Raw genomic sequence first — 142,360 nt, forward strand, 5'->3', positions numbered from 1 at the left:
TTTCCATTTGTGCCAGGGAAATGTGAGCTGCGGCTGCACCAAGGTACCGGGCCGCCGAGGGCAATGGCACCGTGGTTTCCTCGAAGTCATTGTCTTGCTGTCATTAGTTTTAATGACATAACGCACGCTTAAATCTCATTGTAATGGAGTCGTGTCAGACTCTGGCTTAGTAATCCAGTTAGTGAGCAAGATAACATGCCTCAGGAAGCTGGTTTTTTTTTTTTTTTTTTTAAGATTTTATTTATTTATTTATTTATTTGAGACAGAGAGAATGAGAGAGAGAGAGCACATGAGAGGGGGGAGGGTCAGAGGGAGAAGCAGACTCCCTGCCGAGCAGGGAGCCCGATGCGGGACTCGATCCCGGGACTCCAGGATCATGACCTGAGCCGAAGGCAGTTGCTTAACCAACTGAGCCACCCAGGCGCCCAGGAAGCTGGGGTTTTTGCCCACCCTTCTGCAACTAATCAACAAGAGGAAAACCGTCGGACAGCATCATGATGATGTGTGGTTTGTGAAGGGTTTATTTGGAGAGCCAAGGGGGAAAGTCTCCTCATCTCTCAGTATGATCTGAGTGAGTTCATTCAGTTGCCTTTTTCTTTCTTTTTTTCTTCCTTCCTTTCTTTCCTTTTTTTTTTTTTCCTCTTTAATGCACCTACACAATGACAAGCAGCGACTTGTGAATGGAGACAGCTCTCAGTAGAGAACAGATTATGTAAGCGGGTTCCGGTGCCAGCCGTTGATGGCAGGGCGGCGTTCCGGGGCTGCTGAGAGGAGAAATGATTTCTCGAAGTTTATCGGGAGGCCTTCCACACGAGATGCTGCCAAAATAGCATCTGTGTGGTCCATTCGGGCCCTCAGCCTGCCCCTTGTCCCTGTCCCCGTCTACCTGTCAGCATTTTCCTTTGTCACTCTAGCGCCGCTGTGTCCCCAAGTCTCTCTCTCTGGGTCTCTCTCCCCTTTTGACCACCCCTGTCCCCTTGCCTATCTCTCCCACCCTTCTAAAGTCCCCTGTCCCATCTTTCCTGTGTCCCTGCCTGTCTCTGTCCCTCCTTTCTTCTCCCCACTCTCTTGCCCTGCCCCATCTCATCTTTCTCTCATCTGTGCAGATATACTGAGTGGCTTGTGAAGGGAAAGCATTTGTGAGCCCCTGAGACCCTGAGTAGGGTGACCAGCTGTCCTAGTTTGCCTGGAACAGAGAGGACCCTTGGCATGCCAGCCTCTCTATGGTTCAAACTGGAAAAGGCTCAGGCAAACCAGGATGAGTCGGTCATCTTATCTCTATGTCAAATGCTTGGAATATTGAAGAGCTCTCCAAAGACCAGAGACGTGGCTTTCTGGGGGAGTTACCCGCTCTCCTACTCGGGGAGGGATGCAATGGTCTCTGGAGCCCTCCCCAGCCTTCGCGTTCTCTGCATGACTCTAGTCAGACCCTCTGCCTGGGTCTGCAGAGGCCAGTGGTCAGTCAGGGGCAGGGGGCTGGCTCCCTCCTCCCTCCCTGCCCCTTCCCCCTGATAAGACTGACCACCCAACTAGTCATTGGCTCATTTGTCACAAGAGGGGCTCAGTGAGAGATTGTAGATGGTTCTATGCCAGACGTTCTCACACTTGAGCCTTTGTCAGCATCCCCTGAAGGTTGGTTAAGGCAGGGTTTCTGATTCTAGTGGGACTAGGATGGGGCCCAGGAATTTGTGTGTCTAACACATTATTCCCAGGAATGTAGTTACTGCTGCTCCAGGAAGCCCACTTTGAGAACCGCTGCTTTTGACCAGTTCATTCCCGAATATTTATTGTTCACTACCATGTGCCGGGCACTGCTGTAGGCACTGGAGATTCAGCAGTGAATGAGACAGAGTTCTGTACCCCTCCTAGAGCTGACAGTCTAGTGGGGGACAAAGGCAATAATCAAGTAAACACATCAACAAGATGATTTCAGGAAACGATATGACATGATAGAGGAAGACAAGTGATAGGTAAGGGGGAGAGAGCTAATTTAGTTATAAAAAGGAGGGCCAGGGGAAAACTTTGAGAGATGGCAATGTTTGGATTGAAAGCTGAGTTTCTAGAAAGAGCCAGAACAATCCAGGCTGGGGGAACAGAAGTGCAGAGGCAGAGACAACTGTGGTGTCTTGAAAGAACAGCAAGAAGACCAGTGTAAGAGGTGGGGTGGGGGGGGAGTGGGAGGAGGGGGGCAGTGAAGGGGGTGAGGTGGGTGGGGGGCTGGGGGCTGGGTCATGCAGGACTCCAGTGCAGGTGAGGAGTCTGGATTTGATTTTATTTTGGGGGAGGGTTCCCATCAGGAACGTGACATGATCTAATTCACAATCTCGGTCATGATCACTTTGGTTTGTTAGTGGAGAAAGGACTGCAGGAGGCAGGGGTGGAAGCCGGGAGCCCAGAGAGTGGGGGCCCAGTGATGGGGCCGTGGACCAGGGAAGAAGGTGGTCAGATTTGGGTGTATTTTGCGGGATCACAGACAGGTCTTACGGAGGGATCAGATGTGGGGGTGCAGGAGGAACCAGGGCCCACTCCCAGGGAGACAGGACCTGTTCTTGGCATTGGTGTAGCACTTGTGATTCTGGGGATCACAAAAGGGGTCTTGGCTGCAACCAGGGGCCACTGGCTTAAGAAGCAACAGCAATAGTGCGTGCCAAGGTGGTGGTGGTGGGGGCTTTCAAGGAGATTGCAAATGCTCCTTCCATGCTCGCTAAAATGCACCATCCCTTTCTCCCCAGAGGAAAAGGCAGCAGCTCAGGGTTTTTTCTCTCATGAGCAGGGGCTGAATTAATCTGCCAGTGCTAAGCAACATACTGGAAGGGGGTCCCGCTGCTGCCGTGTCAGGCGGGGATGTGGCCAAGTATTTCTCCCAAAGGTCTACAGATGGGGGGCTCGTGGGAAGGGCTGCTAGGCAGGAGGGAAGACACAAGTTGCTGATGTTCGCAGCGTTCCCTCTGATCCTTAGAGACCTCCATGTTGTTCACCAGAGCTGGCAAGCCCTGGCCAGAGGGGATCATCAGCATTGGCATGTCCCAGAAGCTCCAAAGCAAGACGACCCACCCCTAGAGGTACAGACCCATCACACACCTCCTGTGTTTGTCACAAAGAGACCAGCTGGCCGTTTCTTTAGATTTGTTTTTTTCTGTTGTTTCCCGCCCTCCCCCCCCACCCTTCGGGAGGGTTTATCTGGCTGGGACCTACGTATTCTCTGTCTTATCTGCAGAGGGGTCTGGGCGCGTGTCCTTTTCTGAACACTGCATGCCTCTTTGGAGAGCAGTCCCCAGGGAGAAATAAATAATGCTCCCATGCTGGTGACCAGGAGGGGGCTTTGCTTCTGATTATAGTGTGAGGAGAGCTGGCCTCCTTGGGAGCCTCTCAGGTTTCCACCCAGAACTCATCTGCTTTGTAGATGAGTGGGGAATTTTTGTTCTGGCCCGGGTACGGACAATGGAGTTCTTTTTCTCATTTCCTAGGACAAGACCACCGTTGATCCCTAAAGGTTTCTTTCTCAGTTTTTCGTTATTTATTCTCTTTATCCTCATAGGCCATTCCCCTCCCCTCACAGGCAGCCCTTCTATCCTATTTAATGGACATCTCTTTTGTTTGTATATGCACCTTCAAAATATGGACTTTTAACTTATATAAATGGTATGTTCTATAAATCTCCTTGTTGCTCTTTTTTTTTTTTTTTTTTACTTACCACCGTGTTTTTAAGATCCTTCCATATTGCAAAACGTGCATCTAGTCCTTTGCTTCCAATTGTTGCTATAGTCCCAGCCATAAATACCCCCACATTTTACCCATTCTCTTAGCTTCTGTTAGCTTCCTTCCAGTTACCTGGACTATATTGGGACTTTCTTGCACTAACCAGCTGGGATTCAGGACACAGAGACTTATTTTAATAGAGATTTAATAGTCATCGGGGAGGTGTGGGGAGATACTTCACTGTTTAGCTTTTGATTGTTTGCTCAACAAACACTGAGCACCCACTCATGATGCCCTATGGGTAAAGAGAAGGAGGCAGTGGTCACATCGATGGGGTTTGGGGCCCAGCAGATATGGGTTTGAATCAGACTCTGATACCCACTGGCTATGTGACCTTTGGCAAAGTGACTTTGCCCCTCTGAGCCTCAGTTTCTTCTTCTGTAAAATGGGGAGAATGATAGTATTCATTTGATAAGGTTATTGAAAGTGAAGTGAGAGGCTGCATGTCATTGCTTTGTGTGATAAAACTTTTTTGGCACCCTGTGAGGAGTGTTGGATAGATGTTTATATCCCCTCCATGTTCTGATGTTCTGCTGGATCTACCGTGTGTGTGTGTGTGTGTTTGTGTGTGTGTGTGTTGGGGAACAGTTTCCTAGCTGAGGCCGAGACAGTGGCCACCCTGTTGAGTAGTTCTTTCCCCATCTATGTGGAGAGCCCCTGGTCCCGTACCAGAGTCAGCCACACGAGCCGCCTCTGTGTGGTCCCCAGGCCTGGGGTTTCTACTCTAACACTGACGTGGCCTCTGGAAATGGACTGCTAGCAGCAGAAAGGCTCGTGTTGGTCCTGAACATGCTCAGAGGGTAAAACACCGTAGAAGCTGGTAGTGGGAGTCTTCAAGTGGCCAGAGAGCCCCCCGCCCCAAGGACCCCCCAAGGCCCTGGGACTGAACAGACTCCAGCTCTGGAAAATTCTTCCTCTGGTTGTCATGGCAGTGGGTGTAGGATGGGAACCTTCATCCCCATGGGGCACCACAAGGCTGAGATTTTGGGTTGACACAGACTGTAGGGTGGCCTCAGGTCTCTACTGCAGGGTGGTCTCCGATGCCCTGGGGCAGGACGGGGGGGCTCCCTACCTGTTTATAGCATTTCATCATCCTCTTGCTAGAAAGATCCTTGAGCTAAGAGTATCTAGCTGGGTTCGAATTCTGGCTGTACCATATAGGGGTTGTGTCCCAGAGCTGCCCTTTGATACAGGAAGCAAACGAATTGGATCCTGTCCACCAAGTCACAGAGCAGTGACAGGGGGCTTGACCTTGGGCTTTGCACTTACCTAAGTGCAGACCAGAACTCCGAGGCTGTGGAGGACAGAGAGGTCCCAGTTCCCCAAATTCACACTGCTGGTCAAGGGGAGATTCAGGGACTCCAACCCAGATCCTTTGGACACCAAAGTCAAAGACAGAATTTTCATAGTGAGGAAATGAACCTCCCAGGGACTCGTTCTTCTGCTCTGTAAAATGAGATAATCAATCACCACTTATTGTTCGGAGTTGTGATGATCAAGCAGCTTAGAATTTCTTTGTTTAATAGGTAGCTCTGCAGAAATGGACTCTGTAGTCTTCAGATCCTCCTGGCTTGGATCTGGGGTCTTAAGCATGAATGTTACTCCGATGAAGGGCGGGAGGGCACGGGTTGGTAGGAGGCCGTAGCTCAGCGATTAGAGGTACAGCCGCTGCCCCAGAGCTCCTTGCAATTCGAGCTGTGCGACTTGCCAGCCTGTGCCCTTGGGCAAGTTATTTGGCCTCTCTGGCCTCAGTTTACTCCCCTGTGAGATGGGAAGAATAATGGTGCCTCCCTCACAGGGGCGCTGTGAGGACTCTGTGACGTAATACATACACGAAGCACCCGGACATAAACATAAACGGACATGTTGACGACATAAATCTCAGCTGCTTATGATTACATAGAATGTTTTTTTTTAAAGTTACTTCTAGAGTCAACTTTTTTTTTTTTTTTTACCATAACCTCCCAAAAAGGAGGGTTAGAATTATGAATTCCATTTACAGATGAAGGAAGTAAGCCCCTTGGAGGTAAACTGATTTCCCAGCGAAAGGTTCAGTCCCCGGGGATGACAATGGCCGAGTCACAGAGCTCCAAAGCATAGCAGGTCCACCAGGCCAATGACAAAGCATAAATCTGACAAAAAGTGACAAAATGACAGTCACAGAGGCTGGAGAAAAGCAAACGGTGAATTCGGTGGCCTCAGGACCCTTCCCGATGGGTTCTCATCTGGAAAATGAGCAGCTGGAACTGCCAGTACCCCCAGCGTTCAGTGACCCGCACAAAACGTTTTGCCAGACGTAAGTAATAATCTACTGGGAACTAGAAGCAAGAAAACAAAAACCTCCTAGGGATGTAGATGAAATGATTGAATGTCCATTTATATATAATGTTTGCTTCTTTAATTGTATGACACACACATACTTAAGATCACATTTTATATAAAATAATCGATTGATTGATTTTTCCTGCTGCTGATATATACTTAGAAAATAATTAGCAAACCAGAAAAGTAAGGAAAGTTTTATAACTTTAACAAAACTCATCTACTGCATATACTGTTTGTTGAAGAACAGGAAAAGGAAGAGACACCATTTGGAGTTGCCTGGTGGTTGAAAAGTTGAGAAAGAATTTACTTGAACTATTTTGCTATGCATAATAAATTGAGAGAATGAGAGGCGCTTGACAGTGTGAAAAACATCTTGGGTAGAAGGGGCTTTCTGAGGAATATTTGGTTGGGAAGATCCTTACCTTCTATTTGTTCACTTATAGCATTTGCCAGGCACTGCACTCAGTGCTGGAATATAGCAGAAAATTATTTTGATTTGGTCCTTTCTCTCGAGGAGGTAGACATAAATCAGTAATCATGCATGTGGATATTATATATATATATATATAAAATTAAAACCTGAGGGTTCTGAAGAGGTCTATGAGGGAGCATCGCAAGGAAATCTGGGAGGGCTTCCCTGAGGAAGTGACATTGGACCTGAGAGCTGAAGGATGAATAAGAGTTAACTGAGTAAAGCAAAGAGAAAAGAACAGTTATGGCAGTGAGAACAGCACTTGAAAAGGCCCTAAGGTAGCATTCAAGGCTCTGAATGAAAGCCAGCGTGATCGGAGCACAAGCTTGGGAGGAGCCCAGTCTGAGATGAGGTTGGTGGTACCTGCAGGGCCATGGTGTGGCAACTTGTCTTTATTCTGAGAGAGGTTTGGAGAGAAACTCTGTTTTCACAAGCAGATGACCTGATCTGACCCCAACCAGGGAGAGATTTTGTTCTGCGGTGAATGGTGAATCGTGGTGTGGAGAGAGGGGATAGGGATAGTTGCTAGTCCACCTGGTTGAAATCCCAGCCCTGCTGCCCTGTGACTCCGAACAAGTTACTAAATCTCCCTGTACCTCAGTTTCCTCATCTGGAAAATGGGGCTAGCAATAACATCGACCTCACTGGATTTTCTTGGGGATTTAATGATTCCATATAGATCATCTTTGCTTGGAACAGGCATGGCCCATGAGAGAGGCTCAATAAACCTTAGTTATTACCATCATCATGGCGATGATCATGGTGATGACGATGAAATCTCAGAGCTCAACATTCTTCCACCCTCTGTCTCCTGCCTCACCTTCTGTAGCCCTTTCCTCAAACATCACCTTCTCAGAGAGGCCTTTTCCAGATCATCTTATTTAAGATTGCACCCCCATGCCAGAATCCTACGTCCTCCTTGTGTGCTCATTTCTCCCTAGCACTTAGCACCATGTGACACATGATCTTACTATATTATTTATTTTGTTCGTGGTCTGTCTCCCCAGTAGAATGCCAGCTCCCACAGAACAGGAACATTTGACTCTTTTATTTACCACTGTCCACTCAGTGCACTGTATCCCACAGCATCCGGCACCTAGTAGGTGCTCAGTAAGTATTTGTTGGATAAATGAATGCTAACTGTGCCTCTCTAATATTCGTGCTCTTGTTCAAAACCTGACCCACTCCCCAGGCTGCTCTAACTCACCTGATGGTTAATTGAACAGCAAAAGCAGCAGTATGGGGGAAAAAAAAATCCCCAAGGCCTAGAAGGGGTGGGGGATGGACAGGGAAGGTTTTGAGGCACTGGAGATTTTGGTGATGGGGGAAAAAGTGAAGGTCTTTTATAAAACCAGCTCAGCAGCTTGATCTTTTTAACTTGATTAATCACATTAAGACTTAGTCAATATCCACATTTCCTCAGCCCTGGCCACAGCAGCTGGTGGAAGCAGACTTATTCAATATTTAAGAAGACCTGCATTGCAGGCGAAGGGTTTGGGCTGCGTGCGGAAGAACAAGCAGCAAATGCTCAGGGACAGTCTCTTAAGTGGTGGATTGTTTTTTAAAAGGAGAGAAACAAGAGAAGGAAAGGCCCCAAAGCCTTCAGCTTCCCCCTGGCCTTCCCAGATTTCTGATGACATTGACCAGCACACCCCAAAGTTATTTGCTCTGACTCAGGGCGAGAGTGTACCCACCAGAAAGGAGGCTGGCAACCAGGAAGCTTGGTCTCGTGGGTCCCCTTTTTCTTTTCTTTTTTTTAAATTTTTTAAAGATTTTTAAAATTATTTTTTAATTTTAATTTTAATTTTTTTAAAGATTTTATTTATTTATTTGACGGAGAGAGGCACAGCAAGAAAGGGAACACAAGTAGGGGGAGTGGGAGAGGGAGAAGCAGGCTTCCTGCAGAGCAGGGAGCCTGATGCGGGGCTCGATCCCAGGACCCTGGGATCATGACCTGAGCAAAGATTTTTTTTTTAATTTATTAAAAATCACAGCGAGAGAGGGAACACAAGCAGGGAGAGCAGGACAGGGAGAAGCAGGCTTCCCGCTGAGCAGGGAGCCCGATGATGTGGGGCTCGATCCCAGGAACCTGGGACCATGACCTGAGCCGAAGGCAGACGCTTAACAACTGAGCCACTCAGGTGCCCCGGTCACCTTTTTGTAGCATTGGCATAAAGTGGTGGCTTTCAGAGTGTGGTCCCCAGACCAGCAGCATCAACGTCACCTGGAACTTACTAGAAATGCGAACTCTCGGGCTCTGTCCCAGACCTCCTGAAACAGAAACCCTGGGGCGGGCAGGGGGGACATCAATCTGTTTTCACGAGCCTTCCACGGGACTGATGCATGACCAAGTGTAAGATGCCCAGGCAGGAGGGATGGGGGCCTGAAGAGGGTGTGGAGCAGGGCCCATGGTTCTAAGCTGGTGGGTCTCCATCCTGGCTGCACATTATAATCTTGCCAGGAAGACTTGCAAAAAATGTGATGGGGATACTCACGATGACGAGTTTCTTCTTTAGGTGGTTTGGTTGGGATCCTGGAATTAGCATTTTTGTTTGTTTGTTTTTGGTTTGCATATATTTTGCATATTCTATTTTATTTTAATTCCCATATGCTGGAATTAGCACTTTTTACAGCCCCCTAGTCCCTCATGCTCAGGCTCACCACCTGAGAATTTTAAAGAGCACCAGAGCACATCAGTTTGGAGATTACCGCACCTGGGAGAGGACAGGTGGACATGAGGCACTGAAGGTGGAGGAAACAGAGAGGAGAAGGGTATTAAGTTCAAACCTTACAGGCTGTGCTTGGCAACCAGGACTTCATGCTAGAATTGTCTTTTTTTTTTCTGAAATGAGAGCTCCCAGTTCCCAAGCATTTAGTGTGGACCAGCACCATGCTGCTAACTCTGCATGCCTCATTTCTTCCACCAGCCCTGAGAAGAAGGATTATTTGTAACCCCCATTTTCCAGACAAGGGAAGTGAGGTACAGAGAGGCCAGGGTACGTGCCCAAGGTCCCAGGCTAGCAAGGGACCAAGCCAGGACAGCAGCAGTGAAGTGTCTGAATTTAACCACTTCCTGTCTCACGGGTCCCTACACCGAACACAGGTTGGCTTCCTAGGAAGGGTGATTATTGAGGAGAGGTCCCGAGGATGTCTCCAGAAGCACCCCGTGAAGTGGCTATTGGAGAGGCTGAGTCTTGTGTCACTTCCTCCTCCTCGTGCCTCTAGATTCAGACCGTGGTTTCAGTTCTGCCAGAAGAACTTGCTTTTCTAGGAGCCTGGTTTTCCACCCAAGGCTTCTGCATCCCCAGGTCCCACGAAGGCTTGTGAGGGACACTTTTGTGTCCTTTCTTGCTTTTCATACGGCAGCTTGGCCATTCAAAACCAGACCAAAAACTCGCAGATAACTGCCAAGCCTCCACTCATGTTTCAGAGAGAAATGACCTTCATGCTTTCCTTTCTTTCCTCAAGTTTCTTTTCTCAAAGAGAGCTAAGACTCAGGGCCAAGGGGACTCACTCTTCACTTGCCCTCCGCTTTGAAAGATGAGGACCTTCGTACTCCCTCAGATCAGGTCTCAGTCAGTGACCTGGTTGATGGCAGGAACTGAGCTGCAGCCTGGTGTGAGAGGAACCATGGGCAGCCGCCCCCAGCTCACTGCAAACCTTGTTCCCCTCGGGGCCCACGCCGTGGGCACTCGATGGCAAAGACACTCAGAAACCCATTTGCTCCCAGCCCTGCTTCATTATCCGATCAGACTCCAGAAAAGCCGTGTGCTAGACAATTCCTGTAAGTTTTCCGTTCCTGGCAAATCCCCAAACCAATGTGTTCACTCCTGGCTGGTTTCCATCCTCCCAGTTCACCTCGTTGTGCTCCAGAAAGGTGAATGGTTGGAGGAACAGGGTTTGAAATGCACCTTGGGCGTCTCAGGGGAGAAGTTGGCCCGGAAACAAGCCATAATGACAGTACTCTGTAGGTCCTTGGCGCTTTTTCTCCCAAATTGCCTCTTTACATCAATTATCTCATTATCTACCCCTTGCCTCAACCACACTCTGAAAAAATAAAACAGAAAACAGACCAAACTACTAAGCATTTGCCCCACTAAATAGTCCTCATTGTAAAAGGGAAAGTAGAAAGGTAGGAGTACTTGTTGACTAGTATTATATATATAAACATCTGCATATCCTAAGATATATAGCATATTACACATTATGCATATAATATACTTTCTACTTTATATATACACACATATATATGTATGAGAGAGAGGGAGTTGATTCTCATTATTTGGAGAAGTTACATTCTGCAAAGTCACCATGATCACTGAATTAGCAAATACTGAATCATTGCTCCTAAGGGAAATAACGCGGTTAGGTCCCTGCAAGCCTCTCCTCACACTTCATCAGCCGATCCATACATATCCTTTGTTTTATGTGTGTTTCTGCTTAAAGACGCCTTATTCAATACATGTCTTCATCTGTTCAGGCTATGGTAACAAACTGCGTTAGACTGGATGGTTTATAAGCCACAGAAATTTCTCATAGTTCTGGAGGCTGGAAGCCTGAGGTCAGGCTGCCAACAGGGACGGGTTCTGGTGAGGATCCTCTTCTGGCCTGAGGACTGCTGACTTGTCTTTGTGTCTTTGTGTGGCAGAGACAAGAAAACTCTCTCGTGACTCTTAGATGGGCACCAATTCCATCATGAGGGCCCCACTCCCATGACTTCAGTTAACCCTGATCACCTCCCGTGGCCCCACCTGCTAATACCATCCCATTGTGGGGGTAGAGTCCCAACACATGAATTTTGAGGGGACACGAACATTCAGTCCGTAACAGTATATAGTATTGTTGGTTCATTAACATTGAACTCACGGCCAACGGCACATGGTGCATGAACTTACCAGACAAATGTAGTTTCTCTGTAAGGCACATCGCAGGCTTCTTGCACTTAGGAACCCCAGACAGCACCTCAGCGCTATGCCCAGGGGCCATTTTAAACAGTGAAATCACCGTTTTATCATCATCGTTTTATTGTTTGCGATAAAAATGCAAACAACGTGGCATTAAACGAGACCTTGAAAAAGAGACTTGTGTGCAGTGTGAGAGCTGAAGGCGGAGTTGCCAGTTGGACTTTAGCGGCTAACACGCATGTTGGGCGACTCCGTTTTTTTCTGGCTGTTCTGTGTGTGTGTGCACGTGTGCACATGCCAAATGACCATGAAGGTGCCACAAGTATTGCTTTGGGGGCTACAGATAAAAGTTAGTGAGTAGGCAAATTCACAAACATGGAATCTGCAAATAATGGGAATTGATTCTGAGTGTGCGTGTGTATCAGTCGGGATTCCGTTGATTGTAAACCTCACTCAGGCTAGTTCAAGCGATACAAAGGGACATTTATTGGCTAATGTGCTAGAAGAGTCCACAGCACGGCTGAAGCATGACTGTATCCAGTGGCTCAAAAATAGCATTAGGATGGAGTTCCAGTTCTCTAGCTCTGCTTTCTTCTGGGCTGGCCTCTCTCTCAGGTGGGCTTTCTCCACCTGGGAGAACCCCACCAATGTCCGTAGAACACAGAAACTCAGGGCTTAGCTTCCCACAGTTCACAGAAATCATTCTCCACAAGATTGACAGCTCCGTGGGGGGATGAGGAGCAGACATGTGTTCCTCCTTTTCGTGGTACCAACACTCCAGTTTTCTTTTTCTTTTTTTTTTTTAAAGATTTTATTTATTTATTTGAGACAGAGAGAATGAGAGAGAGAGAGCACATGAAGGGGGGGAGGGTCAGAGGGAGAAGCAGACTCCCTGCTGAGCAGGGAGCCCGATGCGGGACTCGATCCTGGGACTCCAGGATCATGACCTGAGCCGAAAGCAGTCGCTTAACCAACTGAGCCACCCAGGCGCCCTCCAGTTTTCTTTTAGGAGCTACCCTTTCCATATCTCAGTGCATGGCACTCTGATAGGGACCTCAGCTCTGCTCGGGTCGTATTTATTGACTTCCCATTGGCCAAAGAAAGCTACATGCTAAGTCCAGAGTGAGTGTGGAAGGAACTACCCAAGGTGGAAGGCATGTTTCTTGAGGGACATTAATTTAACAATCTCCTCTGCTGCCCAAGTACAAACTGGACCATGGCCTGTGTTCTGTATTTTCCCTGTTGGCGTCATGCTTTTGAGAGCTCTTGTAAGTCCCTGGAAATCTGGAGGCTGAGAGGCCCCTAATGCAATAAAATGCTTCGCCTACTAGCGTGAGTAGCTTTGAAAAGAAGAGAAACTAAATCAGCTTCAGATGTAGTTTTTTAAAAAGATTTTATTGATTTATTTGAGAGAGAGAGAGAATGAGCAGGGGGAGGGGCAGAGAGAGGGAGACAAGCAGGCTCCTCACTGAGCAGGGAGCCCGATGTGGGGCTCGATCCCAGGACCCCGAGATCATGACCTGAGCGAAGGCAGATGCTTAACCAATTGAGCCACCCAGGTACCCCCAGATGTAGTTTGAATATAATGTCTTTTCAGAAAGTCTTCAAGTCAAAGGATGGACAGTGACTTATCGGATGCACCTTAAAGGAATTGCGTGTGTGTGTGTGTGTGTGGTGTATACAAAAATGGACTCTGACATCTGGGGTTTGGATGCGGACTCCTCTGCCATCTGTTTAGCTGGAGACTTTGGGCCAATACCTAACCTCTCCTTGCCTCCGTTTCCTGGCATAAAATGGGGCTAAAGACTGAGTTGAGGACTGAGATAGATACCCACATGTGTAGGGCACTTAGCGCTGTAACAGAATGAATGTTCTCGGCTGATTTGGGGCTCAATGAAGGGGGAGGGGCAGGAGGAAGAAGATGGCGGTGAGTATTTAGAGTCGAACTGTGCTTGACTCCCAGCCCTATTACTTACTGGCTCTGCTTCAATCTTGGGGAAAGCCAGTTAACCCTTACAAACCCCAATCTTCCCGTTTGCGAGAAGGACTCTGGTGTCTCTTGGCAAGCATGACATGAGCCCATGTAAGTGAATCACATAGCGTGGCCCCTGGCACCTGATAGACGATAAATACCATTGCAGGTGTTCCCAGCAGCCTTTATACCCCCGAAGTGTGACCAGGGAAGCTTGCCTCTCCGTATTCAGTGCCAACCATGTGCCAGACGCTGTTCTAAGTGCTTGAAACGTATTAACTCATTTAATCTTTCAATGTCCCCCACCCCGAGGGAGGTACTATTCTCACTGTTATTGTCCTCTCTGGTTTTCATGTGAGGGAAGTGAGGCACAGAGAGGTTAAGTGACTGTCCTAACACACAGATAGGAAGAGGCAGAGCTGGGATTTGAACCCTGGCAGCTCGGCCCCTCTCAACCTCTGTTCTTCTCTGCCTTCAGTGACGAGGATCTCATGCCCGCCTGCCCCCGTGATCGTGAAGACCAAGGGCTTTGTAAATCGCAGGGAGCTCCATCTGTCCTTGATGTTCTGATGGCTATTTCCATGGGGACATGGGGGGAGAGAGAGAGAGAGAGAGAGAGAGAGGAACTTTGGTTCATTCATGTCCTCCAGCCAACACCAACCGAGATTCCTTTTTCTGTTACTTTCTCCCACCTGGCACCAGGAGGGTCTGGGCAGGGCAGGGGGTAGAGGGAGGCAGGTCTTCAAGATCTACTATTCATGGCAATGAAGAGAAGCTTTCTGTTCTTTTTGAAGTGGTCTCAGATTTCTTAGCATCCACACCCCAGGGAAGTGGCCATGGCCACACTGTTTGAGGCAAGAGGTGTCCTTCCTGGCTGGAGACTCTGGAACTCGTGTTATTTTTCGGGTGGCAGAGTTTCTGGAAGAACACCTGGGTAACACCTGTGCCAGAACTGGGCCAGGTAGTAGTCTTTACTACTCTGTTTTCCGCTCCCACCTCTCACCAGCCCTAGGAAATAGGTGCTGTCACAGCACCCATTTTACAGATGAAGAGACTGAGGCTCTAAGAAGTTAAATAGTTTGCCCAGACTCACCTGGCTTGGATTTAGCTAGCAGTTGGACCCAGGTCCATGTGATTCCAAAGCCTGAGCTCTCTCTCTCTCTCTCTTTTTTTTTTTTTTTTTCAAAGCCTGAGCTCTTGATGGAAAATTCTGTCATGAAATTTGTACCTTGGGTGAAAATGAGGGTGACTCTGTGTGTGTGTGTGTGTGTGTGTGATGCCAAGGCGAGAAAACAAGTAGGAGCCCTTTCTGGGGTCCTGATTGCCTTTGCTTCACAAGGATGAAGTGAAAATAAGCATTTTACCAGGACAGGAAGCATCTGAGGCCAGAGTACTTAATCTTTCTGTCTTAAGACACTGGCTCTGCCTGCTTGATAAGAGAGTCAGGCCAAGTCAGGGAGTTAGTGCAAGGAGGTGACTGGACCAGGAGGAGTCCATGACATGAGCTTGAGCTGTTCCTTTCCAAATGCAGAAAGGAGAGGCCATTTCAGAAACGCATGTCACCCTCTTTACAGCAGCCCCAACAAGCAGTTTTGCTGTTTGCATTGGATTACTTCCAGTGATGGGAGCTCCTCACCTCTCAAAGCAGCATACCCTCCTTTGATACCTCTGGTGGTGAGAAGGCCATTCTTGACCTAAGCCCATCTCCCTCACTGTACCTCTCACCAGTTGGTCTGTCTAGGCAGCTGTGTTATAAGAGTGGTGGTCCAGAGAGGTGGTTTTTAAATTAAATTTAATTTATTTATTTGACAGAGAGAGGAGAGAACAGAGAACAGCAGGGGAAGCGGGAGAGGGAGAAGCAGGTTCCCTGCTGAGCAGGGAGCCGAATCTGGGGCTTGATCCCAGGACTCTGGGATCATGACCTGAACCAAAGGCAGACACTTAACCAACTGAGCCACCCAGGTGCCCCCAGGGTAGTGGTTAAGAGTGTTGGCACTGAAGGGAGACACACCGGGGCCTATAAGCTGGCTAGCCCCACCATTCCTGGCTGGTGACCCTGGGCAAGTTAACGCACCCCTCTGAGCCTCAGAAATAGGAGTAATGTCAGAGCCTACCTCACAGGATGGTGTGGAAAAGGAAAGGAGGTGGTACTTGGAAATTGCCCATCTGAAGGCTGGTGCTCTTAATTTCTTTTTTTTTTTTTTAAGATTTTATTTATTTATTTGACAGAGAATGAGAGAGAGAGAGCACATGAGAGGGGGGAGGGTCAGAGGGAGAAGCAGACTCCCTGCTGAGCAGGGAGCCCGATGCGGGACTCGATCCCGGGACTCCAGGATCATGACCTGTGGTGCTCTTAATTTCTATGCCATCCCACCTTTGCTAAGGACAGACCCTCAGGGTAGGATAGTGAGCTGGTCGTAAGCACAGGCTCTGGAGCCACACTGCTGGGATTCTAAATGTGTCCCCATCATTTACTAGCTGTGTGACCCGGGAGAAGTTACGGAACCTCTCTGTGCTCCAGGTGCCTCACCTGTGAAGAGGAATAATCACCGTTCACTGGCTCATTGTGAGGATTAGGTGAGCTAAGTAACCTCGAGCTCCATGTCACAGGCTCTCCGAAACTGGACACACGCCCAGAGGAATAAATGAGGAGAGTTTAATGAAGAGACATTTACAGTCACGTGAGCAATCCAGCAGGTCTTGGATGCTCCACGGCCCAGCACCCAACGGAGGGAGCCATCAGCCTCTCTAGGCCTGGAGGGGCACAAGGGAACTCTTGTGGACCCAGAAGAGAAAGAGTTGTATGGAGGAGGGGCGCCTGGGTGGCTCAGATGGTTAAGCGTCTGCCTTCAGCTCAGGTCATGATCCCAGCGTCCTGGGATCAAGCCCCGCATCAGGCTCCCTGCTCAGCGGGGAGCCTGCTTCTCCCTCTCCCTCTGCCTCTCTCCCTCCTCATGCTCTCTCTCTCTCTGTATCCCTGTGTCTCAAATGAATAAATAAAATCTTTAAAAAAAAAAATAGCTAAAAAAAAAAAAAAGTTGTACGGAGGAGGTCCTCCTGACAGGAGCTGTGACCCCCCAGCAGCCAGCCCACGGTGACCAGCAGGAGGGGGCCAGAGGATTCATGCCCTAGCCTCTCTCTCCCCACCCTCCAGTCTTCTGCTGGTGCCTGCCATTAGACAAACCCAGCCAGGAGCCAGAGGACAAGAGACCCACCAATACCACCCACACAGGACATTCTCCCAGGGCACAGAGCTGGGGGGAGGGTGAATGCATCTGGAGGAGTGGATAGAAATATCCAGCAAAGCTGTTTTATTATTGGGTCAGACCATACAATGCTGCCACTAGCCACTGTATTTGCCATACAATAACAGCAAATTAGTATGCCTAGCCAGATATTATATTATTTGCATCAGTAGTCAATGGAGTAGGGTAGTGAGAAGGCTCATTTATAGAAGACCCAGGTCTGCTTCCTTGGATATTCCACCTGCTACCAATGTGACCTTGACAAAGTGGGGCCTCAATTTCCTCATCTGTAAAAAGGGAATGCTATGTCTCTCGTCTGTGATTGCGAAAATGCTCTTCGGATGTGAGGATGAGGCCCACTGCCTTTTTTTTTTTTTTTTAAAGGGATAAATGCCCCTCTCTGCTCTGTTTTGTCCCCGTGGTAGAGGAGGGGTCAGGATGGCGCTTGTGATCTCTGTGGCGTGATGAGCTTTAGGGCTGCAGATAAGTCCATTCCAGCAGGGTTTTAATCAGAATGAGTTTCATTGCAACTTGGGCCTGAGTGGCAGCCAGAGGCCATTAAGCTAACTGACTTGTTTTAATATGCAGACCTGGCTCGTCACATTTTCCTGTTTGGGGTCCCCTGTGTCTGGGCATGCTTGCGCAAACACAAAAATCAGTCCTGAGCTTTTCCTCTCTTCCTTGCACACCACAGCCTAGCTGGAGCAGAGATAAGCTTGGTTAACAACACAACAAAGGCAAGTTTCCACTTTATCAAGGAATCGGGTGATTGGCTGGACCGTGCAGGGAGTCCTGGAGAGCATTCTTTAACAGTGTGTGCACTTAGTCGTTCAGTGTTTGGATTTGTAGACTCAGGGCACAGAGGGATTCATAACCCAGAGGAGGAAGGAAAGGTTTGGGGTACCCCTCTCCAGCAGGAGACATTCTCCTCGGGAAGATCAATTCTGGATGCTCACCCCTGCCTTCGGTGTGTGAATGCACACCCTGTTGAGACTTCCTGGCTGTGTGTCCTTGGGCAAAGGACTGGACTTCTCTGGGCTTCCGTTTCCTGATCTGTAAAACTGAGTAATAAAAGACCATGTTTTCTAGGATTGTTCTGAAGCTCAAATGAGATGTTGCACATGGAATACTTAGTACAGTCCCGGCCCGTGGGAAGCACAGACAGGGTGGGTTAGGTTGTTGCTGCAATAACACATAATCCCCAAAGTTTCAGCGTCTGGAACGACAGAGATTTGTTTCTCGCTCACGCTCCCTGGATGCGGTGGGCTAGTAGGGGGTGTCTGCTCTGCATGTATCTTCCCACAGGGACCCGGGCTGAGGGGGGCTCCATCCTCGTACATCCACGATTGGCAAGACAGGGAAAGGGGAATGTGGTGAAGAATGCAGGAGGGCACATGATGTGATGAGTGTTGTACGCACAATGGGTGTTATAAGCAACTAATGAATCATTGAACGCTACATCGAAAACTAATGATGTACTATATGCTGGCTAATTGAACTTTATTTAAAAAAAAAAAATGCGCTGGCTTCTGTTTCCACCTGGGAACGTTTATTGGCCAAAATGGCTCATGTGGCCACTCCCAGCTTCCCAGGGAGAGAGAAGGGCAATCCTATCACACGGTTAGTCAGCAGCACCAACGACCACCACCGCCCTCAAAAACAACCCTTGCTTTAGTACAATTACACTGTTTCTATCATATGATAATATCATATATTGTTATTTCCATTATTCATCATTATCATGCTGCATGTACTTACTCTGACTTCAAAAAGCCGGGGACGTTTCCTTCTAGTGCCAGAGCTGGGCTCCCATATCTTTAGGAAAACGCAACTGAAATCATTGTTATTAATAGTAACGTAAATTCATGATAGCTCCCACTTGATGAGCAGGTGTTTTGCACCGGGCCCTGAACTGAGGGCTTCCCATACACCATCTCATTTAATCCTCACGATAGTTATGATTTGGGATCTAATTCTACAGACGAGGAAACTGAGGCTCAGGGAGGGGAATACACTTGTCAGGCTGGTAGACTGTGGGATGAGTTTGGCTGCCACGCCCATACCCTCGGTCTCCCTGCTGAACTGTCTGCTAGAGCGTATGGTCTTAGCCTCTGGTTCCTTAAATGCAAGCAGGGTTGTCTGGATGGAGATTGCTTTAGGTGACGGGGTTAATCATGGCCTGCTCTCTCTTTTCGGTCCTGTTTCCCCCTGCTCCCTGCCCTCCGATCACCCCAGGCTCCATTCCTGTGAATTTCTCCAGTCCACAAACATTGCCATGTCCACTGAAGCCTCTGAGTCTTTGCTCACTCACGTCCCCATCCCTTTCTTCGTCTTTTCAGTCTTGCACGCTCCTGCTCATCCTTCAAGGCCTGGCCCAAATGTCCTCTTCACTGGGAAGACCCTTGCCACCCCGACCCCCAGGCAGAACCAATACCAGAATCTTCCCGTTCCCATGGCATTTAGTACATTAACAAATCTGAGCATTTTCTAGACACACACAGACACAGCCTTTTCAGAGGAGGGAAGAGATTAGTGGTTGTTTTTAATTAATGCCAGCTCTCTCATCCTGACTTTTAATACCACCACCTCATTTGTCTTATTAAGTACTTAGTTTTGCTTTTAATTAGTGCTGTTTATTGTCACTGAATTTTAATTGTCAGTGCAGGGTCTCAGCAGGCCTTGGTGAGGAAGCTTTACAAATGTTTCCTGTCCTCCTGCAAGGCCTGAGCTTGGGTGGCAATGCCTCTGACGCAGGCGGGGGGGGGGTTCCAGGGGGTTGTGGAAGGCTGGTGTCTTTCTCCCCAGGCCTCGACCAATTCGGGCTGCCTTTGACATCCCTCTGTACTCCAAGGTGGCTGCTCTGTGAAGACACATAGAGCTCAGGAGGGTTGCAATGGCAAAACTTCAATTCAAATTGACTCGAGAAAAAAAAGGAGGAACGTATTGGCTCATGGTTGCCAAAAAGGCCAGGATAGATTCAGGCATGGCTGGGTCCAGCATTCCAGGGCATCATCAGAGCTATTCTCTTTCCATCTTTCAGCTCTACTTTCATCCTTTGGCGGGCCTTTCCCATGTGGTGGTGGACGTGAGTAATAGCAGCTGCGGGCTTCTGTTCTACCAGCTAAGCAGTCCCAGAGGCAGGCCTTCATCTGTCCAGATTGAGTCATGTGCCTATCCCTGGACCAACTGCTGTAGCCCATGGGCTATAATGCACTGATTGGCCCGGAAAGGGAAGTTGGTCCACTTCTAGGGACCAGAATGGATGAGCTCCTCCTAAGCGACACAGAAAGAAGGAGGGTTTCCCGAGGGAAAATTGGGGTGCTGTTACCCCCAAAAGAGGGGTAAATGCCAAATAGGCAAAACCAAGATATCTCTATCCCAGATAATCCACTGAAATGTCTCACTCAAGCCTAAACAAACACTGGAATTTAGACCTTTGTTCTCCTCCTCCCTAGCCAGACCCTCAAATAACATTAGCAATGACCTCCTTGCCTAATGCTTGAAAAGGAGTTTGGATTACAAGGTCCCTGCACATATGTTAACTCATCAGCTCTTCCCAGCAACCCTGCAAGGTAAATATAACAAAGATGGGAATTTCTATGTCCTCATTTTACAGATGCAAAAACAGGCCCAGAATGACTACGTGACTTGCCAGAGTCACACAGAAAATAAAATGAATAGGGGAGCCGAGGTTGGATCCCAAGACTCTGGGTCCACAGCCAGCTGTTGTCGTATAACAATGGGCTGCTCTCTCCGTCAGCATTTGCTGTGTAACAAAGCACCCCACAGGATGGGGCCTCAGAACAGGAGCCATCAATTTATCTCATGATTGTTTAGGTCAGCGATGGGGTTGAGTTCAGCTGGATGGTTTTTCGGTCTAGGCCCGACTTGGATGATCTTGTGTGAGCTTGTTCACATCTGTGGCCAGCTTGTATGTTGGCTGGGAGTGACGAGTTTATGATGGGGCAGATGCAGCAGCTAGGACGACTCTGACCCTCACAGTGTGGTCTCTGCCACCTGCCAAAGTTGCAGAGTGGCGAGGGCTAGGCTCCTTGCCTACCTGAAAACCCTATAAAATGGGGCCTGTCCCATGGGACTCTTTGAAGGCTTATGGCAGGAATCATCTGTTAGTGATGTGTGGCTGTGGGAGAACCATGTGGAGGTGACAGTGAGTTTGCTTTGTTTCAAGACCAGGAGCACAGAAGTGCCTTCACCTCGAGCATTTCTCGGGCCTGTCTCTGTCCTTGTCTCAGGCACCAACCAGCTCAGCATGAAAGGAGCCAACGCCTTGCCATTCCAGCCTTGGACAGGTTCTGGGGAGGCTGGGGATGTCCCAGCTGGCTTCAGGAACAACAGCAGGGAAGCTAACAGAGGCCTGCATCTTCTGGATGTAGCTGGCCATATAAGGGACACTGCAGCTCTAAGAGAGGAGTCTGGAATGGCAAGGAGTGTGGGCAAGTGGAGGGGCACTCAGCTCCATCAAGTGTGACAGGCAGGGCAAGAGATTGCCATCTTTCTCTCTGCTGGCCCATGTCTTTGCCTTGGTAAGGGTGTGTTGGAACCCTAAGAGCTTGGCAAATCAAAGTTGGATGCATGGTTGAGACAGAATAGAACATATTCAGCTTAGTTCTCAAAGCTTTTCCGTGGCATCCATATCATTCAGAGTGGAAGCTCAAATGGTCCTCATGATCTGATGTTCCCCCCTTCCCTCCCCCCACTGCTGCTCTGATCTCAGCTCCTACCCATCTCCTTTTTCTCGCTCTAATCCAGCCACTCTGTCTTCCTTGCCATTTCTCCAACTTACCAGCGCATGCCCACCCCAGGGCCTTTTCACTTACTTTCTCCTCTGCTTGGAATGCTCTGCCTCAGATATCCACATGACTCAGTCCATTACCCCCTTCAAGTCTTTGCTCAGATATCATCTCTCAGTGAGGCTTCCTCTGAATACGTATTTAAACTCAAACTTCCTTCTCAATCTTCAATCCCCCTTTTTGGTCTTAATGCCTTACTGTTTGGTTATTATCTGTCTTCCCCCACTAAAAGTAAGCTCCACAAGGACAGTGATTTTCCTCCTTCTTGTTTGTTTGCTTTGATGTTGCATCCCCAATGCCTAGAACAGTGTCTAGGCATTAGATGTTCTATATTAGATATATTAGATAATAGATGTTCTATAAATATTTTTTGATTCTTCCTATTTCTCAACAGAAGCTGGCAATCTGTATTTTTAATTAAGTCCCATGCTTTTAGAATATTGGCTTGATTTTACTTTTCAAAAACACTGCATGGGCCAAACAAAACATATTTTCAGCCCGGACCCTGTTCCTGGAATATCTCACCCACCCCCAGTCTCCCCCGATTTGAGGTCCTTGGTGCAAGTTGCATTTCCCACACCATCAGATAGTCTGAGTGAGTTTTTCCAGATTCCTAATTGAGCAGTGATAGGCTGGATTCAGGGGAAGAGGGGAGGGACAGGAAAGGGACACACAGAGATAGAAGTGACTGGCGCCGTCCAAGCTGGTGGCTGTAGGTTCTGCTGCGAAGCTTCTGGGTGAATTCCAAGACTGTGCGGCTGGGAGGCCGACCGTGGCATCGAATTCTGCGCAGACAGCAGCAGCTCACGCCGGTTCCCTGCAGTGCCCTGCAGTGCCCTGCAGTGCCCCATAGAGCCCCCCCGGGGGCCTGTCCCATACACCTGCTAGAGCTCTGAAGCTACATGGGCTTTCAGAGTTGGTTTTTCAGCTCCTCAGAAATCAACGGAAGACCTGGAGATTCTGGTGGTTGGAGGCACAGTTCCCGAGCAAACAGTGCCAAGGGGAAGTAGGCAGAACAAAATGCAAAGAGGGAGAAATGCAGGGTTCTGGAATCTGGCTTTTCCGGGCTTGAGACAGAGTCTTCATGGTAGTTTCGGATGCAAGGTGGCATATGGCTTAACACCACGCTGTGCAGAGGGGCAGATCTGGAACGGGCCTGGCTCTGCCCCTTACATGCAGATTTATGGAGTGCCTGCAGCACTCGTGAGAGTGCTTAGAAGATGCTGTCAAGGCAGAGAGAACAGCAGAGGCAAAGGCCCGGTAGCTGGAAAAGCTGGTGTGACAGGAGGTGTGTGTGGTCAGAGATACAGGGAGGATAGTCGGCAGAGGGACCTGGCAGTTCTTTGAATTTAAGGAGGAGGCTTTAAGTCTTACAATAGGCAGCCACCAAAGCACTTTATTATTTTTAAATTACATTTAAAAAAACTAAATGTTCATTTATTTTGAGAGAGCTCACATCGCCACACAGTTGCAAATCCAAAGGGGTACTTTGTGAAAATTCTCCTTCCCAGCTCAGCTTCAGCGACTCTCTTCCTCTCCCCAGAAGTGAGCAGTGTTGTCTGCCTCATGCTCGTTCTTTAGAGATACTTTATGCATGTCTAACCCAAAGTCACACGCATGTATCCTGCCTTCCCTTCACCACTCGAGCACACGAGTGGTGTTGATCTGGAACCTCATCATCCTACATCGCAGTGTTCACACCAGGCAGTTTATCCTAGTGACGCAGCCATATCTGTCATAATCATCTCTTATTCCTTCCAGCTGTGTAGTATGCCACCGTCCAGATGCGCCCCACCGGCTAGCCGGCGCTTAGTATTAGGCATTTCGATTGCTTCATAGACACACTTTAAGCGGGACCTTGGGAAGCCCACTTAAACGGTCCATGACTCAGTGACTCATCTGTAAAATGGGTAAGAAGACCATCTCTGTGCAAGGCTACGGTGAAGGCTGAACAGGATAAAACTTGACAGGCACTTAGAGGGTGGCAAGCCCTTGATACGGGAACTGTCGGTTGTTGCTATTGTTGTTTTTGTGATGCAAAGCAGACTGTGTCTTGGAGCTTGCTCTGGGAATGGGGGCAAGCTGTGTGCAGGAAAAAGAGCTGGAGCCTCTGACTTCTGGGGAGGTGGTGATTTTATGCTTTCTGAACTTACAGCTACAGGACTGGATCTAAGCCATGGCTTCGGCCCTGACCAAGCCGAAATGTGTGCTCTTTCAGCATCTCCAGGGAGGGCGCTGGGTGGGCGCATCTCTGCTTGTTTCTGAGGCTGAGAGGTGGGAATACAGTCAGGGGCCGAGGGTCACCAAACACTCGTCAGGTTTGAACAATCTAAAACCGAGGAGGAATGTTCTGTGGGTGTGACCAGAGTAGTAATGAGTGCGTGGGCTTGGGAGAGAGTTCAAATCCTGGCTCTGCTTCTTGGTAGCTGTATGATTTTAAGCAAGTGGCTTAAGCACTCTGAGCCTCACTTTCTCACCTGTAAAATGAGGATGCTCTCACTTACTTGGGAGCAGGATTGTAAGGATTCAAGCAAATGGTGAAGGTATGGACTTTTGCACATAGTAGATGCTCAAGAAATGTTAGTCATCATTGCTGGATAAACTATATAGTCTAGGGGAAGCAGGAAAGGGGGGAAAGCAGAATGCTGCAAGTGCTCACAGCGTGTCAGGGACTCTTGTGGGTGCTTAAACTCACCAGGTCGGCAACACCAAGGTTCTGCGGGTTCTAGGGCAGAATCCTATGTACTTTATCTGACACGTGCATTTCTCCTTTGGCTCCCGGAATCAATGTTGGTCAGGCCTCCTGTCCACTGGGCTGATGGCTTCTTTGTAGCATGCAGTAGGAGAGGCAGGGGCATCTGAAAAGGTCAGAGGCTTACCATTTCTATGAACTCATCCTCAAACCTGACATCTTGGCTGGACTTCATGGAGCACCATCTGCGGGCGGGTAGGAGAGCATCTTAGGATCTCCTCCTATCAGGTTAGAGGGCGGTTAAGTGGCTTGCCCGGGGTGATGAATCGGGGATCCGAGCCCTGCTGTCCTAAAAGTCTCCCTTCCACTCCCCCATGAGGTCGAGTTCTCTAAAAGCAGAACCAGTGATGGGATTTAGGACTAGAGATGACTCAGAGAAGCCGTATAGGGCAGTGGGGGATGTGGCTTCAGCTGGGGTCTGGCCTCAGCCTGATCCTGCAGGGAGCTCTGGAGCCGTTGGTACACAGAGCTGTCCCACCTGGACCCAAGGAGGCTGTGCTTTTCTATCCCCGCCCTGTCCGTTGTTCATTGGCTTTGGGCTGTACCTGGGGTATCTCTGGGCAAGGCAGCTGCTTCTGCTGGCTGAGGGCAATCCTCTGGAAAATGGTGCTGCCCTGAGCTCTTAGCTGGAACACTCCTAGAGGCTGGGGGGTGGACGCCCCTCCTGGAAAGGACATCAGCAGGGCCTGCTAGCCCCCTCCCCTCCCCCTGCATCTATTCCCCCCCCCCCCCAGTGAGGACCTGCCTGCTGACACATGACCTCCTTTCTCTGGGCTCACTCCTCTGCTGTTCAGTGCCTCCATGGCTCAGGCATCCCCTCTCCTGTCCCAGGTCCGGTTGACCAGGGCACGCACTGGACAAGGAGTCCAGTCCTGAGAGGTGAAGTGCTTTGAGAGCCCTGGATGGCAAAGCCGAAATAAGCAGTACTCTCCGGGGTGGCTTCTGGCCTGGAAGATGGAGCTGGGTGGTTTCTGCGGGGCTGTCAGCCAACGCTCTTGCACTTGGCAGGCAGAATATTAATAGGAAATGAACTCCTGGTGCGTATGACTGAATGAATGCTGGAGAGGGTGGTGGCCAGGTTCCCCCTTGAGGGTACCGGAATTTGGAGATCAGAGTTCACGGGAGGGGGTACTGTGTAACCCTTGACCCAGCCTTCCCTGCTTCTTTGGACCCCAACCCCACCCCCCAGGGCAGTGCTTCATCTCTGCTGCAAAGCGAAGGCAGGGTATTCAAATGAACATTCTAAGTCCAGTCCAGGGACAGCCAAGGAAGCCCATTACCTGGGCCCGAGGGTCTCGGCACCCAGCAGGGCCCAGGGTGGCCTTGCTCAGCTCCCGGCACAGACAAAAATGAGACGTTAAGTTTCTTCTCAGCAGATTTCCTCTGCACCAGGAGCCATCCCTCCTTTCCTTCTGTTTTCCAAGTGGAAACAGTGAAATGGTCATATGAGTCTGGGAAGATTATGTCAACCACAGGGGAGCAGACGAAATGACTTTTCTATAAGAGGCTTCTCTCCCCCGTGTCCAGCCCTCAGCCCACTGGAAGATTTAATAACCCCACCGGCTGCAGGATAGCAGAGCGAGTACCCTCCCTGCTCACCTCCTGGCTTCTCAGCTATTCAGCGTCCCAGAAAACAAGGCGGTGTTGTACCAGGACCTTCGGGGAAATCAGGACCCACTGGACACAGTGAGCCACCTTCTGAAGTTTGTTGTTGTTGTTGTTTTAATTAATTAAATGTAATCTCCGTGGTCTCTCCCCCTTTCTCTTCGGCTAGACCCTGCGGGAGGTGCAAGGCGGGGACCTTCGCAGAGGCCAGAAGCCTGGCTCAGTTCAGCTGGATTGCCTTAGTGTTAACGGAGACTCAAAAAAAAAGAAGAAAAAAAATAAAGGAGACTCATGCATGCGTTCAACAAATATTTATTAAACGCCTTCTACGTGCCAGGCGCTATGGGAGGTGTTGGAGATTAAGAGGGAAGAGAACAGAATAAGTCCTGCAAGGGGCTTACATTTTAGAGCTAAGAGATGCAAATTCTAAGCAAATAAACAAACAAGACATATGATAAATTTGGGAAGGGATCTGAGCTCTGAAGAAAAGGAAATCAGAGTGAAGGAAGCCAGAGTGGAGGAGCTGTTTTAAGTGGAGCAGTCAGGGAAGGCCCTTTGAGGAGGTGACATTTGAGAATAGACTTAAACAAGGGAAGAGAATGAATCCAGCAAACATCTGCAGATGGAGTTCAGGCAGATGGGAGGGCAAGAACATGGGATGTTGGAGGAAGCACAGGGAGGCCTGTGAGGCTGAGTAGGGAGCAAGAGGAGAGTGGGAGGTGGGGTTAAAGAAGGAGGTCATAAGGAGCCAAGATCATGATAAGGAGTTGAGACTTTGTTCTGGGAGCAATAAGGAACCATTGAAGACTTTTGAGCAAAAGAGTGACATGGGCTGATTTACTTTATTTGGGGTGAAGGAAGGGACATAAAGTGCACACCTGGCTTTTGCAGATGTACGTACCACCCACGTGAAGATACAGAACATTTTCACCCTACTGAGTTCCCCTCCTGCTCCTTCCCAGCCAGTACCCTCCCCAAAGTTAGCCATGGATTTGCTCTGATTTCTACAACCATCAAATACCTTTGTCTGTCCTTAACTTTTATGTAAATGCCATCAAATAGCATGTCCTCTTTTCCTGCTGGCTTCTTTCATAAAACATCATGTCTTCAAGATTCGTCCCCATTGTTACGTACATCAGGAGTTTGTCTTTTATTGTGGACCAGTATTCCACTGTGTGAACAGACCACTTTTATCTATCTGCTCTCCTGTTGATGTACATTTGAATGACTTCTAGTTTTTAGCTGTTATGAATACAGAGGCTATGAACATTCTTGTACATGTTTTAGAACATGAGCATTGTCCCCCTGGCTATGTGCCTAAGAGTAGAATTCGTGAACCGTAGGGTAGGTAAATATTTATAGCTTTAATGGGCCTGCCAGTTTTCCGAAGGGTCACCTCCCTCCCCCAGCTTCACTGAGATAAAATTCACATATCATACAGTTCACCCTTTTAAGGTAGACAATTTAGTGGCTTTTAGTATATTCATGAAGTTGTGCAACCATCATCACAATGAATTTAGAACATTCTCATTGCCCCCCCCCCCCCCCGCCCCGCAGTAGCCATCACCTCCAGCCCTTCTACCCTCCCCCAGCCTCTGGCAATCAAAAATCTACTTTCTGTCTCTATAGATTTGCCTATTCTGGACATTTCTTATAGAGGGAATCATACACTATGTGGCCTTTTGTGCCTGGCTTTCACTCGGCATGTTTTGGAGTTTCCCTTCCTTTCTACAGCTGGATGACATTCCATTGCATGGATACACCGCATCTTGTTTGTCCATTCATCAGTTGGTGAATATTGAGTCGTTCCTACCTTTTGGCTATTATGAACAATGCTGCAATGAGCATTTGCGTACAAGTTTTTGCGTGGGCATGTGTTTTCATTTCTCTTGCGAGGGTAGATACTTAGGCATGGAATTGCGGGGTCATACGCTAGCTCTGTGTTTAACCATGGTGGTGCTGTTTTACAAGCTGTGACTTATGTTTGTGAACATCTTCCTGGCCACTGTGTGGAGCATGGACTGAAGAAGGCCAAGGGTAGAAGCAGGGCTACCAGTGAAGAGGCTATAGTAGCCAGCCAGGCAGAGAGCAGTGGGCAGATTCTGGGTCCATTATGAAGATCAAGCCAACATGATTTTCTGATGGCTTGGGTGTTAAAGTATTAAAAAAAAAGCCAGGATTGACTCCAGGATTTCGGATCTCAAAGCTGACCAAGCCAAGTGGACTGGCAAATGCGTCCGATGACATCCCCCAGTAGGAAGACCCTGGATTGGAATTAAGAACTCTGATGACCCTCCCCCTGCTGGGCATGTCATCCTGGGTTAGTGAATGGGAAGAATGTGCATTTAAGGAAGAAGGCTCTCCGCTCTGATCCATTTCTGCCACTAGGGAAAGTGTGATGTCCTCAGTTTTCCCCATCTGGGAAGTGGAGAAGCTGGGTGAAGTGCCCTTTCTTCTCTGCATTCCCCGGAGTGCTTGGCATAGAGGAAGGACTTGAGAAATACAAAGAGTGGCTGGCTAACTGGGTGATGTCCTCTCTGGGTTCCTATTTTCCAGGAGCACCGAACTTCTGCCATGACGGACACCGTATTCAGCAACAGCTCTAGCCGTTGGATGTGTCCCAGTGACCGACCTCTTCAGTCAAAGTAAGTGGCTGCGTCTTCTGGGGCGTGGCTTGTGTGGGGTCAGTGAGGGAGAAAGGAGTTGCAAAGAAACAAATAGAATTTCCTTCCCTGGGGTGGGAAGAAATGGATCTGGTAGGGGTATTGTTATAGAAACTTCACTGATTTTACTGCTTTGCAAGGTTGGAATAACAAGAGGAAATTCTGAGCTGCATGCCCCATATTAGAGATGGTGGTAAGAGCATGGACCCGGTGCTTAGAATCGGGCTTGGTTCTGCTTCTAGATCCGAGCTCATTTCCTGTGTGATCATGGGCAAAGCTTTGCCCCTTTCTGGGCCTCAGTTTTCTTATCAATCACGTGAAGAAGTTGGACTAAGGCACAGGGCGCAAAATGGCAGGCCACCAGCTGACTCTGACCCACAGAAGTATTTTCTTACTGTTTGTTTTTGGCCTAATGATTTAAAAATTGGGAAATGGGACATAAAGGTGACATCACATTCTGTATCCAGTGATTATTATACGCGAATCGGTGACGCCTCGGATCTGTACCACCCTGGCTCATGAGAGCTGATAAGTTTTCAGGCATTTTCCAAGCCAGTGATTAAATATGACCATTCTGAAAAATTGAGTTTGTAATTCTACAGTTAAATGATATTCAACACAAAGGATGTAAAGACCCAAAATTAATCACTTAATTATTTTACAACATTTTGTTATTCTCTGTGTTATGTTATGTACGTCTATCATACCCGTGTATATAATGATACACTACTGTGTATTTCTTCCCGGTTTTGCATTCAGTGGGGCTTTTTCCCCACTGTTAAATCATCAGTTGTGAAAAGTTCACCAGCACACCATTGCTTGACAGTCTAAAGCTGCTGTTTATCATTCCTGGAGATTTTCACTCAAAATGGCTTGTTTCTTTGAACACTTGGTAATTTTTTATTGTGTGCTCAATCTGTGAGAATCCTGGAGAATCTCCTTCAGGGATATTTTTCTTCAGAGGGATTGGCACTCTTGCTCCTGCCTGGAGTCAGGGGTACCGCTCCCCCTGGGATGACGTTAGCCCCCCTCACCGCCCCCCCCAGAGGGTCCTGGCTCCATTTCGGGGTCTCAGATTGAACTTCTCTGCCCCTGAGGATCTGAAGGTCAGACTCCAGAACAGCAGTGCTGGTGTTTGCCTCGGCTTCTTGCTCACAGCTCACTGTCCTGGATTCCGTTTGCTGGGTCTTCTTTTTCTTTTTCAAAAGATTGCCTTTATAAAAGTATGCATACGTACCTTCAACAGCACACAAAGTTATGATCTGGTCGTTGTAAAAACATACACTCGGGAAGCTGTCACAACAGCCAAGATAATGAACAAATCCATCCATCCCAGAAGCTTCCTTGTGCCTCTTCTTCCATCTCCTCCCCAATAGAAATTACCATTTCTAGGTAATTGCTCATCTTTCTGTAACTATACATTAGTTTGCATTTTCCTGAATGTCCTACAAATGGCATCGTAGAGCGCGAACTCTTTTCTGGGGAAGAGATGTCTCTCCTCTTTCCCTCAGCACAATTTATTTCATGAGCCCTCCCTATTGTTCTAGAACATTCAAACTGTTTTGCGTAGCAATAGTCTGTTCCTTTGTATGACTGAATTCCATTTCGTTGTGTGGATATACCACAATTTGTTTAGTTGCCTGTGTACTGAGGGACTCTGGGCTGTTTCCAGTTTGGGGCTGGTACAAATGAAACCTCCTATAGAGATGCTTTCCTCTCTCTTGGGTAATTATTTGGGAGTAGACTGTCCCTACTTGCATGATAGGGACATCTCTGGAGATGACCAGTTTTTCCAGTGTTAACCCTTCTAGTGTGTTTGCACAGTGGCATTTCTCTATGGCTTTCACTCTCATTTCCCTACTGACTAATGATGCTGAACATCTTATGAAATGTTCGCCATTCCTCTAACCTCTTTGTTGAGATGTCTGTTCAAGTCTTTTGTCCATTTTTAAAATCAGGTCATTTACCTTTTTGTTAAATTTTACAGGGTTTTTTTCATATGTTATGGATAAGTGTCCTTTTTTTGGAAACACATTTTGCACATATTTTCTCTTGGTCTACGATGCGCCTTTTCTTTCTCATAACAGGATCTTTTGAGGAGGAAACATTTTTATTTTGACAAAGTCTATTTTGTTTATTTGCTTTGCCAGGGGAGGCGATGTTGGAGAATTCCCTTGCTTTCTAGCAATCCCAGAACTGCATTAAAAAAGAGTCTGCCCTGGGGCACCAGAGTGGTGTAGTCAGTTGGGCGTCCAACTCTTGGTTTCAGCTCATGTCGTGATCTCAGGGTCGTGAGATCGAGCCCCGTGTCCGGCTCTGTGCTCAGCGCGGAGTCTGCTGGGGAATCTCTCTCCCTCTCCCTCTTCCCCTTCTGCTCGTGCACGCGCTCTCTCTCTCAAATAAATACATAAATCTTTTTAAAAAGAGAATCTGCTCTAATTTATCTAGGACCTAATTATATACTGGTGAAGGGTCTTTCTGAATATTTAGTCCACTCATATTCTCTGAAGCAAAAGCCCCTGTCCGCTTCCTTCTAAGACCTCTAGTTCTACAAATTTTACAGTTTTGAAGACCCCAGGGAACTCTGTTGGCTTCCTTGTCAAGAGGAAACTTCTAGTCTGCCAAGCCCTTCCCCTGGTGTCCTCTTGGAGCCAAACTTACTTTGCAGAGAGTATTTCGTCAGCCAAAAATTGTGTCTCTGTAAGATAAACAGTTGCCTGAAGGGTGGATGGGGGTAAAATATTTATTTTATTTAAGAAATGTCAATTAATTAAAATACCATCCATCAGAGTTTACTTTAGTCAATATGAAGCCAAACAATTTGCCCTACAATTAAATCAGAATTATTCAAACAGTCTGGACGCAGTTTCATCAAAGTGCTGCCGGGCTCCTACGAAACATCTTGCATTCTGCGCACATCCAGCTGCCTTGATTGCTCCTGCGTTTCTGTCAGATATTAAAATTATTTTTCAAATAAATGCTAATGGGTGAATTACAGTCATCACACATGCTGGCTCATCTGCTGCAGCTCCTGTAGACGCCTCTAATGCTTTTCTCCTAATTAACTGCTGGCTAGCCAGAGACATTTACTATTTTTGTGATTTTCAGATGCTTTCGTGATTTTCAAATACCTTCCTCTCTCAGCCTCCTTGAATCTAATGACGATGTTTGAAACACCGTCATTGTGATTGCGTTTGAAAGCCGGGAAGCAATTTGCTTCTTCCTTGGGGAGGGTGCTCCCTGTGTTGGGAATACGTGGGGAGAAATCCTGGTGCCTGAGAGTTGATATTTCTCCATGGCTTTCAAGTCTGCAAGCCAGAGAGTACCAGAGGTCGGGGGTGGAAACTGAGGCCCAAAGGGAGGCCATGACATGGCTGTGATTGCTCACCTAGTACATGGAGATCCAGTTCCCCTTTCTGGAACAACTTGCTTTACCAAAGTGGGGGACTGCAAGTGAATGATCCGCTGACTTGTTCGGGGCTCATGGCCCTCCCTCAGTGTGCTCCTCCTCCCCCAGGATGAGGCTAGCCATGCTGCCATTAGGTGGTTTCTCTTTGGTACCGAAAATCCATTGTTCACATACATCAGTGATCAGCTCAGTTAATTAATAAGCTGAACTGATTGGTCATTTTAATCAAAGCTGAGGATTTTACAACCCTACATTGCAGCAGCCTTTTTCGGATGTGCCGAAATGAGATGATAATGACTGGGGGGGTTGGTAATCATACCAGAAGTAGGTCATTGCAATTTACACTCTGTGGTTGTTGCATCCAGCGTTGGCATCGTTAGGAGATTTTTTTTCCTAACTTTATTTTCTCTTTCTCTCCTTTCTTTGCTTTCCTTCAGTGATAAAGAACAGTGAGTATTTTGATACTTTAATTTTTCTACAAACTGAATTTTCTCTTTTCTGATCAAATTAGCTTTTCCCCTAAAGAGAGCTGGTTAAAAAAGGAATTAGCAAGTTTTGCATATCTAAAAAAACAAACAAACCAACCCAAGTTTCCTGAGGAAAAAAAATTATGAAGTTTCAAAAAATGATCTTGGTAAAAGGATGGAATGCATTCCTCAGGAGAGCTCTCAATTCCATCCTTGTTAGTAATCTGTGGGATTCCAGCAAATTTATGGACCACTCTGTGCCTGCTTCTGCAGCATTTGCCTGGGAACAATGTTCTCAGATAAAGACAGTGTTAGCTCACATAAGTGCTGTCATTAATAAAAGGTGATGAGGAACAGAACAGAGCCTGTGGAAAGTTACGTGCCGTACATATGGTCCCTGTCACCTCATGGGAGGTCAGTCTCATTTCCCAGCGAAGTGCCTTTGACGCAGAGGTCCTATCTTTGCTTACAATGTTTCTGTTTTAAATTGGATTCATTTCCTCAATATGCATGACAGATTGAATGCTGGGTCCAATAAATGAACAGTCAGGCTGCAAAGCAGACCAAGCTTTGGTTGTGTGTGCACATTGAGAAGCTCTGGAAGGCCGTTTTTACCCTCCCCTAAGATGGGGAAGTTATCACAAAGCCAGCAGCAGAATACTAGGCCTGCCATCAGAAAACCCAGGACTGAGTCCTGCTGTGGTACTCAGTTTCAGCGTGACCTGGAGCCATGCCCTTCACCTTCTTGAGTCCCGGCTCCCTCCTTTGTAAAGTACATCTGATAACCCTGTCCTTCCTCCCTCTGCGGGTGGTGGTAGGATCGAATGAGATGCACAGGAAAGCTTTGTAAACTGTAAAGCACCAAGCAAAGTGAGAGGCATGTATGAATTACAACCTTGCCTTACCTTTGTATATATGTACGTTGTGTGTTTACACATACACATACGTACACACACACACACACACACACACTTATGTTTTGTATATATGTTATATATACCCTTGTAATATATATTTGTATGTATATATATGTATATATATGGAACCTGTATATATATATAGCACTTGCAAAATTTCAGCTTTTTTGAACCCAAGTGACCACATCATCAGGCCCAGAATCCTTAAAGGCTTTCTTAATGCTGATAAACACTTAACCAGGTGATTTGGGGAAATTCTTTCCCCGACTCTGACCCTCCCTCCCTATCTGTCAATTGGGGGCTTTGGACAAGCTGATCACTAAAGACTATTTGAATGTTCTGCAATCCCTGTTGTTGGCTGATAAGACTCTGGCCAGACAAGATCAGCTTTTTGTGAATATTGTGAGTATATTATTCAGACATCCAGAGAAAGATGCTGAGACATTGTCAGATCATAAATATGAACATCCCAAGAGAGAAGTTCATGACTCCAGAGGGTGCCAAGGCTCTTGGAGGCTCCCTGAGGTCTGAAAGTCGAAACGGTGTATGTTCATTCTCTTTCCCTCCTTCCCTCACCTCTTCTCTCCTCCCTTAAAACACTGTGCTAAGCCCCAGGGATACAGGGATAGCCAGGGTATGAGTATGTATCTAGTGGGGTCTACAAACAAATAAACATCCAGTCAGCAACAAATACACAAATGTGCAAGGAGCTGTAATAGCAGAATCACAGTGGGCTGTGGGAACACAAGGAGAGGCACCCAGCCCAGACTTGGCGGTCATGGTGGGAGAGTTCCTGGAAGAAGTGACGTGTAAACTGAGACCAGGCGATGGAGGAGCAAGATGGGGAAGAGACAGAGGAGTTCCAGGTAGGGGAATAGCAGGTGCAAAGTCCAAATAGGAGAGTAGCATGGAAATTTAGAGGAAGTGAGTAGAACTCAGTCTGACTTAAAAGATTAGCAGGCCCCCCGAGATTTCCTTTGCATTCTAAAGGGGGTAGGGGGGCCACAGCATCCCTTCTGCATCCCCTTTGGTTTGGTAGAGGTAAATTTCATCCAAAAGGGTCTTTGTGCCAGCAGGGCATATTTTTTTTTTTAAAGATTTTATTTATTTATTTGAGACAGAGAGAATGAGAGAGAGAGAGCACATGAGAGGGGGGAGGGTCAGAGGGAGAAGCAGGCTCCCCGCCGAGCAGGGAGCCCGATGCGGGACTCGATCCAGGGACTCCAGGATCATGACCTGAGCTGAAAGCAGTCGCTTAACCAACTGAGCCACCCAGGCGCCCCCAGCAGGGCATATTAAACCGTTTTGTGGTGTAGCAGCCTCTCCTTCCCCATCCTTTCCTCCCGGATTCATTAAAACCTCATTCACTGAGCTGTAAAGAGACTTCCTGCTGACACCTACCTCTGTTGGCATCCTGGGGGGAAGGGGGGTGGAGAAGAAGAAAGGAAAGAAAAAGGATTAATTTTCTGCACACTGCTGCTATTTAATGCTTCAGAGCTTTCATGCCCCGACAGCACTTCCATCATCCCACTCCTTTTGGGAATTATAATTTATTAATAGAGACATCTGGTGGGTATTTATTATGTGACTATTGTGTGCATGAAATGAAGAATCGAGGTGGGAGGCCAAAAGGAGGCAGGAGTCTGGCCTTGGCAGTATTTTAAGGAACAACACCTGTGAGGTGCTGCCATCAGGAGGCAGGATGGATTTCATTCTGCCTTGGGGGCTGTGGCTGCTGGCTGTGGTGGGAGGGCTCCTTCTGACACTCCCCAGATGCACCGGAGCAGGTATGTTCAGGTGGCCAATGAGGCATGGCCAGGATGCCAGTTTCTTGAGTCTCTGACTCACACGTGTTGCTTAGCAATTCCCTGGTCTCTTCAGAGCATCAGTCAGCTGGGAAATGAGCAGGTCAGCTGCGGTGATCTTTAAACTTTTTGTCAGCAGCGAAACTCTTTCTTTGAATAAACTTAATTCAGAAGCTAAATATATAAGACAGATAAGAGGAGAGCTGCATAAAGACCTTTAGTGGCTGAAAGCATTCAACATATGATAGTGAAGTTTATGCAACTTGTCATTTCAAGTAATACTGAACCGTAAAATAAATGTAGAGACTCTAACAGGCTTCACCTTTGTGTGTGGTTGCCATAGCGGATAGTGTATCGGTTAGCTTTGGCTGTGTAACAAACCATCTTAAAACCCAGTGGCATAGAACCAAAGTTATTTATTCCCAGGGTTCTGGGCTTGGCTGGTGGCCCTGCCGGTCTTGCCTGGGCTTGCTTATGCATCAAAGGGTTGACTGATCTAGGACGGCCATGGCTGGAATGGCTCAGCTCTGCTCCACATGCTTCTCATCCTCCAGCATGCTGTCCTGGGCTTGTCTTCGTGCTCATGGCAGAGGTGTAAGAGAGGAAGCAGAAATGCATGAGACTTTTGCAGGCTCAGCCTCAGGAGGGGCACAACATCACTCCTCTGCATTTTATTGGCTGGAGCAAGTCGTAAGTCTGGGAAGGATTCACGGGTAGGGAAATAGACTAACTCTTTGGTGAGAGCGAGTTCAAATTCACATGGCAAAGAGCATGGATACTTGGGAGGGTGAACTATTGAGGTCATCAATGCAATAAACCATATTTCATGCTTTTATTAAATATTAAGTTCTTTAAATTTTTTTTTTTTTTTTACTGGGATCCTGCTTTGCTAGTGTTGAGAACCCAGCTGAGTGAGGATGGAGGGCCTGGTTAACTGCCTACTCTGTCCCTCTCTTCCCCACTCCCCTGCAGCCCTTGAGATCCCTCCAGGGAATTGCCGAGAACACTTTGTGGAGAATAGGAGGCAGGAATCCTTCAATATTTCTCCAGGAAGCATTGTCTTAAGTATGTGGATAAGAGTGGAGACAGGCTAGGCTCTTCACTCTCACCTGTCCCAGCCAGTGAGCCAGGTCTCTCCTCATGCAGCCTTGGAGGGTCCAGAGTGGCCTCTCAGGGTCCCAGCAGGAAATAGAAATGAAATTATTCCCATTTAATAGATCCAGAAACTGATATTCAGAGCAGTGCAGAGCCCCAGTATACACCTGCTTATACGTAGCAGACCCAGGATTACAATCTTGAACTCTGCCTGGTCAGGGTCAAGGAGGGCTCACGTTGGCCTGCAGTGGCCCTCTGGATGTTTTCTGGCTTGGGTACAATGCTGTGAGTAACTTGTTCAAAGAAGCAGTACTTTGGTCTCCAACTTTGGTCTTTGATGAGTTCCCAACACTGGACTCTGGTCTTAAGGATGTGGAGCTGCAATCCTATACCAGAGGCCCAGGCAAGGGAGCCACCGTCCTGTCATAGGAGCATTCTCGAGAGTCCCATGCTCACAGTGCTCCCCAGCATATCATGGGGAGACCCAGACAGACCCAACCTCCCCTTTGAGAGCATAGGCTTTGGTTTGAAACACCATCTCATTTCCCTCTGTTTGCTTTTGGATTTAAAACATGAAAATCCACAGGAGGCTTGTGAGTCCCCACTGAGACCAATTGGTGACATTTTCAAACACTGATGAGCTGTTTGTCAGCTGCATGTTTTGGAGCCGAGAATGGGGAAAGGGTTTGGAGAGATGCTGGCAGCCCCCAGCAGACCTTCTGCTTGTCTGCAGATGGAGGCAGTTATCTCAGGCAGGGCCTGTCAGGGAACCCCATCCCTGCTTATGTTTCTGGAGCCGTGTATGTCCAGCAGCACCCATTTCCTATGCACATGGACCCCAATGAGTTGTGTGTTGGGGTGAGAGGTGTTGACTTCATGTCTGGCCCCTGGCTGACCCTGTCCATGAGCAGATTGTGAGCTGCAGGAACATGGCCTGGAAGGGGTCTCCACTGGGTACATGGCCCAACATCTCACCTGTGCTCTGTTTTGGTCACTGAGCTGCTTTGTAAAGGCAAGAAATAAGCAGAGAGGAATCAGAAGAGGAGGAAGGAAGAAAATAGGGACAAAGGAGGGAAGAATAGGGGCAGTTGAGATAGCCATTTCCATGCGAAGCCAGAGGGACCTGGGGAGGTGGCTGAATCAGGTTGTAACTAAGGCTCTTTGGGAAGGATGAATGGTCTTCATTATGCTAGAGTCCAGTGTATCTTTTAAAAATAATGAGAAGAAACAGCAGACTAAGGGATATTAGCACATGGGAAGGATGAATGGTCTTCATTATGCTAGAGTCCAGTGTATCTTTCAAAAATAATGAGAAGAAACAGCAGACTAAGGGATATTAGCATACTGTAAGGAAGATCTTTTTAACAGAACATCACAGGCTCCTTATAAGAGAGTGAGGTCTCCATTGTGGGGAGCATTCAAGCAAGGCAGACAGACAGTGGTCTCCATCTCCTGGTGTTCATGACTTTGTGTAATCCCCTCACCTTGAATGTGGGGACCTGGGATGTGGGACCTGTTTCTAACCTATAGAATATAGCAAAGGGACCTGATGTCACTCTCATGATTACATTGTTATATAAGACACTCTCAGTTGACAGGAGCTAGATTCACCTGGAATACTTGATGAAGCAAGCAGCCCACAGGATGAAATTGGAGAAGCCCACCTAGTTAGGAATTGCAGATTGCCTCCAGGACCTGGGGGTGGCCTCTTGACAACAGCTAACAAAAAGCCAAGCCCTCACTTTAGGCAGCTGCAAGGAAATGAATTCTGCCAACAACCCGAATTTGTCTGGAAACAGATTTTTCCCCAGTCAAGCCCCCACATGAGAACACAGCCTAGCCAACACCTGATTGCAGCCTCATGAGATGCCAAGCAGAGGACCCAGCTTAGCAAGGCCTGGACGGACACAGAAACTGTGAAATAATACATGTGTGTTGTTTTAAGCCCCTAAGTTTGTAACAACTCATTATGCAGCAACAGAAATTGTATACTGACACTGTAGGTGGGTCTTTATGCTGCTCTGTCTCTATCCTCCAGCCGAGTGTTTCCAGTTATCTAATGCTGCAGACCAAATCACCTCCAACCTAGTGGTTCAAGACAGCAGAAACCACTTGTCACATCTCACAGTTTCTGTTGGTGGGCATTTGAGGGTGGCTGGACTGGGTTCCTCATGCAGCTGTAGTCACATGCCCACTGGGCGGCAGGCATCCCAGGGCTTGCTGGGGGCTGGGGCATCACATAGCAGTCAAGTTGACTCTGGCTGTTGCTGGGGGGCCCCCGATCCCCTGCATGTGGACTTCTCCACTGGGATGTTTGCATGTCCTCATGACATGGCACCTGGCTTCCCTCGGGGCGAATGACCCAAGACACCAAAGTGGAAGCTGCATGACTCTTACGACCCAGCCTTGGAAGTCATGCACTGCCACTTCCACTGTATTTCGTCGGTCACACACAGGACCAGCCAGCAGTCAGTGTGAATACCAGGAGGCAGGGGTCTTAGGGGACCATCTTGCAGGCTGGCTGCCACATGGACCTTCACCTCCTCGGGCATTCTGCCACCTTTCTCAACTCCAGGCCTTTGCAAAGACCATTTATTCCCTCCGCTAGGCCTGGTCTCTTCCTCTGCCATCCCCTCATGGATTTCAGACCCCTCTGGGGTCTCCGCAGGGGCTCTAGCTCTGCTGCAGGGCCCGAAGCTTATATAAGTTAGGGGGTCCTCTTTAAGATAACAACAATATCTTGCTTTTGCAAATTTTTCAATCACTCAGCCAGTGCTAATGCCCTTCCTGGGGTCCAAGAACGTACCTATGCAAACGAACGGTCTCAAATGTAAGGTTCTCCGGCATCACAGTAGACCCTTGTCGGGGTCTTCACATGGATATCACTTCCCCAGGGAGCTGTCCTTGGTCCCGTAGACTGACCAGGTTCCACTGCTTGGGTCTCCCTATGGGTCATACTTTTTTTTCCCCTGGATTTCACCAACTTTTTTTTTTAAATCAACATATAATGTATTATTTGTTTCAGGGGTACAGCTCTGTGATTCACCAGTCTTACACAATTCACAGTGCTCACCATAGCCCATACCCTCCCCAGTGTCCATCGCCCCAGCCACCCCATCCCTCCCACCCCCCTCCACTCCAGCAACACTCAGTTTGTTTCCTGAGATTAAGAGTCTCTTTTGGTTTGTCTCCCTCTCTGGTTTCGTCTTGTTTCATTTTCCCCTCCCTTTCCCTATGATCCTCTGTCTTGTTTCTCAGATTCCTCATATCATTGAGATCATATGATACTTGTCTTTCTCTGATTGACTTATTTCATTTAGCATAATTGGGTCACACTTTTGATTAGACATTTAACACACCTTTGGGCCACAAGGGACCGTGTCTTATTCAAAATCTTTCTGTGCTTACTCTCAGACACTATTCTAAATACAACTGACACAGTAGTGGCCTAGACTCAGACCTCCTGGAACCAACATTGTCATGGGGGGGGGGCATGGGTGGAGAGATGCACTAACCAGATAAACAACAAAAATTTTTCCAAAGATAATTTCAGTTAGTGATGGGTGCCATGAGAAAAGTAAATCTGGGCAGTGGGAGATCAAGGAAGGCCTCTCCAAGAAGCTGCTATTTGAGCCAAGACCTGAATAATGAGAAGGAGACGACCCTGGAAAGATCTGTGGAAATAAGTTTTCCTGGTAGGGGGAACAGTAGGTGCAAAGGCCCTGAGGCAAGACAGTGTTCAGGACTGAGCAAAGAGGCCAGTGCAGCTGACTGTAGGGATAAGGGAAAGCAAGAGGCCATAAGGATGGAGAGGCAGGTTAAGGATAGATCGGGTAGGATTTTGCAGATGGGCAAAATCTTTTAAAGCAGGTTTTATTTTATGAAGGTAGAATTCACATTAACATAACATTAACCATTTAAAAGTGTACGATTCAGTTATCATATTCACAATGTCATGCACCCACTACCACTATGTAGTTCTGGGCGTTGTTCTAAATCAATGAGAAGTCATTGGAGGGTTTGAGCAGCATAGTCTGAGCGCTTTTTGCAGTTGCTCATCCCCAGAGGCCCTTGCTGCAGGACAAGGTGTGTTTCCATGAGGAATTTCCCCAGGCCATACCTTCCTTTCCTTTCTCAGAGTAAGGCCTGCTCCCAGAAAACTGTTTCTCTTCGCTTTCAGACTCTTCCCTCTCCGCTTTTCAGAACAAACCAGCTGAGGGTGGGAGAATGGAAGAGAAGCCAGGGGGAGGGAGGAAGATGGGGTTTTTAATTTCCAACTTTGAGTGTCAAAAGGCAATTTCATGCCTGCTGATGTGATTAGAGCAGTGGAAATAATAGAGGTTGGCAACTGATGGGGTGCTGGCTCCGGAGGATTCCTACTTACTGATTTTCTTCCCTAGCAGGGACAAGCATTTCTAGTGGTGTTCAACCTTGCGCTCCCCTCAGGGGGTGCACCTCAGTGCCATGGGGCATGAACCATCTTATTAGCGGAGATTATAATAATTTGCCATAGACCACAGCATCAACTCTCCACCCAGCAGCCTTTGATCTGCTTGCCCCGACTGGGGCTGTATGGGCAGGGCTTGGGTTCCCTCCATATTGTGGAGGTTAAGTGAGCCGCCTGCCCAGCTCCGAATTCCACCTCTACCACTTTCCAGCCATGTGACTTTGGGCAAGTGGTCTCATTTCTCCATATTTGTAGGGACCATGTGAGGGTGACATGAGGTCATATGGGCACCCAGTGGGTGCTATGTCAATGTTGGCTTTCAAAAAAAGAAAAGAAAAGAAAGGCCAAGGAAAGTGCAGGATGGAATGCAAAAGCTACGGGAGCCTTTGAGGCTGGAAATCTGGATGTTGATGTGAAATGAAGAGCTTTTTGTAAACCAGTTGGCAATTAGTTCCAATTTATAGAAGAAATCATTTGTGGCCCAAACAGAACATCCGTGCCAGGCAGGAGCTGGGTCAACCTGGGACCCAGGGCTTCTGACCACCCTCCCAGAATTGTTTCTGCTCCAGCTCTAGAGTCTTCTGTTCTGGATTCTTCTCCTGAGAACACCCTTAACTCTCCAGGTTCTCATGAGCATCCTACAAATGCTGCTCACAGAGTGTCTACTGTGTGCTAAGTGCTTAGTGGAAATAAACTCATCAGAATCCTATGAGGGAAGAAAGTGTCCCATTGTACAGATGAGCAAACGGAGGCTCATCTCCCAGCTGGTGAGTTTCCCTGCAGGGATTTGAACTGAGGTATACCAGACCCCAGGGACCAGAGCCTAATCACCACTGTCTGCTTCCTGCTGGGTGTCTCTGCAGCCTCACGCCTCCCCGTATTACCTTTTAGGCTCCAGGCAGGCTGGTCTGTCCATCCCAGCAGTCAGCCCGACAGACAGAGGAAGCAGGAAGAGCTGACAGATGAGGAGAAGGAAATCATCAACAGAGTGATTGCTCGAGCTGAGAAGATGGAAGAGATGGAACAGGAGCGAATCGGGTGAGATCCCACACTTCCCATCCATCTGGAGAGCCCCTAAGGCCTGAGGGCCAGCAGACTGGTGCTCAGCGGTATGCTGGGGGGGGTGGCAGACTGCCCCGGGGGGTTGCCACTACCCCCCCCCCCAACTGGCAGAGCTGGAATCCTTGTGGCACGAGGTGGGAGAACTCAGGAAAGAGGAGACAGAATGGGCTGGGGACTGGCTTGGGAGGGGGCTTGGTGGCTGGGGGTGCCTTACAGAGGGGGAGCTCTGAGAGGGTAGTGCATTGGAGCCTGGGGGCCCGTGGTTTTAAGCACAGGGCATCTGGGCCGATCTCAGCTGTGTAGAAATATGTTCTAGAGACACTGTAGACCAGAATATACAGCTGAGGGAGAGGTAAGGAGGAGAATGTCTAGGGACAGTATATCAAATAGCACATTTGCAATGAATTTATATGAGAGAATGGCAGAAACGGATCCTGAAAGAGGGAGACAGCATGAGAGGGAGGTGGCAGAGGTTAACCAGGTGGGTCTGGACTCTGAAGAACGGGGGGCTCCACCACAGCTCCCCACTTGCCCGCTATGGGTCCTGGGCATGATGCTTCACCTCTCTGAGCCCCTGTTCGCTCGCTTGTCGAGCAGGGGACATGACAGTCTATCTCACAAGACTGTTGCAAGCAGTAGATGGAGTGAGGCACGTACACTTCCCAGACCCTGGTGACACTTCATTTTCATAAATGGTAAGAAGGGAAAAAGTAGAGTTTGGAGGGCAGAGCTTTTTTGAATGTGTATGAGAGAGAAGCAAGGGATATAAGGAGGCTGTGGACATGTGTGTCAGAGAGTGAAAAAATCAATGAGCGAGGCCAAGGCTAGAGAGGGAGGGGGCAGTATGTGGGTGGTCTTGCAAAGGGAGGAGTGGGCAAAATGGGGGCGACTGTGGGGGTAGGGAGAGAAGGGGGGACCAAGGGAGGGTACGGGTGTATGGGGGGCTCTTGGCACAGGTGGAAAACTGGCTGTCAGATTGCCAGGCCCCCAGAGGGTCCTCCCAGACCAAGATCTCAAATGGACCTCCTCCTCCACAGCCCCCTCCCCAGGCCCTTCTGCCAGGGGTAGCCTTTGCCAATTGCCTACAACTGATGTGGGCACCGAGGCGCCCGTTTATCTCTCCACCCACATACTCAGCCAGGGGCAAACGAGGGTCTTGGATGGAAAGTGGAAGTTGGTGCCTTTGGTCTGAGCCTCTGTAGATCATTTTACTCGGGGTCGATGGGGAGTGCTGCTGACAGACGACAGACACCTGTCACGGCCAGGGTCAGCATCATGCTCCACACCCTCCATCTGCTTACTCCGGAGGTAGCTGAAGGGATAAGTCTCCAGGGGCATGCTTATGGGGTTGCATTCTTATTTTGCTTTTTAAAAGATAAACCAGAGTGGGGAGTTGTCCAGGCAGGAGGTCTGTGTGTGTGTGTGTGTGTGTGTGTGTGTTCACTTCACCCAACAATGGGCCTCAGCCTTTTGAAGTGAGGGATATGGGTAATAAGGGTAAACGCTTAAAAGCAAAACTCCTCTGAGCCTTTTTCTGCCATAGCACTTACCACTGGGTAACATATTTTATATTTTACATAATTAGTTTGACTATTGTATATCTCCCTGCTAGATTGTAAGATTACTGAGGGTAGATATTTTTGGGCCCACTTTGTTCACTAGTAAATTCTTAGAGCCTAGTACATAGTAGGGGTGCAGTAAAATATTTGTTCAATGAGTGAGTGAACGTGGCAGACCATGCGACCCCAAATTTCTTTAGACGTCCCCTGTGGCATAGAGGGTCCCTGTTCCCAGGGAAGGCGCTCTGATTGGCTGGTTTGTGTCAGGGGCTGTCTCTCATCCAATCAGCTGTGCCTGGGGTGCCAACCGTGTTGTACAAACGTGGCAGGCAGGCTGCCTCTGGGGGTAAAGTTATGGAGGTCACTGTGGGCTGAGCAGATTCCAGCTTGAGCCTTCTAGAACAAGATAGATGGGTTCCCTGCCTTGTCCTCCATGTCTTATCATATTGCCCCAGCTAACTTGAGGATGTGGTAGAATAGCACCGTGGTTAATTCCTGGGGCCCCAGAGTCAGAGATACTTCGGTTCAAATTCCAGCTCTACCATGTCCCCTCTGTGTGACCTTAGGTAAGCCACTTTAACCTCTCCATGCCTCAGTTTCCTCGTCTGTAAAATGGGGACAGCATTAGCACCTAACTCTTGGTGTTTAATTAGGGTGCAAAGGGTTATCGTAGTGCCTGGCACAGAGCACACGCTCCATAAAGAGTGGCAGTCCTTTAAAGATGACTTTGCTAAGGAAGCTCAGTTTTTGACATTGGCCAAGGCCTCTATTCTAGAATAATGCCCCGAGACTCCTGTTTGGCAAGCCCTGGAATTCCAGCAGCCCTGGCTTCCCTAAAGGGAATTTGAGAGGCTTCCAGGGAGGCTGGGGCCAAGCCCTTGAAGACAGAGTGTCCCTTCGCTGAGATGGTGTGTCTTCTGGCAGAGTGGGGGAGGACAGCCCTGCGGGATTGTGGCTGTGGCTCTTGCCAGCAGCCAGTGCTTGCTGGTAGCATTCCTGGAGGCAAAGCCAGCGTGATTTGTGTCTTATGATCTCAAACCTGCCCTCATTCCTGTTCTCTCCATGATTCCCTGGGAAAGGATCAGAGTGGAGTCAGAGGAAAGCAAGATGACACATCAGACACGAAGCAAGGCTGAAAACAGGGTGCCATTGGGGCTTCCACTTCAGAACCCAGGGTTCTCAGTCAATGAGCCTTTGGGGCCTCAGTCCCCCTCCCCCCATCTAATGAGGCAGGTCAGGCTGATTCTCAGGGTCCTTCCTGCTCAGACTCTATAGTAGTTGGGTGTGTCTGATGGAGGACCCCGTACCATGCTGTTGGCTGGCCCTCTCAGAGCTAATGAGCTCCTTCTAATGGTTAAAATTGCAGATGTACCTGAGAACCCTTCCAGGTTTACACCAGCTCTGTGATGTGGAATCTTCTTTCCTATTAACTAAGGGAAAGCCATCTGGGACTGGTGGGAGATCATCATTAATAAACATCATAAAAGATCATCATCATACTAGGTACCATTTATTGAGCACTTACTATGTGCCAAGCACTGAATCTAAAACTTCCTGTGGATTAACTCGTTAACTGCTCCTCTCAATCTTGTCGAGTAGGTGCTATTATTGTCCTCCTTTTGCAGGTGAGGAAACAGGCTCAGAGAGGTGATTGGCCCAAGATCACTTGCCCAAGGTCACATAGAGCCAAGATACACATTCCTGTCTGGCTGACCTTCAGAATTTTGCTTTTAATTCTTAGGTGTCTCTCCTGAAGGCTTGGCCCCAAATTCTTAGACTCTGAAGAACATGGAAATCTTAAAAGCTCAGGTGTGGAGGGTGGACACTGTGGGACTGGAAGCTGGAGCCTGTTGGGTGCTGGTCTAGTGGTTTCTTCCAGTTCTTGTTCGCCTCTTGGTACCTCCAAAGCTGCCAGTACTGGTCTGCGTGCTCCCAAGGCTCTGACAGATCTGGGGAAGAATCGCCCTCAGGCCTCCCAGGAGGCGCTCCCTCCCTGGGAGCTAGCCACCCCAGGGAACCCCAGGCAAGCGGCAGACAAGAGCTGCTTCTCTCCCAGAAGCCTCTTTGCTTCTGTCCTGTGGAGTGGGGGGGTGGTGGTGGTGGTGGGGTGTCTAAACCTTGCCTCGCCACTCAGCCCACAACCCAGCTCTGCTCTCTTCAGCATCCCTGGAGGGAGAGATGATGACCAGCAGGGAAACTCATTAAACAGCCTCCTGTTGCCCCCATGTCCCTTACTGAGGTGCTAAGTGGGATAGTGGGGTTTATTTTTCATGCCCTGACTGCTCTTTGCAGGAAAGGGAATGAATTCCAGGGAGATTGCTTGAGTCATCTATTGCTATATAACAACCACCCAAAACTTAGGGACTCAAAGCAACAACAGTTCTGATTTTTCATGATCCTGTGGGTTGAGAATTCGGGCAGGGCTCTGCTGGGTGGGTTTTCTGCTCTATGTGGTGTGGGGTGGGGTCACTCGCTCAGCTGCATTCAGCTGGTGGCTGGGCTGCCCTTCAAGGGTCACGAAAGCTCAGCTCCCATGTCTGTGCTTCAGCGCTCTCTTTGTGGCCCACCCTCTCCGTGGGATCTCTGCTTTTTCAGTAATCTGGCCTGAGCTTTACACAGTGGCCAGATCCCAAGAGAGCAAAGATGGAAGTTGCCAGGATGCTTAGCATCTGGGTCTGGAACTGGCAGGGCATCGCCCCTCCACATCTCTGAGAGGGAAAATAGGTCCCTTCTCCTTATGGAAGAGCGACTTAGACCCCCAGGGAAGGAAGGCATTAATGGCGGCCATCTTTGGAGACTCTACCACCTTATGCAAAAAGGCGAGTTTAATATAAGGATGGGGAGATATCTCAAGGGACCCAAGGGCAGGAACACAGCCTGGCCTCAGGAAAGCTTTTCTTCACATCTGACATGTTAGAAAATATGCCTGTGCCATACCTGCTGGATTTTATAGCTCTTCTTAGTCCTAATTCCAGATTCCTAGGGAAGGAAATCCGATTGGGCCAGCTCACCCTGAGCACCCACCTCATCCAGTCAGCTGTGGCCAGGGCTGCCAGACCACACCAGTGTGGCTGCCGAGTGTGAGAAGGACTTTTGTGAGTTGGACAGACACCCGTAGGGTGTCCACTGGACTTTTTTTTTTTTTTAAAGATTTATTTATTTATTTGAGAGAGCGAGAATGAGAGAGAGAGAGTACATGAGAGGGGGGAGGGTTAGAGGGAGAAGCAGGCTCCTCGCCGAGCAGGGAGCCCGATGCGGGACTCGATCCAGGGACTCCAGGATCATGACCTGAGCCGAAGGCAGTCGCTTAACCAACTGAGCCACCCAGGCGCCCCGGTTTTTTTTTTTTTTATTCTTATGTTAATCCCCATACATTGCATCATTAGTTTTAGATGTAGTATTCCATGATTCATTGTTTGTGCATAACACCCAGTGCTCCATGCAGAACATGCCCTCCTCAATACCCATCACCAGGCTAACCCATCCTCCCACCCCCCTCCCCTCTAGAACCCTCAGTTTGTTGGGGTTTTGTTTTTTTTTTTTAAAGATTTTATTTATTTATTTGACAGAGAGAGACACAGTGAGAGAGGGAACACAAGCAGGGGGAGTGGGAGAGGGAGAAGCAGGCTTCCCGCGGAGCAGGGAGCCCGATGCGGGGCTCGATCCCAGGACCCTGGGATCGTGACCTGAGCCGAAGGCAGACACTTAACGACTGAGCCACCCAGGCGCCCCTAGAAATATTTATTTTTTTAAAGATTTTATTTGACAGAGCGAGAGCGGGAACACAAGCAGGGGGAGTGGGAGAGGGAGAAGCAGGCTTCCCGCCGAGCAGAGAGCCTGATGCGGGACTCGATCCCAGGACCCTGGGATCATGACCTGAGTTGAAGGCAGACACTTAACGACTGAGCCACCCAGGCGCCCCTAACCCTCAGTTTGTTTTTCAGAGTCCATCATCTCTCATTCCACCGGACTTTTGAATGTATTAACTCTGCAGTTAAACATTTGCCTAGGAAAATCCATTTGTGGTTTTTGTTTGGTTTTTACCCACTGGTAGGTCCGTCTGCATCCTTATATTTCTTTCTGTCCAGAGCCTCTCAAAGGCGTTAGCTCGCATATCCTGCCTGTACCAAGGGATAGGCAACTGGGTGGCTTCCATTTGAGGTCATTTTCCCTAAACAGATGGGCCCCAAAAAGTAATTAGGATTTGTCATTAACCTTGGTGTCCAGATGATGTGATGGAGGAGGAAGGCAGAGAGACATCCAACAGATTCTGTCACCTCCCCATCTCAGTTCCATCATCTCCTGTGTTTTTGGCACAGAATTTTTCCAAAATGTGGACAGAGGGAGAAGTGAGTAATAAGATGCATAACTTTGCTACATTGAATTAGGTTGACACATTGACAGTAAGCCAGATCATACTCTCCTCTTCCAAAAGGAAGACCACCCCCCACTGCTGCCTTCTTTTTTTTTTTTAACCTGGAGTCCTAAGTGTTCTATAAATAGGATTCAGGGGTTTGGAAGCATTTGTGCATGTGTCTTGTGTATTTTTTGAGAAGAAATATTAATAGATTTCACCAGACTTGAGGTGGGGGGACTCTGAACCATCCTATGTTAAGAATCACTGAATAGTGGGGCACCTGGGTGGCTCAGCCATTAAGCGTCTGCCTTCGGCTCAGGTCATGATCCCAGGGTCCTGGGATCGAGCCCCGCATCAGGCTCCCTGCTCCGCGGGAAGCCTGCTTCTCTCTCTCTCCCACTCCCCCTGCTTGTGTTCCCTCTCTTGCTGTGTCTCTCTCTGTCAAATAAATAAATAAAATCTTTAAAAAAAAAAAAAAGGATCACTGAGTAGTAGTACTTCAGTGTCCCCAGGAATTGGATTTCTAATGTCCTCTCGCAATAATACTTTATGCAACCTGTTTTTGTAAGATGAACATGGAAGTCTTCTTAATTCCTTAAGTAGCCCAGTGTCTGGCATAAAACAGAGAAGAGATGAATACGTGTTGGAGGGATAATTCGTGCTGAATGAATCCTAAACCCTAAGCCTCTCATTGAATCACTTTGACCTCACTGCTTCCTAGACCTATCTGTAAAAGGGGGATTTGGACCATGGGGTCTCCAAGTCCCTCCAGCCTGGGGTTTTTCAGCCTTCATACTACATGCATTTGGGGACAGATCGTTCTTTGTGGTGTGTACTGTCCTGTGCATCGTAGGAGTTTTTTCTTTTAGCAACATTCCTGGCCTCTGCCCACTAGATGCCTCTAGTAACCCCCCATCCAGCTAGGACAACCCCAGATGCCTCCAGCCATTGCCACACGCACCCTGCTGAGAACCGCTGTTCTAGCCCTGCTGTCTAGAAGGAAGAAACAGACTTGAGAATTTTCCTGGTACCACGCCCAACTTCTAGGGAAATAAAACAGTAGTGCCCTCTTATGAAGCTCCACATGCCCGCACTGTGCTCGAAGCTTTATGTAGATTCCTTTATGTAATTTTCATAACAACCCTATGCACGAGGCCACATTATTATCATTCCCATTTTACATATGAGGAACCTGAGGCGCAGGGAGATTAAGCAACTTGCCCACGGTCACACGGTTAATAAGCGATAGAAGTGGGATTAGAACTCCAGGCAGTCTGGCTCCAGGGCTAGAGTCTAACTCTGCTGTTCTGTAGAAAAGCAAGTATTTATTGCCAAGCAGTGTGGTAGGGACTTCCAAATATGTTATATTTCCTTTCATTTCCTTAATGTCCTCATTGAGGGACAGACTGTTCTCCCTGCCATACAGCTGAGAAAACCGAAGCTCAGTGAGGTTCAGACACTTGCCGAGGGGCACACAGCCTTTACATGGCCAAACCTGACTTTTGAACTTGACTCTGTCTCTCCACTTTATCCTATTGCCTTCTGGGGTGCAGGGAGGGAAGGAATTGACAGATGAGTTGAGGGATTTAAGGAAGTCAAGAATTGACAGGGTGTCTTGGATCTTCACTCAGGCTAACTGGTTCTGTCTCACACACTTCTTCCTTCAGTGGGGCAGTTCATGTCTCTCCACTGCAACGACCCTTGTCTCCTCCCCCGCCTGGGGAGGAGATAGAAAGAGCTCCAACCATAAGCACTACAGTGAAACAAAGACTTCATTCTTTTACAACATCTGGGCAGCTAGACCTAGCCTCCAGGGTCATCTCTGCCCCTCGCGGGCTCTGTGTGCCTCGGTTCCCCATCTGTAAAATGGGGGTGAATCATGGAACTACTCTCACAGGTTGTAGACGGCCTAAGGAAAAGAATGCATGTGGGGCTCCTGGATGGCGCAGTCAGTTCGGTATCTGACTCTTGGTTTCGGCTTGGGGTCGTGATCTTGGGGTCATGGGCTCGAGCCCCGCGTCGGGCTCTGCACTTGGTGAGGAGTCTGCTTGGGACTTTCTGTCCCTCTCCCTCTGCCTCTTCACCCCCTCAAATAAATAAATAAATCTTAAAAAAAAAAAAAAAAGAAACAATGCATGTGGAGTACTTAGCACAGCACCTGGTAACCCTGACTATTCCAGGGTTTATAAGGACCCAGCACCTTGCCTGGCATTGATTGACTACCTTAACTCCGCTGTTACCCTCCAGCAGTCTTTCTCTCTTGGCTCCCTTGTCTCCAGCTCTGAGCCGAGGTGACCCCCTCCCCGAAGAGCTGAGGCCTGGGCAGGAATCCCATTCACCCATCCGTCAAGGAGAGAAATTAGGATCTACAGCTTCCCAGGTGTCGACAGCAATAAACGACAATGAGAATTAATGAGTCTGAAATGCTCGCATCCTGCATGCCCACTGAATGGCGCCTTGACAGAGCAGCTCAGTTGTTTCAGGACAGGCTTCTGAGAGACCTTGGCCGTGGAGCCTCAGGCCAGCCTTCGTCAGAGCAGCTGTGTCCCCGTTCACAGCAGAGAATCTGATACTTAAGAAAACGCTAAGTTTAGGGTAATATCCCCCCCACTGGGCAATTAGGGTGAGGGGAAAAGCAGCACGATCTGGAATTGATGGTGTGTGTGTGTGTGTGTGTGTGTGTGTGTGTGTGTGTGAGAGAGAGAGAGAGAGAGAGACAAAACAGAGGGAGAGCCAGAGAGACAACATGACATCCACTCTCCCACTTTGTGCTGTTTTTATGAATCGTGGGTAATCACCACCCACCGCTGCTCTGAAGGCAGCCCCTCCGGCCCCATCCCATCAGTGGCGCAGCCCCGGCTTTTTGCCATTTCCCTCATGGACGGAGGAATCGTCCGCAAAGCCATCATGCCTCACAGGCAGGGCGCCTCGGCTCTGCAGCCTCCTTCCCGGCGTAACTGTGCATCCATCAGCCTTCTCCCCAACATTCATCGAGACGCTGCTGCAATACATGGTTGACAGCTCAGAAGTGGTTGCCTGAATATTTCTGAGGCCAGTTTGCACTTTTCGAGGGAGCCCGAGCTTTAGGAACAGGCGGTGTCAGTCCTCGATGTGGTTTCTGTCCTTGTCTGCAGAAGGCAGCCAAATGGGGCTAGGCTTTCTGTGAGCCGTGCGTGGGAAGGCGCGTTCCACGTGTAAGTGTGATCCCACACGGGTGTGTGAGCGCGCACGGTGTGCTCACAGGTGCGCGTGGACCTGTGCTCTAGGGGTGTGCCCGTGGACGTATGTGTTCACCTGGGTGGATATGTGCCATCCGTGTCCATTTCTAGTCATCGCAGCCCCTTCGAAGGCTTTTCAAAAGGTAGATTTCATGGGCAGATGATAGCAACCTGATAGAAAAAGTGTGAGTACAGGGAGTTATAAAAGCCACGATATCCAGAAGAAGTAATTAGCAGCAACCATTACTGAGTAGTTATCATGTTCCGGGCATTTTATACACGCTCTTATTTTATTTTTGCAACGACCCTAGGAGGTAAGGACTTTGTTTTCCCTAGTTTACAGATGAAAAACAGAGGCTCAGAAAGGTTAAGTAACTTTCTTGGGGTCCCAGAGCTAGGAAGTGGCAAAGCCAAATATGGACCCAGGCAAGCTCACCCCAGAATTGGCACCCCAAGCCTTGCATCACTGCCTGTTTCTAAATTCTTAAAGTGTGTGCATGCCTCTGCGTGTGTCTACCTGTGTGGAGGGAGTCTGCATTTTCCTGGGGTTGAGCATGAGCACTGGGAGAAGGTGATTGGGATCCTGCAGAGTCCAAAGTTTGGCTTGTCTGTCATCCATAGCGAGGCAGACAGATATTGCCCAATCCTTGCTCTGGAGAGCAGGGCAGAAGTCTGATTCAGACGTGAATCAGGTGGAAATAGGCCCTGGGTGGCAAATGGAGCAGGAATGTGGGTGTGGTAGGCAGAATAATGCCCTCCTCTGCTCCCCAAGATGTCCACATCTTAATCCCTGGAAACCTGAGGATCTGTTACCTTCCATGGCAAGAGGGACTTTGCATATGGGATTAAGTTAAGAATCTTAAGATGGGGTGTAGACCAATGTAATCACATGGGTCCCTATAAGAGGGAGGCAGGAAGGTCAGAGTCACAGCAAGATTGGAAAATGCTGCACTGCTGGCTTTGAAGATGGAGGAAGGGTCATGAGCCAAGGACTACAGGCAGCTTCTAGAAACTGGGAAAGGCCAAGGGAATGGATTTGCCTCTGGAGCCTCCAGAAAGAATACAGCCGTCCCAGCACCTTGACTTTAGCCCAGTGAAACCCGTGTCAGACATCTGGTCTCCAGAACTGTTAAGGTAATAAATATATGTTGTTTTAAGCTGTTAAGGTTGCAGTGATTTGTTATAGTAGCAACATGAAACTAATACATGGGGCAGCTTCCCTGAGCCTGCTATTGGGCAGTGGGATTTCAAGGCCCTCCTGCTACTGTACTCTTAGCAGTACTGACTTAGACCCACCGGGGACAATCCTGTAGTTTCCAGAGACCTGGTGCAGCTCCATGTGTAGACAAAGTCTGGGGACTTACCTGCCTCATTCTGCCTGGACCCATTGCAGCATCTGAAACTCGCACTGCTCTGAGCATCTGAAGAGCTCCATTCTTATGTCCACGTGTTGTCTCAAAACGGGGGACGTGGAGCCTCCTCTACCTAAAGCCCCTTGATGCTATATCCCATCAAGACCCAGAATGGAGTGGGCCCTGCCCACCCCTCCAGCCTCATCTCCCTCCACCCAGCGCACGAGCCATGCTGAACATGTCTCAGGGCCTTTGCACATACTATTCCCTCTTCTTCCAAGTGCTTTTCCTCACCCTCTTTACTGGGTCAGCTCCTCTTTATCCTCAGGTCTCAACTCATTGGTCACTTCCTCGGAGGCCCCTTCTTGACGGTTCCTGTCCCTCTCTTCTGCATTCTCCTGGCTGCCTATACTTGTCCTTCAGAGAACTTACTATGAGCGTGATTATGATGATCTAGGTGATGAATTCAGTAATGCCCGAGCCCTCTCTGCAATGCCAGCTCCACGCAGGCAGGGACTCACCTGTTTTACTCCCTGTTGGGTCCTCATTGTCTACTTGGCACATGGCAAGTGCTCCATAAATATTTGAATGAATGAGTAGCGCATCTGCTTCCATTTGGACAGCAAGGTCAGGCCAAGTTGGGAATCCACTTCCCATCACCTCCAGGGGGGTTGTCCGCTGAGGCCCAGAGGAGGAGATGTACCCTTTCTGGTGCTTCTGGGAGCATCCTGGGAAATGGGAGATGTCACGGAGTAAACAGCAGCTCCCCTTAAGCGCCCAGCCTGGTGATGGATATGTTTCCTGGATGCAAGGCATGAGTGGTAATCATAAAGTTAATCGGGCATGTAAAGACATAACTAGAGAGTGACAGGCACGTACGGTGTCCAGTTAATTGGGCTCTTAATGTGGACGCATTAGACTGGCAAACAAACCAGGCTGCTGATACAGAGAGGGCCTTCTCTTAGGCATGGCGGGACCTTCTATTTCAAGACACCAGGGGAAGTCTTGGTGTTTCAGCCTCAGGATCTGAGACTCCCTGACTGCTGCCTGTGGGAGGAAGCTTGAGCTGCAACTCATCTAACCCCTCACAGTAAAGTCTGGGAAAAGGGCCCCCAGAGAACAGAGGCTTTTCAAGCCTATTGACTGGAGAGAAGATAGGATTCAAACCCACGTCTTTTAACCCTGCCTTACCTGCTCTCGATCTTCAAAAATGCACTTTCTCTTCTAATATAAAGGCAACACATGTTCGTGGTGGGAGGTTAAGGAAGCATAGGGGAGGCCACCTAATCGGGTGCTTGAGGAGGGAGGGAGACAGAGGCATTAAAGAAGGAAAATTAAAAAAAAGAAGGAAATAAATGTTACTTATAATCCCACCACCCAGTAATTCTCACTGTGAATATTTGGGTGTGTTTTCTTTCTAAATTTTTTTTTGTCTAGTACACATCATGAGGAGATTCAGATGAGCATGTTCCAAATCCCAATTCACACCCTGACTACAGTTCTACATCCTGGGTTTTTGGGGGGGTGTCTTTTTCCCCCTTTAACATAATAAGGAGAGCATTTTCCCATGCAGTTTGCCCTACCGCCCCCTTCCTTCCTTCAGCCCTTCCCGGAGTGTGGCCAGGAATTCACCAGCGTCAGGAGCATTCAGGGAGCCGCTCCGAAATTCAGATTCCCAGGCCCTGCCGCAATCCCACAGAATCATTGTCTGCATGCTGAACACTCTCCCAGGGTGATCTAGAAGCACTGTGAATTTTGAGAACCCCCCTCCCCGCCGTGCAGTGGCTCCCCACAGGGCTGCACACTCTAATACTGCTCACGGGGCTTCAGCAGACCCATAGCTGACGAAGTTGAGAGTCGGGGCTCCGTGCCTCGTGCCTCGGTATTCTTTTCGAAGGCTCCCTGGGTGATTGACATGCGCGGAGGGTTGCAGGCATCCTTCAGGATGCATAGAGCGTGCTCCTGCCAAGACTGGTAAGAACAAACATTCCTTCTGGGGTAAAGAAACCGAAGTGTTTTATCACCGGGATAAAGACCCATCTGTGATTTTGACTTAGCTTCCTGCAAAGTTTCACTTCTAAGTTTATGACCTTTGGCTGTGGCTCAATCATAGCTCAAGTCCTCAAGCTGTGGCAGCTGTCCGTGTTGAGGTCCTAGCACGGGAGGCCGCAGAGAGGGTGTCCTCATGAGTGGGCTGCAGGAGAGATCTTGGAGGAGCGACGAAGGTGTGCTCTTCCCAGCCCACGCGTGCTTCTATGCTTATTGGTCTCGGCCAAATTCACAAATAATGAGGGTCCCCAAGCTGAGACATCTGAATAATGATCTTAAATCTGTTGTTTTTCCATGCCATTTGCTCTACGATAGGAGCTAATGAGACACTCCCCGTACAAGGCCTATTAATGGGGCCTTTCGGCATTTAGGAGTGAACAGTGCAAGGAACAGGCATCTGGGTGGAGGCTCAGAGTGTGGGTTTTGCAAGCGGTGAGTGAAGCCGTGGCCTTGATTTTCCAAGAGGAGGCAGGAAAGCCTCTAAGCCTCCTGAGCAGAGCGCACTATAGTTTAAAATTGGGTCATCTGGCCTGGGCTGTCTTCCTGAGGCTTGACCTGAGGCGGGAAGCCAGGAGGGTTTCATGGAAAGCAAAGATGATTTCCTGACCCAGAGAACTAGATACTCACCCTCGCTGAACAGCCCCAGGCCAGCCTCTCACCCTCTCTGTGCTTTGGGACCTGCCCTGCTAGAGTGAGAAGAATAAAATCTAACCATTTCCTGGCTAGGGTGGTGGATGAAGGAAGAAATCGGTAAAATAGGAAAGTGTGTACAATAAGAATGTCACCATGCATTTACCATCCCCCGCCTCCATCAGCTCGCCTCATTGTCTCATAATATTTTATAATTCTGTGGCATTGAAAGGCATCCTGAGGGGCGCCTGGGTGGCTCAGTTGGTTAAGCAACTGCCTTCGGCTCAGGTCATGATCCTGGAGTCCCGGGATCGAGTCCCACATCTGGCTCCCTGCTCAGCGGGGAGTCTGCTTCTCCCTCTGATCGTCCCCGTCTCATGCTCTCTGTCTCCCATTCTCTCTCTCAGATAAATAAATAAAAAAATCTTAAAAAAAAAAAAAAAAAAGAAAGGCATCCTGAAGTTTACCTGCTCTGGACAATTTCAGGCCATTTCTTTAAACTGCAGCTTTCCAAAGGAAATCTAATTCAACAGCCTAAACAAACAAAAGTGATAATGCAGACATGCTGTGGGTGAAGGAGGGTTTTCTGGACCCTCAGAATCACCCCCCACCCCACCACTACAGTGGGTGGCCCCTAAACTGGCTCTAAGGAACCCTGGGGTGCCATAAAGCACAGTTTGACAACCACCGATTCAGCGTTAACACCTTCTGTTTTACAGATGAGGAAATCGAAGCCCAGAGAGGCAAAATCCAGGGCCAAACTGCAGATTTCTCAACCCTACATTGAAGGCTTTTCAGGGAAGCAAAATGATGGGGCAGCTGTTGGGTGTCTTGTCCCAAGCTCAGGGAAGTGAGAGGCAGAGGGACAGAACCAGCCGGGGTAACGGGGTGTGTGTAACTTGGTGCTTACCAATGACTGAAGGTCTCCCTTGGTGTGGGGACTGCAGGGGCGGGGCGAGCCGAGTGGAGATCAAACAGTTCAAGAAGATCCCCATGGCTCTGCCCGACACAGATCAGGAGTGTAGAATTACAGTTAAGAACAGGGACTCAGGACATACTGTGCCTGGGTCTGGATCCCAGCTTTCTCCACCTCCCCGCTGCGTGACTTGAGTAAATCACTTAACCTCTCTGTGCCTCAGTTTTCCCACTTGGAAAATGGGCACAAGAATAGTGCTCAGCGTATTGTGCTGTTGGAAGGACTCATTAAGAAGATCCAGGTGAAGTGCTTAGGTCCGCATCTGGCACATGGTAAGTGCTCTGTAAACAACAGCGACTGTTATGATAGGTGTTCTGAGACCGTGGACTGGGGCTTGCACCTGGTGACTGCCCCCACCCATCATCCTATAAAAACAGTTTCTAGGGAGAACCCAGGGAGGGAGAAGGAGGGAAGAGGAGGAGGAGGAGGAAGGAGAGGGCCGCCTCTGGCTCTGCGCATCCTGCCTCCCGAAGCGCTCTGTCCAATCTGGGTCACAGCGGAGGCTCTGGAGCCTGCAGGCAGCTCTTGGCTCGCCCTGGGGCAGAATGGCTCTCCTGCGAATGAAGCACAAAGGGAGAAGCTGCTATTTATAACATTGCTAGTCAGAACACTTTGCGGGGATGGCAGGAGCGAGGAGGGCCTGTGGGGAGAGTCTGTATCAGGTGGCTGCCAGGCAGGGCTACCAGGGACCTTCTAGAGCCTGTGATCCCTGAATTGCCTCCCAGCGGTTCTCATGCCCCTGGTGCCCGAAGCTGGAACCCGGCCTGTGGAGGGGGCGGGGAGGGGGTAGGGTCCAGCTCCATCCTGAGAATGGGAGCAGGTGTGCTAGGGATGGGGCTGGAGAAGAGCCAAGTTGAAGAGCAGCTGCAAGTAAACTTTGAGATGCCCACAAAGACATCCAAGGGAAGACAATTAGATAAGGTAGACAATTAGATAAACAGAGATAACGGGAGATTGAAAGTCTAGAGAAGGTGCTTAGTCCACGGTCAGTAGAAGAGGTGGGAGATATGGGACATGGGTCTGCGGTGGTCTGAAAATGTACCAGAATTTCATCTACGTGTGCCTTTTTCTGGGGAAGGATCCAGCAGTTATCATCAGACACTCAGGAGCCCACGACTCAGAGAAGGGTAAGACCATCAGCCTGATACTGTGGGAGATGCTGGTGGTCCCTGGTCCTGTAAGGCCCTCATGATTCTGTCTCTGCTTCCAGGCGCCTGGTGGACCGTCTGGAGAACATGAGGAAGAACGTGGCCGGGGATGGGGTGAACCGCTGCATCCTGTGTGGAGAACAACTGGGGATGCTGGGCTCCACCTGTGTGGTGTGTGAGGACTGTAAGAAGGTACCATCACCCTCCTCTTCCCTGCTTCCCTGCTCTTCTCATGCACAGAGCTAGGCCTGGGCTCAAGCCAGCCCTGGGGGGCCCTGGGTCTTGGGGATGGAGCTTCGATCCTGAAGGGTAGTTGCCAGCATATGATTCCTTTGGGGGTGCTCCCATGCCCAACTATCTTCTAGGCAACCCTGATTCTGGTTCCTCTCCTGGAAGATGCTCTGACTCTTCTGTCCCCTTGGAGCTCAGCTCCATCTAGAATGAACTTGGGAGCCTGAGGTAGGACTTGAGCTATGATTGAGCCTCCAAGTATCCTGGTTATGGCTTAGCGAGTTATGTGTCAGGCTCAAGAGCATGCCAGGCAGGTGTCTACATCTGTGTGTACATGAAAGGTTTACCCAGCATCCTCTTACCCTGGCTTAGAAAGCCCCTCTCCAGCCAAGTTAGAGCCATTGGGCTTCTTGAACATTCATTCTTGAAGGCGAGTCTCCCTGTGCTCCCTCCACCCTGCACCCTCCCCTCAAGCTGTTGGCACTTGATGATTCCAGGACACGGATACAACCGCCCTTGGGTCTGCCCAATTCCCAGGAAAGGAATTCAGGGGAACACCTGAGCTGGAGACATCCATAATGTCACTTGGCATCTCCTGCTTGGAATCCCCCTTAACATTTAGAGTACGGTATTGGGGAAAGTTTATCTAGGCTAAAACACTTAATCTGCTGCAGTCAACCAGATAGTGAAAATTTCGTGACCTGTTAGGTTTTCCTTTTTGTCTTGACTGCCAGGCAACTCAGCCAAAAGTATAACATTCTAACCATCACACAGTCATAGCTTTTATACAGGTAATTTTCTTCTTGGAGAGCTGAACCTGCAGCCATAGGCTATGTTAGGTCAGATTCATGCAGGAAAGAAGAAATAATGAACAAATAAATATGTGACCTCTCCTCTTGAAAACTCATGTCAGCGATCTCCCCTGTGTGGACACTGAAAACTCAGACCCCACAGGGACTCTTGGAGAACTTAGGAGAATTCACTCATCCAGTACCGGGGAGTGACTCCAGTTCTTGTTAATGGAAATGAAGACTCAGATTGGAACTTTAATCCTAACTGGCCTTGGTCATGGGAGGGAGGTGAGAAAGAGTTCAAGCTCTTTACATCCACCAAGAGAGAATGGGGCTCAGTTGCCACCCTTCCCAACCCCTTCGCCCTGATCACTGGCAGCTCAGAGCCTGGCATATCTGAGTGTGCCCTGGACTATATTTTGTCCCCAGAATGTCTGCATCAAGTGTGGAGTGGAAACCTCCAGTAACCGCCCGCATCCCGTGTGGCTCTGCAAAATCTGCATTGAGCAGAGAGAGGTGAGTCGATTGGTCCCATCTGGCTTTTGGGACACCCTTCCTTGTTTGGGGCACCCTTCCTCACTGTAACCAGGGAAACCGGGTGGCAGTCGAGGGCTGGGGAACCTGACTAGGTATATGTCCTAAGGGATTGGTAAAAAGGAGCCAGCTCAGCGGTGAACACTGGCAGAACAGTCCATGACGTTTGAAAGAATTTCTTTTCTCCTGCTTCCATGACTCTTCTCTTCCTCGAAGTAGAGAGCACACCATATTTAAGAGGTGGAAGACTTGGAGTCCACTTACTGTCCTTCCACTCTCTCACTGGGTAACCTCATACCAGTTCATCACCTTTCTGATACTCAACTTTCTCCATCAAGAAAATGGGTCTACTCAGGCCCTGCCTACTGAGTGTTTGGGGATATTGTGTGAGTCAAGTAAGAATTGTGGCAGGCTCCGTACTGTGGGCAGGGAGCAAAGTTAAAAAGTGGCACTCGTGAAGGCAGGACTCTTAGTGATTGGCTGCCGTGTCTTCATCCTCTCCCTCTCTTCCCCTAGGTGTGGAAGCGTTCCGGAGCATGGTTCTTCAAGGGCTTCCCCAAACAGGTCCTCCCACAGCCTATGCCTATAAGGAAGACCAAGCCCCAGCAGCCTGTCAGTGAGCCTGCTGCCTCTGAGCAGGTCGCCCCTGAGCCCAAGCATGCTGCCCGAGCTCCAACCCAAGGTAGGACAAAACACCTTCTCCTTTTAGGACCAAGAACAGATCTTGGCTAACTGGTCTACCCAGAAGATGTCCTGACATGATGTCTTATGTTTCTACCCAGCTGGTGAACAGCCAGCCTCTGGGCTTGGGTTTAGGAACCCTATATCCTCTGCACAGCTCACCATGAACCCTTATCAAGAGGGTAGCACAGGAAACCAGTATGGAGCTTCCTCAAAAAGTTAAAAATAGGGCTACCCTACAATCCAGCAGTCACACTACTGGGTATTTACCCAAAGAATACAAAAACACTAATTCAAAGGAGTACGTGCACCCTTATGTTTATAGCAGCATTATTTACAGTAGCCAAGGTATGGAAGCAGCCTGTGTCCACCAATTGATGAATGAATAAAGAAGACATGGTAGATATAAATATAGATCTACACACAATGGAATATTATTCAGCCATAAAAAAAGAATGACATCTTGCCATTTACAACAACATGGATGGAGCTAGAGAGTGTAATGCTAAGTCAGTCAGAGAAAGACAAATACCATATGATTCCACTCATACGTGGAATTTAAGAAACAACAAACGAGCAAAGGGAGAGAGGGAGAGAAACCAAGATAAGACAGTCTTTTAACTGTAGAGAACACACTGATGGTTACCAGAGGGGAGGAGTGGGGGGATGGATGAACTAGGTGAGGGGGATTAAGGAGTGCACTTGTCATGATGGGCACAGGGTGTTGTATGGAAGTGTTGAGTCACTGTATTGTACGTCTGGAATGAATATAACACTTCACAGTATATTGTAATACAGTAACACTATTGTATAATGGTGGGATTAAAATTAAAACTTTTAAAAAAAGAGAGGGTAGCACAGGAAACTCTCCAGCAATGCCAGGCTGCCAAAAGCTTTCGTTGTCATCCCTCATGGAGTATTTAGAGGTACAAGAGATGGAAATTAAAATTAGAAACTGAGAGACTCTTATCACCACAATACATACTGGGGCCTGAGGGTGACTTGCTGGGAAGGCCTTCCTTGTCCCTGCAACTTCTTCTATCAACCATCTCCTCTATCTGAAATGGTACTAATTAAAAGTGAAAGATGAGTAGAAGGGAAATTACCAAAAGAAAATTACCACGGCTATGGATATTATCTCTCTTATTCAAGTATTACTATTAATTAGTAAAATGACGATAAAAGGGAGAGGCAAAAAAGTAATGCAAACGTATTTTAATTGGTGAGACCAATGGGACTGACCTCAGAAGAGGCCCTTGTCATAATCTCAGTTAACACTAAGTGATAAAATCTGGTCTGAACGTCAGTTCTGGAGTTGAGTGCAGGCAATGCTTCTGAAAGGTAAGTTGTAGCTAAAGGTCTCAAAGGTCAAAATGTCCAACTTTGTCTCCCGTGAGATGACTTCTAAAGGTGTGCAGTCTGGGGCCTGGCACTGAAAAGGCATCCACCAAATGCTTTCTTCCTGACATGGCCCAAGCAACGTCTATTCCTTGCAGAGAATTACCGAATTTTCAATATATACCGTGTCCCCAAGGAGCCCCCAGTGTCACCCCAGAACATCCTTCTTCCTGGTTAAGCTTTCCCCCCTGTAGCCTGAGAAGACTGCACAGCCTCACCATCAAGATCTAGGACATCTGAGGGACGCCTGGGTGGCTCAGTCGGTTAAGCGTCTGCCTTCAGCTCAGGTCATGATCCCAGGGTCCTGGGATCGAGTCCCGCATCGGGCTCCCTGCTCCGCAGGGAGCCTGCTTCTCCCTCTGCCTCTGCCTCTCTCTCTCTCTCTCTATCTCTCATGAATAAATAAATAAAATCTTTAAAAAAAAAAGATCTAGAACATCTGAGACCAAGAGGACCTGAATCTCAGTTTCAGCTCTGCACGTCGCCTAGCCCTCTGAGACTCTTTCCTCATCTGTGAAATGGGGTTAATAACTCACTGGGTTATTTTGAAGATTAAATGAGATGCTAGATGGGAGGTGCTTTGTGGAATGTAGCACTTAGTAAATATTGACCAATATTAAATAATGTTAAAGACACAGACACACACATAAATAGTATGAATTAGCTTATCAGATATACTCTGGACAAAGCAAATAACCCCAAAACTATGCTTGATATAACACCTATTCATATCACTAGAAAGAATTAACATCACCAGCATTGAATAGTGACACATGAAAAATTATTGGTAGTAACATCCAGTGCTGGTGAAGGTGGGGGAAATGGATACTTTACAAACTGTTGGTAGGACTATGAATCACCTCCAGCCTTTTGGAAAGTGTTATGGCAGAATTTATTAAAATTTGAAGTGTACATGCCATTTGATCTGGCAATCCCTCTCTGGGAATATATCTAACAGCAATAAAAGGACCAATATAAATAGATACATGTGTAAGTATATTTATTGTATCATTATTTATGGTAGCAGAACCCCTGGAAAACCCTAAGTGTTCATTAATGGGATTGTTTAATGGATTATGGTATAGCCACACCGTGCTATATTAGGCATCTTTTATAATTGAACGATGGAAATGTATATTATAGATTTGGAATTATGCCCACGATAGAAGCTTTCGATATTCTTTTAACAAACCCTTACTGAACACCCAGTGAGTTCCAGACTGTTCTGTGCCCTAGGAATACAGTGTTAAGTGGAACAGACAAAATCCTTGCCCTCACACAGCTAAAATTGTCCTGGGGAGAACAGATACTCAACAAACAAGCACGGGCAAATACCATGTAATACCAGATAGTGATGGTGTCCGGAGGACAGATGAAGCGGGTAAAGGGGACAGACGTGCCAGGAGGCTCCATATTGGACAGAATAGTCACAGAAGGGCTGTCCAAGGAGCTAGTATTTGGGGGGAAGGGTAGAGAGGGCTCATGGAACATTTGGGAATGTCACGTGCAAAAGGACTTGAGGTTGGAGCATGCCTGGTGAGTCCTGGCAAGTGAACAGAGAACATTCTAGAACAGTTTGTACGATCATTGGCTAATAATCCCAATTTGTTCTTTTTAAAGGCTTGTGCATGCTCACACATGCTCGTGCACACAAAGGAAATCATGTGAAATAGTAAATGGGAGCTACCTCACAGGGGATGTTGGGAGAGGAGACTTCCAGTTCATTTTGTAAAAGTTCTTAAGAGTGGTACTGGGCCCCTTTGTGTGTTCCTTAAGCGAGGGCTCTCCAGAAACTGTAAAATAAGGACTCCCCATCATTTCTCTCTCTCTCTCTCTCTCTCTCTCTCTCTCTCTCTCTCCAGGTGACACTGAAGACAGGAGGGGCCCAGGTCAGAAGACAGGTGGGTTCTGCTGACTCAGTCTTCTATTTTGGGACAGGAGCCCTTCTATCCTTCTATCCCATCCCTCTGATGCCCTTTCTCCATTTAACATGTTCTTTTCCCTCCAGGTCCTGAACCAGCCTCTGCTCCCGGGCGAGGAAGCTATGGGACTCCCATGCGCAGGGCCTCTGAGGCACGCGTGAGCTCATCCAGCCGGGACTCAGAGAGCTGGGACCACGGCCACAGTGGGGCTGCCAGTGACTCCAGCAGGAGCCCAGCAGGTAGGAAACATGGGCAAATCCAGACAGGCTTCCTGGATGAGGAGAATCCAAAGGATTGGGGGTGACAATGTTTTAATCCATGTATTCATTCAGTATTTATTGAGCATCTATTGCGTGCCACATTCCGTTTTAGATGTTGGTTCTAGTCTAAGGTAGAGGAAAGACAACTCAGAAACAATTCTGACTCTAGACATCCATATGTTTGGTTATACCCATTTCCTGCTCTAATGCCAAATGTCAGGAAAACGTAGGGGTTTTGCCTTCCTCCCTGGAAGCCCTGAGGAAAATGCAACTTGCCTTTGAGCAAAGTCGGGACACTTCCCTCTCACAGACCCACCCAAGTTCTTTGTTCTCTTCCTTGGCCAGTGGCCTCCGCTGTCCGTGAGGATGGGGTGGTTCAGCACGACCAGGATGTCACTCATAGCTGCTCTTGGCTCGCTGGTGCTCAGCACCTCTGACTGCACTCATGGGGGATTTATTTGCCAAGAGTGCCCACCGTGGGAGTCCTTGATTCCTGGATTTTGGGAAAAATGTCTACTGGATGGGAGAGATCAAAGCTCCCTACCTCCTGTGTGAGCCCTCAGAGCCACTTCATTTCCTTTGTAACAAGGGGATGAGACTGTGTCCAAAGTTAGATGGGCTAAATATTCAGGTCCCATGGTGACCTCTGGCTTCTCTTCTTCAATAGTGGGTCTGTAGCTTAGGCCCGTAGTCCCTCTTCTTCTTGGCGAGAGGGCTGGGCCCATACCTTGTGCTTAATCCACTGTGCACAGCCCCTAATGAACCTATGATTCAGATTCATAGAGCAAGAAGAATTTCTCAGCTCTGCAACATCATATGGAATATTTGTTGTGTACTTACTATGTGCCAGTGCTGGGCCAAGCTCTTCGCGTAGAACATCTCATTTAATCCTTGTCACAACCCCAAACCCTGTTATGAAGACCTCTATGCTTCCCATTTCACAGATGGAGAAACTGAGCTCAGAGAAGTGATGCCACTTGCCCTAGGTCACACAGCTGATCATTGGTTCAAATGGAAATTAAACCCATGTCTATCCAACATCAAAGCTTGTGCTTGTTTTTCTCTTCCAGAGGTGAACTTTTTATTGACAGTGCTTTTTTTAAACATCTTTTTAAATGGTGGTAAAATATACTTAATATTAAATTTACCATTTTAACTATTTTTAAGTCTACAGTTCAGTGGCCTTAAGTGCATTCACAGTGTCATGCAACCATCACCACTAACCATCAGCAGAGCCATTTCATCCCAAACTGAAACTTTTACCCATTAAACAATTCTGCATTCCATTTCCCCCCCTCCCCAGCCCCTGGTAACCACTAACCACTAAGGATTTGCTTATTCTTGACATCTCATATAAATAGAATTGCACAATATGTGGCCTTTTGTGACTGGCTTCTTTCACTGAGCATCCTGTGTTCAAGGTTCATTCATGTTGTGACTTGTATCAGAACCTGAATTCCTTTTTAAGGCTGAAAAATATCCCCTTGCATGGATAGGCATTTTATTTATCCATTCATCTGTTGATGGACCTTTGGGTTGTTTCCACCTTTTGGCTGTTGTGAATAATGAATGTTGGTGTGCAAATATCTCTTTGAGTCCCTGCTCTTAATTTGGGGAGGGTCTATACCTAGAAGTAGAATAGCTGGATCATATGGTAATTCTATGCTTAAGTTTTTTAGGAACCACCCATCGTGGGTTCTACAGCAGCTTCACCAGTTTACATTCTCACCAGAAATACACAAGGGTTCCAGTTTCTCCACATCTTCACCAACATTTGTATAGTGTGTGTGTGTCCATCCTAATGCATGTGAACTGGTATCTCATGTTTCTTTTTTTTAAATCTTTTTTTTTTTTTTTTTTAATTTTTTTATTCATGAGAGACAGAGAGAGAAAGAAGCAGGCTCCCAAGGAGCAGGGAGCCCGATGCGGGACTTGATCCCAGGACCCTGGGATCATGACCTGAGCCGAAGGCAGACGCTTAACCATCTGAGCCACCCAGGCGCCCTGGTATCTCATGTTTCTGATTTCCATTTCCTTGATGATTAGTGATGTTGAGCATCTTTTCATGTGCTCATTGGCCATTCGTATATTTTCTTTGGAGAAATGTCTATTCAAGTCCTTTGCCCATTTTTTTAATTGGGATGTTTGTTTCATTATTGTTGAGTTACAGGAGTTCTTTATATATTCTGGATATTAATCCCTTTCCAGATCTATGATTTGTCAATACTTCCTCCCATTCTGTGGGTTGCCCTTTTGCCCCATTGATAGTGTCCTTTGATGCACAAAAGTTTTTAATTTGGGGGCACCTGGGTGGCTCAGTCGTTAAGCGTCTGCCTTCGGCTCAGGTCATGATCCCAGGATCCTGGGATCGAGCCCCGCATCGGGCTCCCTGCTCGGCGGGAAGCCTGCTTCTCCCTCCCACTCCCCCTGCTTGTATTCCTGCTTGCTCTCTCTCTCTCTCTTTCAAATAAATAAATAAAAAATCTTAAAAAAAAAAGTTTTTAATTTTGACGAGTCAAATTTTTCTTTCTTTTGTTTTCTGTGCTTTGGGTGTCATGTTCAGTCACGCCAAAGATTTATTGATTGATTGATTAATTGATTTGAGAGAGAGAGAGTGTGCAGTGGGGAGAGGCAGAGGGAGACAGAGAATCTCAGTCTCACGACCCTGAGATCATGATCTGAGCCAAAACCAAGAGTCAGACGCTCAACCAACTGAGCCACCCAGGCGCCCCCTCTTTGATCCATTTTTAGTTAACTTTTGTATATGAAGCCTGTGCTTTTAAGCCTCCGTATTATTTTGCCTCTTGAGGGAAAAGACAGTCACACAACATTCCTGAGCCAGATTTGACCCTCTGTCCCTCGAGAGTCAGTGTAAATGTTATTACCATCTATGAAGCTTCTAGCATCCACCTGCTCCACCTTGAGCTAATTGCTCCCTCCTCTGAGTTCCCAGAGTACTGACACCCAGCTCTAATTAGCGCTTGTCACTATCTAAAGCATATTAAAGCCAGAATCTCTTTCCCTGAGAGAGCAGTAGAAGACGGGGGATCGGCAGATCCATGTACCTTAGGTGCGTGTTAAAAGCACTTGTTCTCAAAGAATCCAATCAAGAAATGGGCAGAAGACATGAACAGACATTTTTCCAAAGAAGACATCCAAATGGCCAACAGACACATGAAAAAGTGCTCAATATCGCTCGGCATCAGGGAAATCCAAATCAAAACCTCAATGAGATACCACCTCACACCAGTCAGAATGGCTAAAATTAACAAGTCAGGAAATGACAGATGTTGGCGGGGATGCGGAGAAAGGGGAACCCTCCTACACTGTTGGTGGGAATGCAAGCTGGTGCAGCCACTCTGGAAAACAGTATGGAGGGTCCTCAAAAAGTTGAAAATAGAGCTACCATATGATCCAGCAATTGCACTACTGGGTATTTACCCCAAAGATACAAAAGTAGGGATCCGAAAGGGTACATGCACCCCGATGTTTATAGCAGCAATGTCCACAATAGCCAAACTGTGGAAAGAGCCAAGATGTCCATCGACAGATGGATGGATAAAGAAGAGGTGGTGTATATATATACAGTGGAATATTATGCAGCCATCAAAAGGAATGAGATCTTGCCATTTGCAACAACGTGGATGGAACTGGAGGGTGCTATGCTGAGCGAAATATGTCAATCAGAGAAAGACATGTATCCTATCATCTCATTGATATGAGGAATTCTTAATCTCAGGAAACAAACTGAGGGTTGCTGGAGTGGGGGGTGGGGTGAGAGGGATGGGGTGACTGGATAATAGACACTGGGGAGGGTATGTGCTCTGGTAAGCGCTGTGAATTGTGCAAGACTGTTGAATCTCAGATCTGTACCTCTGAAACAAATAATGCAATATATGTTAAGAAAAAAAAAAAAGAAGAAGAAGAAGGTAGCAGGAGGGGAAGAATGAAGCGGGGGAAATCGGAGGGGTAGACGAACCATGAGAGACGACGGACTCTGAAAAACAAACTGAGGGTTCTAGAGGGGAGGGGGCTGGGAGGATGGGTTAGCCTGGTGGTGGGTATTGAGGAGGGCACATTCTGCATGGAGCACGGTGTTATGCACAAACAATGAATCATGGAACACTTCATCTAAAACTAATGATGTAATGTATGGGGATTAACATAAGAATAAAAAAAAAAGCACTTGTTCTTTTCCCCATTCCAGACCTACTAAATCAGAATTTCTGGGGTCAGGACCCAGACTCTGCACTTCTTAAGCAAATTCTTCAGGTGATTTCTGTGAATGCCAAAGTTTGAGAACCATTGCTCAAGAGCCTGAAAAGTTAGATAAATGAGTTTGGACGTTTCCCTGAAGGTGCTAGGGAGCCACAGAAGAATATTTGAGCAGAGGAAGGGCCAGCATCTTGTATTTTTATATCATACACACATCGCACAGGTATGGCAAGTCAGAGCCTATCTGGTGGCCCTGAGGTTACTCAGAGGGGTCTGGTGCTCTAAAACACAGACATGTCTGTGCTATCCTCTTTGTGCCATCTGCAGAAGGGATGATTACAACCCTTCCTGATCTGCTGGAGCCCAGATGCCCTTGCTGTATAGTAAAAGGCTCAGTCATGCCGGCAGCCCTCAGTCATGAGCCAGACTAAGCCCCGGAGGGAATTCCATCAGGAGTGCTGAGGATGACTTGCAACTCAGGTCCCAGATCCTCGACAAGAATCAAGTCAGCTCTGTGTTTCCCATTCAGTAATCCTGACACTTCCCAGTGCCCCGTTCTCCGCAGATCTGGGATGTGGAGTTAGTGCTGTGGAATAAACCAAAATCATCCCGACTTTTCTTTAGGCTACAGAGGTCGTCTGGGCATCAATATCCCTTTCATGTTGGTATACCCAAACTCCAAAGGCCACCTGCACCAGGAAGCTGTTCCCATCCCCCCAGCCAGAGGTCGCCTCTTGCCTCCATCCCCCGTGATGTTACTTATTTACCTCAATGACCATTTCAGTTCAGTGTCAAGGGCACAAACACCAGAACAAAGACTGTGTGGGGTCAGATCTCAGCTCTACCACCTACCAGCTGTGCATTCCCATTTTACAGATCAAGACACCAGGCTTTCAATTACTGTAAAATGGAAAGAATGACAGTAATCAGTCTTAGCTCATGGGGTTGCTCTAAAGGATTAAGTGAACTGAAACCCCACAGTGGTACTTGTACAGATCTTGGAGCAGAGTCTGACATGCTGTGGGGGCCCAGTGTGCACGATTATTCACTTTCTACCTCCTGGGGCAGGTATAACATAATAGCTAAGGACAGGGATTTTGGAGTCAGATAAACTTGGTCGGAGGTCCTAGCCGCTTCCAAGCTTTGTGACCTTGGGCACACTTAACTGCCATTTTCTCTATTGCAAATGGGGACTGTAATACCACACATGACGTCAAGTTGTGAGGGTTCTGGGAGGTGATGCTCATGGCCTGGCACATCTGAAGCACTTAGTGGGTGTTGGCCATTGCTGCTGTTTTATAAGCTCATTATCTCAGTGTCTATCTCCTTCCTCTGCCTGGGCCATGCACTCTTGGAGGAATTAAGATGGTTTTTGTCCATCTTTGCCTAGGGATTGGCACTTGGCAGACATTTAATGAACACTTGTTGAATGAGTGAGTGAGTGAGTGAATGAATGAATGAATGAATGAACAAGGACCCAAATGAACAAACCACAGTGCTACTGCAGGACCTGTAGGGCTTGGTAGGCTCCCAGCCAGAGGTGGCAAAGCACCTTCTGTCATTAGCATTCAAGCATCTCTCCAGGGACAAAGAGCTGAATTCAGGAAAGGTGGGATCCAGCCCAGTGAAATGAGAGAGGACGGGGCTTTCTTCCAGGAATGTCACACCTTCTGGATGCCAGGAACTGCTGTGTACATTATCCCCTTTGATCCCCCAGTAGCTGTGCGGGAGACCGTAGCACTTGATGGTCTCAGGCAGACTCTGGAGACAAAATGCCTGAATTCAAACCTTGGTTCTGCCACTAGCCAGTAAGGAGACATTAAGTGAGCTCCTTAGCCCTCTGTGTCCAGCTTCCCCATTTGTAAAATGGAGATAATACAGCGCCCAGTTCATGGGGTGTAGAGATTAAGTAAGTTCTTCTATGTAAAGTCCCTGAAACACAGAACATGGTAAGCATTAAATAAATGTTAACTCATTATTATCCAGTAGATAGAGCTGTTGCCTCCATGAGACATCTGAGGTTCAGAGAGGGTGAATGACCAGCCCAAAGTCACACAGCTTATACAAGAAGCTGGAGGCAGAGCTAGGTCCATGTGAAGACAGAGACCAGATTCAATAATAATAATATTTAGTGTTTACTCCATGCCAGGCGCTGTCCTGAGCCCTTTGCTTGTATTGTTTCATAACGTCTCTACCGCAACCCTAGGTAGATACTATTATCCCCATTTCGCAGATGAGGAGACTGAGGCCCAGAGAAGATAGGTCCCTTGCCCAAGTTCACACAGATGGAGGCAACATCATGAAACCTTTACTTTTCGACCCCCATGTCGCTGCTGTGACCTGCACAGGGGATCTGAATGTTGCACAGAGAGAAGGCACGGAGGGGAGGAGAGGGTCTAGAGGAGCTGAGGGTGTCGGGGTCCCACACTCAGTTCAAACCCAGAAGGCATTGCCTCGTGCCAGCTGACCAGTTCCAGGCCCCCTCCTGCTTCCACTCTGTGTGCACACGTGTGGGTGCATGTGCGTGCACACGTGCAGAACATGACAGGTGCTTTCCTTTCCTTTCCCCGGCAGGTTTGCGACGGGCCAACTCCGTGCAGGCCTCCAGACCCGCTCCCGCCTCCGTGCAGAGCCCAGCGCCGCCTCAGCCTGGGCAGCCAGGTACCTGCTGCCCGCCCGCCCAGACTGTCACTCAGCTGGGACCCCGGTGCCTCCCATCCTTGCTTGCAGAGCCTGCCGGGCTTTCTGCAAAGCCACAGCCACCACCAAACCCTCAGCTCCGCGAAGCCCCTGAGAATGAGTAATCCTCCGGGTGGGGAAGCCGGGCACGAGTGAGACGCGAGTCCCAGACCCACTTTGACAGGGCTTCTTCGTTCCCCACTGCCCCGCCTCAGGCACTGTCACTCCCTTTCACAGTCCTTACTTCATGCACCTGCCGCCTGCTCTCTTCTTCACATCTTTCTTCAAATTGATTCACTTGAAAAATGCAACCGAGAGAACTTGCTATCACAGACTCTGTCAAGGAAGTGCTGGGGACAGATGCTCCCAGAACAGCAGTGTGAGAGTCAGGAAGAAATGGTGACCAAAGAGATGGTAATATGGGAAAATCTATACAAATATGGATTGCATAAGACAATAGAAATAATGCCTAATCGGTGCAGTTAACATTGTGTTATTTTAAGAGAAACCTTATATATATATAATAATGGCATAAATGAGAAACTGGTATTCCATGCCCAAAAGACACCCAGCAGTTTGCTAGGGCTATCCTAACAAAATACCACACACCGAGTGGCCTAAAAGTACAGATATTTATAGTCGCACAGTTCTGAAGGCCAAAAGTCTGAAATCAAGGTGCTGGTGGGGGTCGCTCCTCCTGAAGGCTGTCAGGGAGAATCCGCTCCGTGCCTCTCTCCTAGCTTCTGGTGTTCCACACCTTCTTGGCCGGTTGGTGGCATTCTCCCTGTGCCTTCACATCGTCTTCCTTCTATGTACATCTCTGTGTCCAAATTTCTCCTTTTTTGTAAGGACATAGTCATATGACCTCATCTTTACTTGAACATCTGCAAACACCCTCTTTCCAAACAAGGCCACATTCACAGGGACTGGGGGGTTAGAACTTCAGCATCCTTTGGGGAATACAATTCAACCCATTGCAGGGGGTAATTATAAAAAATTAATGCAATGAAAATAAAGCTGTGCAGTGAGATTCTCAGTATGCTGGCCTGTTGAAGGTTCTGAGCCCGAGGCCTGTTCTTTTCTGCTCAAAGGGGAAATTCACAAAAGTTAGAGAGGTGTTAGAGACGAAGTAACACCTAAATGAGACATTTCCATGATGGAGTCGGTATTGACAGGCAGTGGAAACTGCAATGACTTTCTTGCTGTGTGGTTGAATGTTATTCCAAGCCCCCTCCCTGTGGCTCTCCCCTGCATCCCATGCTTTGGGGAATGTAGTTGTAAGGAATCCACTGGACCAGGAATGACCCCATAGCGATGGTGGGCTCAAGGCATAAACCTGCCTGTCACTTCACAAACAATTCTTACTCCATTTGTTCATCAATTTCTTAACAACTGGTGAAATGCAAAGAACAGGTATAGCAATCCCCATTTCACGGAGGAGGAAGCTGAGGCCCAGGAAGGAAGCACTGGGGCTTGAACCCAGGTCTTTCTGACCTCAGAGTCCCCCAGTGGGACCATTCCTGCATCCCTGGGTACCTGCTGCCCCCAGGCCTGTGTCCACACTCCTGAAATGAGGGCGGGGTGGGAGACAGGGAAGAACACCCAAATGATGCCACCTTCCCTGCTCTGTCCCTTTCTCTTTCCCCATTCAGGGCCTCCCGGAGGCAGCAAACCCAGCCCTGGGCCCGCAGGACGCTTTCCAGATCAGAGACCAGGCAAGTGTTCCTTTCTTCCCATACCTGTCCAGTGGACACCCCTCTTCCTGTGGGAGAGCAGGAGCTGCTAGATCTTTGTCCCCCTCCCTGCACCCAGAGACTCATCTGATGAGCTCTAAGGGGCCTCCCTAATTCCAAAATTCTAGATAGTCCTCACTAAGATTAGATAGCTAGAAAAGGACAGCACGTACAGTGGTTAAGAGCAGAGACTGCCTGGATTCAAATCTGGGCTCCTTTACTTCCCAGCTGTCAAGTCGCTTAACTTCCCTGAGCCCCTGTTTCCTTATCTCTAAAATGGGAACAACCTCACAGAATTGATGGGAGGATTAAACAAACTAAGGCATATAAAACCTTAGCACATGACCTGGAATGGATTAAGATCATGCTAAGTGACAGTGCTTCTTTCCTATGATGTATATGCATCGTCATCGGTTACTAGAGCTATGGCTCCTTCATTGCTTTCTAGCTCACCAGGTACTGTTTTAAGTGCTGTACATGTAGCAGATAATTTTTAAAATAATAACTACTAGTTTTAAGTACCCTCAGGTATTATAATTCCCATTTTACTGTGAGGAAACTGAGGTTCAGAGACATTAAGTAACTTGCCCCAGGTCGCACAGCAGAGATCAAACCCAGGCCGTCTGGCTGCAGAGCCCACACCACTGATCAGTACCCCATGAGGTCTGTTTTGCCTGCATCTGAATCAGCTCCTGGGAATTGTTATAAGACACGGACTCCGAGGCCCATGGCACTGCCTACTGAGTCTGGATGGGGCCCGAGAACCTGCATTTTTGCAAGCTTCCCTAGGTGGTTTTGACAAAGGCAACATTCAGAGGACCAGTGAATGACATGATGCATGATGCACCCCACCCCCTCCCCCGTCAACTGGATGTGCTGATCCTCCGTGGCTGGGCTGGGGTGGTACAAGGCTTGCCGAGCACCCGGTATACAGTAGGTGCTCATCACTAATGCAGTGCTGCAGCAGGGCTGTGGTCATGACACAGAGACTCAGCTGCCTCTTCCCTGCCCTCGCCCCATCTCCCCTGCAGAGGTGGCCCCCGGCGACTCTGGCTATGCTGGGGCCACGGCCCTGCCGCGGGAGGAGAGAACGGGGGGAGTTGGGGGCTACTCAGCAGCTGGAGCCAGGGAGGACCGAGCGGGCCCCCCTCCGGGCCCATATTCCCAAGCATCTGCTGCTGCCCCCCAGCCTGCCGCGGCCCCTGCCCGCCAGCCCCCACCCCCGGAGGAGGAGGAGGAAGAAGCCAACAGCTACGATTCGGATGAAGCAAGTAGGTGGCCCTTACAGGAGGGGTGTCTGGGGAGAGTCACTTCGGGGTGTCATTCCCGGGGAGAGAGGAACAGCCCCTCAATGCGCCAAGCCTAATAAACATATTAACCAAGTTATAAAGATACAGATTTGTGTTACTAAATTCACAAAACAACATCAGCTTTCTAAAGAGTAGGTGCTACGTATATTTTTGTGATAAATATGTAACATCAAAGTTACCATTTAAATCATTTTAAAGAGTACGGTTTGACTACATTTGCGATGTTCAGATGTTCAGTACGGTGGCTCCTCAACAAGTCAGACAGAAGTATCATATGACCCAGCATTTCATATATATATATATATATATATATATATATATGTATGTATTTTAATAGCCTCCAAAACTCTTTAATGTGTATCTTCTAAAAGTAATTTCTTAACCATAATTTAAACATTTAAAAATTCCTAGACATTTCCTCCTGCATCCATCCCTTCAATGACTTGTAAAGTGCCTGTTCTGGGCCTCGCCCACTCAGACCCAAAGTCCTAGGGACACACACACGCACACACCAGTGTGTGTACTTATCTTGGGTATGTCTGAGCAGCGGGGGAGAGCTGGGGTGGCCTTTGTGAGCTGGAGGGAGACGTGGACGGACCAATGTCTGGATCTAAGATGTGTTGTGGGGTTGGGGGCGTTCTAAGAGCTCCTGGTCAGGTGGACAGACAGGACGCACACAGAAGAAGTGGACCTACAGTCATAATCAGTGGCCTGGCTTTGGCCCATCGTGTCACCTCTCCTTGATGTAAAATGGGAAGTGAATACTGCCTCCCACACAGAGCTGCGGGGAGGGTAAACTGAGGTACCTCCTGGGAAATTGCTTTGTAAACTGGCAATCATTATTATTGTGTAGTGCTAAACACATAAGAGGAATTATGATGACGTAGTATGCGCATCAGAAGTCCTAAATGTCAACACCTGTGAAGCACTACCTTCGTGCTCGGCACTTATTACTAAGTGTGTTGTGTGCTCGTGCTCCTTTATTTAGTCTTCCCACTGGGCCTGGGAATAGGTGCTTCTACTAATCCCATTTCACAGATAGGGAGACCGAGGCTCTGAGAGCTTCAGGGGCCTGGCCAAGCTCACACTGCCAGTGAGTGGAGGGGCTGACGGTCACTCACAGATGACCAGGATGAAATATCAGCTGTGCTCTCCCGCGGGTCCTGGGTCTGCTGTCTTGGGAAAGGAGAGTGGGGAGTCCACACCACCTTGTGAGCCACGGGCTGCTTCTGCTCTGGAAATGTGCCTACCTAATGGGGGGGGGGGGAGGCCAAAATGGCTGATCTAAAGGAACTAACATTCTAGTGGAGAGAAATAATTAACATACCAAAGAGTTTGTTTCAAATGGAGATAGCACACCCAAGAAGGAAATAAAAAAGGGCAATGACCATGAGGGTGGGTGCTTTAGATGGAGTGATCAGGGAGGGAGGAGGTGACATTTAAACCAAGATGTGGATAATGAGAAGACACCAGCCACGTGAGGATCTAGAGGGAGAGTATTCCAGGCGGAGGCAACAGCAAATGCTCAGACTCATTTCTTCCTTTAGCGAGTAAGTGAGCACCAAGTGTGCCCTGTACTGTGCCCAGTGGGGACACAGCAATGAACGAGACAGTCACAGCCCTTGCCCTTGGGGGGCTCTCAATCTAGCAGGATGGGAAGTCATTAACTAGGCAATTGCACACATGATTAAGTGATCACAGGTGTGCCGAGGGCTCCGAGGTAGAGGAGGGTCTACCAGGATGGGGTGTCCAGAGCAGGGACCGACTCTTCCCCTCTGTAGGCTCAATGCCTCGACCAGACTGGGCACATAGTAAATGCTCAGGAAATGTTTGTTGAATGACTGAACGAATGTTCTCTTTGTTCCTGCCTCTGCCCCCTACAGCCACCCTGGGTGCCCTGGAGTTCAGCCTTCTCTACGACCAGGACAATAGCTCCCTGCACTGCACCATGATAAAAGCCAAGGTAAGTGAGAGGCCAAGCTGGGGACCACTTAGGATGCTCTGGCTTGTCTAGAGGACTTGGGGATGGCATGGGTGACCGGGCCTGCCTATCTGTGACAGTGACGGTGATGAGAAAGGGGCAGGAATTAGCCATGGGCGCTTTTTTTGGAGGACTTCCTTCAGGGGTGGTCCCAGGGGGGTTTCACGGAGCTGTAGCTGCCTCCCAGGAGTGGAGGCAGCCAGGAGTCAAGGGCAGAGCTGAAATCAGCCCGGCCCCTTCCACAGCCCCTGGAAGGGACCAAAGCAGAGGGGCTGCCTGGTGGCATTGACTTGACAGCTGACAGGCCCACCCAGTGGTTCCTTCTGCTTCTGTGACTATCAGGCTGGAGCAGTGGCCGGGGGTGTGGGAAGGGGGTTGGGGGGAAACCCATTGTTGCAGATCCTACGACATCTCCCTGCTGCGGGCTCCAGGGGGAGCGCACCAACTCAACTCAACTCCGGACCCCGAGGAGAGCTGGGTGATACCAGTGTGCATCCCGAAAAGTAACTGACTGGAGTTTCCCCCCGCTGCACACCTGGTCCATGTGGAAGCAGAAGCAAGGCTCAGGAAGCAGACTTCCTGGGTTCAAACACTAGCTCCATTGCTCCCCGGCTGTGTGACTTGGGGAAAGTTACTCAACCTCTCTGAGCCCCAGTGTGCCATTTGTAAATCCGGGATAATAATGTGCGTCTTTCATAAGCATGACTGAGTATTAAGTGTAAGGTGGCCACATGTTCCCGTTGGCCCAGGACAGCCCCTAGTCATGCCTGTGACCTTGCTGGAATAATTAAAAGCTCCCCCTTTCATGCACAAAATGTCCCAGTTTGGATGATAAACAAGGCTAACGCTTAGCACAACTCCCGGATCAACACGCCCAGGGCACGTCTTCAGCAGGTTTTGCTGAGCACCTGTTTTGTTTTGTTTTTTCTTTTTTTTTTATTCTTATGTTAATCCCCATACATTACATCATTAGTTCTAGATGAAGTGTTCCATGATTCATTGTTTGTGCATAACACCCAGTGCTCCATGCAGAATGTGCCCTCCTCAATACCCACCACCAGGCCAACCCATCCTCCCACCCCCCTCCCCTCTAGAACCCTGTTTGTTTTTCAGAGTCCATCGTCTCTCATGGTTCGTCTCCCCCTCCAATTTCCCCCACTTCATTCTTCCCCTCCCGCTACCTTCTTCTTCTTTTTTTTTTCTTAACATATATTGCATTATCAAATTCAGATTTTAAAAGCATAGCGTCTGCCAGTTTGCAGCCTTGCAGTTGTCATTCCAGAAACGTTCATTAAATGCCTACTCTGCACCGGGCGCTGCCCTACACGCTGGTGCTCCTAGCGTGGGCAGGAACTGGCCCTGCCCGCGTGGACTCACGTCGGGGAAATGGCCCAGAAACCACTGGCATTTCCTGAGTATTATATACCCTCCGGGGCCTTCCACTATGATTGCATCCCACTTAATCTTCACAGCCACCTATGAGGAAGGTGCTGTCATCATTCCCATTTTACAGACGGCAAAGCTGAGGCACAGATTAAGTGACTTGCCCAGATCACATAGCCAAGAAGTGGCAGAGCTGGGATTTGAACCCATGTAGTCCAGCTCAAGAGCCTCTGCTCTTACCCACGAGGCTACTCTGCTAGCTTTTCCCCTTGTCCCCAACTTTGTGGCACCCTCTCCCCATTGTCCACACTCACTAGTGCCAGGCCCAGAGCTCACCCTTCACAGGTGAGGTCTCATTTAATCCCCCAAGAACCCCATGAACAGGGGCTGCAATCAGCCCCACTGAACAGATGGGGAACCTGAGGCCCACAAGGATGCGTGGCTTTGGGATTAGTGCTGTGAGAGAGGACAGTGGGAGCCCAGAGGTGGGATACCCGCCCAGCCCTGACATAGGAAGATGGACAGCGTGTGTCTGGGCCCCAGGAATTTTGGGTTGGGTTGCTCATATTAACAAGCCCAATTTAATTCCTACCCCAGACGAACTCCCTTCCCCCACGGTGTCTCACTTGAGCCTCGTTCAAGCCCAGGGAGGGGGGCCGGACAGACATTGTGATGCCCATTTTATGGATGGAAAAACTGAGGTCTTGGAAATGAGTGCAGAGGCCAGGGGCAGAACTCAGGCCCTCTTTCCCCAGCTTCTCCTTCTCTCTCATCCTTGTTCTGGAGCATTTCCTTCCATGCTAGGAGTAACAGTCCAGCGTCGATGCAGCAAATCACTGTGTGCCAGGCTCTGTGCCCAGCACTTCACAGGTATAACTATGTTTAAGTCTTACCACTCCGTGAAGCAGATACCATTATCCCATTTGACAGATGAGGAAAATGAGGCTCAGAGAGGTGAAGGAACTTGCCTAAAGTCACACAGCTGGGAAGTAACATGGCCAGGCTCTAAACCCAGTTTGCCTGATTCTAGCATTCTTTCCAAAGATATTTCATTTCCCTTCTGTCTTTGGAAGAGGAAGCACATGGGTGGACCGATGGGCAGGACAGATGCCAGGGGCTGTGCCCATTGCCTGTGACAGTTGAGCGCCAGGCCCTCCCAAGGCCCTCATGCTGTTGCCTTTTCTCTTGCAGGGACTGAAGCCCATGGATTCCAACGGCTTGGCTGATCCCTACGTTAAGCTGCATCTCCTGCCGGGAGCCAGCAAGGTACCATATGGCCTGGGCCTCTCGGCAGGCTGGGCACATGGGCCCTGGCAGGCACCCAAGGTTCCCAGCTCAGAGCCTGAAATAGGCCCCCTATCTGGCCCCAAACTCCCCTCCTCCCTGAGTGGCAAAGTCCTTGCAAGGGGTGAGGGGTAGACCAGGAGTTACTCTTCCTTGAGGGGCAGGCACTCTGCCCATTTCTCCAACCCAGAAACGTGGCCTCCAGGGAGCTGCCGAAGGCCAGGAGAGAAGCAGAAGCCCCAGTTATGCCATCCACCTGCTCAGATACCTTCAGTGCGTCCCCAGTGCTGACCATGGCTCACCTCCCCCACTCACTTTATGTCCCAACCAAACGCTTCTCCTCTCTCTAGGCTGTGGTGCTAAGCACTTGAGAAAATGCTTGTTACTGAGTGAAAATGCACTACTTACTGCCCCACCCGCCTTTCTCTCCCCTTCCAGCTCACTCACCTGCTTATCACTACCTTGCTCTGGGGAAGGACAATGGAGTTAATTCTCCTCTCTTTGGATGGACCCACTCAGAGCACATGGCTAGACATGAAAGGGTGCTTTCTTAGAGTTTATTTTCTGCTTTGTTGTGTTAAATTTGACATGCATGGCACACTGGGGCTCAGAGAGGTTGAGTAACTTTCTCCAAATCACACAGCTGGGGAGCAGTGGAGCTGTTTGAACCCAGGAAGTCTGCTTCCCGAGCCTTGCTTCTGCTTCCACATGGGCCAAGCTTGGGGGGTGGCTGGGGGTGGGGGTGGGAAACAAGAATGACTGTACACTTGGTTCCATGATCTTGGGAAAATGGCTGTTAAAAATCTCTGCAAGTATGAAATATGCCCCATAACACAAAGAGGACACACATGTGTGTATTCACATACACACTGTCTCTCACTCTTTCTTTCTTTGGATCAAGAAAGGAGAGTCCCTCACCTGACCATGGCCAAACTGTGAAGTGTTTGGCCACTACTCATTCTAACCCCCCAGTGACATTTGCTTCTTTCTCCTCGAGACTCTCTTCTTTGCTCACGCCTGAATCCAAACTGGCTTTGCCAAAGCGTCCAGTGAGTCATTTACATGTTAGTATGAATTAGATTTGCTACCAGGCCACCTCTTGTGGATATAGTGCATGTTTCGCTGTCTTTCTTAGAGTAAAATGAAAACCTTGTCCCCTAAGGACTTTCAGGCATGGAGAATGCTATTTGGGGAGACAGAAGAAACCATTTCAGTACCCCCAGAAATTGTTTTTTCACTGCTTATAAGTGGGTGACTCTTTATTTCTGCCTTTTTGGCCATAAATCATATTTTTTTCTCATGCTGTCTAATCTTAATGGAAAGTTCAAAGAGAGGGCCCAGCACATGGAGGGTGGGTGGCCCAGTGTCCAGCATTGATGATGGCTGTAGCCAGCATTGGGGATGCCCTCCACTCACTGAGAGCATGCATTTTGGGAGCAACTGAGCCCCCGGACGCTTGTTAGGGGAGTGGACTCCTACATCACCCACCCACTCCCACCCACACACCCCATGTCAACCCAAAGGATGGGGCTGCGGGGCTGGCTTCCCACCAAGGCAGGTGTCTGTCCATCTCTCTGGGCTCTAGTCCAACAAGCTTCGTACAAAAACTCTGCGGAACACCCGGAACCCCGTCTGGAATGAGACCCTTGTCTATCATGGCATCACAGACGAGGACATGCAGAGGAAGACCCTCAGGTACCTGCCGGGCAGGTGGGCAGAGAGGGGGCTGAGGCCGGGCAGATTGAGACGCATGCTACCAGAGGCCACTCTTGAAAACATAGCTGCATTGTTTTTTTCTTTCTTTTTTACTTCTACAAAAACAGCATATGTTTCTGGTAGAAACTTTTGAAAATACAGGCAAACAAAACTCTTGTTTTGGTGTCTGGATGTTCAGGTTGTGTGTGTATGTATTTGTGCGTGTGTATTTACGTATGTGTGCAAACATTTCTTATAAAATTAAGTACTCTAAAAACAGACCATTCTAATAATTAATTAGCCTCTTATTTAACAATGTATTGATGCCATTTCATATTCTTCTACAGTGTTTTGTTAAACTGCATTTTAAATTATGTAAGTAATAAGTAAATACACTTTTCTTATTTAAAAAAAAAAAAAAACTTATAGAGCAGGCAAAGCTCCTTTTAAATGTTAGTCCCCAGGGCGCTTGGGTGACTCAGTCCATTAAGCATCTGCCTTCGGCTCAGTCAGGATCCCAGGGTCCTGGGATCGAGCCCTGAGTCAGGCTCCCTGCTCAGCGGGGAGTCTGCTTCTCCCTCTCCCTCTGCCTCTCCCCCCTGCTCACTCTCTCTCCTGATCTCTCTCTCCTGCTCTCTCTCAAATAAATAAATAAAATCTCTTTTAAAATAAAAAAAAAAATAAATGTTAGTCCCCTCCACCAGCCTGGGTCTGCTTCCTCCCTCTGTGAGTGTATGTATATTCCTACTACTGTTTACAACATAGAGGGTATCATGCTGTATAGATGTGCAACTTGCCTTTTTTCTTAACACTATATTTTGGAGTTAGAGCCATGGGAAGACATTTAGATCTGCCTAATATTTGACTGCTTCAGAGTATTACACAGAATGGTTTATATCAAATTTTTAAAAATGTTTTATAATTAAATATTACAAAGGTACAGAAAAGTGTAAACATAATAAGACAAACATCCATAAAGTCAACCCTCAGTCTTTTAGAAAAATCTTAATATTTTGCTGTATGTGCTTCAGCTTTTTAAATTGTTATTATGTTCAAGAAAGAAAGCATTGCAGATGCAGATTGAGGCTCCTCTCGTACACCCCCATCCCCTCCTTCTCTTCTTTCCCCCTCAGGGCTAAACGCCACACTGAATTTTATGGGTGTCATTCCCAAGCATGTTTTATACTTCAGCTACATGATTATGTATCTATAAACAATGATGGTATTGTCTGGCATGTTTTTAAATCTTTTTAAAGATTTATTTATTTGAGAGAGAGAGAGAGCATGAGCGTGAGCAGCAAGGAGGGGCAGAGGAAGAGGGAGAGGGAGAATCTCAAGCAGATGCCCCACTGAGTGCAAAGCCTGACACGGGGCTCAATCTGACCCGAAATCAAGAGTCAGACACTTTAACCGACTGAGTCACCCAGATGCCCAGGTCTGTTTTAAATTTTATGTAAATGTTTATCAGTGTATTCAGCCAGCATCCAGGAGAAGGACGTTTAGGTTGTTTCCAGCTTCTCTCTTTTACAAAGTTGCAACGAGCATCCTTTACTCTTCCTTGTGTACATACTAGTGTTTCCTTAGGGTAGAAGCCAAAGGGGAGCGTTTATTGGATCATAGTAGATGTTTTGTTTTTTGTTTTTTTACAAGTCATACAAACCGCTTTTCAAATTGGCGTTCCACGTATATTCCTGCCAGCTACACTATTATTTTAAGTAAACATTTTTATTGCAGGGTAACAGCCATTTAGAAAAATGCACACCTAAAAACTGCACAGACTGATGAGTTTTTACAAAGTGAACACACTGCGGTCCGAGAACAGAACATTCCCAGACCACAGACACCCTTCCCCCGGTACTGTCCCTGTTGTGAGGACCCTCCCCTCAGGGTATTCACTACTCTAACTTCTAAAGGACAATGAACTCAGTCTGGTTTTGTACTTTACGTAAACGGAATGGTACAGCATGACTCTTTTCTGTCTTTGCACTTAATGTTGTATTTGTGATACTTGCCCAAGTTGTTCTGTATAGTTGTAGATTATGGATTCTTGTCACTCTTTATTTTTTTTTAAGATTTATTCATTTATTTTAGAGAGAGAGAGAGAGAGAAAGAGAGCAAGAGGCAGAGGATGAGGGAGAGAGAGAATCCCAAGCAAACTCCCCGCTGAGCACAGAGCCCGATGTGGGGCTCGATCCCATGACCCCAAGATCATGACCTGAGCCAAAATCAAGAGTCTGATGCTCAGCCACCCAGACGCCCCATCTTGTCGCTCTTTACTCTCCCATTGTGTGACTATACCACAGTTTTATTTATCCATTCAACTGTTAAGGGACAGTTGGTTGGTTTTCATTTGGGGACTATTATAATAGTACTGCTAGGAACATTCTAGTGACATTGTATTATGCATGCTTTTCTTCTAGGAGTGTAATGGCTGAATCATAGTGTAGTATACGCTCAGCTTTAGTAGAAACTGACAATTTTCCATAGCGATTGTACCAAATGACACTCCTACCAGCAATGTACGAGAGTCCCTGTTCCTCCAGCCTCATCAATACTTGGTCATTCTGGTCATTCTGGTGGGTGTGTAGTAGTGTTGCATTATGGTTCTGCCTTTCCCTGATGACTCATTACAACACTGTTTTCCACGTATACAGTTATATTCTTATGGTTATCTCATTTTTCTTCAGTAATCCCCCATTATAGAATACATACGTTACTTCTGCTTTTTCACAACTAGGAACAATACGGTGATAAACATCTTTGTATGTCTTTGAGATAAATTCCTAGAACTGGCATTATTAGGTCAGAAATGATGATTATTAAGTCTTTGGAGACACATGGCCCTGCAGAGGGACGGGGTTGGTTACATGCTCACCAGCCAAGTAGAGACAACTTCTTTTCCCAGTCCTGAACATTGTGGGACTCAGCCATGAGGATGCTCTGGCCCTCCAGCGCTTTGAACATTGTTCAACAAATGTTGATGGCCAAGGGGGAAGATGCTGTTGGTCCCTGCCTGGCCCCCAGACTGCCTCCCATGCCTTAGGGGGACACATCCTTCCTCCCCTTTGGTATATGTCAGGATGAATGATCATGCCGTGACTGGCCCTTCTGGCCTCCTGAGGGACCTTTCCATGACCTGCCCTTTCTGTGTGTACCTCTTTCTACTCACTGCTGTGCAGAGTAGATAACAAAGGACAATATAGTGTTTGAGGATTCACAGAGACCTGGATTCAAATCCCAGTTCTGCCTCTTACCAGGGAAAAATTATTGCACCTCTCTGGGCCCCAGTCTCCACTCTAAAGTGAGAAACTCAGATGTTTGCTGGGAGAACAAATTAAAGGAGGAGAGGTTAACTAAGTTCCTGGCCTAACTTTGCAAAAGGTGATGCTCAAATGGCCATAAAAGTATTCCTTTATCATCGGGGAACTAAAAATTAAAACTACAATGAGATACTATTGCTCCCTCAGAAAGACTAAAATTAAAGACTGACAAAATCAAAGTTAGCAAAAATGAAGAACAACCAGAACCAGTGTGGCTTGCTGGTGGGGGCAGAATGGGTGGAACCAGTCTGGGAAACTAGAAGTTTCTACTGAAGCTAAACTTAGGTGTAGCCCATGACTCAGCATTTCCACCTCTAGCAAAATATACAGTAGAAATAGATCCACGTGCATGCAAGAAGACTCAGACAGGAATGTTCTGGGCAGCTTTGTTCATAATAGCTCAAAGCAAGAAATTGGTCGAAACCGAATGTCCATCTGTAGCAGAAATATTACGGTATGGTTGCACAATGGAATACTATACAGCAGTGAAAAGGACACATTGCTAAAGACACAGATGAAGCTCACCAACATAATGCTGAGCAAAAGAAGCCAAGCATAAAAGAAGACATGCCATCTGATTTTACTTATGTGAGGGTCCAAAACAAGACAATATGAATCTTGCCAGAGGCCAAGAGAGTGGTTATCATTAAGGGGGGTCATGACTAGGAGGGACCATGGAGGTCTTCCAGGAGCCAGAATGTTCTATATCTTGATCTGGGTGGTGGTTGCATCGATGTATGCATATGCAAAAATTCAGCAGGCTGTAAATTTGAGATGTGGGCACATCACTGCTTGTAAGTTACACTGCAGTAAAGAAGGAACATAAAGTAGCTGGCCTAGTGCTCAATAAATAGGAAATTGAAATATTCCTATGCACGTTGCACATTCCCTGACAGTATCAGTCATAGCTCTTGGTACATGATACTTGCTCAATATAGGCTCTTCGTTCTCTCCCCACCCCTTACGTTGATCGCAGGATCTCTGTCTGTGATGAGGACAAATTTGGCCATAACGAGTTCATCGGTGAGACCAGATTTTCACTCAAGAAACTGAAGCCCAACCAGAAAAAGAACTTCAATATCTGTCTGGAGCGGGTGATCCCGGTGAGTGCCTTAGCCCCAAGGATGCAATGGGGGAGAAGAGTTTGGGGGCTGGGGTCTTCCTCTGGGCCTGCAAAGGGGATGATAGATCTGCAGGGTGCTCGACAGTAGAGGCAGGAGGGAGATTTCAGGTCAGAGCGTGGCGGTTGCACGCTGTGCACCCTTAACCTTCCCACCACCAACTACCCCCACGTGCCCCACCAAGGGCAGGGTCCTCGTAAGTGCTTCCTCTCCCCTCTGGATCTCAGTTTTCCTCATCCCTAAAGTGGGGAGGTTGGACTTAGCCAGTGGTTTTCATATAGTGTTGCCCAGAGCACTAGAATCCCACAGAAGAACCTTAGGAGCCACAGGGCAAAAAGTACCTGGGGGCTCAGACCCCAAGACCCCTGTGCCACTTCTACCAGAGCAGATGAAATCTTATCTGTTTTGTGTATGGTGGGCTCTGCCACTTGTTGGCTGTGCGACCTTGGGCAAGTGGCTTAACCACTCTGGTCCTCAGTGTTCTCATCTGTAAAATGGGTTAGTAATACACCCTACATCATAGGCTGGTGTGCATTAACATGGTCTGTCCAATGGTTAACATTACATAAATTTTTATCTAAAAGGGGAAAAGCTGGAAGGCCACAGAAGCTTGGAGAACCCACCCTCATGGCTCTGGATGCTAATGGAAGGGTGAGGTTTTCTGGTCCTTCTTATGTAGGGAGATGAGCCTCATAGACTCATGTTCTTTCCTTTCTGTTTCCTTCCTCTTAGATGAAGCGTGCCGGGACCACTGGGTCAGCCCGAGGCATGGCCCTTTATGAGGAGGAGGTGAGCACTGAGCGGATATTGCAGCCATAGTTGGGGTCCACCACTTCCCTTTGCTCTCCCTCCTGGCCCCTTCCTTATTCTTTCTCCTAAAACCACTTGCCCGTCAGTTTACCATGAGAGAGGTACCCTTGCCCAAGGCATTAGAACACGAGACCAAGTGGATGCTCCTCCCACCTGGAGCCCCCACCTTGGGGGGGCCACCCTCTCACACCCAGGACGCACCCTTGAGTTCCCCTGCTTCGTTGGCTAAGCTCTGCTGGCAGTCCTGCAGGACCAGAGTGATGCCACTCTCCCTCCCTCCGTGGTGATGCAGAGGCTGGGTTGGGTTACACATCTGCGCTCTTTGCCCAGGTCCTCAGGCGACCCCAGGGACTGTAATTGTGAGAAGCCTGGTTGACTCCGGCAAATCTGAGCTCAGAGTCAGAGTGGAAGCAGGGTCCAGCCCCACCTGTGATCACTCAGGGCTCTGTCCATGTCCAAGTCAGAGTAAAGTCCCCCACCCCCATGTGCCTTAGACTTTCACCTGTGTGGCTGTCACCACTTGCTGGTCCCTGGAGACTGGGGACTGGGGACATCTGCTGTCCTTGGGGGGGGGGGCAGCTCCTCTTCCTTTCCACAGGCTCCTCCCTAATACTAGCCATCCGTCCAGTTGCCTGACCCCCTCCCCTTCCTAGGCCCATTTCTCCTACTTTTCTTTTCTGCTACTGCAGCAGGTGGAACGTATTGGTGACATAGAGGAACGTGGCAAGATCTTGGTGTCCCTCATGTACAGCACACAGCAGGGAGGCCTTATCGTGGGCATCATACGCTGCGTGCACCTGGCCGCCATGGACGCCAACGGCTACTCAGATCCATTCGTCAAGCTGTGAGTCATTGGGACTGTGAATGGACCCCAAAGGGGGTCCTAGATCCTCGCAAAGGGAGAACCAGAGAGCTTCCCCAAGATCATTGCACATTGAGTCCCAGAGAGGGAAATGAGCCTGCCCAAGGTCACACAGCTAGACAATGCCCAGAACTGGCTAGAGCATGAGTCTGGAGTCTCAGACAGTCAGACTCGTGTGTCGCTCGCCCATATGAGGAGCTTCGTGGCTCTGTCCCCTCCGATGGGAGAAAGGCAGTCGGCAAGGTTACAGTGACCCCATTTGCAGCCCCCTGGAATCAGCAACAGGTCCCTCCCGCAGTCCAGAGCGCCCGAAGAAGCAATCCAGCTTTTTCCAGTGCAATCTGGAAATGCTCAAAGAGAAGACCTTAGACTTTGGGTTATTCCCAGAATCTCCACCGTGGGGAGGCAGAGAGTCGGGTTATCTGTGTTAGTCCAGAGCCTCTGGAAGGCTGCCAAGATGGGACTCAGCAGACCAGGGCTTCACTAGTGGAAATGCCTGAGTGAGGGAGACGGGAGACCTGCTAGACGGCCATACGAGTCTCACTCACGTGAGCAGAGGGGAGAGACGGGGGCCAGTGGATGCAGCCTGGATGCAAGTTCAGCAAGGCCGTGAGAGTCCTCAAGGCCAAAACCAGCCATCAGACGAGTCCCAGGGCTCCTAGGAGCAGGACTACCCTAATATTCCTGCCACCTTCAGTCATCAGCCAGAAACAGGGCCGTGGCAAGAGCATGGCTGGGTTTCCAGGGGCAGCAGCTGGGGCCTCGGTCAGTGATGCTGTAGCTGGAGGTCCGCCTGGCACATTCTCATGGCCATCACTGAATCAGGTGTGGGTCCCACTCCCATCTCTGCCCCCCTGCAGCTGTATAACTATAAACAAGTTATCCTAACCTCTCTGAGCCTTGGATTCTTCACTGGTATAACAGAGACAGTGGCTCCACTTATGTCCAAGAATGGGCACAAGGCTTAAGGCTCAAATAAGATATCATATAGAAAGCAATTAGAAATGTGCCTGGTACAGTAATATTTGTCCTGCTCTTCAAGAGAATTCTGCATTGCCTTGCGGCAGCTAAACGTGTGTTTCTATGGATATGATTGAAAGCTTGAGCTCTGGATCCAGACTGCCTGGGTTTGAATCTTAAGAGCCAATAGTCTTCAGTATTCTCTAGCCGTGTGACCTTTGGCTAGTGCCTTCACGTCTCTGGGCCTCGATATCCTCATCTGTAAAATGGGAAGAGTGCTATCGGGCATTAGGTTCTACCCTCCAGGAAGCAGACTCCAAGGCTAAATGAGATGTGCAAGAGATTTATTGGGGGAAAATGCCTGTGAAGAAAAACTGAGAGGGAGCCAGAGGAGGACCATAGGGAAAGCAGGTGGGGAGGAGGAGGGGCCCGGGAGGACGGTTGGGCAGGAAGCGTCTTAGATTGCAGTACAGTTCTGAGGAAGTTTCAGCGCAGGTGATGGGGAATCCTTGAGCGCAAAGCCTGCATCTCCCACCGGGGCTGCCTCCTGCCCTCGCTGGCCCAGGTGCTGGCTGGGAACCCAGGGCCAGCGCAGCCACAGCGAGAACTTAGTGGTGAATTCAGAGCCCAGCACCTTGTCAGTCCATTTTGCCCCCTGCAGCTGGAGATCTGAGAGAAGCATTGTCATAGGGTCTGGTACATAGTAAGTGCTCAGTAAGCATCTGCCATTACGGTTCTAAATCACTACCCCTGCCGTTCCTACTCATGGCAAAGAGTGTTTATTGATGTTCCCTCCAGCCCGGGAGACATTCCCTCCCACCGACTCCCTCTCGTAATAGAAAGCAGTGCTCCCCTTAAGGTCATGGCTACAAAATCAGGCCAGGGCGGACTTTGCTTCGGATTTTCTTTGAATGAGGATTTAGTGAACAAAAGAACACATGAGTCAGGGATGAATTTGATTTCTAGGAGTAACTGGGTTTTGTTTTCTCATATGGTCCAATAAAGAAAATTAGCTCATGGGCTGCTATCCTGCACTCTGTTACATCCCAGCCACAGGCAAACTGTTTTTCTTAAATAATTCTCCCTACCACCCCTTCTCCCATCCACCCAATCCCTGCAGAAGAAGGAGCGTTGCTGTGGTCACCGGGAAAACGGCTGCCCCGGTGGCCGGTGTGGAAAAGCTAACAGGAGGCCATTAATCAGTCGAAGATCGAATTAAGATTTTTAAAATCAGAATTGCCCTTTGTCTTTGCTCAGCACTTCATACCGTTCAGTCCCCCCTTTGTGTCCCTTCTTTAAAATTGTCCTCAAGGGGCGCCTGGGTGGCTCAGTGGGTTTAGTGTCCGCCTTCAGCTCAGGTCATGATCCCAGCATCCTGGGATCGAGCCCCACATGGGGGCGTGGTGGTGGTGATGGGGGGTCCCTGTTCATCAGGGAGCCTGCTTCTCCCTCTCCCTCTGCTGCTCCCCCTGCTTGTGTGCTCTCTCTCTCTCTCAAATAAATAAATAAATAAAAATAAAATAATAAAATTATCCTCAAGGGCAGTGGGAGGTACAGGCTTCCAGTCATGGAATGAATGAGTCACAGGGATAAAGGCACAGCAGAGGGAACATCATCAATGGCATTGCAATAATGTTGCATGGTGACAGATGGTGACTACCCTTGTGGTGAGCACAGCTTAAGTATCGACTTGTCAAGTCACTGGGTTGTACACCTGAAGCTAATGTAACACTGCATGTCCACTCTGCTTCAATAAAAATAAATTATCCTCAAAAGCAGTTCTATAAGTGAGGGAAAAAAGTGCCCCCTTTACAGATTGGGAAACTGAGGCACGCCGAAGCTACACTTAGGTTCAAAGTTGCACAGCTAGTGACAGCTTTAATGAGAATCCAAATGTCCCAACTCTTTGGCATTTCTGGCCCATTTTATTTATTTGCCCAGAAAATATTGATCGAGCACCTACTATGTGCCAGGTATTGTGCCTACACTGGGGAAGAGCTGTATGTGCAAAGGCCCTGGGGTGGAAAGGAGAGTGAATGGGGAGTCGGATGAAGAGCATAACACAAGAGCATGCTGGGCTGGAGCAAGGACCCGATCATATGGAGCCTTAAAAGCCACATCAAGGATTTTGAACTTTACCCTGAGATCAAAGGGGAGCCACTGAACAGTTTTGAGGAGGATTGATTGTCATCAGATTTGCATCTTCTCCTTTCTGTCTATACAATCCCCGCCTCCCCAGGACTTGGGGGCAACCTAAAGGGTAACCGTGCACTCTAGGCACTGCTCTCCAGGCTTTCAATGTGATCCACTGGGGCCGAGTACTAGCTAAGAGCACAGACTCCAGAGGCAGCCACTAGGTTGAGTCCCCAGCTGTGTGATCTGAGGCACATGTCTCGACTTCTCTGGGTGCTCAGTTTCCTTGCATGTGAAATGGGTGGTTGTAGCTCTACCACCGAGGGTTTGTTGAGAATGAAATACCCTGCACGTGCTTAGAACAGTGCCTTGTAGCTGCTCTCATGCACATTGTTAATGTTGATTCACTTTCTGATTTGTTCAATTATTCTCCTGACATGGGAGGGAGGCTTTGGGGTCAAGAGGCTGATCTTATTCATTAAACTTCCTCCACAATAGCATCTCTGTCTCCTCTCAGCTGGCTGAAACCAGACATGGGAAAGAAAGCCAAACACAAGACTCAAATAAAGAAGAAAACCTTGAATCCTGAGTTTAATGAGGTAAGGCTGTCCCACTTTTGTCATGCTCTGAGATATTTCCTGAGTGTGAGAGAGAAACAAGCTCCCTACTAGAATGTTACAAAGCACATCAAAAAAGTTTTCTCTTGGGGCTCCTGGGTGGCATAGTCAGTTGAGCGTCTGACTCTTAGCTTCAGCTCAGGTCATGATCTCGCGGTTGTGGGATCGAGCCCCACGTCAGCTCCCTGCTCAGTGCGGAGTCTGCTTCAGATTCTTTCTCCCTCTCCCTCCCCACTCTGTCGCTCCCTGGTCATGCTCTCTCTCTCTCTCTAAAATGAATAAATAGGGCGCCTGAGTGGCTCAGTTGGTTGAGCGACTGCCTTCAGCTCAGGTCATGATCCTGGAGTCCCTGGATCGAGTCCCGCATCAGGCTCTCTGCTCGGCAGGGAGTCTGCTTCTCCCTCTGACCCTCCTCCCTCTCATGCTCTCTGTCTCTCATTCTCTCTCTCTCAAATAAATAAATAAAATCTTTAAAAAAAAAATAAAAAAAAATAAAATGAATAAATAAAATCTTTTTTTAAAAAAAAGTTTTCTCTCATAGATCCACTTGAATTATCTAAAGGATAGGTAATGAGTTCCTTGTCACCAGAGGGAATCGAGCCCAAGACAAAAGCCTCTAGATGAGCAGTGTCATAGGAAGAAGCTGCATTTGGAGACAGATTGAATGAAATCATTTCCAATGTCTAGTAGTCTGTGGTCCTGAAATTTGAAGAAATAAATAGGGGTAGTGGTGCCTTTTAGCAGTCACCCAGTTGGTACTGCCCTCTCTCTCTCCCTCACTCCCCATGTCTGTCCTGGGCATCAAGTCCACTATCTACATACCCATTGAATGTGCCCCTTCCTGTTGTCTCACTGTTACTTGAGCATTTCATGTCTAGACTATTGCAGTAGACTTCCTGACTCACTTCCTTGTATTTGGCCCATCCTCACATAAGCATGAGCTTTCTAAAGAACATATCTGAAGTTTTCATCCCCGTTGCTTAACCCAGGAATGGTTCCATAACTTCTTAGTGTGACAGTCAAGCCCTTTCAAACTCATGTCCCACCCCTGCCCCATCTCGCACTCCCCTCCTCAAGTCACCCTAACTTCACACGGGTCCTTGGTACATCTCTTAGCCTTTGCGCTTGCTGCTCCCTTTTCCTGGACCTCCATCTCTCTCTCTCTTCCTCTCTGGCAGACTCCTAGTCATCCCTCAAGGGTCATTGTGTTATAACCCCTGCAGGCTTTACGTGTCCTTGCATCTCATGCTGTCCCCCTGGATTTCAGTTATTTGTTGACAAGCTGTCAGATACTAGGGGTCCAGAAATATCCATTGAATGTAGTGATCTGATGTCAGATCAGAATCAGCTAGCACTGGTTTTTACCAAATGTTGGAAAGTGGGCCAAGAAAACTACAATACACTGTGCTTTGTGTTGTTTTGCTTTTGAAATGCATGTGCCCGTATGAGCATGCGTGGTGAAAGTTCTTTGTAAACAGAGCTCAGAGCATCACTGGCCAGTAGTTCAGTGCATCCTATTCCCGGGTCCCTTCTTCAGCTGTAGCCCTAATGTCCCAACTCGGACTCCTGAATTTTGAGTAAGGAGCCAACTGAAGAAGAAATCCAAATAGCAGTAAGCCTCATTAGCAATAGAGAAGATACGAAACAAGGCCAGACACCGGATCTCATCACAAACTGGCACAAAAATATTGTAAAATGTTGGTACCCGGTGTTGGTGAGCCTGTGGGGAAATGTACACACCATGGGTAAGAGAACAAACTGGTCCAACTTCCTAAGGGATGTTTGTCAAACTGCTCCAAAAGCCTTAACCTTAAAATTTAAATGCCATTTATTTGAGGAACAGGTAATATAGTCACATATCTGAAAATTCCAAAAGTACCAAAGGGTATCCAGTCAAAAATCCTCCTCCTTTCCCAGCCTCTATCACCTACTTCTCTTCTTCTGAAGCAACTATATTATCCACTTCCAGGATTTATAAATATACAAGACAAGTATGTATTAGCCAGCTTTCTTACTGGTCACAAATGGCATCATGGTGTACATCCACTGCTCTCTGTCTTAAAACTTTACAAACTCAGGGGCGCCCCCCGTGGCTCAATCATTAAGCGTCTGCCTTCAGCTCAGGTCGTGATCCCAGGGTCCTGGGATTGAGCCCCACATCGGGCTCCCTGCTCGGTGGGAAGCCTGCTTCTCCCTCTCCCGCTCCCCCTTCTTGTGTTCCCTCTCTCGCTGTGTCTCTCTCTGTCAAATAAATAAAATAAAATCTTAAAAACAAAAACAAAAAACTTTACCAACTCAGAGATACATGTCTCAGAATTTATCCTAAATAAATTATCATGGATTTACACAATGACTGAGTTACAAGGGTGCCTTTTATCATATCATTAATGGTAGTGGAAGGTTGGAAACAACCTAAATACTCAATTGTTGGGCATTAGGTTAAGGGACAGCCACACAGGCATTAAATGAAACCGGAAAGATATTTAAAATGCTAACACACTAAGTTGGTTTTTTACCATATGTTCTAAAATGGGAAAAGAAGGCTTTCACAATGCAGCATATTCATATTATACTTTATATAATATTCAGATGTTTAATATAATATTCAAATTAATATTCATATTAACTTTTAAAAACATATATTAATGTGGTCACACATGGGGAATGTTGACAGTGGCTATTCTGGGGTATAGTTAGATAGATGACAGGCTTTGGGGGTTGGGTTTTATTTGATTTTATTTTAGCTTCCTCGTTTGTTTTAACAATGAACATGAATGAATTTTACAGTTAGGCAGAAAAGTTATGTAAAAAGTCAGATTGTCTGGAAACCTAAGCACCTATCCTTCATGTCAGTCTCCGTGCCCTCAACTACCCTTAATCTCTAAATGATGGAGAGAGGAAAACCCACTTCAGAAGCTACCAGAATGGAAGGACTGAATTCACAGCCATTTGCCTTCAAGGAAACCTGACCAGGAGCAGCTGTCTTAGAAAAACCCCATCAGCCTTCCTGATTTTAGAGAGTCACTGAAACGTGAATTACAGGGCTTGAGAGACTTTGTTATACAGAGTGTTTGTTGAAAGGGGATTGTCAGTCCTGGGGTAAAAGCTCCAGCAGGAGGGCCCCCTTGCTCCCAGATGCCCAGTTCAAGGGCCTCCCCTCGGTCCGGCTCAGCCTCTTAGCTTCTGATGCTGAAGGCTCAGGACCCTCCCAATCACCTGTCTTTCTCTGCTGCATCCAGGAGTTTTTCTATGACATCAAACATGGTGACCTGGCAAAGAAGTCCCTGGACATCTCGGTCTGGGACTATGACATCGGCAAGTCCAACGATTATATCGGTGAGTGCTCCTGGCTCCCAGAGAAAAGCCCATCCTCCCAGGAGAGAAGAGCCTTAAGGATCCAAGCTTCTCTTGGAGGGTTCAGGGCACTCCGTGTCTTTTGGTGGCCGCATTGTCCAAACGCCATGTCAGGACCTGGAGTACTGATCTGGGTCCAATTTGGGGATGCTTTTATAGGAAAGGGCTTACAAAGCTGGGTGATTGGGTCATGATTGGTTATTTGCTGAACAGATCACCTCCAGTGGATAATCAAATCACAGAGGAGAGTGGTGTCTGTGGCCTCAGAAAGTAGGGTGCAAAGGAAGTCCCCTTAATTAATTTGCGAGTCCTGGAAGAAGATTCTAGTTTTCCCAGCTCCTCTCAAATGATGAGGAAGATCAGTCATTAAAGATAGAGCAGGGAGGGCACTCCAGGCAAGGGACACAGCGTAAGCAAAGGTGTGGAGGCAGGACTGGACAGGGTGGCCAAGCTGACTCTTTGGAAATAGACAGGGGGTACCCAGAAGTAGTGGGAGACAAGTTTCTGTGAGTGCGGTGGTGACTTACAGAAGGTCTTAAAAAAAGGAGACCGAGGGCGCCTGGGTGGCTCAGTTGGTTAAGCGACTGCCTTCGGCTCAGGTCATGATCCTGGAGTCCCAGGATCGAGTCCCGCATCGGGCTCCCTGCTCGGCAGCGAGTCTGCTTCTCCCTCTGACCCTCCTCCCTCTCATGCTCTCTGTCTCTCATTCTCTCTGTCTCAAATAAATAAATAAAAAATCTTTAAAAAAAAAAAAAAAGGAGACCGTGAAGCTACGACTTAATGCTCCAATAGGGAGCCATGGCAGGTTCTTGAGTAGCTAGTGTGCAGACAGAGAAGGCCAGGAGTAATAACAACATCATAACAACAGCCCTCCATAAAGAAGGACCCCAGGTTGCTGGAGGGGTCCCTGCTTGGTGGCAGTTTTTCCCCAACTAAACATTTGGATCCAGAATGAGAGTCCCGTGCGTCCCTCCACTCTGACCACCTCCCTCTGTCTCCCCATCTTGTCTTCCAGGAGGCTGCCAGCTGGGGATCTCAGCCAAGGGAGAACGCTTAAAACACTGGTACGAATGTCTGAAAAACAAGGACAAGAAGATTGAGCGCTGGCACCAGCTACAGAACGAGAACCACGTGTCAAGCGATTAGGGTGGGCCCCCAGGTCCCGGCTCCATGGCCTACCCCATGCCAGGTCACCCGCCAGCCTGACCCAGCTGCCCTTCGCACTCCGGTTTCTCTTCTCTCTGCCTCCCCCAGCCTCTCCCTCCTTGCGCCTGCCTTTGAGGTGCCCCCTGACCTTGGGCACTGCTGCCGAAGACCTTTCTCCTCCATCTGTGATGCTGTGGTGCAGGCCCTGACTGCAGCCCCTCTCTGGTCCCTCTAGGATGGAGCGGGAGGGAGAGGGATGCAGAGATTTTTACAAGGAGGCTAGAATTTAACAAGCGGTCTGTCTGGGAAAACTGCAAAAGTTCTTCATCATTTAGGACTGTTTTTAGACCCTCCTGGCCTTGAACACACACACACACACACACACACACACCCTTGGTTTCCAGTGTTATGTCTGTGTATACCCTTAGCTGTCAGCTGACCGGAACAAGGCTGTAAGGACCAGCACTGGGGCAGAAATAGAGCATCCAGGCCCCCACTGCCCCTCCACACCATACCCCCTGATTGCCAGGAAAACAGACCACCATGTTTAAACTCCCCGGTGACTAGGAACGCACCCTCCTGGCCCCAAATGCGTCCAGAAATAGACACATGGAACATATAAAGGGTCTTGGCAGCCCCCTCTTTCAGGATGCCATCTGTTTGCTTCCTAGCAAAACCCAACACCCTTTCTCTAGCGCCCCCCCATCCCCCCGTCCTTCCCTCTCCCTCTCCCTAACCTTACACCCCATCAAACTCTTTCTCAGCTCCTTACACTCCTCTGTCCCTCTCCATCTCTCTGCCCTTCTCCTTTCCCTCTTTCTAAGAAGGTAAATGAGCAACAGCAAAAAAATACCTTAAGCCAGCCTCACCCCCTCCCCAGCTTGGCCAGCAAACTCAAACTGGCCCCTCCCCAGTTCCAGTTAGGCCCACTCTTCTCAGCACCGCCCACGCCTCCCTGGTGGCAGAGCCCGGGGTCCCTGGCTGGGCCAGCTACTGGCACTGCCCCCCTCCCCCCAGGTGCATGGCGGCCTCCCGTCAGCTGCACAGACGCCCCTAGAGGGCTTCCTCGGCCCCTGGGCTGCCCATATAGGTGCAAAAAGCATTTAGAAACCAGAGCTCCGGGTCTGGGGGGGGCGCTCTCCAAAGCCCCCAGCCTTCCCCCTCCGTCTGCTCTTAGTTAAGTAAACACACTGCTCCATCCCTGGCGCTCTTCGACTCTCTGCTTCTCTGATCCCCGGAGTCCTGTCTCTCACTGAGAACCACCTTGAATCTCTCTGTCCGTGGCTCTGTCTCAGTCTATCTCTTGCACCCTTTTCACCAAGTTTGTCGGGAGAATAAAATACCATCATGAATGTGAAGCTTCAGAGAGTGACAGATCCTGATGCCAAAGACCGTTGTTCCATCATGAGTCTCCGGTCTTTCTTCCTAAAAAATTAAAAAATAATAATAAAAAGGAGGAAAAGGCGATGAGAATAAACATTATAAATGCGAGGCTGGGGTCAGGGCATCTTCATTGCCCCATGAGAAAGGCTTGTTTTCTCCCGGTTTCCAGTGTCTTCCCCCGTGAAAAATCCTCTCCTTCTGTCTGACAGCCTGTCGTCTATAGATGTCATCAGATGGACACTCCAACTCTCACTTTCTCCAAACGCACCTTTTAACCTTTCCCAATCAATGCCTCCACCCTAGCTCCCTGCGCTATTCATGAGAAGACTCTGATTTCTTGCCTTGAATAACCATCTTCTAAACATCAAACTCGTCGCCTTCCCCAAGATGGCCAGTGACTTCCAGGCTGCCATCTTGCCCCCTGGCCCTGCCCCTCCGTCAGTCCCCGTGGCACCCACTCTCAGCCCACCTCCTTCTCACTGTTTGCCCCCAGGAGAAAGCATGCTGGCTGCACGGCTCAAGCCGGACACTGGTATTGGTGCTGGGATCAGCATGCAGCAAGCTCACGGTGTCCCTGGTCCGGGCGCACGCTGCCCCTGACAGATGTAACCACCTCCCCGCCTAGAATACACACACGCCCTCCAGTGCATGCAGAACTGCCCACTGCCTTTCTCTGTGATGATGTAGCCAAAAATAAAGTAGGAATATCCAGGAAAAACTGGTGGCCTGGGTTTTTCCTTTCTGGTTTCTGGAAGTGCTTCCTTCCCATCAGGATACATGATGCTATTTGGAGAGTCAGTGTTTAAGGAGCATCTGCAGCTACAGCTACGTCCCAGCCATTGGGGTTACTGCAGTGGACAAGGCAGATGTGGTCTCTGGCCATGTTGGCCAACTCCACACCCTCTTAGAAGAATACTTTTTGCTGGTGCCCACCCAACAGGGGGCCAGCATCTGGTGTGGAATTAGACAATGTCAAGGCTCAAAGAGACGAAGAGTTGAGCCAGGGCCTAGTTCAATCACCTCACTTATCTGACAGAGGAATAAGCCAAAGCCCAGGGAAGGGACTGACATGGCCAACGGCTCACGGCAGCAATGCCAGGAAAGGATCTGTTTCACTGGACTCCTGGTGCAATGTCCTTAACACGCTGATTAATAATACCACAGATCATCAGTGCCTCCTTTATGTTCTAGCACTTTCCATCCTGCAAGGAGTCTTCACAGATGGCCTCCAACAGTCCTGAACATGAGCTGAGGAGGTAACTAACTTCCCACGGGGATTCTTAATCTCACCTAGATCTATCCCAAAAGTGTTTAAGTAATTTATCAGGAATGTCGGTTACTTCCCAGAAGGAACCATCAGTTCCATCCACCAGATGGCCGAGTCAGAGACAAGATCTTTTCCTTATCCCCAAAAGAGTGGTTCTCAATCCTGGGGAAGAAATAGGCATATTAGGGTCACCTGGGGAGATTTTCTTTTCAAACTACCCCTGCTCTCCCTGCCACTCCACCCCCAGGCCCTAAATGTGCCCTGGGAACAAGGTGTATATTTGAACATATTTCCTAGTTGATGCCTTGTGCTTCCCACCTCCCTCATGACTTTGCCAACTGCCCTACAGTCCATCTGTTTTTCCTACAATTTAGCCAGTTGCCAGCAGGTGGAAAGAGGTATCAGTTAGGGCCATGCAGCCCCCTCCAGGAGCGGCAGGAGAACCTGGTTGCCCGGTGCTCATGGCAGACACCACTAATCTCTCCCTACACTCATAGCAGACATTGCTAATCAATATGGCATCTTCCCCACAGAGCCGGCTAGCAGCCTCTGAATCCTCCTCAACACAGCATTCTAGGCAGCCACCAGCAGTCAGTCGGGGGCAGTTGAAAAGAAAGCTAATTTCCATCTCTAAAATGGTTGATCTCCTTCCCCAGGTATGTGGACATGCCAGAGAAGCCCAGATGAATATACATGAGGAGAGTTTCCGTAAATATGGGTATGCCTGACTTGGCTGATGTACCTGCTTCAAGCTGAATTAGGGCCAAGTAGGGACTTTGGAATGGAAGGACTTGACATAATGCAGGACATAACTTCCTTGTTCTAATGGAGGAGATATGTCAAAGGTCATTCCTTATCTGAGAATGTGGATATTCTCCTGCATAGGTTGGCTCTGCGTGACATCATTAACCTTATTCCCAAGTATATCCCAAGGAACAGGGACAGTATAGCCAGGCCTAATGTTATCATTTCCTCTAAGGGGCGCCTGGGTGGCTCAGTCCGTTAAGCGTCCGACTCTTGATCTCAGCTCAGGTCTTGATCTCAGGGTCGTGAGTTCAAGCCTCGAAATGGGCTCCATGCTGGGTGTGGAGCCTACTTTAAAAAATAAATAAATAAAAATAAATAAATAAAATGAAATTGATCTGATACTGGTGGGTATTCTAGAGAATAGATCAGTAAACCAGTCCCAGCCACCTTGGAAAAGGGGGTTGTGGCGTTTAAGGGCTTCTTGTAGCCAAGCGGCTTGCTGCCTGATTTATCTATATGTATTCTTACTTCCCAGGAGGAGATAATATAGGTATGGCAAGTGGTGGTGTTAGCCGTAATAGAGACTCGGCCTTGTTCTGCAGGCAATCAGGTGATGAATAAGAGGCGTTTCTATGGAAACGTAAGCAAAACACAGGTTAGGGGCTCCTGGAGACCCGCCTTCCAACTGGCTCCCTGCTCAGCGGGGAATCTGCTTCTCTCTCTCCCTTCTGCTCCTCCCCTGCTCGTGCTCTCTCTCTCTCAAAAAAAAATAAAATCTTTTAAAAAAATAAAAAGAAAGAAAGAAAAACACAGGTTAATGGTTGGAGCAAATTACAAACCCCATGTGAGAGTCCTGAGTGCGGCCAGTGAGATTTCTAGATGTCAGGCTGGAAGCACCCTCAGATGGAGTGGGGGCAGGCAGCCTGAGTTCCTTCAACTCAGCAACAATCTGGTGGGTGTTTCTGGTTTGTAGTTCAAACGTCCCCAGCCATCCTTTTGAGGGGCCTGCAGGGCAACAGGCACTGAGACTGTCAATATAGGAGCTGCTGAGACAATTTCTCTGAAGTTTATCTCAAGGTGTCCAGCTTCCGTTTGCAAAGCTTCAGGAGAAAGAGCAAGGACTCCAAGACAAGAGAGTGGGAGAAGATCAGGAACCTGAGTTTGGAGAGTCATTGCCAGACATTCGAGGAAACCAGAAGGATTCAGGATCCAGCCCAGTTTTATAGGCAAACAGCAAACACTCAAAGATAATTAACCAGAACCAGAATCTGACAAACATCCACAGTGTTATTGAAACAATCTTTTTCTCTAAAGTCACTGTCCCATTAAAGATAGCCAAATGAAGACCAGTATTTTATCTGGAAAAGACTTAGATATCCAATGAAACCAACCCAATTTATCATTTAACCTGGCAAAACTTTAATGTTCTAAATTACCAAAGATTTTAGAAGCTATTTAAAACTTGATCTATAGAGGCTCCTGGATGGCTCAGTCATGGAGTGTGTGACTCTTGATCTCAGGGTTGTGAGTTTGAGCCCCACTTTGGGTAGAGATTACTTAAAAATAAAATCTTTTTTTTAAGTTTATCTATAAACCTTTTTTAATTTTATTTTTAAAAAGATCTTATTAATAGAGAGAGAGCAGCGGAGGGAGAGAGAGAAGCAGACTCCCCACTGAGCAGGGAGCCCACCATGGGACTTGATCCCAGGACCCCAGGATCATGATCTGAGCCGAAGGCAGACACTTAACAGACAGAGCCACCCAGACGCCCCTATAAAGCCTTTTTTTTTTTTTTTTAAAGTACAAGCCTTTTTTTTTTTTTTTTTTTAAAGATTTTATTTATTTATTTGAGAAAGAGAGAATGAGAGAGAGAAAGCACATGAGAGGGGGGAGGGTCAGAGGCAGAAGCAGGCTCCCCGCCGAGCAGGGAGCCCGATGCGGGACTCGATCCCGGGACTCCAGGATCATGACCTGAGCTGAAGGCAGTCGCTTAACCAACTGAGCCACCCAGGCGCCCCTAAAGCCTTTTTTAAAACATAATTTACTTGCTCTTAACAACTACCCATGAAAACTTAATGAGACAGACAAATATTAACTACCGTTTTAAGTCATTTTTAGCTGACAAGTTGCAACAGGTACAACATGAATTTAATAAGTTCAGGTATATTATATATTATTACTATATAATACTATTATATTTCAGTATATAAATACTGAAACATTAATTACTGAGCATAGGTTTGTCTGCTTTTGGCTTCTTATTATTGGGAAACTAAAGATACTTGGGTCTGCTCATAAACATGTTTTATGCTCTATCAGAAGTTGTACTATGAAAAGACACGTTTTTAGAAATTATGAAATGTATTCATAGATTTGTGAATCTAAAGACTTCTGGTGTAATAGCTCACAGTATTTTCACTAGAGACTAAGGTTTGTAAGAGGTAAAATTCTGATACACGTAATTGAGATTATTGGAAATGATAAGGAAAATAACTCCATATGTAGAAAAGTAGGAATAAAAGTTGATTATCTGTATTGTATTTGATGTTGACAACTCCAAAAACATGTCTGTTTTAGTGAAACCAACAACCTTAAACTACCTTTAATACTGCACCAGAGTCCATTAAAAGTTCGTCACTGTCAATTTCCCTGGGGCCCCTGTGCAGAAATCTGAGGTTGGAGGTTTAAGTCCAGGGGAGCCCCGGGCCCCTTCATGCTGATTTGGGAGGTGCTCCAGTTTGAACCTCTTAAGGAGGTGGCCCAACAGCTTGGGGTGCTTTTTTGCTCCTCGATAGTGAGGGTAGGAAGAGAAGGAGCTGATGGTTGGAGGAGCGGGCTCTGCCGAGCAGCCCAGGTGGTGCGGGAACAGGAGGAGGGAGGAGGGGAACAGAGGGCAGAGGCAGACTCAAGGTTTGGACTACCATTCCTCCCTCTCTGCCTTGTCTCTCTCTCTCTCTCTCCTGCAAAACAGGCTCTTTCTCTGGTTGATTTTCAGCCCTGCGGAGGCGGGGGAGGGGCAGGCAGCTGTGGGTTGGGTACCCGTTCAGGTGCTTGTGCTTGGGGAGGTGGATTGAGGATTTCCAGGGTCAGGTGTCTTCAGTTTTTGTCCATCCTTATCTCTCTGGACCATCAACTGGATCCCTTCCTGTGAGGCGTCTTTATGGAGGGACATAGAAGCCTGCATGTAGGGGATCTCATCCCATTTACCTGATCCCTGATGAAAAAATTCCAATTGCAAGATGGTGTCATAACTTAAAGGTTTATTTAGTGGTCATCTTGCTTCCGAGCTCAAAACATGCATAGGCCAAGCAGCGCTCCAATAAAATATGATTTCATTTTTTGACATGGGATCCTAACTATAAGTATGCCCATCAGACAGATTTCGCCCCAACAGGCTCTGAGATGGGATGGAACTAAATCCTCCCATTCTTGTGCAGGTTCCAGAAACAGACAGATGAGATCCCTCTTAGACAGATTTCCCCTCCTTTGAGGAGAGACAGGTATGGAGCCACTTCCAAGTCCTGTCCCTTACCAGTGGTCCTATAGATTGACCCAGAAGGGTCCAGAAGGCTAAAAGCCCAGAAGACAGAGGAATAAGACTCCCTGTGTGCAGGCTGGCAGACTTACCCGGTCCCAGAGCCCATCAGCTCAAACAGATGGAACAGATGCATGTTTTCTTTCCACCAACAAAAAGTGAAAATAGGCAGTCCATGCCCAGTCCGGAAAGACAGAGAGCATCTCCAAAACAAAAGGGTTTGGGCAGCTGCTTGGGAAAACTTCCTCTAAGACTTGGCCCCCACAGGCTCCCCCAGCCACCAGCAGCTGGTTCCATCTGTCAAGGCCACCAGCTCGGGCAACACACGGGTGGGCCCTGGGCCCTGTGGCAGCCACCTGCTCTGTCTCGGGGAGTCCCTGGGGCTCGGGGGGGACTGGACAAGTCAGAAGCACAGCTTTTGGCTGCTGGCCACAATCTGTTACCAGACCCAGAACCGGTTCTGAACTCAGGTTCCGCTGCTCAGCACTCAAAAATCAATGCTCAAGGGACACATGATGGTGGGAAAGGAAGGGTTGCTTTATTCGGGGAGCCGGCAACCTGGGAAGATGACGGACTGATGTCTCTAAGACCACCTTCCCTGTCCAGGAGGAGCTGGGGGGCTTTAAAGGGGAAGGCACGGGAGAGGGAGGGGGCTACAGGCAGGAGAAGCAGGTGGATAGTCGTCCGTGGACAGGACCCAGAACAGGCTGGCTAAGATCATGGCAGCTGTTTTTTTGAATGTGGTCAAGCCTTATGCTCTGGGATAGTTTGGTCCTTCTCTCCTGGAGACCAGGGGTCTGCAAATCTCAGGGACAGTCCCTTCTGCTATAGATCAAGGGACTTAGGTCAGCAAATAAGGAGTGCAGAAACTTGAAGCAAGTTAGCCCTTTAGCACGCTCGGAGTGTGTTACAGGGGCTCTGTTCTTTCTCTTCAATTTTTCTCTAAACCTAAAACTGCTGTAAGAAATAAAGCCTATGAGTCGAAAGGGAAAATATATATAGCATGATGCTTTAAAAAAAAAAAAAAAAGAACTGTGTTTGAGTGTGTGTGTGTGTGTGTGCTTGTGTGTGTGTGTGTGTGTGTGTGTTAACCTAGAAAAATATCTGAAAACATCTATACCAAAGTGTTTATAGTGGTTTTTGAGTTTTAGGATCATGGATGGTCTTTAGGCTTCCTGCTTTTCTGACTTCTTTTCCACTTTACAATGTGCATGTATCGCTGTAAAGATCATAGGAAACTATAAAAGAATTTTGTCAGCAATAAAAAAAGACAAAGCAGGAAACCATAAATCCCTTTTTTAGTGACAATTTCTCCTGGGTAAAGCAGAAAACTACAAATGGGTTTTTAATGACAATTTCTCCTGGGTGAGGTACTAATAGGGGTTAAAAAGCAACAGTTTGAGGGGCGCCTGGGTGGCTCAGTCGAGGTAAGTGTCTGCCTTCAGCTCCAGTCATGATCCCAGAGTCCTGGGATGGACCCTTGGACCCTTTGGTGCTCTCTCTCCCGCTGCCCCTCCCCCAGGCTCGCATGCTCACTCTCCCTCTCACTCAGATACATAAATAAAATCTTAAAAAAAAAAAAAACGCAACAGTTTCGGAGTCCAGCCTGATATTCTGGGCTGCTGCATAAAGGACAAGAGGGTAGTAAGTTGTGGGCGGAGCCGGTAGGGCAGAAGCCGTTCAGGGTGTTTGCCATGCTAAGCTCCTCCCTTCCTAGGAATTGAAACTAAACTGACTCAGGCTGCAGGATCTCTGAAACTAGAGTTCCCTGCAGCCAGCTCTTCGGCCACAGGCGCTCCTGTCCCTGCCCTGAGAATCATGTGGGAGCTGGAAAAGACCCCCGCCAAGGATCTGGACAAGTTCATTGAAAACTGTCTCCTGCCAGACACGCATTTCCGCAAGCAGATCAAGGGAGCCGTCCACATCATCTCCACTTTCCTGAAGGAGAAGTGTTTCCAAGGTGCCCCCCACCCTGTGCGGGTGTCCAAAGTTGTCAAGGTGAGCCCAAGCCTCCTTGCCTGGGGGGAGGGGTGCCTGGATGGGCAACAGGTCCCGCAGAGACAGAGAGGGAGAGCAAAAGGGTAAAGGTCTTTGGGGCTGGTGGTTTCTGACATATCCATACCAAAAAAAAAAAAAAAATCTAACCATAACTTGTTAGAATAGATTCTGGGGTGAGGCCCTACACCTGTAACTTTTATTTTATTTTATTTTTAAAGATTTTATTTATTTATTTGACAGAGAGACAGCGAGAGCAGGAATACAAGCAGGGGGAGTGGGAGAGGGAGAAGCAGGCTTCCTACTGAGCAGGGAGCCTGATGTGGGACTCGATCCCAGAACCCTGGGATCATGACCTGAGCCGAAGGTAGACGCTTAACGACTGAGCCACCCAGGCACCCTACACCTGTAACTTTTAAATAAATGCCCTGGCTGAAGTTTATGAACCACCATCCTCAGCCACATCCATTTCAGAGACAGGAAGACTGAGGCCCAGCTCTAGTAAGTAATTTGCTAATGAACGGCCAGGCTGGGGACACACAATTTCTGCAGAGTCATGAGCTGTTTAAAGACTACGTCCCGGGGGCTTGTTTCTGTTTTTTTCCTGACAAAATGGCTTCCAGAGCCCCTCTCCAGCCAACAACAACTAGCTGTTATTCTGATTTTGTGTGGTTACAAAATTGTAGGTGTCGTCTCCCGTAAAGTAAATACTCCACAAAAACAGAGCCAGGTGTTGCCGAAAGCTCAGCTTTTCAACTTCCCTGATGAACTAGGATTCTTTTTTCTTATTGAAGTATAATTAACATACCATGTGATATTAGTTTCAGGTACACAGTGTATTGATTCTACAATTCTGTACATTACTCAGTGCTCTTTATGATAAATGTAGTCACCACCTGTCCCCACATGGCGTTAGTACAATATCATTGACTATATTCCCTAGGCTGTACTTTTCATCTCTGTGACTTATCTGATAACTGGAAGTTTGAACTTCTTAATCCCCTTTATTTATGTCACTCATCCCCCACCCACCTCCCCTCTGGCAACCACCAGTTTGCTCTCTGTATTTGAGTCTATTGTTTTGTTTGTTTTATTTTGTAGATTCCACGTATGAGTGAAATCATATGGTATTTGTCTTTCTCTGTCTGACTTATTTCACTTATCATTATACCTTCTAGATCCATCCATGTTGTTGCGAACGGCAAGGTGTCATTCTTTTTATGGCTGGAGAATATTCCATTGGTGTGTGTGTGTGTGTGTGTGTGTGTATACCACATCTTCTTTATCCATTCATCTATGGATGGACACTTGGGCTGCTTCCATATCTTGGCTATTGTAAATAATGCTGCAATAAACACAGGATTGCATGTATCTTCTCAAATTAGTGTTTTCATTTTCTTTGGGTAAATACCCAATAGTGGGATTACTGGATCATAAGGCAGCTCTATTTTTAATTTTTTGAGGAACCTCCATACTGTTTTCCACAATGGCTTCACCAATTTATATTCCCACCAGCAGTGCATGAGGGTTCCCTTTTTCCTCCATCCACAATGGGGACACCATTTCTATGGTATCATGGGCTGGTTAAGAAGTGATCATATAGATAGCACCTACTGGCTGTGAAATTTTGAGCAAGTCACTTTACCTCTCTGTGCTTCACTTTCCTCTTGCATAACTCCCAGTGCCTGAGAGGGCTGTACAGATTCTATGATGTATGTAAACCACCCAGCACGGGCCAGCCTACAGTATATAATCCTATATAAGATAGTAAAGGTTAGGGAGTAAAGAACACAGATGCTAGAAAGAGACAGCCAGGGTTTGAATTGCAGCTCTCTCACCGCTCACCGGGAGGCTGGGCTTCTGTATCCCCTCTCTGAGCTCTTATGCCCCACCTGGGAAGAGGGGACTGATAACAAGATTACGGGAGTCATAGAGTCCTGTGAGCATCATGGGAGCTAAGACTGCTGATGCCCTCAGCGCAGAGGCTAAGGCTCAAGAATGTTAGTGATTGTCCTCATCACTTTATATAGGGAGGCTCTCCTCCATAACTGTTAGTTCTCATTCTCCTCATCTGTTTTAGGGTGGCTCTTCGGGCAAAGGCACGTCCCTCAGAGGCCGATCAGATGCCGACCTTGTGGTCTTTCTTAACAACCTCCGGAGTTTTCAGGAGCAACTTGACAAACGAGGAGAGTTCATCTGGGAAATTAAGAGGCAGCTGGAAGCCTGTCAAAGAGAAGAAACCTTTGAAGTGCAGTTTGAGGTCAGGAGTCTGCGGCCTGAGAAGCCCCGAGCCCTCAGCTTTCTGCTCCTGCACCCTATTCTCTATGAAGGGGTGGAGTTTGATATACTGCCCGCCTTTGACGTCCTGGGTAAGTGCGCGCGCGCACACACACACGCACTCACTCACACTCACACACACGGGCTTTCTGCCTTTGTCCTGCGTCAAGGCTTCTTTCTCTTTTCATATTTCTGAGTAGAAATTTCCCACAATTGGAGAGTCTTACCATGACGGGGCATCCCATCAAAGTGGGGAGGAGATCTTAGAATGAATGAGGTCACAGGAGCGACATGAAACGGCAAATTGGCACCATTTGGGGGCAAGACATTTCTCAGGGAACTCCTGTCAGGCTGGCTGCTCCTACTTGAGACGTCTCTTGCTGAAAATGAGGCAGCATAGATCCAGCGTAGAGTCAATATGTGAATTGCATCTTTTACCCCAAACACGAGGAGACCCCACTAAACTTATCCTGAGGAATCTCTAGATAATTCTGCAGAAACATTTGGACAGGAAGCATCGCCTCGTTAGGAAAATGGGTTAAACCAGACCACCTAGGTCCTGCTCTTACTTTAAGTATTAAATGATCATCTACATTAAGGGGGCACCTGGGTGGCTCAGTCGGTTAAGCGTCTGCCTTCGGCTCAGGTCATGATCCCAGGGTCCTGGGATCGAGTCCTGCATCGGGCTCCCTGCTCAGCGAGCAGGGAGCCTGCTTCTCCCTTTCCCCCTGCCTGCCTCTCTGCCTACTTGTTCTCTCTGTCAAATAAATAAATAAAATCTTTAAAAAATAATAAAAAACTGAAAAAAATAAATGATCATCTACATTAAGCTCTTACACAGGGCCTGGCACATAGGAGGTGTTAAGAAATGCAGTTCCCCAACTGTGCCCCGAGGTGCCCCAGGGTGCCACAGTGAAATATCTCACAGGGGCACATGGGATAGTTTAGATTTTAAATTTTGGAGGGCAACACCACAGAAACTCCTACTGTTCCCTTGTACTCAACTACGTACATGGAACTGGGGTGGGTTTTGTTGTTGTTTGGGTTTTTTTGGTTTGGTTGGATTTTTTTTTTTTTTCGTTTTTTTTTGTTGTTTGGCATAGGGGACCCATGAAAATAATACCGAAACTCTAAAAACACCAGGAAATGAGAAAGTTTGGGGATCTTTCCTTGTTCCATGTCCAATGTTGGGTGCTGGCATTCCATTGGCTACAAAAAAAATAAGAAGGGGAGAGAGAAGGGGCGGAAGGACAAAGCAGGCAGAGGGAACAGTGCAAGCAAAGGCCTGGAGAAAAGAGAAGATCAGGATGTGTTGGGGGACTGCAAGATGCCGAGGATGAACAGAGGGTGGAGGGCAAGGAGGGAGTGAGCTGACCCTGCAGAAGCCTGCAACCTTGGCCATGGATTTCTCCTGAGCACAATGGATAGCTGTGGAAGGGTTTCGAGCAGGGTCAGATTTATGTTTTGGAAAGACAGCCCAACTGTAGTGTGGAAAATAGATCGGAAGAGAGGTATCACCAGAGGACAGAGACATCCAATCAACAATGAGAAGCACAGATTATCCATGGAGCACCTACTGTGGACCAGGCACTGCTCTATGGCCATGAATGAGCCCAACAAGGAACCTCTCTCCTGGAGCCGGACAATAAGTACAGAAACAAGATAAATGGAAGGATACCTGCTGTGACAAAAAACCTAACTGGCTTGATTCAATGGAGAGCAATGGAGAGTGGAGGGCTTTTTCGGACAGAGTGATGATGGAGGGTCCCCTGAGGAGGTGACCTCTGAGCTGAGGCCCAAGGGATGAGAAGGAGCCCACCATGGGAAGATCTGGGGGTTCTAGGAAGAGGAAACCACAAGTGCAAAGGCCCTGAGACAGGAATGAGCTTGGCATATTTGGGGAAGAGGAAAAAGGCCACATGGCGTCCATGGCAAGGGAGCAAGGTAGGAGGCGAGATGGGAGAGGCGGCAGGAGACAGAGCACATCCAATTTCATAGGCCATTATGGGGACTCTGGACTTTATTCCCGATGTTGTGGGAAGCAAGAAGCTGTGTGACCAGGTTTTGAAAGGCCTGTCTGGGTGCTGGGTCGGGAATGGGCTGTGGAGGCCCCAGCGAGGAGGCTGCCGCCTGAAGCCCTGGTGGGAGAGAGGGGTGACGGCCGCCTGGACGGGGTGAGAGCAGGAGAGCTGGGAGAAGGAAAGGCTGGGGATGGACTCCAGGCCCCCTGGCTCTGGGCCTGCTGCCCCTTCCGCTGTGCCCCACGGCCAGCAAGCTTGTCTCCCCAGAGCAACTGAAAGAACCTCAGAGAAGCGCTGACATCTTAAAGTGATGGCTTTGTCCCTAACAGGTCAGTGGACCAATAACAGGCCTGACCCTCAAGTCTACGTCAAGCTAATTCAAGAGTGCCAGGACCTGGGCAGAGAGGGGGAGTTCTCCACCTGCTTCACAGAGCTGCAGCGGGACTTCCTGAGGCAGCGTCCAACCAAGGTGAAGAGCCTCATCCGCCTGGTCAAGTACTGGTACCAAAAGGTATGTTCCTCCTGCTTGGGGAGCAGAGGGGGGGTGGGTAGAGAAGGAAGGGGGGAGGGTTACAGAATAGAGGGAGGGAAGGAGAAGAGAGAGGTGTGGAGAGGGGAGGAGGAGGAGGGGAGGGAGGGAGGGGAAAGGAGAAGGATGAGGTGGCAGGAAGGGGAGAGGAAAGGGAGGGGGAGGGGATGTGTGGGGAAGGAGAGAAGGAGGAGAAGGGGTGCGGAGATGAGGGGGAGGATGAGAAGGGAAGGCGCAGGGCCTAGGACAGGTACCGGTGGACCCGGGGTACCTCCTTCCTCCTGGTCCTTCCCATCTTAGGAAATGACAAGCCCATATGGGCTTCTAGCCACTCTGGCCTAAACCGTGGGTCTTCCTGGACTGTTGCACACGCACTCGTCTATCCCACCAGTCTACAAATGATGTTGGTCCTGTATTGAAAATATAACCAATTGTCACCCCTCTATCACTCTCACCCTGGTCCCAGTCATCTCATGAGGCTCCCAGGATCTGCCCTGGACCTCTCTGAACCCCCCCCCACCCCCCCACCCCCGCCCTTCAGGCCGTGCTGTCTTCCTTTTATTTCCTCCAAGGGGGAAACTCTGTTCCAGCCTGTGGGATAGTCTGTCTCCCCACTAAAAATGTGCATGAAGGAAGGGATGTGTGTGTTTTATTCACCGCTGTATCTCGGAACCTAGAACAATGCCTGGCACATAATAGGTGCTCAGTAAGGAATTGTTGAATAAATTAATGAATGCTATAACCACACACACACACACACACACACACACACACACAGACTTCTGTGTACTTCCTGGCTGTCTGACCCTGAACAGGTCTGACTTAACTCCCTCTGGCTTCTTCTTTTTTTTTTTTTTTTAAAGATTTTATTTATTTATTTGAGAGAGAGAGTGAGAGAGAGAAAGAGCACAAGAGGGGGAGCGGGAGAGGGAGAAGCAGACTCCCTGCTGAGCAGGTAGCCTGATGCGGGACTCGATCCCGGGACTCCAGGATCATGACCTGAGCCGAAGGCAGTCGCTTAACCAACTGAGCCACCCAGGCGCCCTCCTCTCAAACCTGTATTAGAGAAAGAGGGTAAGAGTCAGAATGCTCTTCCAGCTAATAAGTAGCAGAACAAAAACTTGAAATTTGGGCCTTCCGACTTAAGACTTTGCCTAATATATAATATTCATTTTATAATATACATGTATGTTTTTGGATGAATGGGTAGAAGAAAGTAATTAAGGATAAACCTTCCTACTTTAAAAATAATCTTTAAGGGACACCTGGGTGGCTCAGTCAGGTAAGCATCTGCCTTCGGCTCAGGGCATGATCCCAGGGTCCAGGGATCGAGCCCCATGTCAGGCTCCCAGCTCAGCGGGGAGTCTGCTTCTCTCCCTCTCCTTCTGCCTCTCTCCCCGCTCCTGCTCTCTCTCATGCTCACTATCTCTCCCTCTCTCTCAAATAAATAAATAAATAAAGTCTTAAAAAATAAAAATTACCTTCAAGGCAAAGCAAGACAATCCTTTATTTGCTAGACATCTTAGTTTGCTGTTGAAGGAAATTTGATCATGGAGCCTGAACATCTTAGGACTTACCAAAGTGGTTCTTGACAAGTGTAACACTACCCCCAAGGATACTGAAAATTCATGAGGACATTTTTGGTAACCATGGTGATAGGGGGCAAGGATGCTCCTGACAAAGAAGCCCGGAATAGTAGTTGTTTTACAATGAGCAAGATAGTCCTGCACGACAAGGAATTGTCTCTTTCCCTCCCTCCCTGCCCCTCCTCCCTCTCTCTTCTTTCCCATAAAACAATACAGGAATCTCACAATACTTTAACTCCACTCACCACCACCATCACTACCTGTAACTTACATGCCACTTTGTTGTGTGTATCAAGTCTCTATATTTTCAAAGGCCGCAAAGCATTACTATTATTTTCCATATCTAGAGCTCATTTTATCTATCCGCGTGTTTACCACATTCTTCACCATCAACTCTTTCCTACATCTCTAACCTTCCTCCTGGGATCATGTTCCTTCTTCCTGAAGTATGTCCTGGAAGATTTTTTTGCTGACGGTCTTCTGATAATGAACTCTTAGTTTTTGTTTGCCTGAAAATGTCTTGATTTTACCTTCATTGTTGAAGGGTATTTTTGCTGGGTTGGAGGCCATTTCACTACACGGAAATATATCACTCCATCTTCCGGGGTCACTGGTGAGAAGTCAGTTGTCAGTCTAACTGTGGCTCCTTTGTAGGTAATCTGTCTTATTCCTCTGGCTGCATTTGTATTTTTCTCTTTGTCTTTGATTTTGTTCCATTTCAATCTGAGGTTTCTTTTTTTTTTTAAGGTTTTATTTATTTATTTGACAGAGAGCTAGAGCCAGAGAGCACAAGCTGGGGGTGGGGAATGGCAGAGGGGGAGGAAGAAGCAGGGTCTCCGCTGAGCAGGGAGCCCGATGTGGGGCAAGATCCATGACCCCAGGACCACGACCCAATCCGAAGGCAGATGCTCAACCAACTGAGCCACCCAGGTGCCCCTCAATCTGAAGTGTCTTAATGATGATTCTTTTTTCACTTGTCCTGCTTGGAGTTCACTGGGTCCTTCACTGGGATTCCTGAATCTGTGAATGGGTATCTTTCATCAGTTTTGGAAACTCTCAGCCATTCTCCTAAAACATTGTCTCTCTTTCTCTCTTCCTCACCTCCTGGAACTCCAATTAAATGTATGTTAGACCTCACTCTATCTTCCATTATCTTTACACTCTCTTCCACATTTTCCATCTTTCTGTCTCCCAATGTTTTATTCTGAATAGTTTGTTCTAACATACTCTCTAATTCACTGATTTCTCCTTTAACTGTGTCTAATTTGCAGTTGAGTTATTAATTACAGTTATTGTAAATTTTGTTCAACATTTTCTATTTTATTCTTTTTCAAATATGCTAAGTTACTTCTTATGGCTTCTAATTTCCTCTAGTTCAAGCTCTTCTTTTATTTCTGTAAACAGAATGTTTCTAGTTATTTTAAAGTCTCTATATGATCCTTCAATATTTAAAGTTTTGTGGACTTATTACTATTGTCCCCCCCGCCTTTTTTTTTTTTTTTTTTTTGCTGGTTATTACTCTTGGTATCTTGTTTCCTTGTGTGCCTGGTTATTTATGTGCTGGTCATGGTACTTGAAATTTACTTGTGAAATCACTTGAGGCTTTGGGTTTTATATCTTACTCCAAAGGGAATTTTGTTTGGCTCTTAGGAATACTACAATTTCTTCCTCTCAGTTAATTTTCACAGTATCCTTATAAGTTTGGTGCTACTATGACCACTCACTTGGCAGGTGAGAAAAATGAGGCTCCGAGAGTCTAAGTTGTCTTCCAGGAATTGGACACCAGTGGAGCCAGGACTCAAACCCACATCACTCAGAATCCAGAGCCCAAGCTCTTGACCCAGGAGTCAGTAAACCTTTTTCCATAATGCCCTAGGTAGTAAGTATTTTAGACCTTGTGGGCCACATGGTCTCTGTCACAACTACTCAACTCTGTAGCATGAAAGCAGCCATTAGACTCCATGGGAATGAATGGGCGTGGATTTGCTCCACGGAAGTGTTATTTACAAAAGCAGATGGCAGGCTGGATTTGGCCTTTGGGAAATGTGCTTTATGCCCCAGCTGGACAAGTGCACGTTTCTGATTCTTTTTGCTCCTCTCAGTGTAAGAAGCAGCTTGGGAAGCCCCTGCCACAGCTGTATGCCTTGGAGCTCCTGACAGTCTATGCCTGGGAGCACGGCAGCAAGCAAACGGAGTTCAGCACAGCTCAGGGATTTCAGACCGTCTTGAGATTAGTCCTGAACTACCAGCAGCTTTGCATCTACTGGACAAAGTATTACAACTTTGAAAACCCGATTATTGGACAATACCTGAAGAGGCAGCTTGCAAAACCCAGGTACTCTCTCTCCACATGGGTTAGCTCCCCACGTGAATGAGCCCCTAGATACAGATGTGGCATCTTGGCAATGAGGGCCCCTCATTTGCTGGTCCTCTTCTATGACCAGCCATTGTGCTAAGCCTTTTCCTGCTGCCATCTGATGTAAACCTCCAACCCTGTGAGGCAGGCCATCCGTAGCCACTGTACAGATGAGTAAACTGAGGTTCTGAGGGGTAAGGAGCTTGTCTTACCTTAACAGAAAATGAGTGGAAGAGCCAAAATTTGAACTAAAATAACAACAGCTAGAGAAAGAATCATAATCGCTCCCGGGGATTAAGAGCTTGCTATAAGAACAGCGCCCCACTCCTGCCCTGAGTCCCAGCCTGCCAGGCTGGTGGCTTGCCCTGCCGGGAGCATCTGAATCCGCCAGACACAGCCCTGGTTCCTCACCCATCCCTCTCTCACTGTTACCCTCCAGGCCTGTGATTCTGGACCCAGCTGACCCGACGGGAAACGTGGCTGCTGGAGACCCAAAAGGCTGGCGGCGACTGGCAGACGAGGCCAGGGCCTGGCTGAGTTACCCATGCTTTAAGAAAGGGGATGGGTCTCCAGTGGGCTTCTGGGACATGCCAGTGAGACTGTCTGCTTCCACCCTGTCGTCCCTCCCCACATACCTTCTATATAGCGTGGGGCATGTAAGACTAATGCTTTCTAACATACTAGTAAATAATTATGGTCATTATCTGATGTGTACTAACCACTTATTATGTTCCAAGTCCAGTGCGGAGCATTTCACATGTTTTGTCTCGTCTCCAACCTCCCATCATGTCCTTTGAGACAGGCCTGTCCTACCCTCCCCGTGTCACGGGTGAGGAAGCAGGCCTAGAGAGGTCAAGTGACCTCCATCCTCTCCAAAGAAACATTCTCTCCAAAGAAATTGCTCCTTGCTAGAAGTCACGTATTCATAGAGTCTCAGGCTATGCTCCATATTTTCAGTCATCTTGGGCCCATTCAGAGGGTTCCTGGGATTTGCACATCCCTTGTCCAGACTTCATTCTTCAGTTAACATGACCCTGGCCAGAGGCAACTCTTTCCACGACCCCAGCAGGCTCATTCCTCTATGAATAAAAATAAATAATAATAGCCACCTCTTACTGAATATTTGCTTCGGGCTCAGGTTCTATCCTAAATGCTCCATTATTTCATTAAATCATCACAACACCCTTTGAGGTGTGTTTGCTACTCCCAGTCTTACATACGAGAAAGGGAGGCTCAGAGAGGTGAAGTCACCTGCTCAAGGACATTTATCTAGGGAGTGGTAGAGCTGGGATCTGAAGTTGGGGACTCCAATGCCAGTGCTCAGCCCTCCCTGGGCCACACTTGCTATGTGGGCACAGGGAGAAGTCCAGCCGGGGAGGAGCCCAGTGACAATCTCAGCCCAGCCCTCTGGAGCTCCAATGGCCTTCAGAGTTGCCCTGCCCCAGTCTGGGGTGGTCAGGCCTTTAGACCCCCACACAGATCCGTCACTGAATATGGGCAACTCAGGAAGGGGCATAGCCTTGAACGTGGGGCTCTCTGTAGTCAAGGCAAACCTAAAGGGGCTGACTGCTGACATCTGTCTGCTGACCCCCTCCCCAGCAGCTGAGACTTCTTTGTCCTTCCTCAAGGGGAACCAGGGGGCATGTCACCCAGTATCCACCATAAATGCTCACAGAGACCCAGTGCCAAGGTGGAAGGATCCGTTCTCTGATGTGATCATGTGCTTTTCCCTTTCAGCTTGAAGAAGACGATGAGGATAATCGGGTAACTTGTGAACACAGGATGTATCAGTCCCAGGATTATGGATGGCGCCCTTTATCTGCTGGGAGCCTCAGCACAGGCATGACACCACCCACTGCCCGGAAGGAAGATGACTGGATGTGTGCCATCCTATGAACGCCAGGGGGCCTTAGGGGGAAGGGCTCCAGAATCATCCAGGCCAGCCCCCTCAGTTCAGGGGTCGGGGGAGGTCCCTTGATCCAGAGGGCAGAAGATGGCCCCAGTCCCAACAGTGAGTTGGTGTCAGACCTCAGACTGGAATCCAGGTCTCCTGACCCCCACCCTTCCCCTGTTCTATGCTCTCTCCCCTCTCATAGCTACCGTTTCCCTACGGCCCCACCCTGGCCCAGCCTGTTCTCTGACAGTCTTCTCTGAGAGGCAACCAGAGAGCCTTAACTTTCTTCTGTATTCCTGGTGGGTGGCTTATAGTCCAATATATCATCAATAACAATAAAAAGAATAGCAAATACCATGTGTTGGGTGTTTATTAACTGCAAGTCCCAGAGCCAAGAGGTATATATATCTGCGTGTTATATGTGTGTATATATGAATCGATTCAACGAGAAATATGTATTGAGTACCTACTATGTTCCAAGCATTGTTCTGGACGCTGGGAGCACAGCAGTGAACGAAACAGACCGAAATCCCTGCCTCCTGGTCTGACATTTGCATGCACTGACTTTTAATATTGGATCATTTGGGATCCTTCTAACTTTCAGAAGGATCTAAGACCAGCATCTTTGTGGTGGGGGAGGGGGGGAGCAGCAGGCAGAGGGAGAAGCAGACTCCCTGAGCAGGGAGCCCGATGCGGGGCTCGATCCCAGGACCCTGAGATCATGACCTGAGCCGAAAGCAGATGCTTAATCCACTGAGCCACCCAGGCGCCCCAAGAATGTCACATTCTTGACAACTGATCTTTTTTTTTTTTTTTTAAGATTTTATTTATTTATTTGACAGAGAGAGACACAGCGAGAGAGGGAACACAAGCAGGGGGAGTGGGAGAGGGAGAAGCAGGCTTCCCGCCGAGCGGGGAGCCCGATGTGGGGCTCGAACCCAGGACCCTGGGATCATGACCTGAGCCGAAGGCAGACGCCCAATGACTGAGCCACCCAGGTGCCCCGACAACTGATCATTTTTTATATTGATTGCATGTTGAAATGACAGAACTTTCTGAGATGTTGAATTAAATCAAAATGGACTTCTCTGTTTCTTTTTGCTTTTTACTGCAGCTCCTAAAAAATGTTAAAATTACACCTGTGGCAGACATCCGAAATCTATATATTCCACAGCTGTGCCCCAGAAGGCAAATCACTGGATTAAAGAATACACTAGACCGATATACATTGTCACACTGTCTTGTCCTTGGTACCAAGAAAACAGCATTTCATTTACAAGGCTCTGAAATATAAAACCCCCCCAGAAGTGCTCACAAAAGGACCAAGCATGCTTGTGTCACCTGGGCTGCTGGTCACCTTGAGTGGCTGACAAAGTCTTGGGCTTGTCCATCTCCCTATTCCTCCTTTTAAGTCTCCAGCATCCCTGTGAGATGGGTTTTATTCTTGTTGCCATAATAATAAACTGAGGTCAGGGCACTTGCTCAGGGTCACCTGGCAAGCGAGAGACAGAGCCTGAACTTGAACCCTAGTCCTTGCTCTGAATCTCATGCTCTTCATCACTGCGGGATGGTCTTAATGCATCTTCATTCCCCACTCTGGTGACCCTGAGAAGGTACCTAGCCAAGCGAGCTCCCAGGAGAGGGGGCCCCAGCTGCTGCACTTCCAAATCCATCCACACGTTGACAGTGAAGTCACCCCGCACACGGGCTGCTGAGTGAGGCAGGGACACTAAGGCAGCCCCGTTCCTGGCAGACATGGGTCCTCTGACAAGTCACAGGGCTAAAGGACTCCCCACTGGTCTTGCTGACCTTCTCTAGACTGCAAAGCCAGCTTTTCTTCCTTCTTGCCTTCGTTCAGAGTCAGACTCAATCAATCAGGGTCTACCCGCTTTCCTGGAGGCTCCCAGCTTCCTCCCCAGTTTCTCTTGCACATTTAATCCTACATCAGCATCTTCTTCATGGAGTTACCCAGACCAGCACCACCACCGGTACCCGCCTCCCCACCACCACCTTCAGGGAGAATTGCACTGCTTAGCAATTCCTAGCTGTGATAAAGAACGGACACACAATGCTAGGGGTCCTAAACTGGTGACATCTTCTCAGCCACTGTCCCTGCCTACAAGGTGGGCACCTGCAAGAAGCTGCCATCTCACCATGTCTCCCCGCTGCCCCTGCCCCAACCTCATTCCTTCTGCTTCTTCTGTACTAGTCACACCTTTCTTTTTCTGTATTTTCTGATATTTTGACTTCTGGGGCCTTGCTGATCCTGGAGACATGGCCCCTCCCAGGGTATCTAATTCCTAGAGATAGCAAACAGCTAAGAGCCCACCTTTCATATGCAAACCACCCAACCCTGAGCCCAGACTCTCAACCGCCTCCTTTATAGGCTTCCCAGGATTCTCACACCCTGGGCCACAATCCACCTGCCCTACTCACTCCAGGGCCAGGTACTGGACAACTCGGGACAGCCCATACGCTGCAGAGCCCACGGAAATCTTTCAAACTAGCCAATCCGAAGTCTGCTAACCCCGTCTTGCCTTGCCTGCAGAAACTATGACAAAGGCGCTTTCCATGTTCTCCCTTTGTTCCCTCTGCCTCATGAACGACCCTAGTGCTTCGTGTGTGGTAGGCTCTGCCTCTTGTGTCTGGGGTTCTGGGAGTATAAACTTCTTCCTTCAAGACATTATTTGGTTATTGTCTTTAACATTAGCAAAATAAAGACATCATTAAAAAAAACAACAAATGGGCGCCTGGGTGGCTCAGTTGGTTAAGCGACTGCCTTCAGCTCAGGTCATGATCCTGGAGTCCCGGGATCGAGTCCCACGTCGGGCTCCCTGCTCAGCGGGGGTCTGCTTCTCCCTCTGATCCTCTTCCCTCTCGTGCTGTCTCTCATTCTCTCTCTCTCTCAAATAAATAAATAAAATCTTTAAAAAAAAATAAAATAAAATCTATAAAACAACAACAACAACAACAAACACTCCACAGTCCCTCCCTCCAACCTGTTAAAATTTGGGGCCTGTCTCTTCAGCCCTTTCTCTGACTCTCCCCTGTCTCCCTGTGTATGTGGCGTTTTTATAAAAATGGGATTTGACTCCCTACCCGGTTTTGTTAACTGCTTTGTCACATTTATGTAGTTATCACTCTAGGATGAGTGGGAAATTTTGGCATCACATAGAATGACTGTATGTCATTACATCATAATAAATAAAGTGGGTAATCCACTTGGGTTGTCTTCTGAGAGTGTTTCATGATTATAAACAATGTTAGTCATCAGTCGTTTAATTGAAAAGTCACATCAATCATACGGTAGTACTATTTTTATTTTGGGGGGAACTCCCATCCCCCCCCAGCCACGGTGCACACAGGTTCCAATTTCTCCACATCCTCACCAACACCTGTGTCTTGTTTTTTTGGTAATAGCCATTCTAATAGGTGTGAAGTGATAGCTTATGGTTTTGATTTGCAATTCCCTGATGATTAGTGATGGTGAGCATCTTTTCATACACCTGTTGGCTATTTGTGTCTTCTTTGGAGAAATGTCCATTCGAGTCCCTGGCCCGTTTTTAAATTAGGTTACATTAGTGTTTTTGCCATTGAGTGGTAGGAGCACCTTATTATTTTGCAAGTTGACCCCTTACCAGATTTATGGTTTGCAAATATTTTCGCCTTTTCCATAGGTTGCCTTATTACTCCATTGATTGCTTCATTTGCTGTTTGGAAGCATTTCATTTTGATGCAGTCCCGCTTGCCTAAATTTTTGCTTCTGCTGCCTGTGCTTCACGTATACAGCCAAATCATCTTCAGCAAGTTGCCAAGAGTATCCAGTGGGGAAGGGACAGCTCTTCAACAAATGGCAATGGGAAAACTGGACACCCACATGCAAAGGAATGACATTGGACCCTTATCTTACACCTTACACAAAAAGCAATTCAAAATGGATTAAAGACTTAAAAGACCCCAAACCGGGGTGCCTGGGTGGCTCAGTTGGTTAAGCGACTGCCTTCGGCTCAGGTCATGATCCTGGAGTCCCGGGATCGAGTCCCGCATCGGGCTCCCTGCTCAGCAAGGGGTCTGCTTCTCCCTCTGACCCTCCTCCCTCTCGGGCTCTCTGTCTCTCATTCTCTCTCTCTCAAATAAATAAATAAAATCTTAAAAAAAAAAAAAAAAGACCCCAAACCGTAAAAACCCTGGAAGAAAGCATAGGGGAAAAGCTTCGTGACATTGGATTTGGCAATGATTTCATAGATGTGATACCAAAACACAAGCAACAAAAGGCATTTATTTTTACCTGGTGTGAGGTAGGACTCAGTTCTAGTCCTTCTATCTGGATGCCCAATTATCCCAGCAGCTTTTGTTGGGGAGACAACACTTTTCCCATGGCCCTGCAAGGCCACCTCCAACATACACCCTGAGTCCATCTGTGTGTGAGTCTCTGTTCTGTTCCACTGGTCTGTTTTGTATCCTTGAGATACTGCTACCTTGTATTAATTACTATAGCCTTGTAAGAATTCTTAGTATCTTGGAGAAACTCTGGTCTCTTTTTATCAAAACCCCTGCGTTCTCACTGTGGAAAACAGTATGGAGGTTCCTCAAAAAATTAAAAATAAGAACCATATAACCCAGCAATTCCACTACTAGGTATTTACCCAAAGAATACAAAAGCACTAATTTGAAAAGATACATGCATTCCTATGTGTATTGCAGCGCTATTTACAATAGCCAAATTATGGAAGCAGCCCAAGTGTCCATTGACTGATGAATGGATAAAGAAGGTGTGGTCTATCCAAATGGTTGAAAGACCTAAATGTGAGACAGGAGTCCATCAAAATCCTAAAGGAGAACACAGGCAGCAACCTCTTCGACCTCAGCCGCAGCAACTTCTTCCTAGAAACATCGCCAAAGGCAAGGGAAGCAAGGGCAAAAATGAACTATTGGGACTTCATCAAGATAAAAAGCTTTTGCACAGCAAAAGAAACAGTCAATAAAACCAAAAGACAACCGACAGAATGGGAGAAGATATTTGCAAATGACATATCAGATAAAGGGCTAGTATCTAAAATCTATAAAGAACTTATCAAACTCAACACCCAAAGAACAAAGAATCCAATCAAGAAATGGGCAGAAGACATAAACATTTTTCCAAAGAAGACATCCAAATGGCCAAAAGACACATGAAAAAGTGCTCAACATCGCTCGGCATCAGGGAAATCCAAATCAAAACCTCAATGAGATACTACCTCACACCAGTCAGAATGGCTAAAATTAACGAGTCAGGAAATGACAGATGTTGGCAAGGATGCGGAGAAAGGGGAACTCTTCTACACTGTCAGTGGGAATGCAAGCTGGTGCAACCACTCTGGAAAACAGTATGGAGGTTCCTCAAAAAGTTGAAAATAGAGCTACCATACGATCCAGCAATTGCACTTCTGGGTATTTACCCCAAAGATACAAATGTAGGGATCCAAAGGGGTACGTGCACCCCGATGTTTATAGCAGCAATGTCCACAATAGCCAAACTGTGGAAAGAGCCAAGATGTCCATCGACAGATGAATGGATAAAGAAGAGGTGGTATATATATACAATGGAATATTATGCAGCCATCAAAAGGAATGAGATCTTGCCATTTGCAACAACGTGGATGGAACTGGAGGGTGTTATGCTGAGCAAAATTAGTCAATCAGAGAAAGACATATCATATGACCTCACTGATATGAGGAATTCTTAATCTCAGGAAACAAACTGAGGGTTGCTGGAGTGGGGGGTGGGGTGGGAGGGATGGGGTGGTTGGGTGATAAACATTGGGGAGGGTATGTGCTATGGTGAGCGCTGTGAATTGTGCAAGACTGTTGAATCACAGATCTGTACCTCTGAAACAAATAATGCAATATATGTTAAGGAAAAAAAAAAAAGAAGAAGATAGCAGGAGGGGAAGAATGAAGGGGGGGAATCGGAGGGGGAGACAAACCATGAGAGATGATGGACTCTGAAAAACAGACTGAGGGTTCTAGAGGGGAGGGGGGTGGGAGGATGGGTTAGCCTGGTGATGGGTATTAAAGAGGGCACATTCTGCATGGAGTACTGGGTGTTATGCACAAACAATGAATCACGGAACACTACATCAAAAACTAATGATGTAATGTATGGTGATTAACATAACAATAAAAAAATTTTTAAAAAGAAGATGTGGTCTATACACAAAATGGAATATTACTCAGCCATACAAAAATGAAATCTTGCCATTTGCCACAACATGGACGGATCTAGAGGGTATAATAATAAGTGAAATAAGCCAGTCACAGAAAGACAAATACCATATGATTTCACTTCTATGTGGAATTTAAGAAACAAAGCAAACAAACAAAGGAAAAAAGAGACAAACCAAAAAACAGACTGGTAACTATAGAGAGCAAACAGGTGGTTGCCAGAGGGGAGGTGGGGGGGGGGGGGGTTGGGTGAATAGACTGAGGAGATTAAGAGCACGCTTATCTTGATGAGCACTGAGTGAGGTACAGAATTATTGAATCACTATCTGGTACCCCTGAAACTAATATAACACTGTATGTTAAATACACTGAAATTAAAAAATAATAACAATTTTTTAAAATAATCCAAATTGGGGGCACCTGGGTGGCTCAGTTGATTAAGCGACTGCCTTCGGCTCAGGTCATGATCCTGGAGTCCCTGGATCGAGTCCCGCGTCGGGCTCCCTGCTCGGCAGGGAGTCTGCTTCTCCCTCTGACCCTCCCCCCTCTCATGTGCTCTCTCTCAAATAAATAAATAAAATCTTTAAAAAAATAATAATAATCCAAATTGGAATCAGTAGTTGGAATCTAAACTCAATACATTTTTCCCTTTTTCTAGCCAAATACACTTATCCCAATTATTCTGCTTCCAACAGTGAAAGCAATTAATTTTTGTAAATCTGGGGCGCCTGGGTGGCTCAGTCATTAAGCGTCTGCCTTCGGCTCAGGTCATGATCCCAGGGTCCTGGGATTGAGCCCTGCATCGGGCTCCCTGCTCCGCGGAAAGCCTGCTTCTCCCTCTCCCACTCCCCCTGCTTGTGTTCCCTCTCTCGCTGTGTGTCTCTCTGTCAAATAAATAAATAAAATCTTTAAAAAAATTTTTTTTTGTAAATCCACCAGAGAGTCTCCTGGAAATCATGGTTACTATTAAAAAGTAATAATAAATAAATCTTATATTAGGGGGTACAAAGCCCTGGCTTCTCTTGGCCCTCTCTATTTCTATGTTAATTGCCACTCAATATATGAAATTCTACCCAAAATATGGGGAGGCATTGGACTGGAATTACATAAATTAGTTTAGGAAGAATGACATCAGTGTTCTAGTGAGAACACCATCCATTAACTTGGAGTTTCTCTTCACTAATTTTAATTTTCTTTAATGACACTGTAACTATTACAATTCTTCACTGCACATGTCTCTCATGTCCTCTGTCATATTATTTTTACATACTTGTGTCTGTGTTACTGTACTCAGTATGTTTTCTTTAACTGTATTTTGTAGCATTTGGTTCCTGGAAGACCTAACTGTCTTCTTAAAGATTTTTATTTATTATTTATTTGAGAGAGAGAGAGTGCAAGAGAGCACAAGTAGGGGGAGGGGCAGAGAGAGAAGGAGAAGCAGACTCCCTGCTGAGCAGGGAGCAATCCCAGGACCCTGAGATCAGGACCTGAGCTGAAGACAGACAGTAACCAGCTGAGCCACCCAGGCGCCCCTGACTTTATCAATTTTGTGCAATAAATTTATATTACTTGTATGACCACAAGAAACAATAAAGCAATTTGTCTTGCCAAAAAAAAGTGTTTTGGATAAGCATTTCTCTCCTGCTAAGCTCTGGTAGCTTATGCAAAGCCAGCAGACCCAGGGTTAGAGAAAGCTCTAGGTGCTGGTATGTGGAGCTGCTGGTTCCAGCACAAATTCATGAGATTTGGAAACAGGGGTGCAAGTGGGTAAGGGAGGAAGGAAATGATCGGATGAAAACCACAGCACCTGAATCACACATTTCTGCATGCTCAGAAGTCTTGCCTCATTCTGGGCAACTTCCTGGTGAGGAAAGGAACTGAGAAGGGTAACTTTTAGCCCACAGAGATGAGGGCACAGCAAAGAGACGAAACGTGTGATGTGAAGCTGGAGGTCCAGGATTGATGCTGAGGTCCCTGCCCCGCTCAAGAGAAGGGGAATTTTAAAGTCATACCACCTTTTAAGCCCGGAGCGAGCGCTCCCAGATGCCTGCCACCCCCTCACACAAAGCCCTCCCCGCACACCCCTTTGAGTCCCTCCCTCGAGCTCCTCAGACCCCTACCCACCCCGCAGGAGTACTTTCTTCATTCCGTGTTTCAGGCCGAGATTTTCCTGCTCCATCTCATCCGGCACCTGTGTCTCCAGCTCACCAGGGGTGCCTCGATTTAGGATCCAGCAGCCTTAGTACATTTTTTCATCTCTTCCCCGTGACTTCTGGAGTCTAGGGTGGTAGTTGAAGGCTTGTGTACGCGATCAGCACAACATCTTCGTCCAATCTTGATCCTCTGCTTTCTCCCTTCTCCACATTCCTCAAGTGTTCTGGTCCTTGACGGCGATCTTTCTAGATTTCCAACCCATTGAGTGAGTCGCACGATACTTTTAACACATCTTTGCTGTCATTTCGGTAGGATCTCTCGGGTGCATTCAACACCATCTCACAAGGAGAATTTCTTTTTTTTTTTTTTAAAGATTTTATTTATTTATTTGAGAGAGAGAGTGAGAGGGAGAAAGAGCACAAGAAGGGGGAGTGGGAGAGGGAGAAGCAGACTCCCTGCTGAGCAGGGAGCCCGACGCAGGACTCGATCCCAGGACTCCAGGATCATGACCTGAGCCGAAGGCAGTCGCTTAACCAACTGAGCCACCCAGGCGCCCTCACAAGGAGGATTTCTAAAGTGACCTGTGAATCAAGAAGATGACTGATGGATGGGAGAGCATGAAACCATGGCTTTATGGCTGAGGGCACCTGGCTTGAATCCCCCTCCCCACCCCACCCCCCCACCGAAACATCAAACCTACCAGTCTTCTTCCTACACTTGAATACCTCCCAGTGATGTGGCACTCACTGCTCACTGGTAGTCTGCCACCTTTTCTTCTGGTTCACTGGGAACTCTGAAGTTCACCCTCTGACCCCATCTATGTCCTTTAGGGTAAGGCAGACTTCAGGAAGTCCTCGTTAACATTCATTGCTACCGGAGGGGATGGACTGCGAAAGAGCTCAGGTTCTGGTCCACTGGGTGGAGGAGCAATCGCGAAGCCGCCAGAAAGGGAGAAGACAGGCGTGAAGATAGAAACAGTAGCAAGCTACCTGGTAGATTCAGGTCTCCACTCCTCGGCTAGTTTTGCGCTAGTCCCAAAGGGACTTAACTCTCCTTGTAGCTTTATAACGTCTTAAGATGTAATATTGTGTGAGGTGTCATTCTACACTGACCTTCCTTCCCGGTTTCTCCTCTTTAAAACAGTTCTTAATTCTTACAGACGCACTCCAGAACGATATGTTTGAAGTTTTAACAAATGGCATTCTAAACATTTTGGAATTGCATTAAATGTACACATTATTTAGGAGGAGTTGGCTCCCCTAGGAACACAGCACTAGTACTGAGAGCTCGCGCTGGGTTTGAGTCCAGCCTGACAACTTTCCGGCTATGCATGTGACCTGCGCCAAGGTGCCTCCATTCTGTGTACCTTAACCTCCTCATCTATCAAATGGGTATGATGACAATAGCACTTGCATCCTGGTTAGTGCGAGGGCTGAATGCGATGATGGACAGAACGCAGGAGGGACACGTGTCCTGCAAGCGTTCTTTGTTCCCGGTGGTGTTTAGAATGCCTCCAGCCAGAGAGCCAGCCAGGGGTTCTCTGTCTGGGGGAACCTCCTCCAGGCTGCTCAGGAGTTGGTGTAGCCACGTCCTCCCGTAAATCCTGCGCGTTCCTTAAATGCTCATGGGCCGTGGCTCGGTGCCAGCGCTCGTGGTCTGGGCACCCGCTGAGGCCGAGGCGTTTTGTTCCGGCGCGTGCAGTTCGTGGGCGCTGGCGGCGGGGGGCGGCTCCAGGGGAGGCGGGCCCAGTCCTGGAAGCCGGGAGGCCGGGGAAAAGAACCCGGGCCTGGGAAGGGAAAGGGAAAGCGGCTGCACGAGCCCAGAGCTGCTGAAAAGAAATGAAACTGAAAGCGGGAGGGGCGTGGAATGCCTGCGAGGCTGGGACGGAGGGACGCAGGGGGGGAGGAGGCGGGCGCAGCAGCGCCTCCCCCTCCCCGGCCTCCGGGCGCAGAGCCAAGGCCTAGGCTTTGCAGGCCCCGGGGAGCGCGCAGAGCGCGAGAGGGAAGCCGGGGCGCGCTAGGGGCCCGGAGCCGGCCATGGACGTGTGCCTCACCCCCGCCGCCGGCCTCGACAGCCTGGTGGCCCGCAGCCTGCAGCCGTCCCCCGAGTTCCTGGCGGCTGCGCGGCGCGCCCTGGGCGCCCTGGCAGCCTCCCTGCGTGAGGCCGGGGGCCGCGCGGCTGCGCAGCCTTGGAGGGTGCTGAAAATCGCCAAGGTGGGCGCCGCGGGAAGGGGGGGACACCTAGAAATAGGGACAATCCTCGGAGGATGCCGGCGCATTACCACGGGCTTTGCGGACCACGACGGTTTCTATCCGCTCTTTTCATGCAGCGCACTTGCTATGCGCCAGGGCTGTTCGAAGTGCCCTGAAAATAGACTGCACACCACAGCCGGGCCGGGTAGGGACAACTAACCCCACCTGACACATGGGAAACTGAGGCACAGAGACGAAATAATGTGTCCAAGCTTGTAAGAAATCCAGCCAAGATTCAAAGCCAGGTGGTCTGATTTCTTGCATCTCCGCTTCTGTGGGCGGCCTCTCACTGGTTCTTTCATTGACTCACTCAGTCCTTTACCGGGTCCAGACAGACTCCAGTCCTCACACCATGCCTGACCCTCAGGGTGCAGAAACATACATACAGAGCATTCTATAATAGCCCTAATAGCCTAACTGACTGAGAAACTACCCAATAACAATAAACATGGTCTCGTTAAATGAGTCATCCCTCTTAATCCCCATATTCAGTGAGGTAGGGATTCTTGTCCCTGTCTTATGACTTGGGAAACTGGGACTGGGTGTGGGTGAGCCCTGCCCAGGCCACTTTTTGTCACTTAAATGCTTCGCTGCCACTGTGACCTCAGGTTGCCCACAGACTCAGGGAGACGGGCGACACCTACTATATCCTCTTAGCGCAAACTCAGGGGCTCCAGGGATGCAGCGAGGGAAGCTGGCTGGGGTAGAGGGGACTTGGAGCTTGTCAGGGAAGGGATGAGCAGGGAATGACCCCAGAGCAGCTAGTGGTTTCCTAGGGCTGAGTCTTAGCTTGGGAGGTAGGAAAGGGGAAGGAGAAGGAGAGACTTGCAGCCTATGAAATGTGGAGGCAGATTTCTGCCTTGGAGGTGGACAGGAAGAATTTCTTTGGAGCAAGAATGTAAGAATCTTTAAAGCTGTGGCATCCTTTGCTTCCCTGGAAAACCTGGAAACAGCTCTCGTGGTTGAATGTAGCTTATGGCCTTCTGATCATTCCAGGCTTTGAAGGAGACAATGGTGAAGTGGGTAGGGCTAGGGGCTACCTTTCCAGTCTTGAGATGCTGCTCCCTGCGGAAAGGGCTCCTTGGAAGAATGGCTGATTCCAGGGCTGGAATAAGATGTGCAAGATGAGCCTGGGGCTTCTAGGTGGACCAGAAAGCAAGGAAGGGGTGGCAGGCCTCTGCAGTCCTGTCAGAAGAACCCCCACGCCCGGGGCCAACATGAAGGGGCTCCCCTGCTCCAGTTAGGACCACCAAAAATTGTCTCTCGGCATTGCCAAATGTCCCCTGGGACAAACGTCACCACCCTTCACTGGGGATCACCATGTTCGAGATGCCCATGAAAGCGTATGCAGATGAAATGACACAGTGGCTGGAATTTCTTTTCAAATCACATAAGGAGGAAAACAGAGGTCGAATAACTAGAGCAAATGTGGCAAAAGTCTCTTTACAACCCTCTCTTCTTTTGTGGTAGGTTTAGACACTAAAAAAAATATATATATTTTTAGTGAATTAATCTATGGGGGAGGGGGTGCAGGAAGAATGTAGGCTTGGGGCCCCACCTCCCAACCTCCGGAACTGACTTCCTGAATTCAAAGCACTTGGTGCTGCCTCTGGGCAGGGCGCTGGTAAGCAAACTTCCCTGCACTTTCGTTTCCCCGTTTCCTCCTTTGTAAAGTTAGAGCAATGACGGCACCTTTCTCCCAGGCTTGTTGGGAGCTTCGCTGAGATGATCGTGTGCAAAAGTGCTCAGTCTACAATAGTCCTCTTTGCTCTGCCCCGTTCCCCCTTGGTTGGCAGCCCCCGATGTGAGGAGCGCGCTGCAAAGGAACTGGGATACCACTGGGGTAATTGGCGATCCCAGCTTGGTGGGGGAGGTGCCCCTGGAGGGCTAACCCTGGTTCTTGTCTTTTCCTGGTTGTGTTACTCACTTCACCACCCTCAGCCTCACTGCCTCGTGTAACCACAAGTAAACCACATCAGGGGTATTGCCTGGAAGTGAGATTTTACAGGTTGGCAGACATTTGACAGAACTGCAGGCACAGAGGAGAGACTGATCGTGTGTGAGTTTCCTTCCCAAGTCCTCGGCCCGCAGCTTTGCAGAAAGAAACACCTGTCAGAAAAGTCCCGAACATTCAGCAAGTCATATCGTAGCTCTGGACTGAATCCCAGGCAAAGGTCACAAACGTGTTCTGCAAACCAGAGTTTGTTTCACCCACAGTTAAAAAAAAAAAAAAAAAATTAAAAAATTTTAAACTCACAAAAATGTTCAAAGTTGGTTGCCAACATTTAGAAATCACGGATTCACAAATGAAAATGGCTTTTCTCGAAAACTCATAGCTGGCTGTGCTCGACCTGCATTTCTGCATGGCGCCAAATACCAGGAGCTGTGTGCCCATGGTCTCCCCTTTCTCTGCAGGGAGGCTCCGCCGGCCGGGGCACAGTGCTGAGGGGTGGCTGTGATTCTGAACTTGTCATCTTCTTTGACTGCTTCAGGTCCTGCTACGAGGACGAGGGTGTTCACCGGGCAGAGATCCTCAACGAGCTGCGGACCCTGCTGTATACAATCCTGGTGTCAGAAACCCATCCGCCGTCTGAGCTTTGAGTTTCCTCGGCAGGACAGGCCCAGGGTCCTACAGTTCCGCCTGGTGTCCATGGACCTTGAAAACTGGATGGATGTTAGCTTGGTGCCAGCCTTTGATGCTCTGGGTGAGGGGTGCCTGGCCCATTCCAGGCTTGGGGGCAAGAGCATTAGGAGTAAGACAGAGCTTCCTGCCCTGACCTTTTGTGTGGCCTGGGCAACTCTCTCTGGGCTCCAATTTCCTCACTGAACATACTGAGTCTGGGCCAAGAAAGCCCAGTTCCTCCTGGATCGGTAGTCTTGCTGTCCAGATGCTCGGCCCTCGCTCAAGCAACTGGGGAGACTTTCCTTCAGCCACTGCCAAAACAGTGCTGCTCAGCCCTTCCATAAATACCCCAAAGGAGAAAGCAAAGGGGCATGCACCCAGCAGCAGGGGTCTGGGGACAAGGCCAGAATTCTGCAAAGTCTTGTCTTTTATCTTAAAACCATTAATGTGATCTTTGCATTCCCCTTCATAATATATCCATCCTTGATTTAATATAATAAGGTGCCCCTGTGCCCACATTTGTAAAATGAGGTTAATAATAATGGGACCCTAGTTATCCATCTTACGGAGTTTTTGGAAAGGCTGTATGCGTTAAGGTATGTGATGAATTTTGAAAGGTGCCTGGCGCATGATGGGGCTATATGAGTGCTTGCTCTTCTTCTTCTTCTTCTTATTATTATTCTCCACTATTATTATTATTATTAACCATGATGCCCTGGGAGATAGGTCTCTTGAGTTTATCCAGTTATGAGGTCCTGGAAGACAGCCACACTCTCCCCATCTGGTACACCCACCCTCTGGGTATGCAAACATTAATCATAATAGCTACTCCTTATTAAATGCTTCACTGTTCCAAGCTCCTGACGTTTTATCTCATTAATCCCTCCAAACAAACCTGTGAGAACTGTACTGTTGTATCTTCCTTTTTACCAAGAGGGACGCTGAGGCACAGAGACGGATAGTAACTCGCCCAAAGTCACACAGCAAGTAAGCGGTGTCAGGAACCTGGGCAGTTATGGAGAGGGCTTACTTTTCCCAGGCCAGGCCCACAGGAAGTGGTGGAGGGAAAGGCACAGACCATAAAGTCAGCCAGCTTTAGGTTCCAATCCTATCTCCATCACTTGTCAGCTATGTAACCTTAGGAAGAGTACTGAGTTTCTTCTCTGTGCCTCGGGATCCTCAGCTGTGAAATGAGGTGAGGAATATTTGCCTGATCAGGTTTTGGTGGGGCTATGGGGGACTCACGTGAAACTCTCAGCCCAGTGCCTGCCTGGAGTGTCGTGAGCACTCAAACAATATTAGCTATCACTGCTAAGGCATCAGGACCTTTTGCCTTTTACTTCTCCAGCTTCGTTTCCTTTCCCTATGGCACCGATTAATTAAAGGTATGTATGGTGGTATTCTGGTGCCGCCTGAGGGAGCCTCGGGGAGGGCAGAACTGCCACATTCTAAGTACTCCTGACTCAGCTCGAAGCATCATTTCTGTTTAGCCACCTTGGAATACGGCTGCTCTTCTTCAGCCTGGCCCTGGGTTTGGAAGGAAGGGACCTTTCCTTCTGGTCTCGAGCTTTCCTCTCTGCCTCCTAAGAAGCTCCAGGCTCTCTTCCTCATCCTCCAACCCCCCCATGTTAGTGGATTCTGCCCCCTGCCGCCAAATTCCCCCCAGTTTCTCCATCCTGTGCCTCAGAACCCTTCCTGACTTCAGGCACTTCACACCCCCAGGGCAGCTCAGTTCCAACGTCAAACCTGTGCCCCAGGTCTACTCGACGCTTCTCAAAAGTGGCTGCCAGGGCGGCGAGCACTCCGCCTGCTTCTCAGAACTGCGGAGGAACTTTGTGAATGTTCGCTCGGCAAAGGTGAAGAACCTGATCCTGCTGGTGAAGCATTGGTACAGTCAGGTGAGGCCACCACCAAGGGTCCTTGTTCCAGGCACTCGTGATGGAATTTGTGATTTCATGACAGCGAGAATATTTTCTTAGGCTTCGCAGCCATTCATGTGTCTCTTTATGGGACTTGCCTGTTCATATCATTTGTTTATTATTTTCTACTGCGTTAGCTGTCTTCTTGTTGTTGGTTTGTTGGAGCTCTTTATATAGTCTGGGTGCTAATTCTTAGGGAGTTGATATAATGCAAATCTATTCTCCTAGTCCGAGGCTTGTACTTTCACTTTGTTCATAGGTCTTTTGTCGCAGATAATGTTTGAATTTTAATGTAATCAGGTGCATTCATCTTTTTCTTATGTGATTTGTGCTTTGTGCATCTTGTGTAAGAAGGCTTTGCCTATCCTGACTTTCTAAAAATTATTCTTCTGTGTTTCCTTTCAAAAGGTTTTAAGATTTTTCTTTTCCTGTGGTGTTAGGGCTTTGAAACTACTTGGAATATTTTATGTATGGTATGAAGTAATGTGGAGTTTGTACACCTCCCGTCCCAACCTCAGGAATAACACCCTCCCTCCGAAATATTCATGTTTGTGGATAGGCTCTTGTGTATTGAGGGAGGGGTGCCCAGCTTGTGCCTAGAAATGAGAGATCAGGCCCCACAAAATCTCAGGGCACATGGCTTGGTCCTTCTGTTGGACCACTCATCATAAAGCAAGTCTAGGATGAAGAGGTCCTGGATTCCTGTTCTTGCTCAGCCACTGACTTGCCCTCTGACCCTGGGCAAGTTCTGCCATGCTTTCCTTTGAGGGATCAGTAACAGTTTCATACTACCCACTGGCCTCTCTCTGACTGCTCCCCAGTCCCAGGAGCTTGGATCTCATATGAGCCCACAACTTGGCTGAAGCTCCAGGAGTGAGGGCAGATGAGAAAGATCAGGTTGCTTCTAGAACACAGCATCTCGTCCCAGGCTTCAGCCTGTGGGGTCCGCGCCCCAGAGACTGAGAGATCCAGCAAAGTTCTGCAGAGAGCTCTCTCCTTCCCCTCCCTTTACCCTCTTACAGGTGTGCCAGGAGGAGGAGAGGAGGGAGATGCTGCCTCCGGCCTATGCCCTGGAGCTGCTGACGATATTCACCTGGGAGCAGGGCTGTGGGAAGGATGCCTTCAGCCTGGCCCAAGGCCTCCGGACCGTCCTGGGCCTGATCCAGCAGCATCAGCACCTGTGTGTTTTCTGGACCCTCAACTATGGCTTCGAGGAGGCTACGGTCAGCCAGTTCTTGAGGCAACAGCTTGAGAGACCCAGGTACCTCCCCACACCCCCTACCCACTCTCCTGGGCTTGGGCCTCGGGAGATAATTAACAATGATAAAACTGGGTGGGCCTGCATGGGGGCCAAAGCCAGGCACTACACGTGGCTTCCTCATTCCGTGGATTCAGCCCCAGAGGGAAATTACAATCACTTGGGGCAGTTTTTGTTTTTAAGATTTTATTGATTTATTTGAGAGAGAGAGCACAAGTGGGGTGCAGGGGCAGAGGGAGAGGGAGAAGCAGACTCCCTGCTGAGCAGGGAGCCTGATGTGGGGCTCGATCCCAGGACCCCGAGATCATGACTTGAGCTGAAGGCAGACGCTTAACCCACTGAGCCACCCAGGCGCCCCTCTTGGGGCAGTTTTTAAAAAGATTTTTCTTGTGTGAACATATCGTACGTGTGGACATTTTAGCGACACACAGCATACCTATCCAAAGGGCACATTTTGATGACGTTCTATAAAGTGAACGTCCCCGTGAAACCACCACCAGGGGCACCTGGGTGGCATATTGGGTTAAGTGTCTGCCTTCGGCTCAGGTCATGATCTCAGGGTCCTGGGATCGAGCCCCGCATCGGGCTCCCTGCTCAGCGGAGAGCCTGCTTGTGTTCTCTCTCTCGCTGTCTCTCTCTGTCAAATAAATAAAATCTTAAAAAAGAAAAGAAAAGAAAAGAAACCACCACCAGATCAAGGGAGAATATTTCCAGCACCTCAGGAGCTTCCCCTTTCTCTCTCCCGATCAGGGACATCCCAGAGGTGACCCCTTCTGTTACCCTTCCAATACTGTCTGTTTTAAAATCTTACTGAAAGGGAATCACACGGCATGTACTTTTGTGTTTGACATCTTCTCAACATTAAATGTTTGAGATCCTCCTGGATCATTGTGTGTACTTGGTTATTGTTGCTTATTGTTTTTGCGGCTGAATAGTGTTCCATGGTGTGAATTTATCACAGTATGCTTCCCATTGTGCTGATGATGGACATTTGGTTGTTTCTGCCCCGGGACTGTTACAAGAAGGCTATTAGGAACCGTCTTGTACATGCACCTCTGTGTGCGTGCACCGTTGGATACACACGTAGGAATAAGATAGCTAAGCCATGGCCGTAAGTCTTGAGCCCCTGGGGATAGATCCTCGTATCTTATAATTCTAATGTGCAGCCAGAGTTGAGGACCATTGATCCAATTTAATCTCCACAACAGCCCACGAAAGCAGGCACTGTTGTCATCCCCATTTTGCACAAAAGGAAACAGGCTCAGAGGAGATAAGTTATCTACCCCGGGTCACACAGCTAGAAAGTAGAAGAACCGGGATTGGAACCAGGTCTGCTTGACCTCAGAGCCCCTGATCTTAACCGTCGTACCAACCAGAACCTTCCTGTCCCTCTGGATTTGCAGGCCTGTGATCCTGGACCCGGCTGACCCCACGTGGGATGTGGGGGACGGAGCAGCGTGGCGCTGGGATCTACTGGCCCGGGAGGCAGGGTCCTGCTATGAGCGCTCGTGCTTTCTGCAGGCGGCAGGGGGCGCTGTGCAGCCCTGGGAGGGGCCCGTGAGTGAGGGGCTTCGGGGATCCTTGTTAGGTGTAAAGCCGCGCCTAATTCACATGCTCAGTGTTTGCTGAGCACCTAGGAGGCGCTGGGGCCGTGGGGTGTGGGACAGAGTTGCGGAGTGGGGGCTGCAGGCATGCAAACAACCTGCTCACCAAGCTGAGCCTGCTTGGAGGAACACCTCTGTGCTCGCGGGGTTACTGTCCGCTTACCACACCGTGTCCACCCAGCACAGGGGCCCTTTCTAGAATGGATCCCGTCTGTAAGGGCACCCTTTTCTGATCTGCACAAAGGCACCATATGGGCTACGGTGGCCCTCCCTCTTCCCCGCTCCTAGTCTCAGTCACCCTGACTGTCCATTGGGAGGGGGCTGGCGAGAGAAGGGATGGAGAAACTTCTATGCCTGTAAGACAACTCCTTCCTACACACTTCCAGGGCCTTCCACGTGCTGGGAGCTCAGGTTTAGGCCACCCCATCCAGCGAGACTGTGCCCAGAGGACCCCTGAGAAGAGCAGCAGTCTCCATGCTGTGCGCCCAGGGGCAGGGAGCAGGCAGCCGTCGGGCCCAGCTTCCGGCCCCTCGGGGGCTGCCTGCATCACCCCTTCCACGCTGGGGACGGCCTTGGATCTGTCTCAGATCGCCGGCAAGGACCTGGACCGCTTCATCCAGAACCACCTGAAACCAAACCCCCAGTTCCAGAAGCAGATCGGCAAGGCCATCGATGTCATCTTGGGTTGCCTTCGTGAGAACTGTGTCTACAAGGCCTCCAGAGTCAGCACGGTGAGTCGGTGCGTGGAGACACCGATGGGCACTTCCTAGGGCACCGCGTGAGGAGGGAAAGGAGCGGGGGGCCGGCAGGGCAAGTGGACATCCATGGAAGGGGCGTGTGCTGCCCTCCCAGGTATATATCTGAGTGCCAGCTTTTAAAAAAATTTTAATGATAGTTTTTTAAGCCGCTATTACCATAATCAGACCACTTCCGTCCTCTGCTCAAAATCCTCTGTGGTTTCACCGAGGACAATGGCCTCAAGGCCCGTAGGATCTGCTCCTGGTCTTTCTCTGACCTTCACTTACTCCATACTGGCCTCCTGGCTGCTTCTTGAACTCACCAGGCACAGTCCGTACTGGCTGGTGTCTCTTTCTGGAAGGCTCTTCCCCCATCCACTTGGCTCCCTCCCCTCCTTTAAGTCTGGGACCCAAGTCCCCTTCTCATGGAGGCCTGACTGCTCAATTTACAACTGTAACCTCCCTTCCATCCCCGGTCCCCTTCCTGATTGACGTGCCTCCACACAGCACTTCGCACTTTCCTGGGCTTTTGTCTGCTGACTGTCCCTCACTCCTCTCCCCTTGCTAGAATATAAGTTCCAGGAGAGCAGGTACCTTTTATGTACTCCTGTATCTTGGTACATGTGAGTACTCATAAATGTGTTGAATGAATGAATGAATGAATGAATGGATTGATTGGTTGGTTGATTGATTGAAAGAGGCCAACAGAGCACTTCTGCAGGCCCCATCTGGCCCCTAGGACCTCAATTTGCAACCTGTGGTCCAGATGTGCAATCAGTAGGTGCTGCAGATGTTGGGCTAAAATCTTTAATCCCTGACCCCCCTTCACTGCATCCCCCATTATCTGTTGTTGCACGCTGGTCTGACTTTGTGCAGGGCCCGGGGGGTCAGAGGGCAGGTGCAGACAGATATAGTCAGACTCTGCCAGGCTTCTAAGAGTCAGAGATCACTGCCTCTGTCAAGGTGCCCCCGGACCCAGCATCAGTGAGATGCCCAGTAGTGTCTGGGCTGCAGATGGGGGGGCGGGGGAGGGCAGCAGTTGGGGTCAGAGTCTGACTCCTGAGCTCAGGGACACTTGCGGGTCTGAGATGGTCCTTCCTCTGCAGGGGGGCTCGTTTGGCCGGGGCACAGACCTGAGGGGTGGCTGTGATGCCGAACTCGTCATTTTCCTCAACTGCTTCAATGACTATAAGGACCAAAGGGCTCGCCGCCCAGAGATCCTTAATGAGATGCGGGCACAGCTGGAATCCCGGTGGCAGGACCCAGTCCCCGGCCTGAGCCTCAAGTTTCCTGAGCGGACCGGGCCCGGGGCTTTGCAGTTCCAGCTGGTGTCCACGGCCCTAGAAAGCTGGATGGATGTGACCCTCCTGCCCGTCTTTGATGCTTTGGGTGGGGGCTGCCTCCAGCCTGTGCCTTGGAGGCTAATTCCCTTAACTGCTATGCTACATAGCTTGTCTGGGGTCAAGATCACCCACCTTGCAGAGTTTTTGGGTGGATGAGTGAAAATTACTGAAAAGCACCCAGCACATATTTGGTGCTTAAAAAAAAAAAAGTTCCGATTGCTATTCTACGTTGTAGATTGTGTATTATTGATTGCAGTGCTATGTAATTAACGTTCAAATATTAATAAAGGCTGGTGAGTGGCTGGGTTGGGACATGCAGATGTCTTCGTTAGAGCTCTGTGCTCAGAGTATTTCAAATTTCCACAGGGCAACTCTGCCCCGGCGCCAAACCTGCGCCCCAGGTCTACTCGACTCTCCTCAACAGCGGCTGCCAGCGGGGCGAGCACGCGGCCTGCTTCTCAGAGCTGCGGAGGAACTTCGTGAACAATCGCCCAACCAAGCTGAAAAACCTGATCCTGCTAGTGAAGCACTGGTATGGTCAGGTGAGGCCTCCATACCCCCTAGCTTCTCCCTAGCAGGAAGTAGCTGCTGTCATGGCAACTGCCCCAGCCAATCAGCTCCTCTCTTAGGCAGACCTCTCCCTTCCTTCGCTTCTTATTGGCCATCCCAAGTAGAAGGACCACCTCCTCCATCCTCCACTTCCTGCCCAGACCCGAAGCCTCTAGCTGAGAGAAAATCTTTTCTCCATCAGGCGCCAAGTGTTCATTTCTTGTGGGTGGGGTTCACCATCCCTCTCTAGCTCATCAGTGTGCCTTCCATCCTCACACTGCTAATGCTTTCCCTGTTCTTGGCCGCCCCCAGCCCTAGCTTATGCTGTTCCGCCATCACTGTCCTCTGCGTAAATTGTACTAAATAACACCCTCCAGAGCGCCCCCACTAAACGCTAATCTGAATGCACTCGCAATCATGTACTCATTCAACAAACATCTACTGAGCACCCACTGCTGCTGACGTCACTGTTGCGACGGATGTCGGCATACCAAGCTTGAATATATTGCAGCCCCCAATCCTGTACACCCTTTGAGGAGAGACTCCAGGCGGGGATCAAGCCTGAGATTCTTAGTCTCAGGTCATTGTGTGACTTTGGACAAGTCACTACCCCACCCCGGACCTCAGTTTATCCACCTGTAAAATGAGAAGGGTTCTGTTTTTTCTGTGGTTTTGTTTGTCTATTCCCCTCCCTCTCTAAGTACATAGGGCCATGCTTAGCACATAGTAGGTGCTCACAGCCACTCATTCTTTGATTGGCTTTGGGTGACATAGGTTGCAGCTCAGAACAAAAGACAGCAACCAGCCTGTGCCTCTCTGCCCCCTCGTCTATGCCCTGGAGCTCCTGACCATATACGCCTGGGAGCAAGGCTGTGGGAAAGAGTCTTTCAAAATGGCCGAAGGGCTGAAGACCGTCCTAGAGCTTGTCCAGAAGCACCAGCAGCTCTGTGTCTACTGGACGGTCAACTATGGCTTTGAGGACCCGGATATCAGAATGCACCTTCTTGGCCAACTTCAGAAAAAGAGGTGCAGACCCACTTCCCCATTGCCTTCCCTGCATCATCCTTCTCCTCCCCCACTGTCGCCCTGGAGTCATCATTGTGTCCAGGAGGGGTCCAGGGTGGGCTCTGGGTGCCCCAACCCCACTCCTCGCTCTGCTTCCTTCTGGACTCTTTACTGAGGAAGCATGGACACGTGGAGCCCCCAAAGGAGCCAGGGCCAGTTTCATTAACACAATAAAATATCATTTCTGAAATTAAGGGGCCACCCAATACCTTCCTGACTGAGGCGGCCAGACAGGAACCCTACTGTGCTTGGGAGAGATTGGGCCAACCCTAAGGTCCTGACACTCTTCTCCTTCTCCCCAGCTCCCACACCCTTTCCTAGTCCCTCCCACACCCCTGCTCCTTCACTGATTCCCACCTTCCTCACCTGCCTGCCCATCCACTCTGCTCCCAGGCCCCTGGTCCTGGATCCTGCCGACCCCACCTGGAATGTGGGCCAGGGCAGCTGGGAGCTGTTGGCCCAGGAAGCAGCAGTCCTGGGGATGCAGGCCTGCTGTAAGAGTGGAGAAGGGACGTCTGTGCAGCCCTGGGATGTGATGGTAAGAGAGGAGCCCCTGGGGTGGCGGATGCTGTTGGGGCCCACTCCCAGATCGCCTTTCCCTGCTGGTGCACACATCCTCAGCTGCTAGGAGTGTTTGCTGCTGATGGCTTACAGCTGAGACACAGGTTGTTCGGCCCCAGCCAGTGCTTGAGTGACATGGGGTACAAAAGGCCCACCCTTGTTTGAAGGCGAGACCAGCTCTGTGATGCAGTTCTTAGTCCAGCGTTCCCTGTGGGATCAGGAAAAAGCTTTTTCCAGCTGGAGCCTTACTTAGCTCCTTCCCCGGCCCTCCCTACTTCCGTCACCCCCCTTCTCCTGCAGGCACTGTCCCCAGTTAATCCATGCACAGGAATCCCCATCACGGGCTCTGCTTCTAGGGGACTGCACTTAAGATGATAGCCAGCTTCCAAAGGGACATGATTTTATTGCATTTGCTATTTTTCAGCAGGATCTCATAACCAGTGCTTAATAATACAATCTGGTGAGGCATGGGCCTTGTTCTTGCCCCCATTTAAAGTGGGGAGACCAAGGCTGTGTGTTGGTGGTGGAACCAGAACTGGAAATCAGGTCCTGCTGATGCTACCCCAGAGACCTACCAACCAGCTGAGAAAGAAAAAGGTTATGGAGATCGTGAGAGTCTCATCCGCTTAGGATATCAAGAGTCAGGGCCGGGGCATTCATAGGGAATCCTGTCTCAAGCTGGCCCTACCCGGATTCTTTCCATAGCCTGCTCTCCTTTACCAAACCCCAGCTGGGGACCTTGACAAGTTCATCAGTGAATTTCTCCAGCCCAACCGCCAGTTCTTGGCTCAGGTGAACAAGGCCGTCGATACCATTTGCTCATTCCTGAGGGAAAACTGCTTCCAGAATTCTGCTATCAAAGTGCTCAAGGTGGTCAAGGCAAATCCCCAGAGAGCTGTGGGCAAGGAGGGTCCTGCAGGCTGGTGATCTTTCCCAGACCAGGGCCAGGCCTGACCCACTTCTATCATCCTTATGACAGTCAGCACAAGGCCAGGTGTAGAAGAGAAACCAAAATGTGGTTGTGAGTGGATGGCAGAGAGAGGACCCAGATATGTCCAACACATCTCTTTTGGTTGCTTGTAACAGCCAACTCAAAAGGTGGAACAAAAGAAATATATTGGCTGATGCAAATGGAAAGCCCTGGAGTAGATCTACCATCAGGTACAGCTAGATCTAGGAGCCCATGCAGGGTCATCAGGACTCAGCTTTTCATCCCAGCTCTTGGCTCTGCCATTTTCTGTTTTGGACAGGCCCTTTCCATATGATGGTCTTTGGCATCTCTAAACTTCCAGAAAGAGGCATTCTGTTTTCTTAAAGTTCAAATAGAAGTCTTGGGATTGAGTCTCATTGGCCTGACTCGGGTTTATACCCATCCCCAAACTAATCCGTGGGACTAGGGAGACATCATGCTCTGACTGGCCAAGCCTGGCTCATGTGATGGAGTCAGCTGCACATGGACCTGAGTGTGGGGGAGGAGTGATTCCCCCAAAGAAAACCAGGATGCTGATCCCAGAAGGTAGAGGGATGCTGGGGGTGTATAAAAAGTCACATCAGATACAACCTCTGTCCACAATTGAAGTCACAAGTGAGACCCAGGTCAGCTCCAGAAGATTGTCAGCATAGAGTCAGCCAATGAAAAGTCCCAGGCCTGGTGATTTGTTGTGTGACCTCAGGCAAATACCTTCCCCTCTCTGATCCTTACCTTCCTCATCCATAACACTTGAAGATGATAACCTGGTTCACTGGTTGTCAACCGTGGCCTCACTTAGAATCATTTAAAAAATTATACTGATACCCAGTCCCCCTCCCAGGCCAATTAAATCACAGTCTCAGGGGCATAGGAGCCAGACATCAGTCATTTTTTTAAAACTCTCCTGATGCAGACAGGCTTGAGAACCACCAGTCAAAAAGAAAAAAAAAAAAATCCCTCAAATCTCTCCCAGCCCCCAAACCCCCAAACTTGATAGAATGAGAAAGTTTACATTTGTTGAAGGGTTTAAACTTATGTCTTGCATATTTCTTTTTCTCATAATCATACTATGTATTAACCCCATATTGAAGAGGTAAAACAGAGAGGTTAGGTGACTTGCCAAGGTCACACAGCAAGTTCCTGACCCACAGACTCTAGCAGGAGTCCTTCAGGGGTCAAGCCACCTCTGTGTCCTCCCCAGGGCGGCTCTTTAGCCAAAGGCACAGCTCTGCAAGGCTGCTCGGATGCGGATCTAGTGGTGTTCCTCAGCTGCTTCAGCCAGTTCACGGAGCAAGGGAACAGGCGGGCTGAGATCATCTCAGAGATCTGAGCCCAGTTGGAGGCATGTCAGCAGGAGATGCAGTTCGAGGTGAAGTTCGAGATCCCCAAGTGGGAGAATTCCCGCGTACTGAGTTTCTCCCTGACGTCCCAGATGATGCTGGATCAGAGCGTGGACTTTGACATGCTGCCAGACTTTAATGCCTTAGGTGAGGTACCCAGGCATAGTCCTGAGAGGGGGAAAAGCGGAGGCCAGGCTGCCAGGGACAGTTTTTGAGGTTGTGCGGTGCACAATCAGAGCACACCTGTTCACCGCATAGGCCTTGTACACATGTATGTTCATCACCATTCTCCTGCAAAGTGGAGAAAAGGATACCTTTGTCTAATTCACACAGCAGTGCTACGTGGTCTCACCGTGGCTCTGGGCTGGGCCCTAGTCTCAGCAGTTGCACCAACATGATGGATGACCTTGGGTGAGGGACTTGGCTGCCTCGAGCACCAGTGTCATCCCTTGACGATGTGGGTATTGGGGCGTCGCCGTGCATCCCCAGCTTTGAGTATTTGTGCGCAGTTCTCCTCCACCTGCCACAGACCCATAGGATCCATGAGTTCAATAAATTCACCGAGCATGTGCCCAGCGTTCTCCAGGCACTGAGGATAAATCCCTAAACAAAACAGACACAGATCTCTTTGTATCTATTCAGTTCTGAGTTTGCAGAGTGAGGACATCCCCTGTATCTGAATTTATTTGGTTCCCGAGGTTGGGAAAACAAGTGACAAGGAAGGGATTCATCCAGAAATGTATCTGAATCTACATCGTTCTTCAGAAAGCAAGAGTCTGAATATCAAGGAATGCCTTTAAGGGCAGTGAAACCAGAGGGTGACATCAGCTCACCACATACGGTCCTATTCCCTACCGGAGGCTCTGAGACCAAAGCTCTCCCTGTGTTAGAGAGGGATGAGCAAGCAGCCAAGAGCCGTTCAAGATGAGTTAGCTCCCAGCTGAGACTTTCTTCATGATAGGCAAACGGAAGGGTTGAAAGGGGGCAGGAAGGAACATAAGATATTTTAACGCTGGGCCATGCCATGTCTGTGCTCCAGCTAAAATCACCCTGTGGCTCCCCACTCCCCCAGTGGGTCCCAGCCCAGCCATTAGGGAAATGCCCAAGTAGGAGGTCCTGGAAGTCCTTGCTCAGTTGGCCCCAGCGGGACTCTGGGGAATGAACTGATGGTGGCCCCCTCCCTTTCTCCAGGCCAGCTGGTCCCCGGCTACAGGCCCCCGTCTCAAGTCTACGTCGACCTCATCCACAGCTACAACCACGCAGGCGAGCACTCTACCTGCTTCACGGAACTGCAGTGGGACTTCGTCATCTCTTGGCCCACCAAGCTGAAGAGTCTCATCCGACTGGTGAAACCCTGATACCGGCAGGTGTGGCGTGAGGACAGGGCCGCCCCAGCGAGGTCCTGGGTGGGGGCAGGGCCAGCCCTGGCCAGAACCCTGGGTTGGTGGAGCGGAAGGAGAGGTACTTCCCAGCCCATGGGACCTTCGTTGGCTTATCTGGAAAACTGGGCTAGGTCACAGGATTTGAGGGGATAATGCATGGCCAGGCATCTGACACATGGAGGTGCTCGGTAGAATTTGGGGGTGGGCTTGCCAGCTCTGGAAGGGGTCCCTCCTGCGCCTCTTCATTGCCAGTGTGAACCAACACATCCTCTTTCCCCTTATTCCCCAGTGCAACAAGATGCCCAAGGGGAAAGGCTCCCGGCCCCCCAGCACGGGCTGGAACTCCTGACAGTGTATGCTTGGGAGCAGGGCAGCCAGGACGCCCAATTCAACATGGCCCAGGGCTTCCGCACCATCCTAGAGCTGGTCAGTCAGTACCGTCAGCTCTGTGTCTACTGGACTGTCAACTACAACAACAAGGACAAGACTGTCAGAGACTTCCTGAACTGGAAGCTTCACCAGCCCAGGTTCTGGCCCACCCTCACCATCACAGAGTCTCAGAGATGGGGTTGCTCACTCTCCCACATCCAGAGGGCACAGACCAGAGACAGCAAAATCCTCTTCCTAAGACTGAGCTCCTTTCTAACAGGGACCTCCTTAGCACCTGAGGGACAGGCAGTCCGTTTCCTTGTCCCCCATAAATAGGGTTGCCAGATGAAGTGCAAGGCTGCAAGTCAAGTTTGAATTTCAGATAAACAGTGAATTGCGTTTTAGGATAAGTATGTCCCATGCAGCACTGGGGATATACTTATGTTTATCCAAAACTCAAATTTAACTGGGGCATCCTCTATTTGTATTTGTTAAATCTGGCAGCCCTACTTGTGAACCCACCAGGTAACGTAAGCATGTCTTATTCTTTGGGATCTTGCCTCCCTCTCAAATGGTGCAGAGAAAGCAGAGAAGCTTTCACAGATTCGTGATGCATCTCCAGTCCGTGGGTAATGGCCGCTTAGCATGGTATGTTGAAAAAGACTCTGAGGTGGTCCATCTGCCACAGATGTAGGAAGGGAGAGTGGTAGGACCGGTACCGTGATGAGTTACCAATGCCAGCTACCTGCTGAAGGGGTGTGGCCCAAAGGAACACAGTGATTGATTAGTGATGTCTGCCCTGGATGTAGAAGGGAGAAGTGGCCGGGGCAGAGTGTTGGGTGAGGGAGGAGACTAGTCCAACCAGTCTCTCAGGAGGACGCCCCGATGTTACCAGGAATAAGCCTGACTGTAATGGCAATTGCAGGCCCATCATCCTGGATCCAGCTGACCCGACAGGCAACCTCGGCCACAATGCCCGCTGGGACCTGCTGGCCAAGGAAGCCGCCGCCTACATGTCTGTCCCGTGCTGCATGGGCAGGGATGGCACCCCCATCCAGCCATGGCCAGTGAAGGTAAGAGAACCGTGGTGCAGCAGGGCACGCTTTGTTGGGGGCAGTGGGCTCAGGGGAGGGCCATGACTCCAGCCAAAGGGGCAGGCCCAGCCATGGCCCCACGTGTGCCCCCTGCCCCATGTGCTGGCTGTCCCTGTGGTCTCAGCTTCGCCAGGAAGGTTAGGGCTAACCCACTTCTTCTATAACTTTCCCCCAGGCTGATGTGTGAAGGCCAGAGAGTCCATGTTTGTACCAGATGGACAGAGGAACACCAGCCCTCGGCATGAGGAGACTCAGGGTCACCTACCAGATGTGTGTGTGCACGTGTGCGCATGAGAGATTGATCCAACCTCTCCGTCCAGCCTCCCATCTGATATCCCTGCCTCCCCACTCCACGCTCTCCTCCTGCTCTGTGTAGCCAGCCCCGCTGATGCCCCCTTGTATCAGGTGGGCACTGGCCACCTCGCAGACTCCCCTCCCTCCTGTGGCCAGGCATCAGAGTCCAGGGTCCATGGGCTGGCAGCAGCCTGCTTTTCCAGCCTCCCCGCCATGACTCTGCTCTCAGACAGAGACTGGTGCATCCCACACTGCATCCTGCCCCTGCTGAGAGTGTCCTCCTCCTTCCTGACTTCTCTGCCCGTCCACACCAGCTCATATCTCCTGCTGAGGAGCTCCCTGAGCTCAGCCACTGGCCGGGGAGCCCGCCCAGACTGGCTAGTGTTGTCTGTCACAGACAGAGGGAGTGGGGCCCCGCGTACCCTGCAGTCCCTCCCGTGGGACGCCTGACTGAATACCTGTTATTTTCTTCCCCCTTCCTGTTGTACTCACTCCCCGTGTGCGCATCTCGAGGCCATGCCCTGTTTGCCTTCCTGACTTTTTACTGGACTCTTGTCTTCTCTCCTGACCTGCTGGGACATCGCCAGTGGGATTCTCCATCCCCAGAGGCTGAACGTGAGCCAGTGCCCAAACAACAGTGCTCAGCCTGCTTCTCTCTGCCCCCCAGAGCAAATGCACCGGGTCCTTGCAAGAGGCACTCCTGACCTCTGGGCCAACAGCAGTGTCCCTTGTAGTCAAGGCTCAGCACGGAAAACAAAACAGTCCAAGAATCGTAAGCAGAAAGGGATTCCATCTAAATCCCTGGATGGTCTGGAGGAGCGGAAGGCAGGGGCCGCAACTGGACTGTGGGTTTGAAGATTAGAGCACCGCGGCCGAATCAGATTCATTGGCTGCAGTCGGGAGGCGACTGCAGCCGATGGCCCTCACACCCACAAAGCGGGGGGCCAGACCCAGAATGTGGGCTCCAGTGGCCACAGGCGAGGCTCAGGGCTTGCTAGCCACCAGCACGGCGGGAAGATGCCTTTTGTCCCCCGCCTTCAGCACGATCGAGATCACAGCCGGAACTCGGGTGACAGGGCAGGCACGGGGAGGAGCAGACGCCCGGCGCCCACGGCGGGCCTCGGGGACAGCACCCCCGCGGATGCACAGTGAACATCTGTTGGGTGGGTGAGCAGGCGGTCGGGCCCCGAGGGAGGAGCCGGAGGAGACAGAAGGGAAGGAGCCACGATGCATCCCCCACCCCCTAGCCCCCGCGAGTCTCAGCGAGCCTGACTCTCCATGGCCCATGGCTGGGCGCTGCCGAGGTCCTGTAACACAGTAGCTCAGACCCGGGGGCTTATCAACCACAGTGTATTTCTGGCAGCTCCGGAGGCACCGTCGGGGTCTACTGAGAGCCCCTTCCAGGCTGCACACCTCTTGCATCCCTCCGGCCTCTTCTTATGAGGGCGCGAATCCCATTCACGAGGACACCACCCTCAAGACCTCATCGCCTCCCAAAGACCACACCTCCTGGTACCATCACACCAGGAAGAGGGTTTCCACATAGGAACTGGGGGACACAGCCCAGGGCAGGGATGCAGGATGGGGGGGTTGAGGAGGAGCCCTCCCCTCTCTAGCGCTGTTCTCTGGGAGG

At 48.7% G+C, this 142,360-nt stretch overlaps 3 protein-coding genes across 4 annotated transcripts in view; all 3 read left to right on the forward strand.

Annotated features, from left to right (window-relative positions):
• Positions 1–28,419: 28,419 nt before the first annotated feature.
• Positions 28,420–95,525, forward strand: RPH3A (rabphilin 3A). Its single transcript, XM_064577688.1, has 18 exons — positions 28,420–28,490; positions 41,540–41,686; positions 57,062–57,191; positions 58,451–58,537; positions 59,072–59,237; positions 62,643–62,795; positions 69,606–69,692; positions 71,363–71,425; positions 72,475–72,714; positions 74,637–74,716; positions 77,309–77,383; positions 78,987–79,096; positions 83,393–83,519; positions 84,270–84,326; positions 85,037–85,191; positions 88,820–88,901; positions 92,159–92,255; positions 93,289–95,525. Exons 1-18 carry the CDS (start codon positions 28,420–28,422, stop codon positions 93,417–93,419), a joined length of 2,058 nt encoding a protein of 685 aa, XP_064433758.1. The 3' UTR covers positions 93,420–95,525.
• Positions 95,526–101,994: 6,469 nt separating this feature from the next.
• On the forward strand, positions 101,995–113,363 carry OAS1 (2'-5'-oligoadenylate synthetase 1). 2 transcript variants are annotated; one of them, XM_045887604.2, is made up of 6 exons: positions 101,995–102,349; positions 104,427–104,715; positions 106,974–107,155; positions 110,862–111,094; positions 111,555–111,771; positions 112,853–113,363. In XM_045887604.2, the coding sequence occupies exons 1-6, from the start codon at positions 102,170–102,172 to the stop codon at positions 113,009–113,011; spliced, it is 1,260 nt and encodes a 419-aa protein (XP_045743560.1). In that variant the 5' UTR covers positions 101,995–102,169; the 3' UTR covers positions 113,012–113,363. The 2 variants fall into 2 exon arrangements, with proteins under 2 accessions (XP_045743560.1, XP_045743561.1); XM_045887605.3 differs by having other exon boundaries at positions 111,555–111,708.
• Positions 113,364–123,221: 9,858 nt separating this feature from the next.
• The window catches only part of OAS3 (2'-5'-oligoadenylate synthetase 3), a 19,877-nt gene continuing 738 nt past the window's right edge, over positions 123,222–142,360 (forward strand). Inside the window, 18 exon segments of the mRNA XM_064578411.1 lie at positions 123,222–123,580; positions 126,035–126,175; positions 126,177–126,324; positions 127,965–128,140; positions 129,184–129,422; positions 130,823–130,976; positions 131,410–131,754; positions 132,867–133,149; positions 133,470–133,645; positions 134,427–134,477; positions 134,479–134,678; positions 135,111–135,255; positions 135,984–136,157; positions 137,450–137,735; positions 138,780–138,955; positions 139,260–139,296; positions 139,299–139,497; positions 140,265–142,360. The exon segment at positions 140,265–142,360 is cut by the window's right edge and continues 738 nt beyond it. Of these exon segments, the coding sequence (XP_064434481.1) occupies positions 123,404–123,580; positions 126,035–126,175; positions 126,177–126,324; positions 127,965–128,140; positions 129,184–129,422; positions 130,823–130,976; positions 131,410–131,754; positions 132,867–133,149; positions 133,470–133,645; positions 134,427–134,477; positions 134,479–134,678; positions 135,111–135,255; positions 135,984–136,157; positions 137,450–137,735; positions 138,780–138,955; positions 139,260–139,296; positions 139,299–139,497; positions 140,265–140,478 (3,321 nt within the window). The 5' untranslated portion in view covers positions 123,222–123,403 and the 3' untranslated portion in view covers positions 140,479–142,360.

The sequence above is a fragment of the Mirounga angustirostris genome, unplaced genomic scaffold (assembly GCF_029215605.1).
Source record: "Mirounga angustirostris isolate CCGP_5_RB_7025 unplaced genomic scaffold, mMirAng1.0.hap1 SCAF_14, whole genome shotgun sequence".
Taxonomy (NCBI): Eukaryota; Metazoa; Chordata; class Mammalia; order Carnivora; family Phocidae; genus Mirounga; species Mirounga angustirostris.

Excerpts from the sequence above, each read along its gene's own strand:
- RPH3A (XM_064577688.1), top strand. The coding sequence starts at position 28,420 with ATGACGGACACCGTATTCAGCAACAGCTCTAGCCGTTGGATGTGTCCC. Across the intron at positions 58,538-59,071 it reads TCTGCATTGAGCAGAGAGAG|GTGTGGAAGCGTTCCGGAGC; the intron begins GTGAGTCGATTG and ends CTCTTCCCCTAG. Across the intron at positions 74,717-77,308 it reads GCACCATGATAAAAGCCAAG|GGACTGAAGCCCATGGATTC; the intron begins GTAAGTGAGAGG and ends TTTCTCTTGCAG.
- OAS1 (XM_045887604.2), top strand. The coding sequence starts at position 102,170 with ATGTGGGAGCTGGAAAAGACCCCCGCCAAGGATCTGGACAAGTTCATT. Across the intron at positions 104,716-106,973 it reads GCCCGCCTTTGACGTCCTGG|GTCAGTGGACCAATAACAGG; the intron begins GTAAGTGCGCGC and ends TGTCCCTAACAG. Across the intron at positions 111,772-112,852 it reads TTCTATATAGCGTGGGGCAT|CTTGAAGAAGACGATGAGGA; the intron begins GTAAGACTAATG and ends TTTCCCTTTCAG.